The sequence below is a fragment of the Lepus europaeus genome, chromosome 3, assembly GCF_033115175.1.
Source record: "Lepus europaeus isolate LE1 chromosome 3, mLepTim1.pri, whole genome shotgun sequence".
Taxonomy (NCBI): domain Eukaryota; kingdom Metazoa; phylum Chordata; class Mammalia; order Lagomorpha; family Leporidae; genus Lepus; species Lepus europaeus.
The window spans coordinates 120,478,032-120,622,210 of record NC_084829.1 but is presented as its reverse complement, the minus strand read 5'-3'; the positions used below and the strand labels follow the sequence as shown (position 1 = coordinate 120,622,210).

The 144,179-nt window shown below is 39.0% G+C and overlaps 1 pseudogene; it reads left to right on the top strand.

The window, feature by feature from the left end:
- Positions 1-86,558: 86,558 nt before the first annotated feature.
- On the top strand, positions 86,559-120,893 carry LOC133756648 (small ribosomal subunit protein uS2-like; annotated as a pseudogene).
- Positions 120,894-144,179: the final 23,286 nt, after the last annotated feature.

The following is a 144,179-nucleotide window of genomic DNA, read 5'->3' as shown; positions in this document are numbered from 1 at the left end:
GGAAACTTTCTAATTCTGAACTTCACTACCTCCACATTTTAGCTGCCAATTCACTATTATTCTGTTATATCTGGTTAGAGAGGTGGGCAGAAAGCAAGCACCAATGCAGTAGGTTCCTGTCAGCTAGGATTGAAGCTGTTGTCTCTCCCTTTGGGCATATATCATGACCAAGGGTGCTGGCAGGTCTATGAATTTGAGGGGACTGCAAAAAGTTCATTTAAAAATTGAATTTTAAAAAGGCTTTATTTTGGTGCAAGAAATTCAAACTTCATGCAAAATTTTTTCATAATACATTTTCCATGAGCTTTTTGAAGAACCTTCATATAAGATTTTGCAATTTCAAAATCTTTTAATTCCATTTTCATGGACTTTTTGAAGTACTCTCATTCTTATAGCTCAACTCTTTTTTAAAAATAGCTTTTTCTTGTATCTAATACTTTATAATTTTTAAGGTGTCTATGATTATATGCTCATCATTAAAAAATGAAAACACAAAAGTATATAAAGATAAGTCAAAATTCCACTTCTTCTATCTTGTTTTCCTTTTATATATTTACACATATACAAATAAATAAATGTATTTATACAATCATATATATGTAATCATGTATTTCCAGTGTGTGAATTTCAGAATTGGGAAGATAGACAAAGAATTGCAGATGGATAATAATAGAGAAACCCAGGGCCAGAACTGTGGTGAAGAGGGTAAACTGCCACCTGCAGTGCCAGTATCCTATATGGGCACTGGTTCTAGCTCTGGCTGCTCCACTCCCAATTCAGCTCCCTGCTAATATACCTGGGAAAGCAGCAGAAGATAGTCCAAGTGCTTGGGCCCCCAGGTACCATGTGGAAGAACCAGATGAAGCTTCTGGCTCCTGACTTTGGCCTGCCCCATGCTGGCCATTGTGGCCAAATGGGAGGTGAACCAGCAGATGGAATCTCTCTCTGTCTCTCTCTCTCTCCCCCTCACTGTCTCTTCTCTCTCCATAACTCTTCCTTCCAAATAAATAAATAAATCTTTAAAAAAATAGAGATACACATTGCTTTGCATTCTACACTAGTATATCAACTTAAATTTTTATAGTTTAAATGCAATCAGTGTATAAATATATGACCCTATATTTATTTTTGACTGAATAATATTTCTTAGAAACCATCTCAGGAACCAACTTATAGTATTTAAGAATTATTTAAGAAGTCTCAGTTTTACTATTCCAACCCAGACAGCATCTAGGAATTTTACCAGAGCCATGTGGAAAGCTATTAGGTTAAACCTTATTCTAAAGTTAAAGTCACATGTTTGATATAAAGATTTTTCTAAATAAACACATAATACATAAAGGTCTGACTGGAATAAACAGTATTTTAGTATTCCTTTTCTTGGCTTTAGTATATACAGTATTTTAGTATTCCTTTTCTTGGCTTTCATGAAGTTTATTAATATTGCATTCTAATTTCCAGGAAGTTCTTGGCCTTTCCAAATATTGTAGTTAAAACGCAGAATGGGAGCAGGTATTTGGCCTAGTGGTTAAGATGCGATTCCTACCCTCCCACATCAAAGTACCTGTGTTTGACACCTTGCTCTAGCTCCTGAGCTCAGCTTGCAGCAAATGTGAACCCTATGGAGTAACCAAGTTTCTACACTAACATGTCAGACCAGGGTTGTGCTCATGCCTTCTGGCCTCAGTCCTTGTCCCAGCCTGGAGAATTTCAGACTTTTGGTGAGTGAATGAGTATTTGAGAACTCTCTCTCTCTCCCTCATAAACAAATTTAAAATTTTTAAATCTGTCTTCAGGACAGCCATTTGGCTCAGAAGTTAGGTCACCACTTGAGACACTTCAATCCCATGTTAACGTTCCTGGTTGCAGTCCCAGCTTCTCTACTTCCCACAAATGAATATCCTATGAGGCAGCAGATGATGGCTCAAGTACTTGGGTCACTGTCACCCACATGGGAGACCTGGAAGTTTCAGTCTCCTTGTCTCAACTTGGCCCAGCCCTGGATGTTGTAGGCATTTGTAGAGTGAACCAAGTGATGGAAGATTGATCTCTCACTCTCTCCCTTTCAAATAAAATGAAAACAAATTGGGGCCGGCGCTGTGGCTCACTTGGCTAATCCTCCGCCTGCGGCGCCAGCATCCCATATGGGCGCCGAGTTCTAGTCCCGGTTGCCCCTCTTCCAGGCCAGCTCTCTGCTGTGGCCAGGGAGTGCAGTGGAGGATGGCCCAAGTGCTTGGGCCCTGCACCGGCATGGGAGACCAGGAGAAGCACCTGGCTCCTAGCTTCGGATCAGCACAGTGCGCTGGCCGCAGCACGCCAGCTACGGTGGCCATTGGAGGGTGAACCAACGGAAAAGGAAGACCTTTCTCTCTATCTCTCTCTCTCACTGTCCACTCTGCCTGTCAAAAACAAACAAAAATTAATAATAATAATAGTATATAATAAAATAAAATAAAAATAATAAAAAGTTAAATGCCCCAAATCTGGCAAGTGAGGTGTTCAGAATCTCACAGATGGATTTTTCATAGTAGAGTTTGGACCCTAAACTCCAATCTTTGGCTCATAGTCCATTATTCAGTCCCCTACATCTTAGGCAACCAATCTGAAGTCCATATTCTATAGATTTCCCTGTAATCTTCAAGTTTCTCTCCCCAATTCCCTTCCTGAAGTAAAATTTATGAATATTGTAAAACAATTAATTGAAAAATTCCTTGTAATTTGCCTATCTGTTTTCTTGCATCCTCTTAAACTAAATATAACCTTCCCTAGAAACAAGCAATTCCATATGAACACAGAAATAGACACTAATACAGTATCTGTGATGTACTATTATTCTGTGTGCTTTAATAGATTCATTTAATTCTAACCAAACCTAAAAAGACAGCACTGTTATTAGTCCCATTTTACTGGTAAAGACATCACACAACCAGGAAAGTTTGTACAAATTCACACAACTATTAAGTGACAGAGTCAGGAAGTAAACGCTAACAGTTAAGTTTCTAATTGTGTGCTGTAAGACATTACACTACAATGCCTCTCTGCAGACACAGAAACTTGATTACACGAATTCAACAGAAGTGCACTATAGTAATTCCTGTATCTTAGGGGAAAATTGGTAATGTGTTTCAGTACACCCTTAGTAAGGTCATCTATAAGGCCTGCTGTCACCAATAACTGAGTTTCTGAGCACAATTGTCTCATAGCATCATTATTTTTCAGAAAAAAAATTGAAAAACTGGGAAATCAAGTACGAAGTGTTGCACTAAAGCATATTTTATAGGTTTATCCAAGAGTTATTGAAGTCTGTACTACAGAGAACATTTTTCTGTTTTACTATTTTAAAAAATGCTTTGATATTTATTTTCATTTTGTTTGAGAGAGAGGGAAAAAAAATAACCAGAGAGACAGATGGAAAGGGATCTTCCCTCCATTGGTTCATTCCCCAGATGCACACAATAATGGGGCCTGGGGTAGGCCAAAGCCAAGAGCCTGGAACTCAATCCAGGTCTCCTAACTGGGTGGCAGAGACTCATGAGCCATAATCTGTTGCCTCTGCCCATTTGCAGGAAGCTGAATTGGAAGCAGAGGAGCTAGAACATAAACCAGGCATTCTGACACAGGATGCAGGAATCCTAAGCAGCAACTTAACCGTTATACCAAATACCCACCCCAAAATATTCTTTATTACTTATTAGAACCCATACTCTATAAAGTTAAATATTACCATGAAGAATTTATCTGACAGAGGTGCACATAATTCCTGTCTGGTTGAAATTACAGCCCCAAAGGATATAGTTTTACTGACCTTTAGGATATTAACCATATTTGTATGCAATTTAGAAACCCAACACTTTATTGTTGTATATATATACATATATATATATTATATACTGAATATGTATATATATATTCAATTCCTCAAATGTTCTTTGAGCCAGTTTACCATTCTGCCCCTCTAACTAATGAGTCAAATAAGCCTTCAATTTATATGTATTATTTATGTGTATAATACTCATGGTTTTTAATGTTCTTGAAAACTTTTCTTTAAAATCATCATGCTCATTCTCACTTAGCTTATGTGACTTGGTCATGAACAAAGCAACACAGAAAAGCTATTATATACAAAAATGAAAAGGGGTCACATAATGATCACATGAATCAGCATGCCCTGATTATTAATTCTTGTAGAACTACTATTCACAGGTTACAACTTTCCATAAAAACTAAAAGTGAAACTATCCAGCATTTCACTGCCTCTGGGGAAAACTATAAATACTACCAGACTCTACTTACAGGAAAGTGGGAAGGGGACGACAAATAATGCCAACTACACAAAGACATCATTTCATCTCCCTGCTACAAGTTCAAAATGAAATACATTTGACACATGGGGATTTTAAGACAAAGACCAAGAAATGACTACCACTGTGGTTTAGATATTGGCTTGGATGGTCATTGTTCCCCAAAGGACCCTGTGTTAAACGTCAAATCCCCAAGGTGCTACTACCGGGAAGTGTTGGAAACTTTAGGAAGTGAGGTATCCCAGGAGGTCCTTAGGTCATTGTGGCAGACCCTTGAAAAGTACTTCTTACAAAAGAATTGTTTGAAAAGTCTGCATTTAAACTCTGTCTTTCTTCTTCTTGGCTAACCATAAGCTTTTTCCTCTTCATGTGCTCCAAAGCTGCTGTCTACCATCTTCATCAGAGTCCAAACAAATGGAGTTACGAGATGTTGGACTTAAACCTCCAAAATTGTGAGCTAATAAAGTTTTTCTCTTTATAAAACTAGTTGCCTCAGGTATCTCACTGTATTAATCAAAAGCTGACTATTACAAGTATCCTTTTATAAATTTCCTCAGTCATCAAACTAAGAGAAAACCAACACTGATGAGAACAAGGGCACTTCAAGTAATACTTCAAATTGTACCTTGATTCTATTTTCAACTGTTGTCTTTCACACTAACTGGTATTTACTGTTTGTTGATTGGTGGTTAGTTTGCTTTAGCAAGTTTCTTGACTGTTTATATTGATTTTGGAATGATTCAGAAACATACAGGAAAACAAGAAAAGAAACAAATAACAAAACCCTCTAATAATTATTGTCAAACTTCCATTTCCCCTAAAGATGGAAGGATTCAATATTCTTATTAATCATTGAAGCCTAGAAGCTACAATAAAACAAAAATAACTGCTGTAATTCCTTTAAATGGTTTACTAAGCAATCTAAAAGCATTTGAAAAAATGTCTTCTGCTTACACAAAACTATCACTTATATTTAGAATGTTGGGCCAGCTCTGTGGTGTAGCAGGTAAAGCTGCTGCCTGCAGTGCCAGCATGCCATATGGGTGCCAATTCAAGTCCCAATTGCTCCTCTTCCAATCCAGCTCTCTGCTATGGCCTGGGAAAGCAGTAGAAGATGGCCCAAGTCCTTGGACCCTTGCACCTGCATAGGAGACCCAGAGAAAGCTCCTGGCTCCTGGCTTCGGATAGGCGCAGCTATGGCCATTGCAGCCATCTAGGGAGCTAACCAGTAGATGGAAGACTTCTCTCTCTGGCTCTGCTTCTGCTTCTCTCTGACTCTGCCTTTCAAATAAATAAAGGTAAAAAAAAGAATGCTGACTACTGGATACTTTCAATTTTTTTGTCATAGAATCCTATTATAAGGAAAGACTTGTTAATACATTCATATATTTTGCAGATTCACTTTATTAGTACTAGATAGTAATTTCTTTAGTCATCAGCAAGCAACTGCTAAAGTAGGGTTAACAAATATCAAAACATGTCTTATATTACATAATAAATACTAGATAATAAGTAAAATAAAAGATGCAGGAACAACAATGAAAATCCTTATAATAGAATTCAATGACAAAACATTTAATTTTATAAGAAGTCACTATTCTCATGTTGGAGTCAGATGTAGCACATTAAAATGAAGCAGTACTTTACATGTATAAAAATTTATAGTTCTTAAATTTATTTTAAATAATTCCATGTTACATAACATACAGGTTATGGCATTTGTGGAGGGATAGTTTATATACACTGTCAATGGGTTATAGTAAATGTCAAAACATTCTCTTAAAGAATAAGTAATTAAATTTAAGTAAGTTCTTGAATTCTAGTATCATCAGTTTTGGATTTGGGATCCCGTGGGCTATAGTAGAATGAAGGTAACAATTGTAATTATTTTAAACAGTTTGGTAGGCAAATTTGACATGTTTAAAGATGTTTACTTATATGAATTGAATATTTATATAAAAATAACCCTTGATGCTTTATGCACCAGGTAAGCCATTACTAGCTATTTCCTGAACACTTCACTTGTTCTATGTTCCTATCTTACTTGATTCTGGCTCTATCAAAATCTGCTATATCAAAGCACACAAATTTCTTTATAATGGTGAGAAAAAACAATTCCAGAAATCCTTCATCACATTCATATTACATCTCCTTGACTAGACCTCAATTATATTCCCACTCTTAAAGCAATATCTGGTATGTGAGTTGACCTCTGATCAAACCAACCTGAAGCTAACTCGCTCCACCATTTGGGTTTGAATCTTAATTCTGTTACTTAACTTTACTGTGTCTCAGTTTATATCTCTCAAAAATGGACGTAATTATACTAAAGCTTTTGTAAGTAAAAATGGGTCACTCTATGTAAAAACAATTACAACAATGCCTAACATACACTCATGTCAATACATGCTACCTCTTTCTATTACTTTCCCTACAATTATTGAGTGAATAAATACTGTTTTAGTTAAGCCAATTTATCCTAGAATATCTGTCTTACGTAACAAAAAAGTCCCTAACTGGTATAGACCTTATAGAGAGCATAGTGAATTATTGTCCTTTCTCACACAGAAAGCTGCATATAGATTTTCTACATTTTAGGCCATCCAGAGAAAGAGGCATGATGCAGTTAAGAAATAGGTAGAGGGGCCAGCACTTTGGCAAAGCAGATAAAACCACTGCCTGCAGCAAGAGAATCCCATATGGGTGCCTGTTTAAGACCCAGCTGCTCCATTTCTGATCTAGCTGTTTGCTATGGCCTGGGAAAACAGTGGAAGATGGCCCAAGTGCTTGGTCCCCTGCACCCACGTGGGAGACCTGGAAGAAGCTCCAGGATCCTGGCTTTGGCCTGGCTCAGCTCCAGCTATTTCAGCCACTTGGGTAGTAAACCAAGCAGATGGAAGATCTCTCTCCCTCTCTCTCTCTGTAACTCTGCCTTTTGGGGAAAAAAAAATGTTTTTAAAGAGGTAAATACAATCATACAATCATATATTGCAACAAATCCATCATGTTCTTCTGTGTGGAGTGCCACCTGCCTCTGGTAACTGTGCCAGGGCAGGTAGTTCATTGACCAACGCCACTCAGAATTAGCAGAAGGCCCTCTTAAAATACAAGTTACTGTACATCAGCCCCTGGATTTTGAGTAAGCAAGTATAATGATCAATGTTGGTGTCAACCTGAGAAGGACACAGGGGTGCACAGTTCAAGCGTTCTCTCTGATCGAGATCAGTTGGTGGATTCAGCAAAGCAGATTGAACTCAGCATGTTTGGTCATGGTTCAATCCACTGAGGATGTGAATAGAATAAAAGGCATGGAAGAGAGAGATGACCCCTTTTTTCTGCCTCACTGCTTGACTTAGCTGTTATCTCATCTTCTGCCCTCACACTCAGCTTTACACCCTTGGCTCCCCTGGTGCCCAGGCCTTCACATTGAGACTAAATTACATCACCAATGTTGCTGGCTCCTCCATGTGCAGCTAGACAGTAGAAGGTGGGGCTTCTCAGGCTCCAAAGTCCTGTGAACCAATTCCTCATAACAGGTATACCCATGTACATGTCTGGTTGGTTCTGTTTCTCTGGAGAATCCTGGCTAATGCAGCAAGTCTCGTGGGGTGCCCACAGATATGCATTTCTAACAAGTTCCCAGTGGATGCTGCTGATGGTGTTGTCCCTCAGACACACTTGAAGAACTGCTATTCTAAGGCATGGAATCCTGCTGAGAAATGATAGGGGCATGGAATCACCTGCCTCTTTCATTATTCTGTATAACCCAGAACTTTCTTGCTGCTACTGAAAGTCCAGGGCTGATTAGTAACCCTCCCAGATAATAATATATAAGATTTGTATTCTCATGATTGGCTTAACCATCTTTTCTGTGTTTTTTTCCTATTTGTTTATTTCTCCTCATAAGCAAATATAAAATTTTAAATCAATAAGACAAGTGCACTGCTCTGGGTCCCTTGAGTATGCAGAGGTCATGATAATTATTAAGACAGATTAGGAAAATGACTTTTTAAAACAAAATATGTACATGGATGCAATACCCAGTAACAAAGTAAAATCAATCCATATAAATATTCTGAGAGAGAAGAAAATATTAACTATATTAAATTAAGATTTATTTTCTTTTTTTGTGATTAGTATTTATTTCTTTGCCAATTACAGTATAGGTATTATTTGTGAAAGTTGTTTTAAAAAGTTATTGGGACATTTTAAGTTTAGTGGAAGAAGCTTTTTAAAAATTCATAAAAATGAGCAGTAGCTAATAAATCATAGAAAAACATCCAAGAAGTGTTTCAGATATACTAATTTGGCATACTTTGTTTCTTGAAATCCTCATGTTTTTCTAACATTATCTTTAAGATATGTAAATTTGAAATATGTTGACTCATTACAATATTTACTTATTTATTGAATTAATTATTGAATTAATAAATAAATGTATTCTAATGATCTTCTTCTAAAATATTTGGGTAGGAAATATTTTGTTTTACTACTCATTTTTAATTATTTGAACACAAAGAACTAATAAAACCAAAGCAGTGTCTGTTGTTATTTTCTTTGCTTTTGGTAATCTTAAAATACTTAAAAATATCTAGACAAATTCTTTTCAACTTAGTTTTTAAGGACAAGAAAGAAAAAAAGAAGGAAAAAACTTTCCCATGCTAAAACCTCATTGACCATGTTTTATTCCCACAGAAAATAGTAATGGCTTAGTAAAACTACCCTAAATTTACGGGTTCATTTAAATATGGAATAAAGTTAAATGTAGTGGTACAAAAAGCACCACTATGACAAATAACAGAAAATTTATCTTGATATTTTGCCCAATACATACTCATTCAATTTGAGAGAAGCAGGCAAGAGAGGTTTGAATTAAAAGGGATGTACGAAACCAGGTGCTAGTATTTTCCCTATAGTCTTCATTGCTATGCATTCATTTCTGCTATTCTTACATAGGTATAGACAATATTGTATAGAGTTTTCTTTTTCTTACTAAAAGTACAGTAACAGTTCAATCTGTATGACAAAGGAACTCAGGGTTGGTGGGGGGAGTTGTTTTAATGCATTCATATTGTATGTGTACTATAAAATGTTTGGAAATAATTACAGATTTGTAAATTGTCTGAAATAAAAAGCTATAGCCTTTTAAAAAATATTCCTGTAGAAACCCTATTAGGAAATTTAAGTGAAATAAAAGCAGACACACATACAGTAGCTCCAAAACAATGCATAAGGGAAAAGTGAGATTAAAGGGATTTTCAGGATCCAGAACATTCAGGACTTATCTTCAGGCACAGGAAAATCAATCAAGTGCATGAGGGAGTAGTGAGCTAGATCTTAAGGCTGCCATTCAGAGAATGGTTTGTAGGAGCAATAATAAATTGGAAAGTCAACTAAAGTATAAGGTGAGAGGAAGTGAGGATTTGGATCTAAGTATGTTTATAAAGTGCATAACATAGGTTCTTGTGCAGAGTAAGCACTAATTTAAATTATTAATGGCAGTAAGCCCAAGTTTATATGTTCTACTATTTTTTTTATGTCATGCCCTCCCTATCATGTCAAATAGAAGTGCAAGGGTTATTTAAGACTCTTGGTATTCAAATTCATTTTATTTTATTTTTCTCAATCTCCCACCCCCCAAAAAAAAATCCCTCTAATGTAGGATTTTGCTGCTAAGCAGGGTTAAAAAAACCCATCTGGACATAAATTCTTCAGCTTCCAAACACAAAATCTTCACATTTCCCCTAAACCTGCACTAAGTCTTTCTTTTCAGTACATGTTCAAAAGCATGTCTCCTTTCCAATGCTCTTCTTTCAACTTTGTATTTCAGTCCCTCCAGTATTCTCGAGCCTTATTTATCCTTTCCCTTGGAAGATCACCTCTCTGGTTTCCTGAACCAGTTTTTAATCTCCTGAATCCTCCTCTCAGCACTTAGCATCTCCTAATTTTCCAAAATGAAAGGAATCTCTGGAACAGGCATTGTTGGGCAGCGGATTAAGCTGCCACTTGAGACACCCACGTCCCATACCAATCCTGCTCCTTGCTCATGTGCTAGGGCAGACAACAGATGATGGCTCAAGTACTTGGGATCCTGACATCCATGTAGGAGATCTGGATGGAGTTTCTGGCTTCCAGCTTTGGTCTGTGTCAGCAGATGAAAATCAATCTCTCTCTCTCTCTCTCTCTCTCTCTCTCTCTCTCTCTTTCTCTCCTCCCTCCCTGTTTTTCTCCCCTCTTTTTTTCTTTCTCTCTTTCTGCATTTCTCCTTTCCTCTCCCTCTTCCTGTCTTTCTGCTTTTCAAAAAAATAAATATTCAAAAAGAAAAAGAAGGAAAGAATTCCCAACACTCCAGTCTTCTTCACTTGAAAATTTTCTGAACTTTGAGTTTGTGGTCTCCATCCCCTTACTCCCCATTCTTTCTTCAGCCTTTCATAATCTGATATCTACTTTCACTTCCCGTTGAGAACTGTTATATTATTGTGACCAACAGCTTCATTACTACCAAAAAAAAAAAAAAATTGGGTGTTTCTTAGTCTTCTCTTCCTTGCCTTCTGATAAGCCTTTCACTGTTGAGCAACCTTCCATTCTTGAAATGTTCTTTCCTTTCCTTCCATGAAATTCCCTTCTTCATTTCCTTAGGAAAATTCTCCTTCATCTCCCAGACTATGTTAGGCCCTATGGTATGTATGCTTCTGGAAACAGATTTAAGATGAGGTGTTAGCTAAATCCCTAAAGTGGCACCAAAGTGAGGTGCCAAACCAGGATAGAAACTAGTAGAGTTAACTTCAAAACCAATTCATAAATCCCAAATTTATAATTCACATTGAGAGAAGGAATCTTTGAAGATGGTTTATTGATGGCCGGCGCCGCGGCTCACTTGGCTAATCCTCCACCTGCGGCGCCGGCACCCAGGGTTCTAGTCCCGGTTGGGGCGCTGGATTCTGTCCCAGTTGCTCCTCTTCTTGTCCAGCTCTCTGTTATGGCCTGGGAAGGCAGTGGAGGATGGCCCAAGTGCTTGGGCCCTGCACCCGCATGGGAGACCAGGAGAAGCACCTGGCTCCTGACTTCGGATTGGCGCACCGGCTGTAGCGGCCATTTGGAGGGTGAACCAACGGAAGGAAGACCTTTCTCTCTGTCTTTCTCTCTCTCACTGTCTAACTCTGCCTGTCAAAAGAGAAAAAAAAAAAAAAAAAAAAAAAAGAAGAAGAAGATGGTTTCTTGGAACTATCTGACCTGTGAGACCAGTGCTCATAAACAAAGAGGATCACTTCACTCCCATATGGGAAGTCTAGTGAAAGTGGCTTCAGGAAGACCTGTTAAAGGGCTTGATATTCATCACCTTCAGTTAGAGTGACAGGGAACTAGAGTCTGACATGCTATTCAGAAAATCCAGAAGAGATGACAATAGGTCAATATGCTAAGAGATAAGCTGAAGATCAGCTGCACTCTCATTTTGATGGAGACATATGTTGTGTGAGTGTTCCCAAGACCAGGTGTGGGCCGTGTGTACCGCAAAATAGTCATGGTGCTGACTTAGGTGCTGTCTATCAGGGCCAACAGGGGGTGAGCTAGGATGACCTCAGGAATGAGATGCTCCTCGGGGTGTGAGGAAGACACATACAACTTACAAGAGGTAAAGAGCACCTTATGCAAGATGAGATGAGATGCTCAAGAAAGAACACAAAAAAAACACCCCAAAAAGAGTCATTTTTCGATATGGACCAGGTCCAGAAACCAAGAAACCAATGAGAAGAGTCTTAGTCCAGTAAGTTTTCTGAGGGCTGGCATTGTGGCATGGTGGGTGAAGCCACCACCTGCAACACTGGCATCCCATATTGGCACCAGTTTGTGTCCTGGATGCTCCATATCTTAACCAGATCCCTGCTAGCAGCCTGGAAACAGTAATGGAAGATGGACCAAGTGTTTGGGTCCTTGCTACCTATGTGGAAGACCTGAAAGAAGCTTCCAGCTCCTGTCTTCCATCTGGCCTGGCCTTGGTCATTGAGGCATCTGGGGAATGAACCAGTAGATGGAAGATCTCTTTGCATCTGCTTCTCTCTCTCTCTCTTTAACTGATTTTCAAATAAATAAAAAGATCTTCAGGGCTGGTGGCATCGTGCAACAGGTTAATAGACTGGCCTGAATCACTGGCATCCAGTATGGGTGCCGGTTCAAGACCCGGCTGCTCCACTTACAATCCAGCTCTCTGCTATGGCCTGGGAAAGCAGTAGAAGATGGCCCAAGTCCTTGGGCCCCTGCACCCATGTGGGAGACCCGGAAGAAGCTCCTGGCTCCTAGCTTCGGAGCAGCTCCGGCCGTTGCAGCCATTTGGGGAGTGAACCAGCAGATAGAAGACCTCTCTCTGTCTCTCCTCTCTCTCTGTAGCTCTGACTTTCAAATAAATAAATAAATCTTTCATTTAAAAAAAAGATCTTTAAAAATTTTTTTCTCTTCTCCTTCCCTAGCTTTTCTCTTCATATTTCAATATTTCTCCAAAAGAGTTAAAAACAACAACTAGTAAAAAAATTATTAGACACACAGAAAACCTGAGGAAGGGAATAGTATTTATGCTGAATTAGAGTTGGAAACTTACAAACAGCAAGTACTCTCATTTTTTATTTAGAAAATGTTTATAAGGGAGCAGGCATTTAGCACAGAAGTTAAGACACCCACCTTTCATATTGGAGTGCCTAGGTTTGATTGCCTTCTCTAGCTCCCCATTCCAGCATTGCTGCTAGTGTACAGCCTTGGCCCAAGTGATGGCCCAAGTTCTTGGATCCATACTATCTATGTATGTGGTACTTAGTGGATTGAGTTCCTGACTTTTGCCTGCCATTTGAAAAGAGGAACATTCTGGTTCTTTCTCTCTCTCAAATGATTCCTTTATTATTTTTATTTTTATTTTTTTATTTTTTGCCAGGCAGAGTTAGACAGTGAGAGAGAGACAGAGAGAAAGGTCTTCCTTCCATTGGCTCATTCCCCTAATGGCCGACACGGCTGGGGCTGCGCCAATCTGAAGCCAGGAACCGGGTACTTCCTCCTGGTCTCCCATGCAAGTGCAGGGACCCAAGCACTTGGGCCATCCTCCGCTGCCCTCCCGGGCCACAGCAGAGAGCTGGACTGGAAGAGGAGCAACCAGGACAGAATCCAGCGCCCCAACTGGAACTAGAACCCGGGATGCCAGCACTGCAGGTGGAGGATTAGCCAAATGAGTCATGGCGCCGGCCTCTTTTTTTTTTTTTTTTAAGTGTTTGTAACGTAAAGTGACTATAAATGAAGAATGACACTGTCAGATTGTTGATGGGAACAAAAGAGCACCTTTCAACACATTTTAAAGAAACAATGGAAGATGCTATGTTATGAATGTCCTCGCAAAACATATGTTGAATTTAACCGCCATTGTCACAACAGACTGTGGAGTATCAATATTTTCACCAGAAAACATTCTTTTCAATCTTACTAGGGGTCAGGTACCACGTGTGGATGAATAGATATTTACGATTTTGAAATACTGAAAAATACGTGACTTTTGCAAATAGGTAGAATCATTTCATGGTGTTTCAAATGTACATTATTTTTTATTCTGATGGAACAAAGGCCCAAATAAAGTTAGGCTGGTTTTAATTCTGCAGGTTTTGTTTTCCCCCAGTTTCATAGTTTCTGGATCTGGGAATTCATTGCACATTTTTCAGATTTTCTTAGAAAATAATGATCAGGCCGGCACTGAGGCTCAATAGGCTAATCCTCCACCTGCGGCGCCGGCACACCGGGTTCTAGTCCTGGTTGGGGCGCCGGATTCTGTCCCGGTTGCTCCTCTTCCAGTCCAGCTCTCTGCTGTGGCCTGGGAGTGCAGTGGAGGATGGCCCAAGTCTTTGGGCCCTGCACCCGCATGGGAGACCAGGAAGAATCACCTGGCTCCTGGCTTCGGATCAGCGCGGTGCACCACCGGCCGCAGCGCACTGGCTGCAGTGGCCATTGAGGGTGAACCAACAGAAAAGGAAGACCTTTCTCTCTATCTCTCTCTCTCTCACTGTCCACTCTGCCTGTCAAATATATATATATATATATATATATATATATAAAAGAAAAGAATGCTCAGTTTTTAGAAAATATTTAAACCAAATTTTTTTTCTTTTTCTTTTCCTGAATCATTTCTTCATGATCACTTCCTCTATTTCTCTTCACTATTTTGTTCTTTATCGTAAGCAAATGATTTTTATATATAACCAATAATAACTATATATATATATAACCAATAAATAACTATAAAAGAATGGTTTAAAGAAAGTGTGCTAAAATATTAACAATTGTTCCGAGTCATGAAGTGCAACAGTGAGCATTTTATTTTCCCTTTTTAGCTTTGTTTGTTTTTGATAAATGTTCATTAATGATCATTATTGCAAATATAATAAAGACAATCTTTAGGAACTAACTTTGTACAATGCATATTGTCTCTTTTTCTTTCATGAACTCTACACTTAATAAATCCCAGATTTCTTCTTTTCCTTATACTATTATTGTATATGTATTCATATTGCATAAGTATTCTTAATGAGAACTAGGGAATATTATTTTAGGGAAGGGACATAGCTAACAGTGTTCCTGGTATTTTTTAAATTATTCATGAAAGTGTTCAGTAATGCTTTGTTTTTTGATGAGCAAAATGCTAAGCTGGGTCAGACTATTTTTCAATCAAGCATGTTCCGGAGACAATCTGCTTGTGGTGCTGATAACATCAAAAATAAATATTTCAGTTGCTTAAATGAATGCGTTGAAAAATCTCTTTGGACAATTTGAAAAATATTTCCATCAATGAAAATTGAAAACTATTTTATCCGAGCCATGTTCTCAGTTGTTTATTTTGACTAGGACTCATTGTATTGTGTGGCAAAGAAACATAAAGCATTTTTAGTTACGTCTCTTATCTCTGAGTCCTCTCTTTCACTCTCTCTCTCCCTCTCCCTCTCCCTCTCCCTCTCCCTCTCCCTCTCCCTCTCCCTCTCCCTCTCCCACTCCCTCTCTCTCTCTCTCTCTCTCTCTCTGTTTTTATACTTTGGCCTTATTTTATTTTGGTTTTTGGTTTTCCTATCTCTTTGAAGCCACTACCTACTTTGAAGTTTCGCTAGGGAAAGCATTTTGTTTTGGAAGCAAAGAATTAATCTGTGAGATATAATCATAACTATATGTGTTAATGTGAAAAATTCTTCATGCTAGGATAAGTATGCAATGCACACAATTCTTTTTTTAAAAGATTTATCTAGTTATTTGAAAGTCAGAGTTAGAGAGAGAGAGATCTTCCATCTGCTGGTTCACTCCCCAAATGGCTGCAACGGTAAACACTGGGCCAGGCTGAAGCCAGGAGCCAAGTGCTTCGTCCAGGTCTAACACATGGGTGCAGGGTCCCAGGCACTTGGGCCATCTTTTGCTGTTTTCCCTGGCACATCAGCACAGAGCTGGATCAGAAGTGAAGCAGAGGAACTTGAATCAGTTCCAGATATGAGGCAACTCTGCATAGGCTGCTTACCACCTTGAGCCCCTGCGCTGGCCCCATCGTGAGTATAAATCTTATTGCCCACGGTTATGTTTTATCGCTGTCCAAGTAAATACAATATCTCTCTTCTTTCTCTCATGAAATTATTCCCAATGAAAAAAGCATGCGATATACAGAACGTCCAAAACTAACAAAAATTAAGAACTGAAAATTCAAGTTACAGAAAATTAAAGCAACTTAGGCTAACTTAACTACAGTAAACACTTTTTTAAATTAATGCAGTTATTCAGAAGTATCCTTTGAAACATTTAAGGAATCTCATTTTCACTCATTACATTAAAAGAATAAAAAGGACTAATAATAGGATGTGACCTTTAAGATTTTTAGTTTTTACTATTTCCTACAATGATCTAAATAAAAACAATGGTGAATCTAATGACAAAAAAAATTTACCATCCAAATCAGTGAAAATTACGTAAGCATTTTAATATTCATTAACTCAACAAATACTTCCAAGTACCTACTATATTTAAAATTATGGAGCTAAGCATTGGGATACTGGAATGAACAAGACACAATTCCTACTCTTAGTTAAACTTCAGAAAGACATGTAAAACAGTAACTTCAGTATAATATGGTAAATGCTACAATGATGTTAAAACTGCTTGAAAGTGTATTCTATCCCAGTTTTAAAGGTTTGGGAAAAGTGTTCAAGGAAAGGTAGCAAAGAAGCTGAAATTACCTGTCTGTGAAAAAAGCAATGGACAATACTCCTGTCCTGACACAATAACAGCTAGGTGAAATAACTTAAATAATGGGACATTTAAAGTAAGAAATAAGTGGAAACTAAGTAGATGACATCAAGGAAGATGCAAATGAAAGGAAACCATAACTGGATGGTTAAATAAAGTAATCCCATTGCTCTGGTTTGAACAAAATTTGGTTCCTGAACTCATGTAGACATTTAAATCTTAAGATTATAAATTAATGTTACAAAAGCGTGGAAACCTAATCCAATAATGGTGTAGGAGGTAGGTCTAGTGGGAGGTCCTTAGATCACTAGGTATGTGTCTTTGGAAGGCAGTTGTCATGAGACAGTTGGTTATAAAAGTGTGATTCAGGCATAATACCTCTCTCTGTGTCTCTGTCTCTGTCTCTCTTTCGCTCCCCTCTTTCTTCTTCTATCTCTCCCTCTTTCCTTCACACCCTTTTTCTCCCTCTGCCTCCCTCTTGCTGTGTGAACCTTCCTCTGTTCATGTTCTGCCTCTCCGTGTGATGTTTTTCAACAACAATGGACTCTGCAAGCAAGAAGACCAACACCAGATGCCAAATCAATGGGGCTTCCCAGTTGTATTCTATGAACCTGCAAAACCAGAAGCCAAATAAACTACTGTGCTTCCTGGGTAACTTGTTTCAGGTATTTCATTAAAGTAATGAAAATCTGACTAATACATTCTTCTTATTTATTTCCTTAAAAATCAACTTCCAAAATCAAAATGGACAAGAAAAATAAGCACAAATTCATCATCAATGAAACCAGCAGACATTCATAATCCCATTCATAATATACTCTAAATTTAGAAACTAGGTGAAAAAATGAATATAATTTAACAGGAGAAAGTTCAAATCCATACGCTTAGGACAAAAAAAAAAAATCCTGATGCAAAACCATCTAGTTTGTTGTTCATGCCCCATACAAATCTCAGTGATTCTAAGTATCAGATATCCTAGAAAATAGACTCAAAAGACTGAAAACAATGTTAAATAGGAGAGCAAAAGAACAAAGCTGGAGAATTCATCTGAAATAGCTTTGTTCTTTTGTTTTCCTTTTTACCATTGTTTTCAGTAAAAGGAAGAGAGGAGGAAGGAGGAAGGGAAAGAAGGAGGAAGAGAATATCATTATATTTTTAGAATTGTATTACAAACTGTATCAAATCTGTTAAAAACTAATTAAAATAAATAAAATATCCCATATTCAACAAATACACTACCTATGAAAAGTATTAAATATTAATAAGGAAAAGAGTGGGGAGAAAATTATTTTTATAAAAGGAAGATGGACAATTCCTAGAAAGGAACAAAATATAGAAATGGCCAACTGAGTGTTCAATAAAATTAATGTAAGACTCATGAAAATGCATTTTACTAAAATGTGAGATTCAACCCAAAAGAAAGAAAATATAAGTGCTGTGATAATGAGACCAACATGAGAGAGACTGAAGGAAATTCCAAAGTAGAAGGCAGGCCTAATGAATCATTGGTTCAAAGTAGGATGGATGGTTTCCAGAGAAAAATTATATATTTAAATAAATGAAGGGTTATTTTGGCAGGTTTAAATTATAGAAAATCTGTTAAGAAGCATATTAAAGAACTCTTCGAAATGGTAGAAAATTTAGCTCCTGTTGCCATAACAACTAAACAAAAAATATGAAGTGAAAAAATTTTAAAATATAAGATCTCATCTCCATATAATTAAGCTAAGCAATAAAATAAAAATTTACATAGTGTAACAATAATACTAACTGTGAATTTTAAAAATATCTTATCAGGATGATGTGAGAAAGATAAGGGGAATGCAAAACAACTGAAGTCTTTACCCACTTTAAAATAAAGACAATATAAATTATTTAAATTAAATGAACTGGAGTTGGCACTGTGGCATAGGGGATAAAGCCTGTGGTGCCAGCATCCCTTATGGGTGCCAGTTGGAGTCCCGGCTGCTCCACTTTCAACCCAGTTCCCTGCTAATGCACCTGGGAAAGCAGCAGAAGACGGCCCAAGTCCTTGGGCACCTGTACCCACATGGGGGACCCAGATGAATCTCTAGACTTCTGGCTTCTGCCTGGCCCAGCCCTAACCATTGAAGCCATTTGGGGAGTGACCGAGTAGATGGAAGACCTCTCTCTCTCTCTCTCTCAGATAGAGAGACTATCTCTGTAACTCTTTCAAATAAAAAAAATAAATAAAAGAACGAAGAACTACCAATACTTGTACTGTGTTTATAAATTTGTCAATAAAACACATACAGAAACAGTTTGAGAAATTGAAAATGGTTGCCTTCCAAAATCAAAATGGACAAAAAAAATAAGCACAAATTCATCATCAATGAAACCAGAAGACATTCATAATCCCATTCATAATATACTCTAAATTTAGAAACTAGGTGAAAAAATGAATATAATTTAACAGACAGGAGAAAGTTCAAATAGCAGCAATGAGAGCAAGGGAGCTGGGAAACGTGGGAACCTCTGATTTTATTTGTTGTTAAGCCTATGTGCATGTGTCACATTGAGAAAAGTTAAACTATTTTTAAAAATGTATTTATTTATTTATTTGATAGGTAGTTACAGAGAGAAAGGGAAAAAGGGGAGGGAGAGACAGAGAGATCTTCTACCTGCTGGTTCACTCCCCAAATGTCAACAACAGCCAAGTTGGGCCATTCCAAGTCAGGAGCCAAGAGTTTTTTCTGGGTCTCCCATGTGGATGTAGGAGTCCAAGCACTTGAGTCATCATCCACTGCCTTCCTAAGCACATTAGCAAGGAACTGAATTGGAAGTGGGGCAGCCAGGACTCCAATCAGCACCCTAATGGGATACCAGTGTTGCAAGCAGTGGCTTCACCCACTTCGCCACAGTGCAGGCCCCTAAAGTTAGACTTTTGTATTTAGTATAATTTGACCATACAGCTTTACACAGAAAATGGAAAATAACCCAGCTAAACATTCTATTTTCTGCCAGTTCTTTCACTGTGCTAGCCTTTCAGTGAGCACTTCATCTGTTAGTGAATCACCAATAGTTGTGTAAACACATTGTCTCCTCAAGTAGCCAATGTCGGCAAAAGCACAAGTCCAAACTGTTTAGGAAGTTCAATCTAGTAAATGTTGACAGAAATCAGAATATTTCTTTCAGAGATTTATAAGTAAAACGAAAAGGAAAAAAAATGTTCTCTTTTTTTTGAAAGTATTAGGTATCATGTCTTTTGAGCATATTTGTAATGATGAACCATCAACAAGAATAATCATTTCTCTTCTTAAAGGTACTCCTCCACTGCCAAGGATGCCCTGTTGTTCCTGCCAGATTATACTTCAAACATTCTGCATTGATTTCTGGTTAAGATTACATTTTAAAAGTTAGTATTGCCAGAAGCCCCCATTAGCCACACATGTTGTTTCTCTTCCTCTTTATAATCTTGTGAGATAAGCATTATGTTGAAAGCAGGGATTCAGAGATGTTGTATGACTATCCACGGTTACACATCACCAAGTAACTCAGCGTGGACCCTCTGCCTCCTGCTCAGAAGGAGGTAGTTTTGTTTTTAGTTTTTTCCCCAATTGGTATTTAATGTTATAAAGTTTCCAAATATTTGTTGAGTAATCTAGATCTTCATTTCAGTGTCAACAGAGATTAAATGTTCCTTTTACTCAGAATTATTAAACTCAATTTGATACATTTAGTCTGTTTAGACCTCTCTACACCAAGATAATAAAATCTAAAGCAGCAAGAACATGACTAATGGGATTTTCAATTTTTAATCAAGTCCAGAAATAAAGCTAGAAGTATCTGCAGGAATGCGTAGTGATGTCTGCAAGTTAGCCTACATGCATCAAAACATTCACATAAAATAAATCCATAAATGAAAGAAAGGATAGATGTGTGATAAAAAAAAAAAAAAACAAGTATAGCAAAATGTTGCTTGAATTTTTCTGAAAACTCACAATAAAATTTTGGAGGGAAAAACTGCATTATTTAGATAACATTGTCTAGTGGAAGTATAATGAGAGTCTCAAATTCATGTCACATATAGCATTTTAATTTTTTTAATAGTCACATTAAAAAGAGAAAAGAAAAAGGCAAAAATTAATGTTAATAACATTATTTTCAACATGTAATATTGACAATGTGCTTACACAATAACATTTTATTGAAATGTTTTCAATATATGATCAATTTAAACATTAATGAGGTATTTTGCAGTTGATTTTTTCATAACCAGTCTTCAGAATCCATATATTTTCCACCTACAGCACTTCCCAATTGAGCCTAAGCACATTTCATAGCTAAATAACTATATGTGGCCATGGCTATTTTACTGGCCATGCAGACCTCAATATGAAAACACCATGTCTGCATAAAGTAAATTCAATAAAACCTAGAAGAACAGTTCCATAGAAGAATTATTATCTAATAAATTTTAAATGCCCATTTAGTAGTTAATATCCCATTCCCCCTTCCCCACCATAAAAATTATCTAAAAGTTGTATATTTGAAAGTGTATCTTCTAGTAGGTTCTTCTTCTGCTGTTTATTCTTAGAAGTAGAGAACAATCTATTTGACAGATGAATATGGAATAAAGATCCATAAATTCCATTTTTAAAAAGCTAAAACTCCTGTTTATCCTACTCTTATTTACTTTTCTATAGTTTTGTACAAAACAATGCATAGAATAAAGGACAGAAGAGCTTCTTCAAAACCTTAAGAAATATTTTACTAAGTTTATGGTAGTTTTCCTAAATTTTCATTGTTTTTTCCTAAATACATTCCTATGGACTTGCTTCTAAGAGTACAGCATAACAACTAGCCATAGGACCCCAAAATCCCTTAAGCTGGCTGATAAAAATAACAGCTTAAGTGTTATAAAGATCAAATGGTGAAGTGGAGTAAGTGAAGTGACCATGTGATAGTATTAAGAGGTAGGACCTTACGAGCTATTAAGTCAAGAGCAGAGTGCTCATGAATTGGATTACCACTGCTGTACAGTGAATTTAGGGAACTAGATATCACCTTTTTTTGCCCTCCGCCCTAGACAGAAGGCCTCAGCAGACACCAGACACTGTGTCTTTGATCCTGGAGTGCCCAGCCCCAAGAACTCTGAGAAATAAATTTCTGTTCTTTATAAATTACCAGTCTCTATGACCCTATCGGAATAAGATCAAAGTCAGCGAACTCTAAAGGCTTCCATAGCCCTGGCAACTCATGACTAGAGCCTAGGGAGATTACTGATGCCATGAACAGGAGTGTCAAATTGTTAAGTCAGCAACAGGAGTCACTGTGTACTTACATCCCATGTGGGATCTGTCGTTAATGTGTTATCTAATGTGCAGTGATGCTGTAACTAGTACTGAAACAATATTTTTACACTTTGTGTTTCTGCGTGGGTACAAACTGATGAGATCTTTACTAATTATATACTGAATCGATCTTCTGTATATAAAGAGAATTGGAAATGAAAAAAAAAAAAAACCTGGTGTTAAATTGGAAATGGCATAGAAAATTAATTAATTTTTTTAAAAAAAATATTATGTAGGATCTCTGTCTTCAATGTGCTGTACACTGTTATTTAATGCTATAACTAGTACTCCAACAGTATTTTTTTTTCACTATGTGTTGCTATATGGCGGCAAACTGTTGAAATCGTTACCTAATATATACTAAACTGATCTTCTGTATATAAAGAGAATTGAAAATGAATCATGATGTGATTGGAAGGGGAGAGGGAGCGGGAAAGGGGAGGGTTGTGGGTGGGAGGGAAGTTTTGGGAGGGGGAAGCCATTGTAACCCATGAGCTGTACTTTGGAAATTTATATTCATTAAATAAAAGTTTAATTTAAAGAAAAAAAATAAATTACCAGTCTCAAGCATTTTGGTATAGCAGTAGAAACATACCAACCTACAAGTAGTGAGGCTTCTCTCAGCTGGAATGGCCAGTCTCTGAGTCCTCTGCATGGAACAGACCTCCCACTCCCACCTCTCAGTGACCTCTTTGGGATCTGCAGAGGGAAGAGGCAAACAATCTTTGAGTTCAGTCACTGATTTAAGAATGAACTGATTACTGCCACAAAGCCTAGTCTCTTCTGGCCAACATGGTTTCCATAACCTTACCCTTCTCTTTGAGAGAGAGAGAGATCAGACAAGATCGGGCGCGGTCAGGGTGGTATGGCCGTAGACACCCTTCTTTTTGAATAATATACTTTCTTGAGAATTAATAAAATCAAATTTCTTAGTTGTATTTCCCTATACAAGATAGATTCATTTTGATGACTAAGAAAACACTTTCTCTCCTTATATTTCATTCTTTATTTTGGGGTTCTTAAAGTGATATAGAGGGAAAACTGTGGAGACTTTAGTTCCATAACAATAGCAATTCTAGATTTTAAGTCCTTCTGTAAAAAATGGAACTAATCTAATATTACAAAGTTATTATGAGACTGAAATGAAATAATGTATTTGAAAATCCTTAGCATGTTACAGACAGCAAATTTTAGACATTTTTCATCTTCCCGTCCTGAAGTAAAAAATCACAAGAAATACAACACCGGTTTAATCTGTTTGAAAGAATGTTTCCATGAATCTAATCTCAAGAGAACTGTTCTTTGAAATTTAAACTAACTAGAACAATTAGCCTTAGAAATCAAGAACATGGTTTATAAGTGAATCAATAGTGTATATCAGGTCCTGCTACTTTTAAGAAGGAATTTAGGCTGAGATTTGTAAATAAAAATTGTTCATAATTTTAAATTATTTCATTTTCTTCCCCTTATTATAAAGTAATTCAGGGTCAATTATCTTTTACCTTCACATAGAATACTTTGGCTTTAGAACAATCTATCGGTGATTTAGAATTGGTTTAGATTCACGGTTGCAAACTGAAATGCTATAAAATACTGCTTCCAAAAATTTCAAGCCAACTTACAACAAAAATGGACAATAGAGAAACATGCTAAATTTTACCTTGGCATGTTTTATAAAAGGATTCCTATCCTTTATTGTTACATGCTTAAGTATAACCATGTATCACCTAACTATAGAGATGGATTCTAAGAAGTGTGTCATTAGGTTATTTTGTCATTGTGCAAACATCATAGAGTGTACTTACACAAACTAAGATGGCTAAAACATCAATAGGCCATACAATCTTATGGGATAATTGTGGGATATGCAGTCTGTCATTGACTGTACTGGTATTTTATGATGCATGACAGTATTTACAGATAAAATGACAGGATGTCAAGATTGGCTTTAAAATAATATGGTGAAAGATAGGGATATAAATGAAACACTTTTGGGACAGTGGGGATTGGGGTCTGTGGTCAACAAGAGAGTGCATGCCCATTCCAACAGGCAAGAGTGACTCAGCACAAGACTATTGATATCGTATATAGCAGGATGGTTGATAATGCCAGATTTTCTTTTCTGATGTTTTCCAAAAAGCTGCAAATCTAGATTTGTGCACAAAATATCTTCATGCTGAATGTTGCTGATTAATGCATACTTCTTTTAAATAATTTGGTGGTTACTATATGGATGCAACAAAATATGACATCTTGCAACATCTGGCACCTTAACATCTCTGGCATGAACCATCTTGGCATCTTAACATCCAACTTTCTCACCACCACTGGGGAAGTGAAGGTTGAGCACCAGCGCCAGCACCTAGGTCTCATAGACTGTTTCCAGGAACTGCTTCATTTCATATACATGCCTTTGAGTCACTCCATTGCCTCCATGTCTAGCTTTTTCTGTGGCCAGTCTCTCTGGAGACTCTTCAACTTGAACAACTGCTGAGACTTTCAACTTCAGATTTTTTTTTTTTGGAATACTATTCATCAGATTTCCAGAGCCTCAAGGCCCAACCCCACTTTTAGTGAAGATCTCTATAAACTCCACACCAGCACTTTGCTTATTCGGGAGATCCTGTTTGGTAAGAAGTTGATTTGTAGTTACGTTAAATACTAATTAATGTGACTTACCAAGTACAAAATACATATGTTTTTTGTCACTCTTATTCAATGCTAGCTTTCTCCCAGCATTCACTTAATACTGAACCCCTTTGGAGAGTTATATGCTGTTTGTTTATAACCCATACTGAGTTGGAAAATCAGTAACTAGCTGAGTATAAACATGTCTAACATTTGACCATCAAAATGACCCAGCCACTTCCTCTGAGCCCGCATGATGTAACAGGCTCTCATAGATCATCTCATTAGTACTTGCAACTTGCTTGCTGTTCTTGAGTCTGCACATAGTCATACAAATGTTGATTTTAGTTGAGTTTAATCTGTCTAGATGTTTCCATTTGTAATAAAACTAAGTGCACAGATGTTAGATGCTTAAAATGTCTCTGAAAAAATTAGAGACATAAATTTACAGTGCAGAGATATTTACTATCAGGATGTTCTGAAACATAGGCTGAGTTGTTAATGCAAAATTTAATAGAATTACTTTCCTACAGCTGTTCCCCCACCATCCCCATTTCTCACCCTTGCCATGTGTAGATAGAACATAAATGCACATTTTAACTATTGAAATAGCTGGAGCAAAATATGGGATAATGGATTTGATCAACATTTCTGGTATTTTAATTACATATAAATGAGTTGGAGATTTATATATAAAATATTCTGTTTATGATAAAAGGACATTGAAATTGCCAGTATCTAGTATTTCCCAAAGAGCAAGTTAAAAAAAAAATTTAAAATTCACATATAAGTAATTTAAATAATTTATTCATTCTTCATTTCTTTGCTTTTCCCACCATCTCCTGTAAATTTATATACAATTAATTGCCTTCTTGTTACCCAATCTGGTGGACATTGGTCTAATACTCAGAGCTCAGCTAAGAGGTCTTAGCAGTTCCACACTGGCTGATGTTAGCCAAGTATGGCAGTTTCAAGCATACCCTAATCAAGAGAAAGTCTTAGGGACCAGCATTCTGGCAAAGTGGATTAAGCTGCCTCCTGCAAGGCCAGCATTCCATATGAGTACTAACTTGAGTCATGTTGCTCCACTTCCAATTCAGCTCCCTCCTAATGTGCCAAGGATGGCAGCAAAAGATGACTCTAGTATTTGGGTTCTTGCCACGGATGTGGGAGATCCCCAGTGGAGTTCCAGTCTCTTGGCTTCTGCTTGGCCCAGCCCTGGCCTTTGCAAACATTTGGGGAGTGAACCAGCAGATGAAAAATTTTTCTCTCTCTTTCTTCCCATCTCTTCCCCTCTCTCTTTCTCTGTAACTCTGCCTTTCAAATAAAATAAATCTTTAAGAGTCTTTTTTTTTTTATTTGAAAGACAAGGCAGAATTAGGGGAAGAGAATATAGTACAGAGAGACAAAAAAAAAAAAAAATTCCATTCATTGGTTCACTCCCCAAATTCACCCAACAGCCTGCCCGTGCCAAGCTGAAACCAGGAACTTGGAATCAAATCTGGTCATTAGCAAGAAGGTAGAATTAGGAGCAGAGCTGGGATTTGAACCCAGGCACTCTGATATGGAAAGCTTGCACCAAATACCTGCCCCAAGAGAAAGTCTTAATGTCATTTGAACTTGTTTTTACAGGCTATTTTTCTCTTCATTAATATCTTTTTGTCAACACTATTGAAAAAAAAAAATTCTGGGGCATCAAGTTAGGCCACCTCTTGGGACTCCTGCATCCTATATCGGAGGCTGGTTTGAGTGTCAGTTACTCCACTTCTTGTTCAACTTTCTACTGGTGACCCTAGGAAAGCAGTAGATGATGGTCCAAGTACTTGGATACATACCATCCACCTGGGAGATCCATATGAAGTTCCAGCCTCCTGGCTTCCACCTGGCCCCCTGCTGTTGTGGCCATTTGGGAAGGGAACCAGTGGATGGAAGATCTCTCTCTCTTTATTTTTTAGATTTTATTTATTTATTCGAAAGTCAGAGTTACACAGGGAGAGAAGGAGAGGCAGAGAGAGAGAGAGGTCTTGCATCCGATAGTTCCCTGCCCAATTGGCCTCAATGGCCGGAGCTGCGCCGATCCGAAGCCAGGAGCCAGAAGCTTCCTCCAGGTCTCCCACATGGGCTCAGGGGCCCAAGTACTTGGGCCATCTTCCACTGCTTTCCCAGGCCACAGCAGAGAGCTGGATCAGAAGAGGAGTAGCCGGGATTCGAACCGGCGCCCATATGAGATACCAGCGCCTCAGTCCAGGGCATTAACCCGCTAAGCCACAGCACTGGCCCCGAGATCTCGATCTCGATCTCTCTCTCTCTCTGTAACTCTGCCTTTTAAAAAAAATACAAGAAATCTTTAAAACAAAATGATCCTGTACAAAGAGATTCTCCAAATATTACCGTAGGACAAGATCAATGGTAGATCCATTAACAAAAGACAATTTTGGGTTTGTATTGTGGTGGGAGTATGTGGATATGTGTGTATTTTAACACAATTACAATTACCATGTAAATTGGTTTGTTTGTTTTCCTACTTTTTTGAAATAATTTGATTTCTCCTTATTTTATTAGATAAAGTTAGAAAATGAAAGTTTCTACCTAACAAAATTTTTAGAACTGTAACAACTTATTTTTTATATTTAAATTAAATCACCTGTCAGATGGTTGTATTTAAGTACAGATACTTAAAATTAGGTAAAAGAATAAGAAATTACAACATAAAATAGAATATTAGTGTTAGAAAAGAGACATTTTAAACTCCAGTCAGTGGCCCAACGGGGTTTTTCTATATGTTAAAAGAACTCAGAAAAAATACACTATTTATTCACAATGAGTAATTCAGGCTAACTAAAATGCTTCTTTTGTCAAGAATAATGTATTTATTATAAAAAATATGGTTTTATCTCATGATGATTGAAGGTTAAAATGCCTTTAATTACTTTGAAAATGAAAAATAAATGATTTTAACTACCATATGCAATTTAATTAGTTGACAAAGCTTTTTAAATATTGGCTATGGGAGTAAAGTTGTTAAGCATAGTAAATATAGTCTAAGATCTTTTTACTTTTTTTTTCAATTTATAGATGAGAATTATGTCTCAAAATTTAGTGACTAATCTAAGAGAGATATGTTTGCATGTAGCCAAACTGATATTAAACCTGTTTGATAAATTATGCTACACTACACACACACCAACCCTGTTTGATAAATTATGGTACACTACACACACACCAACCCTTTTTCTCCCAAATCTCAATGATCACAACAATAAAGGGTTTATTTCTTACCCACTTTACCTGTTAGCAGCTGTGGGTTGACTGCTTCTGTTCCATGAGTCTCATTCTAAACCCAAGTTGAAGAAGCCCCTCTTGGGATCATGCCATTTTTATCACAGCAAGTCAAGAGAGGATTTATAAAACTATACATTGCCTATTTCAGCATCTGCTCAGATCTGTTGTATGTTGCCGCCACTCAAATTCTACTGCCTGAAGCCAACTTCCATGGCAAAACTTGATGAGCTAGAGGTGATAATCTTCTTTCATAGAGCTTAACAGAGATGTGGGACCAATCACCTTGTCTACCACCAACAAAACCTGACTCCTAGAACTGCACACTGTCTTAGCAAGCATGGAGTGCTTTTTTTTAGGGTAATTAAAACTGTGTTTCTTGGGGACTCACTGGACACCAAGACAGTGTTGACTTCTAATTTGAAGGGCAGAGGAAAGTATTTGACACCTGGTAACATCAAGTTACAACTTGATGGCCGGTGCCATGGCTTACTTGGCTAATCCTCCGCCTGTGGCACCAGTACCCCGGGGTTCTAGTCCCGGTTGGGGCGCCGGATTCTGTCCCGGTTGCTCCTCTTCCAGTCCAGCTCTCTGCTGTGGCCTGGGAAGGCAGTGGAGGATGGCCCAAGTGCTTGGGCCCTGCACCCACATAGGAGACTAGGAGGAAGCATTTGGCTTCTGGCTTCAGATTGGTGCAGCACACCAGCTGTAGCGGCCATTTGAGGGGTGAACCAACGGAAGAGGAAGACCTTTCTCTCTGTCTCTCTCTCTCACTATCCACTCTGCCTGTCAAAATAAATAAATAAATAAATAATGTTACTTAAAATTGCACTGATACCCTATTAAAAAAAAGAGAGAGAGAGAGACAGTAATGGGAAAAACTATTCTCCCTACCTCCTTTGGGTGTGAACTGTAAGAATATTGCCCCAGTGATTGTTGGCAACCATCTTGACAGCAGGAAGCATGATTTTCCAGGGACAAATCTGACACTGATGATTCAAAGCTGAGCAAAAACCAGAGAAATGTTGTCTGAACTGATTAAACCATGCCTACATCCTAACGCTGGGTTTACAGTGACATGAGTGAATAAAGTCCTTTATTGGTTAGTAGATTTACTTTACATTCAGATGCTTCCTACCAGACATCCTAATTGATAAGGCTTCAGTCCTTCTTTTCCTCTTTACCTCTCCCACATCACATCAAGAACCAAAGCTAAATGGTTAATGTTGGTTTCCTATAAGTAAATGCTGCTTCTCCTCTTGAGTTCTACAATCAAAATGTCATGTTTTTTGTTATGTTAAAATACCTTACATATCAATATACAAGGCCTGGGCCAGCTTTTTTATATTATTTATTTGAATGGGAATTTTAAGCAAATGATTATATGTATTCCAATAGAAAGGAAGAGCCAAAGATGATCAAGTCAATTTTTAAAGAATACATAATCACCTTTGTTAGATTATTTATTGTATATTGTTTTAGCAATGAAAATTACCCAAAATAAACAAAGTAAATATTCAAATGAACCAAGAAGTTATTTGATAAACAGAAACATGACTGTGAGCTTACTTGGATGACATTAAAACCACTAAAAAAAAAAAGCACTGTATTGGTATGAGTCTAATTCTCTGGTTTTCCTTTTTTTTTTTTTTTTTTTTTTTTTTTTTTTTTTTTTTTTTTTGACAGGCAGAGTGGACAGTGAGAGAGAGAGAGACAAAGAGAAAGGTTTTCCTTTTGCCGTTGGTTCACCCTCCAATGGCCGCCGCGGGCGACACGCTGCGGCTGGCGCACCACGCTGATCTGAAGCCAGGAGTCAGGTGCTTATCCTGATCTCCCATGTGGTTGCAGGGCCCAAAGACTTGGGCCATCCTCCTCTGCACTCCCAGGCCACAGCAGAGAGCTGGCCTGGAAGAGGGGCAACCAGGACAGAATCCGGCGCCCCAACCGGGACTAGAACCGGGTGTGCTGGCGCCACAGGTGGAGGATTAGCCTATTGAGCCGCAGTGCCAGCCTAGTTCCCTAGTTTTAATTGCTGCCTCCTCCTCTACCTGTACAAATGTGCCAGAATAACAAAACAAGGCTCTTCCTATAAAATAGTAGCTACAATAAGCTTCGTTTCTGAGACTTCTTTATTTGCAGCTGACCTACCTTGTGTCCATGGCAAGGGTAAATTCCAATAAGCTTTTGACTACAAATTTAATCTTCCAAACTCCTATCCAACCAATATCAGTTTCTCCTTCTTAGCTTGTATTCTTTAAACTGCTTATCTGTGAGTATTTCACAGGAGAACAGAGACCTGAAAGAATACAGTAACAGAGAAATTTGAGTCATAACAAGTCACAAATTTTCCTGTATCTTCTAAGCCAGTAATAACAAGATTTCAATATCAAGGGCTGGTCAAAATGCATCATCTATGCAAAACAGAAATAAGAAGCAACTTCATTAGAAAAGTCAAAAAGAAAGGCATTCAATGTTTTTTTGGATGTCAGAAACACTCCAAAATGTAATACACTAAGACTCCTGCACTAAGAATAAATATAAAGGCTAGTCCTGCGACACATCTGGTTAATTTGCTGCTTGCTACACCAGCATCACATATGAGAACATCACTTGAATCTTGGTTGCTCGGCTTCCAATCTGGTTCCTTGCTAATACACCTGGGAAACCAGCAGAAGATGGTCCAAGTACTTGGGTCCCTACCACCAGTGTGGGGGACCCAGATGTTGTTCCTGCCTCCTGGCTTCCACCTGGCCCAGTCACAGTGGTTGTGGCCATTTTGGGTAGTGAGCCAGCAGATGGGAGATCGATTTCTCTCTCTCTCTCTCTCTCTCTCTCTCTCTCTCTTCCACTCTCTGACATTCTTTCAAATAAATAAATCTTTAAAAAAAAATCAAGGAAACAAATAACATAAAATTGGTTTTCTGCAAAAATGTCACATGCTAAACTTTAAGAGGAAAGACACTCAGAAAAAATTTAGAAGGTGTGTTTGGTACCTCAGAGACACAAACATATCACATGCTGACATGGCTTGCAAAGGAAAGCTGTCCAGGGAAGATGTGCAGCATAGGTCTCAGGACTTCCAGGACTTCCAGTGGAATACACCACGACAGCAGACACCACAGAGAAGTACAAGAGCCAGAGAGGTATGTGAGGCACAGGATGTCTGGGTATGAAATTTGCTACAAGGGCTGTTGCTCTGGTGCAGTGGATTAATCCTCCACCTGCGGCTCTGGCATCCCATATGGGCACCGGCTGTAGTCCCAGCTGCTCCTCTTCCAATACAGATCTCTGCTATGGCCTGGGAAAGTAGTAAAAATGGACCAAGTGCTTGGGTCCCTGCACCCATGTGGGAGACCCAGAGGGAACTCTTGGCTCCTGGCTTTGGATTGGCCCAGCTCCAGCCATTGCTGACATTTGAGGAGTGAACCAACAAATGGAAGACCTTTCTCTCTGTCTCTTCCACTCATTGTCTATAACTCTATCTTTCAAATAAATAAATAAATAATATTTTTAAAAACTTTGCTACAAATGAGAGAAGGCAACCTGCTGAAAAGAGGTAGAGTCTATCACTGAGCAATTAAATCCTTAATTCATAAATTGAATATTCCTTTCAGGAATGCCATCAAGATAGCATTCTAAAGAAAAACTAGATCCCTGCTAATGTGCCTGGTAAACAGTGGAGGGTGGCCCAAGTGCTTGGACCCTGTACCCAGGTGGGAAACCCTGAAGAAGATCCTGGTTCCTGGCTTCAGATGGAAGATCTCTCTCTCTCTCTCTCTCTCTCTCTGCCTTTCATCCGCTGGTTTACTCCTCAAATGGCCACAATGGCCAAAGCTGGGTGGATCTGAAGCCAGGAGCCAAGAGCTTCCTCTGGTTCTCCCATGTGGATACAGGGGCCCAAGCATTTGGGCCATCTTCCATTACTTTCCCAGGTGCGTTAACAGGGAGCTGAATTGGAAATGGAACAGCCAAGACTCAGACAGGCACCCATATGGGACACCAGCACTGCAGAAAGAAGAAGTTTTAAATAAGCAAGATGAGGAAGAAGGACCTTCAGATAAGAATCTGGTAGTACAAGGTTTCCACTTAAAAACTGGTGGTGGTCAACTGGGGTTCTTGGGTGGTAATAATAACATAAATCTTTATTTTACTATTTATGGGATACTAGATATTTGTTTATATTTATGAGGCTTATGTTTAAGGGTTATATTAATTCTTCAGACTCTTTATGAGAAGGGCATGTGGGCAGATTGAGCTTGAATTAACGCAATCAATTCCAGCTAAGACACTCAAGGAACTATATAGTTAATGAAGGATGCTTGAGGCTTCAGTTGCAGAAGGAACACCAAACATACAAGTACAGATGCACCCAACAGACCTATCTAGCTAAGACAGCAGAAAACAACCAGGCTTTTAATCTCTGCAAGTTTAACCTTAGTTTCTCTCTGAAAATATAATAATAGGAGGGAGATTTATTTTCAAATTTGAGGCACATTTATATTACTAGCATTGTCTTATATCAACTTTATTAACTTGGCCTCATTGCTTAGTATCATAATTACATTGGACAGAATAGTTAGGCAAAATTTCAGAAAGAAAATCAAATAAATGTGCATTCTTTAGGTTAGGGTAGAGTGTCTTAATCTCAGCTCTACTGACATTTCGAGCTGATGATTCTTTTGTGGGGGAATATCCTGTATACCGTACAATGCTCAGCAGCCAATGTACTTGTCCAAGAGATGCCAGTAGCATTGCCTCTATCCCATTGTGACAGCTAAAAATATCCCCAGTGTTGCCAAATATCTCCCGGGGACAAAATCTCTTCACAGGAAAGACCTCTGGCCCAGATTACCACATGGCATCTAAGTTAATTTAATTAATACCAGACAGGTTCTGACTCACTTGCTAGCCTTTTAACAGCAAAAGCTGAACTTCTCACTAATGTACCCAGGAGAAGTGATTTTCAGAGGAGCAGGCTCAGGCAGATAGGAGCAACACTGCCCTGAAGTTTTCTGGTCTCCTCTTCGACAGCAAACCACCAAATGCATAGTTAAACACAGGATGAGTGTAAAGCTTGACAAGTTATGACAACAAAATCAAGGAACATTTCCTTCTCCCCCCTTTCCTCCTGCACACACTTCTGCCCAAGCCCATAGATTTGGGGTCAAGGAAGATAAAGTGACTTACCTCGCTGGGGAAATAGGGACTAAGTAGTGCAGTTTCCTCCATCGTGTGATGAAAAGGTCCAAGCACCAATGAATGGGTGGGAGCCCTCTTACTATTTAACAGGCCAGTTAAAGAATCTTAGATTTCCATACTTACAGCTTTGAGACTGTTCTAACTAACAAGAGAAAATTTCTTCTAATGAGGAAGCTAACCATGTTCCATTTAGCTAGGAGCTGAAATAATACTAATTATTCACACTTGCCCTACTACTGAATCAAGAGGCAGAAAAGGAGGATACTCTATTAGTCAGAAAGTTTGATTCCAATTAACATGGGAACTGGGAGTGCTAATTCTCTTTACTCCCTATTGTGGACAAAGTTCTTGGCCATAGCTATATTCCTGACCTCAATGAGCATAAATCGTTCGAGGCAGCTCCTTTTTCATGTGGCTCCAGTAATACTATCATTCCTATTGCCATTCCAATTCTAGCTTTCCACAATTGCTAGTCCCTTCTTGTGCTCTGCAGTCTCCACTCACAGCAAAAGCCAGAGCTGTTGCAATGAGCCGCAAGGACCTATGTAGTTATATGTCTGTCTGTCCTGTGATATTTCTGACCTCATGCCCTACCCATCTCCCCTTCATTTACTGCATTTCATTCACATAGACATCAAATATACCAGAAATTCTCGGTCTTCAGAGTATTGGTGCTTATGCTTTATTTTTTCCGAAATGCTTTTCCTTAATGACTGGGATTTGCAGAAATATGATCTATGAGAGAAGGAAGTTGAGAAGGGTGGGAATTAAGTAGGTAGAACAGATGAAGGAAGGATTCTCCATGAGGTGATGATTATTCAGTCTGGGGATGGTTGTGTGGGAGTTCAGTTTACTATGCTCCTAATATAAGTTTGTAATTTTCTGTAATAAAAAGTTCAAAAGAGGGGCCAGCATTGTGATATAGTAGGTAAAGCTTCACCTGTGTCACTGGCATCCCATATGGGCACCGGTTCGAGTCTTAGCTGCTCCACTTCTGATCTCACTCTCTGCTAATGCACATGGGAAATCAGCAGAGGGCGGCCCAAGTGCTTGGGCCCATCACCCATGTGAGACTCACAGAAGAAGCTCCTGGCTCCTGACTTCTACCTGGCTCTGCCCAGGCCATTGTGGCCATTTGGGGAGTGAACCACTGAATGGAAGATCTCTCTCTCTCTCTCTCTCTCTCTCTCTCTCTTTTCCTCTCTCTGTAAATCTGGTTTTCAAATAAATAAATACATTTTTTAAAAAATGTTTAAAAGAATCTCTAGGTAGGATCCTGGAAATGTGCCTTTTTTAGGAGGCTCCTCATGGAATATATATATGTACTAGGTTAGACAATCCTTGTGCCAGAACTTTTGAATCTTCCTTATAGTTTTGCAAAGTGTAAGGTTTCCACAGGGCTTTGGATGGGCAGTTTCCTCATTCCTCCTTATAATCTTCCATACATCAACCTCTCCTCACAAGTCTCTGCCACATTCATAGTGCTCTCCCCTTTCAGATTTCCACCTTGGGTTTCTGTTATGTGGTATGTGAGCTGTTTATCCTCTTTAATACACCTGATAGTTTTCCTCAAACCCTTTCACCAGTGTAGCCTGTCTGGAGATCCGGCTGCTGACACTCTGCTCTCACATAATCTCCAAGTGCTGTGGGCAACAAGATAAACAGAGAACATACCCTTCAGGTCACCAGGAACACTCCTCTGGTGTTTACTGCTCTGAGTTTACAGATGATCTACAGCTTCTGAGCCTCCTCCTGGAAATTATCCCTATTAAATTGTCACAACAAAATGCCCATTTGCCTTGAAATTTTTCTCTTGAATTTACTGATACCTGGGTAGTTAGAAACCCCAAGGAACAGGAGGGTTACTATTGGTCTGTTGCTCATCTGCAAACAGCTGTTATCCAACTAAGGTGTTGATGTGAACAACAATTTATATCATCCAAGTGTCAGCCAGGCCACCTCAGCAGGCACCATAAACACACAGAGTCTCTGGAGCCAAATATTCCAAACACTGGCACCTCTCCTTGTCTGCTTTCCCAGAAGGGCTAAACCTTTTTTTTTTTTTTCAAAGTGCAGCAATGTACAGTGAGAAAAGTAAGATGCTGGGGCTAGGGGTTGAAGACAACTCTACCAATTCCCATTTGAATAATGATTGACAGATTCTTTTAAACCTCAATCCCTTTATATATATAATATAAAGAATTTTGAAGGCATGATGTCTCAAGTTCATGGTGTGGTCTACACACCAGCAGCACTGGCCTCACTATTCAAGTACCAGCTGCTCCATTTATAATCCAGCTCCCTGCTAATGTGCCTTGGAAAGCAGCAGAAGGTGACCCATGTGCTTAGGACCCTGCACCCATGTTGGTGACCCAGATGAACCTCCTGGCTCCTGGCTTCCTTATGGCCCAGGCCTAGCCATTGAGATCCTTTGAGTGAACCAGTGGATGGAAGTTGTCTCTCTGTCTCTTCCTTTCTCCGTGTTAACTCTGCCCTTCAAATAAATAAAATAAATCTTAAAAAAAAGAAAGGAAAGGAAAGAAAGAAAAGAAAGAATGTAGGCTCAGGCCCCACTCTAGATCAACTAAATCTGAATATGTAGTTTAAATAGACTTCCAGGTGAACTCTATGCACACCATATTCATTTTCTGCTGCAGCTGTAACAAATTTCCACAAATTTAGTGATTAATCAAATGAATACATTACAAAGTAGGTGCTATACAAGTCTCATTGGGCTGAAATCCAAGTGTCAACCAGGTTTCATTCCTGATGCTCTAGGAGGGACTCACTTCCTTGCCTTTTCCAGTTTCTAGAAGTTGCCCACATTCCTTGGTTTCTGTCTATCCATGTAGCCTCTCTCTATCTTTCCTTAGTTGCATCTCCTTCTAACTCTGAACTCAGGTAGGGAAGATTGTCCACAATAAAGGACCAATGTGATCAGTTTGGGCCCTCTTGGATTATCTGGAATAATCCCATCATTTCAGAATCCTTACCCAATTCACATCTGAAAGCCCTTTTTTGCCATGTAAGATACCATGCTCACAGGTTCTGTTAAATGAAAATGTGGAAGTATTGGTAGGCCATGTTCTACCTACTACATACCCTAAAGTTTGAAAAACTGTATTCCTACAATCTCTTCATCCACATTGGAGAATAAAGATGTGGGAATTCATTCATTCATCTGTTACTGGCTACATTCTTCTCATTATGAGCTAAATTGTGCCACTCAGCAAAAAAAATTAATATATTGAAGTTCTTGCCTATAACAACTCAGAATGTGACTTTATTGACTTTAAAGAAGAAATCAAGGTAAGTGAGGCCATGTGAGTGGACCCTAATCCAGTGTGACTGACACCTTCCTAAGAAGAGGCAATTAAGACACTGGGTGTGCAGTGAGCAAAAAGATCATCAAAGACAGGGGGCAGGAGATGGCCATCTGCAAGGCAAGGAGAGGGACCTCAGAAGAAACCAGCTTTGCTGACACCTTGATCTTGTACTACCTCCTTCTAGAATTAAGAGAAGATAAACTTCTGTTTAAGTCAGCTAGTCCGTGGTCCCTTGTCATGGTGGCTTCCCAATGCTATTTCAACAGATTTGGAGACAACCATGCCTACATTTCCATCATTACTGGCTTATTATCAAACCACTGAATTCCTCTTGACCCTATTTAATGACTTTTGTCACTTTCATCCTCATAATAACCTAATCTCCACCTCTATGTGATGCAGAATCATAACCCACTCTGCTTGTCTTTCCCTGGTGACTAAGTCCATGGAAAACATGTGCCCCTTCTTAGCAAAGCTCGCAAACTCAGCTCATCTCTCCACACAATCCTTGCTGCTTTTTCCAGGATCGTGTGCCTTAATTGTGGGCTCTTTCTCTTGGATCATTAATCTCTCCACCATTGAATCTTCTCTAATGACAAAAATATTTGCTTCTACACTTTGAGTCTCACTGCCCTTTAGAGCCACCTGGCTGTAGTTCTCTAAAAGCATAAACTCCTGGGAAAAGTGATTTGTATTACACCTCTACGTTATGGTTTGAGCAGAATTTATTTCTGCAAACTCATACAGACACTTAAACCCAAAGTCTTATGTTAACAGTTAGTGGGTTAATATTAATGAATGAAGGGTAGAGACTTGATCTCATTAGGACCCAGTGGGAACTCTTTAGGTCACTGGGGTCATACCCCCAGAAAGTAGTGCTTCCCCAAAGGGTTGAGTATCCAAGACAATCAGGCTTCCCGTATATGTGTCTCTCTGCTTCCTAGCTTGCCACATCATGATCCTTCTGTCATCCTGCAGCCTCACCAAAGCAATAGGGCTACCCAGCCTGGACTGTGACCTTCCAAAATGTAAGTCGAAATAAACTTGCCCTCCTAAGAAGCTCCTCTCAAGTATTTTAGGTAAAGCAATGAAAAACTGACACACACTCTGCAAGGTCATCACTAATTCACTCCTTCACACCTCCCAATCTGACTCTATTCCAAACATTTGGTTGCAAAGACTGCCACTGATGTCATTGGTGATCTTTTACGATTGCCAAATCTAGTAGTCTCCCCTCACTTCTCATTCTCTTTGATCTGTCTGCAGTTTTTGAAAGTGTAGGCTGTGCTCTTTCTCATCACTGTGCTGGGGTGGTTTTTTTCACCTTCTTCTCAAACTCCTCCATCTTTGCCTCTTATACAGAGCATTTATTAAAACCCAATCCTGTTTCAGACAGAGGCTGGTTCCTAACCTTAAAGAATTTACGCTTTCTCTTCTCTATCCAAGGAGGACTTTCTCATACTTTAATGCAACTGTTTACCAGAATTTAATCTTTGATATTCTTTTCACTATTGATGGCTTTTCTTATGGCAATATAGTTTACTACTAAATGTTTCCAACTAGGACTTAAGTACACATATGGCCCCAGCTTCTATTTCTTTCCCATCAGTCTCACTAAATTTTTCTACCTGTCTGGCACTCTGATATTTTCTGCTCAATATGTGTGAAAATAAACTTTCTATGAGTTAACAGAGCATATTCCCAAAATTGTTAATTAAAATACAGAACATTGATAACTTGGTGTATTTTATCATTGGATTGAAGCTAATAAAATGAATTTTAATGTGTGTAAATGTTAAATCCTACAAATATGTATCACAGATACAAATAGAAGATACCAATTGTTAAAAAGGAATCTGTTGGGCCCGGCGCCGTGGCTCACTTGGCTAATCCTCTGCCTGCAGTGCCGGCATCCCATATGGGCACTGGGTTCTAGTTCCGGTTGCTCCTCTTCTAGTTCAGCTCTCTGCTGTGGCCCAGGAGGCTAGTGGAGGATGGCCCAAATGCTTGGGCCCCTGCACCCACACGGGAGACCATGAAGACACACCTGGCTCCTGACTTCGGATCCGCACAGTGCAGGCCGTAGCAGCCATTTTGGGGGTGAACCAACGGAAAAGGAAGACCTTTCTCTCTGCTCTCTCTCTCACTGTCTATGACTCTACATGTCAAATAAAAAAAAAAAAATCTGTTAAAAGAGACATAATACTACATTATAAAGCTCATAAATCCTAGACTATATAAGATAATGCAGAGACTAGAACAGGAGAATAATGTACTGTATTTTTCTCTGGGCAGATGATACTAGAGTGAAACTTTTGGAATAGTTGTTTACCACCTGACTGCTAGCCAGAAAACATCAGCAAAAACAATCAGGGGGGACTGAATCTAGAATATTTTCCTTATGACAAAAAAAAAAAATAAAGGAACTACTTTGGGTGGTATTTGCTAATTTCGAGTGTTGAAAAGCTGATGCATGAAAAGGTAACTACAAAAGGCAAAACATATAGTAATATCCTACCCATTTAGCCAGAGAGCTTTCTAACAAAGATATTAAAATAAATATATAGTCGCCATATAGCCTCTGCATCACCAAAAATACCCAAGCATTTAGGAACTGCATTAAAGAAAAGGCATCAAACCAAATAGAAAGATAATGAACTTCAGATTCAAATAGTGTTGAGTTTCAATACTGACTCAACAACTACCATCCATTTAATCTTGGAGAAAGCATTTACTTCTATGGGCTTCATCTCATCTTACACAAAGCCAAGTAATATTATCGTGAGTGGTTGTGAAGATTATGTATAATATATGTGAATCATTTGGCTTTCATTATTATAATTTTTAACAATGGAGAGTTGAAAATTTTAACAAAATTAGCTCAATAAGTTCTTCTACAATTCTTTTTTTGCATTAAAAGATAAGTTTATTTTATGCATAAAATTTGAAATAATGCATCCTTTTTCATAATATACATTTGCATGAATTTTTATTTTTCTAATTTAACTTTTTTAATTTTTAATTAGTTTTTAACTGATTTATTATGTTTTATAGATACAAATATAAGCAAAAAATGAATTCCCTTCCTCCCTCCCTCCACCTTCCTCTCTCCCAGCTTCCTTCCTTCTCCTTCTGTCTTTTTTCAGTTTTTGAGATAATATATTTTAAATTTATGTTACAGTAACAAAGCTTAATACTTCAATGAATAAGAATTTTCCTTTTCTTTTTTTTTTTTTTTTTTGGACAGGCAGAGTGGACAGTAAGAGAGAGACAGAGAGAAAGGTCTTCCTTTGCTGTTGGTTCACCCTCCAATGGCCGCCGCGGCTGGCATGCTGCGGCTGGCACACCACGCTGATCCAAAGCCAGGAGCCAGGTGCTTCTCCTGGTCTCCCATGGGGTGCAGGGCCCAAGCACTTGGGCCATCCTCCACTGCACTCCCTGGCCACAGCAGAGAACTGGCCTGGAAGAGGGGCAACCGGGACAGAATCTGGCGCCCCGACCGGGACTAGAACCCGGTGTGCCGGCGCCACAAGGTGGAGGATTAGCCTAGTGAGCCGCGGCGCCGGCAATAAATAAGAATTTTAACAAGTAAAAAATGAACAGATCCTAGTTTAATGGGAATGTAGACAATGGTTATAAACAATGTTTGAATATAAAAATGACCATTTCACTCATATACACTAAATTCTAAAGTAATCACAAGTCATTAAAACTATAGTAGTATACACTCTAACCATTGTTTTGACAAAGTTGTAAAACAAAGTTTCTCAAAACTATATTTGCAGCAATACCGATGTACACATGGATTTCTCTGATTTTTTTTTTTAATTTTAACTCCAACATATAAGAGAGAACATATAGTATTTGTCTTTCTTTTTTTTTTTTTTTTTTTTATTTGACAGGTAGAGCTATAGACAGTGAGAGAGAAATAGAGAGAGAAAGGTCTTCCTTCTGTTGGTTCACTCCTGAAATGGTTGCTACGGCCAGTGCTGCACCAATCCGAAGCCAGGAGCCAGGTGATTCTTCCTGGTCTCCCATATGGGTGCAGGGCCCAAGCACTTGGGCCATCCTCCACTGCCCTCCCAGGCCACAGCAGAGAGCTGGACTGGAAGAGGAGCAACCGGGACTAGAACCTAGTGCCCGTATGGGATGCTGGCACTGCAGGCGGAGGATTAGCCAAGTGAGCCATGGCACCAGCCCCTCTTGTTTTCTTTTTTTAAAGATTTTTTTTTTTTACTCAAAATGTAGAGTTACAGAGAAGGAGAGACAGAGGCAGAGGGAAGTCTTCCATCCACTGATTTCATTCCCCAAATGACTGTGACAGCCAGCCGGGGTTGGGTTAGACTGATGCCATGAGCCGGGATATTCTTCCAGGTCATCTATGTGGATGCAGGGCCCAAGCGCTTGGACCGTTATCTGCTGCTTTCCCAGGTGCATTAGTAGGGAGCTGGATGGGGAGTGGAGCAGCCAGGACTCCAACAGGCATCCATATGGGATGCCAGCACTTCAGGCAGCAACTTACCCCACTATGCCACAGCAGATAATCCCTAGTATTTGTCCTTCTGTGTCCACATTATTTCACTCAACATGATGTTCTCTAGTTGCATCCATTTTGTTGCAAATGATAAAATTTCATTCTTTTTTATAGCTTAATAATATTCCATTGTGTATGTATACTTTATTTTGTTTAACCATTCATCTAATGATGAAGAAATACCTTGGTTGATTCCAAATTTTGGCTATTGTGAGCAGTGCTGCTATAAACATGGTAGTGCAGGTATCTCTTTGATACATTATGTTCAAGTCTTTTGGGTATATACCCAGTAGTGAGTATGCTGGATCATATGGCAAGTCTATTTCAAATTTTTTTAAGAAATCTCCACAGTGTTTTCTTTTCTCTCTCTCTCTGCTTTTTGGTACTAAACACTTTAAATTTCAATAGCTTATTGTTATTACTCAGAAACATAACTAGTTTTATACATTGGTCTTGTATCTTGTGGCCTCACTAAATTTATTTATTAGTTGTGATACTTTTTAAAGCCTCTCTGAGACTTTTTTTTTAATTGTTAAGCAAAGTTTAATGAAGAGAGCACCCCTGATCCACACTGTTTGCCACAGTGGCTGCACTAATTTACATTCCCACCAACAGGGTATACATGTTTTCCTTTGTGCACATCCTCTCCAGCATTTTGACTCTCTGTGCTTTGGATTTTAGCCGTTCTGACAGAGGTGAGGAGCTATTTTCTTGAGGTCTTGATTTGCATTTCTCTGATGCCTAGTGATGTTGAGAATTTTTTCATATATTTGTTGTCCATTTGGGTTTCTTCTTTTGAGAATTGTCTATTGAGATCCTTTGTCCATTTCTTAACCGGATTAGTTGTTTTTATTGTTGTTGATATTAACCTTTTGTAGGATAGGTAGCTTTTACAATTCTGATTCCAAATTTACTGAGATCCTGGTTGAAATATATGCCATTGTTTACATGAAATTGTGCTTCTACATAACAAAAGAATTCTTTCATTCTTCTGTTAGGGTTTTCCTGAGAAATGGAATTAAGAGGATGTGTGGAGACAGAGAGAGACAGAGAGGCTCACACAACTCTGGAGTCTGGTGAGCCTGAAATTGGCAAGGCAGGTCAGCAGGCCACAAACCTGGCAAAGAGCTGCTGCTGTAGCTGTGAGCTGGAAGGCAGGGTGCAGGCAGACTCTTCTTTCGCAGGGGATCTCAATCTGTTTTTCTGAAGGGCTTCACTTGGTTAGATGTGGCCCACTCACACCATCAATAGTATCTGCTTATTTAAAAAGCCTACCTCTTTAAATGTTAATCGCAAATAGCCTATGTCTTCACAACAATGTCCCCACTTGTATTTGGTCAAACATCTAGGTACAACAACCTCACCAAGTTGATACAAATTTTACCATGAAGATTCTCATTGTAACATGGAGTGATACTGATATCAGATGACAACATCTTGCTTGTAATCTAAAGTTTCAAAAGTTTCTTTTCCAAGTACTCAAACACTTTTTTAAGAAAGTTTTTATTTAATGAATACAAATTTCATAGGTATAGTTTTAGGAATATAGCAGTTCTTCCCTCCGTACCTGCCCTCCCGCCCCGACTCCTGTCCCACCTCCTACTGTCTCTCCCATCCCATTCTTCATTAAGATTCATTTTTAATTAACTTTATATACAGAAGACCAACCCTATACTAAGTAAAGATATCCACAATTTGCACCCACACAGACACACAAAGTATAAAGTACTATTTGAAGACAAGTTTCACAGTTAATTCTCACAGTACAACTCATTAAACACTTTCATTGGTCAAATAGGTCTACACATTCCTGATTATGTCAATCTATTTTATATTCCCTTCTGTTTTCCTATGATATTAATTTTAATTGGTAATATATTTTGAAATAGTTAGAACATAGAGGTTTCTGCAAAAGGATTTCCTTTTTCCACTCACCACAGTCTCCTGTGTTTCACTCCCTAGCATTATGTGCCACTGTTAAAGTGTATACTTCCAAAAAAGCATGGGTGATTAATATGCTGATCTCAGGAAAGCCAAATTATACACAAGCTCTATCATTTTGACTCTTCAACATCTGCATTCATCTACCTGGAACTCTATAAAAGACCAAAAAGGAAACAACTATTTTACTGCAGTGCCCTGGTTTGTTTCTCTGCACAATTGGACAGAGCTTCTGGAAAGAACTGAGAGGACTGGATTATTTCAGATCCGTGTTTTTCTCTAAATTGTAGACAAACTTTCTTCATGCTAAATGAAATATCTAATACAAACACTTTAAATATTTCCGATTGAATTAGTTTCGAATTTTTTTTCAACGTGATCATGAATCTTTATATTTTGGAAATGCAAAATGAGAAAATGGGAGGATGTTTGGAATAATAGCTGAGGCTGGATGATAAGTACATGAGGGTGCTTTATTCTATCCTATACTTTTTATGTAGCTTTGGAAATTTATAACAAAAAACTGTAAAAATTTCCACATGGCATATTGTTATTTTGCTAGTAATTAAAAAGTGAAATAGGCAGGGTAGACATTTGGCATGTAGCAGTGAAGATGTTCCTTGAGAATTCTGGCTCCACTCACTGCCAATGCCAGCTGCCTGCTACTGTGCACCCTGGAAGGCAGCAGGTGATGGCTCCAGTAGTTGGTCCCTGACAGCCATGTGGGGGACCCCTATTGAGTTCCTGGTTCCTGGCTTTGTCCTGACTGTCAAAAGTATTCGAAGAGAGAACAGCAGATGAGATCTCTCTCTCTCTCTCTCTCTCTCTCTACCCCTCTCTTTCTGTCTTTCAAATAAATAAATAAATAAATACACACACATATATACATAATTAAAACAAAAAATCCACTTCTTTGAAAAGAAGTGAAATAGGAACATATGTTTTGCTGGCAACCTATTTCTTGAATCTACAATTAGTGCATGTCAGTTTATATTTCAAGAGCTATGTGATTATAGTTTTGTTTTGACGTTGCTTTTTTTTTTTTTTTTTTAATGTAACAAAGAAGCCTCAGAGGCAAGCAGCGGCCTGTTCTCTCCTGGTTAACGAGGTCCTGATCACCAAGGGTCTCCACAAGTTCTTTGAAACCATTTGAGATCTTCCTATGAACAGAGCCACTACAATGCTCCACGATGAAGGCATGGCCACACGTGCCATCAGACAAAACCTCACTGGACATCATCATCATCAAAGAAGTCTTCAAAATCACTGAAGCAGTCTGCATGAACTGCCTTTTCAATGGCTGCCAAGTCTATCAGGAGTCCGGAGCTGTCTCCCTCCCCATTCAGGTCCATGTAGGGTGCAGCACGCTCAGGAAGCATCTTGTCTACAGCCAACTTCTTCTTGGGCCCCTAGCACTCTCCGATTATAATTATTAATTTTGCATTTGCCTGGAGACTGGTATCTATCTCTGTTGGCGAACAAGCTGCTCCCTTTAAGGAGGAGAGCAAACATTTTCAATAAAAGCACAAATCCTTAGGCTTTGGAATTCAGCAAGTAACTGAACAGAAAAAGTGCCTTTAATAATGTTCAACACTAAAACATTACTCGGAGGATTAATGAACACTCAGGGATTTGGAAAGGACAGCCCTTTATGGCAACTACCCATGTTTTGAGAGTTGCTCCTTCCTTCCTCCTCCCTGACCTCAACACTGTCTCCACTGCGGCCTCAGGGAAACTTACAAGACATAAAGAAGAAAAAAAGAATGTCCTTATCTTTTCTTTCCATAATTAAACTATAAGGTTATGGAAGGGTGAACTTTCTTTAGTGACTCTTTCTATGAACAATGACCTAAGAGGAATAAGTCACGTGCAACCTTGTATAAACGAGTATTCAATGCACATACAAGTTCATTTAACAGATTCTTTTCTCAGAGTTTGAACTTGGGTCTCATCACTGCTGATTGTTTCTTCTGTATAGTTCCATTTGCTGTAAGTGACAGATAATACACTGGATCACTACAGAAAAATCCACATTTATACCATCCAAATATTTTGAGTAATTTTTTTCACTAACAATTTTCTTCTTAAACTCTATTTTTTAAAGATTTATTTTTTTTATTAGAAAGACAGAGTTCCAGAGAGAGGTAGAACCAGAGTGAGAGAGGTCTTCCATCCACTGGTTCACTCCCCAATTGGCCGCAACAGCCAGAACTGAGCTAATCTGAAGCCAGGAGCCATGAGCTTCTTCCACATCTCCCATGCGGGTATAGGGACCCAAGGAGTTGGGCCATCTTCTACTGCTTTCCTAGGCCATAGCAGAGAGCTGGATAAGAAGTGGAGGAGCTGAGACTTGAACCGGTGCCCACATGGGATGCCAGTACTGCAGGCGGCAGCTTTACCCACTGTGCCAGAAAGCCAGCCCCTAAATGCCATTATTAATATCATCTGTTGTATGTGTGTAAAATCAAATCTTCTCCCTTTTCCCCTAAATACACAGCTCCTGCTGACCTAATGGTTTTCTATTTTCATCTTATTTATAACCCAGTGATGTTTCTTACCAGGAATCTTTGGTTTAATCCGCAAAACTCAAATCAGCCATCTGAATCCATTGCCAGTGATGAAGTATTATTGCTTTAATGTCATTATTCAATCATGGAAGTATTTTCTATATACACATTCATTTTAAAATTATGTATAATAAAATTCTCCAAGGCGCTCAAATTGTACCCCATAATCATTTTGTGTGTGTGTGTGTGTTTCAAAATACTCTGGATATATTGCCAAAGAAGTAAAATTTTATAAAAAATTTTAGTCTCATTTCTTAATGAGTTTAAAAGGATAATTTGGAAATTTATTACATTTCTTGCCCCCTTTTACTTTGTCATCAACACTGGCTGCACATTCTTTGAATTGCTGTAAAGAATTGGCTGTCTAGACACAATAAAATATGAACACAAGGCTTTCTTCAAGTAAATCACTAACTTGTGTTACCCAACAATGAGCAGAAAGTTTTTTTCTAACACCTTTTCTTTGTTTCCTTGAAGGAATCTAGGAACTAGAAACCACATTCGTTTCACATTTTTGTGCTATCTTTTCCACTCCTTGAATCTTTAAAAGAGAAACTACTGGAATAAGCATTAGGCTAGTTGTTACAATGCCCAGATCCCATATAGGAGTGTCTGGCTTCCATTCCTTGCTCCCACTAATGACTCAAGTTTCCTGCCAGTGTAGACCCCGGGAGGTAGCAGTGATGGCTCAGGTAATTGGGTTCCTACCACCCATGTGGCAGACCTGGTTTGCATTCCTGGCTCTTAGCTTCAGCCCTGGTCATTGTGCACATTTTGGATAGTGAACCAGCAGATGAGAATTCTGTCTCTCTCTCCCTGTCTCTCTCTCTACCCCTATCTCTCAAAAAAATGCAGAAGTTGACCTGAATTGGCTTATGTCAATACATCCTACATGGATAAATTTATACACGATATGCAGTGCAAACTTTGCTGAACGAATGCAGAAGCAAGAGATACCACTCGTTTCCCAGACCTGCATTTGGCAAACCTCAGTCCAATCCCTTTTTGATCGCTACAGTTTCACAGCCTATTTAAGGTAGAAAGGCTCAGGTACTCATTTAATAAATGTGGAACCCAAGGCCTAAGTAGAAAGAATTGTAGCCAGACTCTGGATGATGTTGGCTCCACACAGATCTTTTTCTTATGAAAACTGAAGATATCTAAGAAACTTCTGTTCTAGAATTGAAAACGTAGTTTTATATGGTAGAAACATGTATATCTAAATCATTTGCCTTGTAGGAACTCCTTAAAAACAGCAAAGCCTTCAAAATTCAGGTCTCCATCTGTTCCTTTTGGTAAAAATTATGGAACACTCACAATCTTTGTTGTGGTTAGCCATGACAGAAAACACAGAAGCATGCCTCATACTTTCTCTGAAAGGTTTTTTTCAGTCCACATGGAAATTCCTTCAACCAAATGACTGATGCTAATTTTGTGTTGCTCTATTGGTTTTACTTGTTTGTTAATACAATAACATTCAGATCCTACTGTCTTGAATGTAGACATACCAGGAGAGATTTCTAGCTCCATGTGCAGCCGATTATTCTCACATTCCCACTCCAAACAACTCAGTAAGACAATGTGACACTTGGCTACTTGGAAGGACAATCAAAAATTTCATCTTCATTTGTTAACACGAATTCAAAAGTAAACTGGGATGTTTAGGGCTAGCACTAGTATACTAAACTTAATGTGAATTTTCTTAGTATCAAAACTCAAAAATCATTTATATAGAATCTGCATGGAAAAACTTCCCCCAAAAACACACATACAAACACACATTCACACCCTTCATTTGCCCACAATGTTTCAGACATGGCATCTGAGGGTCAGTCCCAGAAGAGCTGAGTGATGTCCTTAGTGACTTGAGGGTTTAGCAGACTGACCTCCTGTACTAGGAAATTTCATGCCTTGAAATATTATATTTTATTTTTTTAGTTTATACCACATTTTCCATTGACTGCATGATATGTCCCTGTTTTAATATAAATATTATGTCTCAAATAACTGAGAAGTGACCAAAATTGATATTACAAGAAGAGACGTGACCTGTGGCTTCACATACACAGTAACATGGGTCATGGTCACTTAGTTTGAGAGTCAGGAAGTACAAAATGTACTTTTGAGAAAAATCAAGCTGAGATTTAACAGAATCTGCCTAAGAGTTAACCCTAGTTCCACTAGACATCCAATTTAGACCAAATACATTTGAGGCCAGAGGATGAGGTCTTCCAAAAAGAAAAAAAAGCAGCAGTAGAGTTTGGGGCAGACAAGTGGCTGAACATTAGGGGACTCCTTAATTCTTGTTTTCTAAAGGTTTATTTATGTATTTGAAAGGCAGCGTGACAGACAGAGACAGAGTACTTAGAGTGCTTCTATCCACTGGTTCACTCCCCAAATGGCCACAACAGCCAGGACTGGGCCAGGTCAAAGCTAGTAGCCTAAAACTCCATCCAGGTCTCCCATGTGGGTGGTAAGGGCCCAACTACTTGGACCATCATCTACTGCCTTCAAAGATGCATCAGTGGGAGCTGGACGTTGAGCAGAGCAGCCAGGACTTGAACCAGTACTTCAGTGTGGGATGCTGGGGTCAGCATCTGAAGCAGAGGCTTAACCCCCTGTGCCACAGCACTGGCCTCATCTGCTTTTCTTCCACCCCCTTCTGAGGTTGAGGCACTGAAATTAATAACTAGCTAGAAATACAAAGACTGATAAATTACAGTTCCTACCCAAAGAAGCATACAAACTAGAAAAAGAAAACAGACACCCAAACTAGAAATTCTCAAAGTGAAAAGTAAAAAGGTAGGGAGAGTGCTAGAATTGAGGATAGTCACAGGAACTCAGGTCGGGGCAAAGGAAACAGAAAGAAAAGTCTGTCAGTTTTGTCTTCCATTGCCTTAAGAGATTTAAGTATTGTTTGATATTTCTGGAGATCAGCGGCTCAGAAAAAAAATTGAAAAATGCAGATTTGTTATTTTCTCCAAATTCAGTCTTAGTTGTGAAGATGTAATATCTGGCTTATTTCAACAAGATCAATTCTAAAGCCGTCCTCATGAATAACTGATTTATTTTAGCAGGGTAAGTATAGTTTGTTGCTTTTAAAGATTCATCTTGATTTAATTGAGTTAATTCTCACAAAGGTAATGTGGTCATAAAGGTCTTGACCCACAGCATGTGTTCTGCTACCAAATGAATGAAGCAATAAGGCTTGAATAACCAGAGCAGACCCACACCCCTAATTTTAGGGGAGCTCGGATACAACATGTATACGGAGTCTAGTGCCACTATTGGAGAGTGAGAGGAGCCAGTTCTTAGGACTAATTTAGTCACATAAACAATCATATACAAACTCAGAGGACAATGAGCTAAGCTAACTTGATATGATATTTTTGACTTAGGTTTTCTAAATTCCTACTACTTATGAGAGATTGTTCTGAAAGGTTGAACTGAATTTACAGACAGGAATTAAATGCGCTGTGGATTGCAGGGTTGCAAAGTCAGGCAGATTACAAAATAAGGCTTTGTAATCTTAGAAGAGCTTCCTCCCACCCTGAATTCCCTAATCACATACTCAGCACATTCGTGTGGTATCACCAAAATGATGGGTACTGTAACTGCTATATGGGAATTTAAAAGAAATGCTGTGATCATGAGTGAATATATCACAATGAAGGGAGAAAGAGGAACACAGAAGAATGACAACATAACCAGAGTGAAAGAAAGGTCAGAAGTTCGAGAATTTTTCAAAGGAAAATTTCACCTCTGATTAAAAACAGAGTACAAGAAAAGAAATATGTAGAAATAGATATAGAAATGCCTTTTTCTCAAATACAACATCAATGTTGACAAAGACGCTGTCCTTTGACCCAATCTTTAATCTGGCTCCTGAGTTCTTCCTGACTGGAATTGACCTCGGGCTTCCCCACCCCTCCCTGTCCTTGTAGAACACAGTCTGCACAAGAATCCTGCTAAATCAGTTCATTGAAAATCCTCTACCCTGCAGTCTCTGATTACTTTCAATATTTTATCACCCTAGCCTGCCTTCAACAACAGCCCTCTCAAGTCTGTTTAACGAGCAATCCTTTACCCTTGATGTTTCCTCTTGGTAGTTTTCTATTCAATGACTCTTCCTCTACCCCTTGATTATATATTCTCACTTGTCTTTATTGGAATAATCAGTGTTGAGTCCAGTCCCTCATCCACCACACAAGAGCCTGTTGCTATTCCTAGTACTGTCCCTATTCCTAGTACTGTAGTCCCCTCTGAATAAAATCTACATTACTATCTTTAACAAGTGTCCTAAATAATTTTCCTTTAGCAGTATGTACAATATAATGTAGGAATGTGAAGAAAAGGTATGAATCTGGGATAGATGAGTAAGTGTAAAGAATGAGAGTCAAGTACAACATTCAATAGGAAGTAATTACAGAACCTTCACTCACATGAAGCAACATGAACCCAAGAAACTAGTTAAGAGTCTACTGGGGGTGTAGATGAACAGACCAGAATCCAGAGCTCTTGATCTTAAATAATGTATGCTCTACTATTGCTCTCAGAATTTCTTATAACTAATCAAAACTCAGTTAAGATAAAATTTGTAACTATCCATTGAGAAAGAAAGAACCATGTGTAATTGAAGAATAAGAAAAAAATATGCATTTTTTCATTAATTACCAGCACCCCTGTTCTGCTATAGCTTCTATTGAATGTTTAAGAAACTCAAAGCTTTAAATAAACATGAACATTCCTTTTGAACTTTTGATGCAAACAAAAATACATGAAAATATTATTTCATCTTTCCTGTCTTAGCTTTAGAAATGATGCTACTTGTCTAATCTAGAAGCTTTCAAACTTCATGACCTCAGATTATACTTAGATTAATCCAGGGGTCAGCAAACATGCTTTATAAAGGTCCAGATAAGTAGATATTTTTGGCAACCCAGAGTGCATGTGGTACACTGCTACAGTTCTAAATCAGCTGTAGACAATGTGTAAACAATTAGACTCACGTCTGTGTTCCAGTAAAACTATTTCCAAAACAGGTGGCAAGGCAGATTTGTCCCATTGGTTGGCTCATGGACTGTAGTGGCAGATCCCAGGGTTAGTGTGTGAATTCACAGATGCTATAGTTCGTATAATCCAGGCTTAGGAATTAACCAAATACTTACACAATGTGTCTCAATCTGTAATTATTTTGTTCTATTATTTACCTATTGATTGATTGAAGTGTAAACTTAATGACAGCAAAGACTTTGCTTTATCATCCTTGTACCTCTATGTCCTAGAAAAGATCCAGGTTTTTAGTGTGCAGATATATTCAGTAAGTAAATACATTTATTGGGACTTGAAGTGCTGGCATCCCATATGGGCCCTGGTTCAAGACCTGGCTGTTCCTCTTCTGATCCAGCTCTCTGCCTGGGAAAGTAGAAGATGGCCCAAGTCCTTGGGCCTCTGCTCCCATGTGGGAGACCTGGAAGAAGCTCCTGGCTCCTGGCTTCGGATTGGCACAGCTCCAGCCATTGCAGCCATCTGGGGAGTGAACCAGCAGATAGAAGACCTCCTGCTCTCTCTCTTTCTCTCTGCTTCTCTGTAATGCTGCCTTTCAAATAAATAAATCTTTTAAAAAATAAATTTATTATACAAATCAATAATCTCTTCACAAAATTAAAGTTAATGAAACTTTTGTTCCAGAGAATCTATATCTGACATAGTGTATATCTAAAATTTTCCCAATAAACTCTCTGAAAGTTATCATGCTTTCTTTTTAATGTATAAATATCCTGAACCAACATGTATCTTAGCCACATGATAAAATAGCTATGTTTAAGTTACAGATCAAATTACTAAATTTCTTGCCTAACAAAAGTGGTATTTCTCCTTACATTTGTTTATTATTATTTGGAACACTGTCCCTCCCACACCCATACACACACATACACACACACATACACACACAGAGAATATTATTTCTTTTTCTTTCCATTCCTATTGTAAAAATCCTAATTATCTTTAAAGTCACATGGATGATTCTGCCTATCAGAAAACAGATCAAAATAAAAAGAAAAGCTTTAATATGTTCAGAGTTGAAACATTTTAAAAACAGCACCATATTCCTAAAACTGTACCTATGAAATTTTTATTCATTAAATAAAAGCTTTCTTAAAAAAAAAAAAAAACAGCAAACAACTGGCCACCAGTAAGCAAACTCTCCACCTAAGGAGATATAACCAAGCTGTTTGCCCTGCAGTCTTGCTTCTTCTGAGCATCAATTAGGAACCCCTCTCTCTCCAGACATCCCATACCCCAAATTGACCCCATTTCTATGATTGCAGGATTATGATAGAGTCCATGTTGCAAATAGGAGTATTTTACAGGTCTTCTAAGGACCCATGCACCACAGTAGAGAGAAGACGTACTCAACAAAGTCTCAGGGCACACATGAGCGACCTTCTGCTGAAGACCAACCCCCAAGGGAACAGGCAGCTTGGATTTAAGTACCATGTCCCCCACTTCCACAATCACTGGCTAGCACACATTCCCTGGAAATGTGCATCTATTGCAGGCTCTCAATTCTCCTTAAGCACATGCCTCATTGCACCTCCCCACACCCTCCCTCACCCCTGCAACATAACCTTCAGGGACACACCCAACCACTCTCTAGTCCTTAAGCCCTTCAGTGATTCCTGAATTGGAACAGGATCTTCAGTTTCTTCCCTTATTTTCTTTCTTGTCCTGTTGCCATCAAATAAACAAAGCTTTAAAAAACAAAAACAGAAATTGAAAAAAAAGAGAATAGTAACTTTCTTTTGCATTCCTGCTTTATTACTGGCTTGAAATAACCTCCCCTCTCCAAACAAATAAACAAAAATACTGCTTCATTCTCCTTCTATTCCTACTGTAACAATAAGAATTCTTTTTGAGGCTACATGCATGGTTCTGCTATCAGAGAAACAGTCAAAAAAAGCAAATTTTTATATTTTCATATGTATGCATAAGAAAAGCCAGTCCTTCCAAGGACCCTGTATGATCTGTCCTTTATCGTTGTCTTTATCTCATTACTCTGCCCTTCCGCTTCCTGTACTACAGCCATGCAGATGTCTTCATTTTTAGAAAATGTAGAGCACATACTTACCTAAGGGCATTTGCACTCTCTGTGACCTCTGCTTAGGATTTCTTTCCTGTAGAAACATGCTAACACTCACTTCTTCACAGTCTTTCTCAAAATTCATTTTCTCAGTGAAATCTTCTCTTGCCACTTTATCCAAAATTACAAGCAGATTCCCTCAATATTATATATCCTTTTCCCGTGTTCTTCTTCTAACTAGCTAACATAGCCTTTAGGTAATCTTCTCTGACAGAATATAGTTTCTTGTTTTACAATTGCATTCCCAGTGCCTAGAACAGTGCTTGGTGTGGTGGGTTTTTTAAAAATTTTTTAAAGAATTTTTTAATTTTATTTCAAAGGCAAAGTAACTGAGAGAGAGGGAGAGTCACAAAGAAAGATCTTTTATCCACTGGTTCAATCCCCAAAGGGCTGCAACAACCAGAGCTGGGCCAGGTCAAAGCCAGGAGCCAGGATTAGCATCCACACTTCAAAGTGTGCAGCTGGGACCCAGGTATTTGTACCATTATTCACTAACTTCCCAGCTACATTAGAAGGAAGCTGGATTGGAAGTGGTGTAGCCAGGAATCTAAACCTCCACTCTGATATGGGATGCAGGTGTCCCAAGAAGTGGCTTAACCTCTTGTACCACAGCAGCCACCCAGTGCTTGGCATGTTAAAGGCATCCAGAAATATTTCTTGAATGAATGGATGCTTGATTGATTAAAGAAAGGATGGAAAAAATGCTAGATATTACTTTCCTCTAAAAGCAAGAAGGAGGCAATAGTTTAAAGTAGGATCTCTGGTGATGTTTTCTGAACTCATCACAATTGATTAAACAACCTTCTGCTTTTTAGGCAGTTCCATAGTGGCAAGTGCATGATGCTGCAGCAGTAGTGTGCATCAAAGTATTCTTTGTTATACAGCCACAAAACACTGATAACTTTTTAATACATCAAGAACCCCCTAAGTAAAAATGATTCTGCATTATATATGACAAGCATTATCTTACACTCTAGGATGAAACTGACATGATAGAATACAGAGTGAGATGCAATGAACCACTAAACAAGAATTCTTTGGTTATGATTTTCTCTTTTACTTGTATCACCAGCACTAGAAACTGACTATAGTCATCTCTGTCAATTGATGTGCTGAGCAGAATACTCATTTGAAAAATTAAGTACTGATATCTTCCATAATTTGTTAGAATATATCCTGACTCATGATCTATAGAACAGTCCAAATCATTTAACGAAGACATCTGACAAAAGCTTTTAATGTGCAAGATTTTTGCTATTTCAATGCATGAAGCCTCACCACTTATCCAACAACTATGCTAAACTTTAACACTGACATTTTTATTGTGGCAGAATGTTTTGTAATAACAACTTTTCAAGGAACACAGACCCAAATATCTTTGGATTTTGCTGTGATAAAATTCTGCTTCAAGTTATCAGGGTCATGTCCGTCTGTACCACAACTTCAAGGGCTTGAGTTTAGCACTTGGAAATAGTTGCACAGAACATACTGTGATTTCTGGATTTCAGCTATTTCTGTGCTCCTAATGGAACACAATTGTCTTTCAATTTACACTTTTTGAAAATGTAACAGAATAAGCAAATAAGTAAAATATGAAAGCAAATTATGCTGTGAACATGAAATAGAATGAATACACTGACACTTAGAGACAGATTAAGCATTTAGAGCCATGGACTTAGAGACAGATTAAGCATTTAGAGCCATGGACTTAGCGGCCTCATTATCATCTGTGTATTCATCAGTTACATCAACAAATACACCACTCTCCTATCACAGATAGGTGTAGACCACTCCCCTCTGCTTACCTTGCAGCCACACAGTTATCCTGCTGCATAGAAATTACTAAAATAGGGGTTGGCGCTGTGGCATAGTGGGCTAAGGCTCTGCCTGCAGTGCCGGCACCTCACATGGGCTCCAGTTCTAGTTTTGGCAGCTCCTCCTTCCTATCCAGTGCTCTGCTATGGCCTAGGAAAGCGGTAGATGGCCTGAGTGCTTTGGCTCCTGCCCCTATGTGGGAGATTGAAAAGAAGCTCCTGGCTCCTGGCTTCAGATAAGTTCAGCTCTGGTCCTTGTGGCCATTTGGGGAGTGAATCTGTGGGTGGAAAATCTTTCTCTCTGTGTCTGTAACTCTACCTCTCAAGTAAATAAATAAAATCTTTCAAAAAAAAAAAAGAAATTACTAAAATATGTAACTCTCCAATGGTCAAATTGAATTCTGAAGTAATAGCATATTGTGGGACGGCACTGTGGTGCAGTGGGTTAAGCCACAATCTGCAGTGCTGGCATCCTAAATGAGCACTGGTTCAAGTCCCAGCTGCTCCACTTCCAATTCAGTGGCTGGAGTATATTGGTGAGCGGGACCCTGGTAAGTTTAACTAAGTTTAACTGGTTTCAAATGTGTTACAAGTTGTATTATCACAATGTGATCTGTGTTTTCAGTGCTTTTACGCATGATAAATATAGATTTCTGATATTATTAAAAGGAGTTTTACTCCCCTGAAGATTATTCCTCCCAAGAAAGAGTTCATATTAATTTAAACTTACATGCCAAGTATAAAAACACCAATACATCTACAACAGTCCTGGGGTTTGAATGCAACAAAGAAGGGGCACATTTTAAAAAAAGAAAAAAGGTGTAAACTGTTAAAGACCAAAAACTGCTCAAGTAGAACTTCAGAGGTATGTGAAAAATATGTGACTAACAATAAATATTAAAGTAATAAAATAGGGGCCGGTGCTGTTGCACAGTGGGTTAATGCCCTGGCTTGAAGTGCTGACGTCCCATATGGGTGCCCCTTTGGGACCCATCTGCTTCACTTCCGATCCAGCTCTCTGCTATGGCCTGGGAAAACAGTAGAAGATGGCTCAAGTCCTTTGGTCTCTGCACCCACGTGGGAGACCCAGAGGAAGCTCCTGGCTTCGGCCCAACTCCAGCCACTGCAGCCAATTGGAGAGTGAAGCATCGGATGGAAGACCTCCCTCCCTCTCTCTCTCTCTCTCTCTCTCTCTTTGCCTCACCTGTCTCTGTGTAACTCTGACTTTCAAATAAATAAATAAATCTTTAAAAAAAGGTAACAAATATAGGTAGAGATCACAAAGGGAAGTAATTTTTCAGAGTACAACTCCATGGTTTTTTTTAATGTGATATTATTATTTGTAATGTTGTTGAACATTTTCTTAAGAACATAAAAATCTGGAAATAATTATGCTTTATCTTTTGAGAGCAAATAGTTGATTAGGTTACTGCTAGATGTATAATTTTTAAATGGTGGGGTTTTTAATTTTGTTTTAAAAAAAGATTTATTTATTTAATTGACAGAGTTACAGAGAGAGGAAGTGAAATACAGAAAGAGGTCTTCCATCTGCTGGTTCACTCCCTAAATGACTGCAACAAGCTGGAGTTGGGCCATTCTAAAGCCAGGAGCCAGGAGCTTCTTCCAGGTCTTCCAAGTGGGTGCAGGGGGTGTAGGGACTTTGACCATCCTCCACTGCTTTCCCAGGTACACGTGCAAGGAGCTGGATCTGAAACAGAGCAGTTGGGGACTTGAACCTGTGTGCCCATATGAGATGCCTGTCACAGGCTGCAGCTCTACCTGCTACACCACAACTCTACCCCCTCTTTTTTTTTTTTTTATTTAAAGATTGATTTATTTACTTGAAAGGTGGAATTACAGAGAGACAGAATTTTTTGGTATTTTTAATTACTGGTATTTGTTATTTGATAGCAAATCAAAAAGAGATTGAACAGTGCAGTTGAATAAGTATCGGAAGTGATATAACAATGAAATTACATAATGAGATTTTATTTAAAATGTTAGCAACACTATAGTTTTCTTTTTATTTAGGCACTTTGTATATATCATCTCTAATGCCTTCAAAAACTCTAGAAGATAAGATTCTCACCCTCTTTCTTCACAAAGAATAGATTTAAGCGCAGATACAGCAACGATACCTTCAATGCAACACAGCTAGTGACTGGTAAGGGGCAGAGGCATTCTAAGTTCACCTGGCTGTGTTTATCTTACTTGGAGAGTGGGATGGAGTCTAAAAATCTCTAGCTTGAGAAAAAGCTCTTCTTTCTGAAATATTAGAGGTCACACTGCCTATGTGGAAGAATTATCTTTAAATTTACTTTTAAAAACAGATTTTTTTTTTTTTTGCATTATTGGCTCCAAGACATATGCAGTTCTGTTAGAGACCCATGTTGCTGTCAAAAAACAGACTGGCATTCAAAAACACTTAAAAAATAGTTCAAAGTTTTTATTTTAATTTATTTTAATTATGCAATACTGTGAAAGGGGTCCATAATTTAGAAGATTGCATGTTATACTCTTTAGTGTTCCATCCTTCCCTCTGCAATTTCTTCAATAGCTGTCTTTTCTACAATCATGTGGGAAACTTCCATGCATCTTTAATCTTCATTGCATTGTTCTGCTGTGCCTCCTCCCTACCTTCGAATTCTGGACCACAAATGCAGTCACAGGACACTTGACTGGGAGTTTTAAAAAATCTTCAGTATTTTCTTGATCTCTTTTTCACTATTTCCTCCCTAATAAATCTTTTCAATCTTTTTCCCCTTAATTGTTCCTAATATAATATTTTAACATCAAATATACCATGTATCTCTTTTTGTTCTTTGGCTCTACAAAGTATCACAAACCATTATAAAGGCTGAGTATTCCTTATCCAAAATGTTTGGGACCAGAAGTGTTTTGCATTTAAGATTTTTTTCAGATAATGGAATATCTACATATGTAGAATGAGATATTTTGGCTTTGGGGCCCAAATCTAAACATGAAATTTATGTTTCATGTACTCCATATAGAGATAGACTAAAGTTAATTTTAAACAATATTTCTATTAACTTTGCATATGAACCAAAATTCCATAGCATGGAATTTTCCACTTGAAGCTTTAGGCCAACTCTTAAAATGTTTTGGGTTTTGGAGCATTTCAGAATTCAAATTTTTGGATCAAGGATGCTTAACATGCAACAGCTAAAAAACTCTCCACTCTACAAATGTCATGAATCCACTTTCACTTTCATGGAGGAAATATCATCGTTATTAACAATGCATGGTTTAGAGCAAGGTCTTTCAACATCAACATTATAAATACATTGGGCCAGCTACATTTTTGTTGCAGGGTGCTTTCTTATGCATTTAGGAATATTTAGCAGAATATCTGCTTTCTACCTAATAAATGCCAGTAGCACCTCCTGTAGTGACCATCTAAAATACACCAAAAGTATCTTCAGACATCACCAAATATCTCCAAATGGATAAAGTTGCTCTTGGTTAAAACTACTTGTTTACACAGGTGGAAAGTGAATGCCCAAATGGCCAAGCATAAAAAGAAAACCTTTGAACATTTATATAAATTTTTTTATTTCATCTTCTTTATTATAAAGTATGACATACAATATTATTTGTGAAGTATAGGATACAAATTCCTAACAAGACCCAGAATTTTCTTTATGAGGATTATAATAAAAATAGAAGAGACAGAAATCACTTTACCACAAGAAAGTGAGATCCTTATTCTGTATATAAAGATAATTGAAAATGAATCTTGATGTGAATGGAATGGGAGAGGGAGTGGGAGATGGGAGGGGTGCAAGTGGGAGGGAAATTATGGGGGAGGAAAGCCATTGTAATCCATAAACTGTACTTTGGAAATTTATATTTACTAAAGAAAAAAAAAAAGAAAAAGAAAAGAAAGTGAGATCCTGTAACAGAAATAGAACGTATTATGAGTTAATGAATTCAACATACATCTTAAAAAATTCTGGTCCACTGTGTAGATGGGAGCTTGGTGACTCTAATTTTTTTCACTCCTGGGCCTCCATTAAAACTATGACAAAAGAATTTTTTAAGGCATAAGGAGAATTTTAGGAACTAGAAATCAAGTGGAAGACTATAGCAGGCTAAGCCTCTGCCTGCAGCACTGGCATCCAATATGAGCACTGGTTCAAGTTCCAGCTACTCTTCTTCCCATCCAGCTTTCTGCTATAACCTGGGAAAGCAGTGGAAGATGGCCCATGTGCTTAGGCACCTGCACCTATGTGGGAGACCTGGAAGAAGCTCCTGGCTCCTGGCTCCTGGCTTTGGATCAGCCCAGCTCTGTTTGTTGTGGCCATCTGGGGAGTGAACCAGCAGAAAGAAAACCTTTCTCTCTGTCTCTCCCTCTGTAACTCCACCTCAAATAAGCAAATAAAAATCTTAAAAAACAAATTAGAAGTGTGAGTTGATCTCTGGAAGGTAAAGAAGGGGCTAGAACTATGAGGAAAAAGAAGAGAACACAGTTTGAGAAGCTGTGAGACTTTTAGGTCACTGTCTCTATTCCTTGTTCCCTGCCAGATGGCCCTCCCTTTATCTGACAGTAGACTGCAGATTTATTCTCAAGGGAGGACTAAATGAAAGGCTTTTCCACTAGGGCACAGAAAGCCCACCCATGCACACAGAGGCACCAAACAGCTTTTAAGCCTCTATTCTCAACCAAAAGCAGTTCAGCAGCATTTACCAGACACCTGAGAAATGCACAGAGGAGAGAGATCAAAGGAAACAACTTGAAAGAATTAGGCAAAAGATTATTTCTAAAACAAACAAATGAAACTATCCATCAATGATATCCTATGAGATACAGATGAAAATTGTATATATGAGAAAAAACAGGATGTTATGAAAATAAAATTTCAGGAGATTAAAAAGAGACTTTGGGGATGAAAGTAAAATAGGAGGGGGAAATTTTAATAGAAGTATTGGAAGATAAAGTTCATAAATCTTCAAAACAGTAGACTACATAGAGAGTTAATAAAATTAAGAAAACTACTCTGAATGGGAATAATGGAAATTCTACAGAGAAAAAAAATCAATGAGCTTTCTTCTTAATTTCAGAATTAAAGCTCATTAATTTACAGATTACAAAAACTTCAAAGTGCTTCCTCAATGTACTGAAATATATTCACATCATGGCATATTTTGTGAATCTTTTGAACACTAGCATTAAAGAAAATATTCTACAAATTGTAAGGGGATGACAATTTAAAAAACATTTTATATAAAAGTTTGAAAATTAAGATAGTATGATTTCTCAGGAGCAATATCAGAAGCTAAAAGTACCCTCAAAAATGTAACAAGTGGGGCCGACTCTGTGGCATAGTGTGCTGAGCCTCTGCCTGTGGCACCGGCATCCCACATGGGTGCCCGTTTGTGTCCTGGCTGCTCCTCTTCAGATCCAGCTCTCTGCAATGACCTGGGAAAGCAGTGGAAGATGGCCCAAATGCTTAGGCTCCTGCACCCCCATGGAAGACCCAGAAGAATCTCCTGGATCCTGTCTTTGGATTGGCCCAATTCCTGCCACTGGAACCATTTGGAGAGTGAACCAGTGGATGGAAGACCTTTCTGACTGTCTCTCCCATTCTGTTTGTAACTCTACCTCACAAATGAATAAATAAATAAATCTTCAAAAAAGAATATAGAAAGTAATTATTCCCAACCTAGAATTACAGTCAATCAAATTTTTAATTTATTTTTTAAGGAATATGAATTGTGTAAGTACAGCTTTAGGAATATAGTTATTTTTCCCACCATACCCGCCCTCTCTCCCACACTCCCACCCCTCCTCCTCCTCCCTCTCCTCTTGCCAGTCCCATTCTCCATTAAGATTCTTTTTCAATTAACTTTAGTCAATCAAATTTTTAAATAAGTGTAAAGAAATAAAATTGTTGAAATTCGGGAAATTAAATCAAGTAGTCAATCTTCTATGTACTGTTGTTGAAAAAGTCAGAAGAGACGATGTACCTAAATTAGAGAGAAAATCGAGAATGAGTAGTTGCAGAAAGCAGGAGAACAGAATTAGAAGGAAGGAGGGAATTTCCAAGTTATTAGTGTTGGGATATCCCAGATCTATAGTTGAGAACCAGGTTTGTAGGCCAACCAATATCAACTGAAGAAGCCAAGAGGACTCCAATCAGAGGTCTCCAAGATGAACCTGATGAACTATCTAATGAATCTGAACATTCTGGACGTGGATAGAATCTTGGCTTAAATTATTTATAAGAACACAGAAACCAAGTAAACAAACAAATAAGACAACAATTAACTCTGGGGAGGAAGTTGTGAGTAGTATTTAAATTATCATAGCAATATAAGACAGTGATCTAACAAAACATTTTTTCATGGAAGCAAAATTATCATATAATTAAATGGGAAGTGTAAGCAGACAGCAAGAGTACATGTGTGAGAGTTGGGGTAAAGAAGGTCATCCAGTAATAAAAGATAGCTAAATCCTTTTTTAAAAAAAATATTTATTTGAAAGGCAGAATTACAGAGAGGCAGAGGTAGAGAGAGAGATCTTCCATCACTGGTTTACTCCTCAGTTGGCTGCAACAGCTGGAGCTGCGCCAATCTTAATCCAGGAGACAGGAGCTTCCTCTGGGTCTCCCATGAGGCTGCAGAGGCCCAAGGACTTGGGCCATCTTCTACTGCTTTCCCAGGCCATAGCAGAGAACTGAATCAGAAATGGAGAAGCTGGGACTCAAACTGGCATCTCATTTGTGAGCAGTATTTAAATTATCATAGCAATGTAGACAGTGATCTAACAAAACATTTTTTCATGGAAGCAAAATTACCGTATAATTAAATGGGAAGTGTAAGGTGACAGGAAGAGTACATGTGTGAGAGTTGGGGTAAAGAAGGTCACCCAGTGATAATACACAGCTAAATCCTTTTTTAAAAAAAGTTACTTATTTGAAAGGCAGAGCTGCAGGCAGCAGCTTTACCCAATATGCCACAGCATCTGCCCCAATACAGCTAAATCTTTATCTGAAAAGTAGATAATGCTGAAAACCGGAAAATAGGAAGCATATAATAATTTAGAAACACAGAAGTCAATAGACAAATTAAAAAGATTAAAAATTATTTTTTTGAAATAACGACAATGAAGGAGAAGTAGAGACTGCTGTGTAAATGGCTTTACAAAACTATGACTTCAAATAATTTGCCCATATAAAAGGACAAAATGCATTTTTAAAATAAACATTATCACATATTTAAAGTATACAACATGATGTAACAGAATACATGTAAATAGTAAAATAGCAGCTGGGACATGAACCAACACTCCAATAAAGATTCAATCACACAAGCAATGGCTCACACTGACACAATGCCCACCCATTTCACCTGTTACATTGCATCTCTGACCTGTGTCTCCCCATTTCTTCCCCATCCTCCAACCCCATCCCAGAGAACCACAGTTTTGTTCTCAATCTCGGTATATTTGACTACTTAACTCTTTTTAGATTTCTCCTTTAAGAGAGATGATGCAATATTTTTCCATCCGTGTCTGTCTGGGTGATATCACTTAACATAATGCCCTAAAGGTTCAGCCATGTTGCGGTAAGTGGTAGAATATCTTTTCTTTTTTAAGGCCGAATAATATTCCACTGTGTACACATACCATGTTTTCTTTGTCCATTTATCTGTCAATGAACTCTTAGGTTTCCTCCTCTTGGTTATCGTGAGAACCGATTCTTTGAGCATGGGAGTGCAGGCATCTTCATAAAGTGGTTCTTTCATTTTCTTTGGATATATGCTCAGTAGGACTGCTGGATCATATGGTAGTTCTATTTTTAACTTCCTTAGAAATCTCCATACTATTTTCTGTAATGGCTGTATCAATACAGTCTCACCAACAACGTACAAGGATTTCCTTTTTTCCATACTTTTGCCAATGCCTGTTAACTTTCGACTTTTTGGCCGGTGCAGCAGCTCACTAGGTTAATCCTCCTCCTCCAGCGCCAGCACTCCGGGTTCTAGTCCTAATTGAGGCGCTGGTCCTGTCCCAGTTGCTCCTCTTCCAGTCCAGCTCTCTGCTGTGGCCAGGGAAGGCAGTGGAGGATGGCCCAAATGCTTGGACCCTGCACCCATATGGGAAACCAAGAGGAAGCACCTGTCTCCTGGCTTCAGATTGGCGCAGCACGCCAGCCGTAGCAGCCATTTGGGGGGTAAACCAACAGAAGGAAGACCTTTCTCTCTGTCTCTCTCTCTCACTGTCTAACTCTGCCTGTCAAAAAAATTTTTGACTTTTTGATAATAGCTGTCCTAGGGGCTGACAATCTGGCATAATGGGTTAATGTGTCACTGTCATCTCATATAGGTGTCAGTTCGAGTCCCAGCTCCTCCACTTTCGATCCAGCTGTCTGCTAATGTGCCTAGGAAAGCAGCAGAAGATGGTCCAAGTGCTCAGGCACCTGCACCCACATGGGAGACCCAGATGAAGCTTCTGGCTCCTGGCTTCAGCCTGGCCCAGCCCTGGCCATTGTGCCATTTGGAAGTGAACCAGTAGATGGAAGACCTCTCTCTCTACCATTCTCTCTCTCTTTCTCTGTAACTCTGCCTTTTGAATAAATAAAAAAAAAATCTTAAAAAGAAATAGCTGTCCCAATGGATGTGAGGTGGTATCTCATAAAGGTTTTGATTTTCAGTTCCCTGATGAGTAATGAAGTTGAGCACTTTTTCATATATGTATTGATCAAATTTATATCTTTGAAGATATGTCTAGTAAGGTGAAAGAAATGTGGTTCTTTTTTTAATAAAGGAGAGGAAAAGATGTGTCTATTATGTACAAAGATTATGTATAAGGATTATACAAGCCTTTTGAAACACGAAACTCAACCTTTAAGTATATTTTGCCTTTAGTATTTAAAGTTATCTCCTATTCTTTACTCAATAACCTTTCTGAAAGAAGATTAAAACACAACAATTTCCTTTCAGGATAGTATCCAGGACAGGGAATGCTACTCTGTATGTTAGCCATATGGAAAGCAACATATCACAAATGGAAAATATTTATAAAGTTAGACATAAAGAATCTCGAAAGTTGGTAGTGATGGATGACAATACAGTTTCTTAATGTCCCTGAATTCCCTCTCACAGAAAAAGGCTGGGCAATGACATAGTACACCCAAAAGACAACATTTGACATACAATTATGTTGCAAGGCTTCCTCACAAACTCCAGAATAAGAGGGTGGAAACAAAAAAACCAACAGCCAGGGGACCTGCAAGTTATGGGCATCTGTGAGAGAAAGGTCAGAGCAGATACAGCCAATACATATTCATTGGAAAATTCAGTGCGCCCATTAGAAAGCAGCATCGAAAACTTAAAGTTTTATACAGTGCCGTGGCAGGAGTTTCGTACAATGCAGGAGGTCCCCTATGAGGCTGAGGGAGGGACTCTCAAAACTCACCAGCTCATTTTAGGATAGGGACCCAGACATCAAGACAGAACAGAGTGTGAAAAAAAGAGAAAATCGGAACAAAAATAGGACCACAAAACCGAGAAATCTCAGTAACCAAGTTGCCCTGTTTCTTTTTAACACATACACATATTTGTGCACACAGCAAAAACAAACACTCCGGGAAGTTGCCAAAGTCGCCCGATACAGGCTTTCTGAAATTTCAGGAAGATGAGTGTCACAGAACAAGGACAATAGAAAAGGATCTTATTAGTTTCACAACGTTATGGTGAGAAAATATAATATGATGGTTCAAAACAAGAGAAAGTTAATTCTCTTATAGTTCAGGAGACCAAAAATCTGCAATCAAAATGTGAGCAGAGTTGGTTCCTTTTGGGAAGTTCTGTGAGAAAAATAATGCTATGCCTTTCTCCTGGCTTTTGGGGGCTGGTGGCAATCCTTAGTGTTCTTTCATTGGCTGTGGACGCAGCACCACAGGAGCTTCCTCCCTCTTCACGCTGCTTTCTTCTCTGTTTCTTTGTTCCTCTTCTTATTAAAGGGACACCACCCACGGTGTTTGGGATCCACCCTAAAGACAGCATGATTTTCTCTTGAGGTCCTTAACTAAATACAACTTACTATATCTGCAAAGACATTATTTTTCAATAAGGCAACAGTCTGAAGTTCTGGATGGACATGCATTTTGAAAGGACACAATTCAACCAGTGATTAAGGTGAAAATCCACTCAAAATTAACGAAAGAAAAAGTAGAACATGGAACAGAATAACAATTCTACAGAAAATTAAAACACCCAAGAAAAACACATTCACAAAATATATCAAAAATGTAACTATTTCAAAACAAATGATTTTGAGAAAATATTTTAAGACTTGAAAGGATAACATTTTTATTTAAATTTTAAAAATAAGAAATGGTATGATGGAATTTTAAAAATTTTTTCAGACAGGAAGATTAAATAAAATTTTAAAAACAAGTGAATAAAATAACACCTTAAAAGAGACAGATACTTTCAAAAGGGTAAAATATTAAAAGTTTAAAATAAATTTAAAAAATAGATTCAAGAGAAAGTGACAAATACCAAAGATAAAGAACAAAGCACACGTGACATGAATCAGCAGGAGTCTCCAGATAAGAAAACCAAAGCAAGATAAGAAAAAAAAAAAAAAAAAAAAAACTACCAGGAAACTTTCCTATGAAAAAATGAAACTGGATTTAAACAATATATTTCATGCCTTAGAATATCTGTCTAAAGACACATTCTAATAAAATTACAACTTTGAAAATCTTTAGGGGTCCAGATAAAAACAACGGGAACTAATAAGGGAGAGAAAATTAAACTTTTCAGCATGCTTTAGTTTCCTTTAAGAAGAAAAGGTAAGCATTTAAGATGTAAACAGGAGGAAAATGAGTCAAGAATTTTTTTTAAATACAAAATGCCTCCCAGGTATGAAGAAGCTGTTAACCAACACGCAAGAACTCAGAGAATGGTGTTCTCATGAGTCTTTCTTGCTGGATCTATTAGAGAATGGATCTCAGGCAATCAGATGACTAGCCAGACATCAATGCCTTCAGGATAAATAGGGAGTAACGGGAGTAAATGCATGTAGTAATGGCTTATATGTGCTGACAATACAGACAAACCACATATAGTTTTAAAAACGTGAAAAATGGGAGAATGGAAAAGAAAATGAAAAAACAATTTACATGTTTCAATAATCTTTGGAGGTAATAGGAATTATAACACACCTTTGATTTTAATTTATCATGATTGCTATTTGTTCAGGATGCCAAAAAACAAGAATTATTTTAGTTCTTCATGGAAATAAGCAGAGTTAGAGATCATCAAACATACACTTATCACTGTTCTGCTTTACAAAATGCTCCCCAAAACATACCAGATCTGCTTGGTTCCTGAACGATGTAACATGAAAAGAAGTCTGCCTTAAAAAAAAAAAAAATCATAGAATGATTGATTTTGCATGAAATTATTGAAAAAATGCTTTTTATTGCTATCTTCTAAAATGGCTTAAATTAAGTTTTAATAAGTTTCAAAGTTTACTTTATGTCAAAACAGAACGTAATAAAATTTCTACAGAATTTTTCATAAGACAATATTTTGGGTCTGTTTGCAATTTCATCAAATGAGGAGCTGCTTAAGTTGTTGCATACTGACCACTTGCTCCTTTAATTAGAGCTTTTAATTTCTTTACTGTAATAGTCCCTACTGTATCTAAAAATAAGTGAGTTAGAATCTTTCCTAACACTGTTCTGTATCTTTCTCTTGAGTAAGTTTTGTCTGAGTCAAGCTAACCCACATTAGGAAATGTGTGCACTGAGGCACGTTCACAGCCTAATTGCAGTTACTCACAGCAAATGAATTACACAATATCTAAAGCTTTGTCTCTTTAAATTTCATTGAACTTGTTTTCTGTTGAATCCAAATTTCTCCTCCCACATAGACATTAAATAGGCAGGAGGTAGAGCTTTTGCCCAGTTCAGCATTTGAATGAAATTCTAAGCCAAATATCTGTGTTGTTTTGACTTCCAATATCAACTCTTTTAGCCAACTTCTTATTTCATCACATCTTAACTTGATGTTCATCTGCAGCTATTTGTAAATGGCCTCAAGGAACAAATGTGTTTTTCTCTAATACTGATCTGTTTTAGAAGATCTCTGCTCCATACAGAAATTTCTGTAAGAAATTTACTATGCACCTCACTGTTTCTTATGACAAAGGTTTGAAAAAATTATATGTAAAGATGTCAAGTTCCCAGTTGAAAATTACCAACTCAGGGTTCTTACTAGGGATGTGAAAAGTGGTGTCCATTAAAGAGAATATTTCTGAGTTTGCAGTATTTCTAAGGATATCGGAAATCTTTGCAGACATTTTCAAGTAATCATTCTACAAAGAAAGAGTAACCCAATCTGATGGGTAGAAAATGAAAATGAATATTCCCAGAGCTATAAAAGCAAGTATATAAAAAGAAAACTTGATAAGAACTAACTATACAGGGTAGGCATTGTGGCACAGCAGATTAAGTCGCTACTTGGGATACCTGTATCCTATATCAGAGTGCTGGTTCAAGGCTCTGCTACTCTGCCTCCCATACAGCTTCCTACAAATGGAGCTGGGAAGGCAAGTATTTGAATGATGGTCCAAATACTTGAGTCTCTGAAACCCACATGGGAGATCTGGACGGAGGACTAGGCTCCTGTCTTAATCCTGGTCCTGCCCCAGCTGTTTTTAGCATTTGAGGCGCGAACCAGTAGATGGGAGGTCTCTCTGTTTCTCACTGTCGCTACTCTCTCTCTTACTCTTCCTTTCAAATAAATAAATCTTTTTTAAAAAACTAAAATATACAGGGTAGGCATTGTTATGCAGTGGTTAAGCTGTCATCTGTGACTTCCACATCCCATATCAGAGTGCCAATTCAAGTCCCAGCTACTCCACTTTCAATCTAACTTCCTGCTAATGCATCCTAGAAGGCCACAGACGATGGCTCATGGGCTCAAGATCCCTGACACCCACAGGGGAGACCTCCTTAGAGTTCCTAGTTCCTGGCTTCAGCCTGGCCTAGACTTGATTGTTGTAGGCTTTTGAGGGGAGAACCAACAAATGGAAGACCTCTCTCTCTCTTCCCCCTTCTCCCTTTCTTTTTCTGTGTGTGCTGCTTTGCATTTCAAGTGAATGGAAAGAAATAAGCATTAAATAAATGAAATATATATCAAAAGCTCTCTCTTGAGAAAGCTAACAACTGAAGTAGATGATGCATGTTGATCAAGTCATGGGGAATATTTTTCTTGAATAATGTAGAGAAATGTTTAATATCAAATGATGCAAAATGTGAGAAAAATAGTACTTTTTAATTCAGTTTAAAAAGATGCAAAAACAGTTCCTCATAGGTTAAATGTATTTATAGAGGCCAAGTAAGGTTTAACTAACCTAGCAATTTAGCTTGCTCTTCTCTGCTTCAATGTTATAATTTTCAGTAGTTGTAAGCCAAAAAAGTTTTCCTATTTTTAGTATTAGTGCTTGACTTGAAAATATTTTGTAAGTTTTGGAGAAGAATATGGACTTGATATGGCAGTCACCTGCAAATTCAAAGTTTTGAAAAACAAGGGAAAATATTTCTTTAATCTAAAGGAAAAGAGTTCTCTATGATTGCTTACAATATGTTACCCCAGAATTCATGCCAATTCTTATAAATGAAAGCATGAGTGTGATGGAGTTCTTCATTTTCACCACAAACATTTCATCTACTAGAAACCAGACAGTGTGCAATATGCCATCCTTTTTCTGATTTTAGAAACTGTTACAAAATCAGACTTCATCTGAACATATTGTAAGCATTTTAACATTTTATGGGGGCCAGTTTAAAAGAGAAACAGTGAGGTTATTATCTCCTTCATGACACATACGAATGGCCACTCCCAAGTAATTCCAATTTCAAAAACTGTAGAATTTCCAGCCACACACAGCAAATGGATTTTGTTCACTGATGTTACTCAGCTCTGACTGTGTAAAAAACTGACAGCAGTAAATAGAACATGGCTGGATCTGCCAGGATTTTTATAAAAGGGATTGCATAGCTCTTTCAAACTGCACATTAGTGAAGAAAATCAGTATGTTCCATTTAAAGAATCTCTCATGACAGTCTTATGATAGGTACTCTAAAAAAAGCTTTCATAAATGTTGAATTTGCTGTCTCTATTTTTTATTTTCAGGCATTTCTGCTTCATTTATTTTTTAGTGACAAAATTATATATATATATTTATCACATACAACAAAATGTTTTGAAGTATGTTTACATTGTGTAATGGCTAAATCAAGCTAATTAACATATCCTTACTTCACATACTTACCATTTCTTTGTGTCATGAGAATACTTAAGATCTGTTCTCTCAGTGATTTTCTTTTTTCCTTTTTTCTTTTAAAGATTTATTTATTTATTTGAAAGTCAGAGTTAGAGAGAGAGGGAGAGTTCTTCCACTCACTCGTTCATTCCCCAAATGGCCGCAATGGCCAGCGCTGGACCAAGCCTAAGCCAGGAGCCAGGAACTCCATCTGGATCTCTCACATGGGTGGCAGAGGCCCAAGAACTTGGACCATCTTCCACTACTTTTCCCAGGAGCAGTAGGGAGCTGGGTCAGAAGTAGAGCAGCTGGGACTTGAACTGGTGCCCAGGTGTTGTAGGCGGTGGCTTTACCCCTACGCCCACAATGCTGGCCTCAGCAATTTTCAAGAGTATAATGCATTGGTAGCAATTACAGTCTTCAAGTACAATTTAAGTGGAAAAAAAGTAGAAATTAAAATTTGTCAGCCTAGAGGCTGGAGCTGTGGTACAGGCTAAGCTCCCACTGGGAAGCCTGGATCCTAATATTGAAGTGCCTGATTTGAAATCCCAGCTCCAATGCTTCCAGCCCAGCTTCCTGCTAATGGTTAATGCACACCTGGGAGGCAGCATGTGATGATTCAAGTACTGCCATCCAAGTGATATCTGGGATGAAGCCCCAGGTCCTGGCTCTCACTTGGCCCATATTTGGCTGTTGCAAGCAATTGGGGAGTGAACCAGCTGATGCAAGATGTCTCTTTCTGTCTGTCTCTCTCTGTTTCTCTCCTTCTGTCTCTCAGTGTCATTCTGCTTTTCAAATAAATAAAAAATAATACTTTTTAAAAATTTGTATACACAAAAAGGTTTAAAAAAGATCAAAGATTCCATAATCTAATAATAACAATTAATTTGAAAATAGACATCTCTCGTTAACAGAATCATTTCTTCTACATTTCTTCTTACTGGCCTCAGCCTCAACTCTCTCCCCATTTTATTTATTATTAACTAGGAGTTTTCTTTATAGAACAAAATCTGCTAAAGTGAATGGTAATAGGAAAAGAAGAGTTCCATAGTCATGTAAATTTAGGAAATAAGTTAAATAATTTTAAAGCTTTACTTTATATTTGAAAGCCAGAATAACAGAGAGAGAGGATGAGATAGAGAGAGAATGAGATCTTCCTTCTGCTGGTTAATTACCCAAGTAGCCACAATGGTAGGGCTGGACCAGGCTTAAGCCAAGAGCCAAAGACCATTTTCAGGGAGCTAGATTGGAAGTGGAGCAGTCGAGACTCTCACCCGTGCTCCAATACGTGATGCTAGTGTCATAGGCCGTGGCTTAACCCACCATGCCACAATACCTGCTCCAGTTTAAATAAAATTAACAGGCTACTTAGAGTCTTTCTGAGGCTTGTATCTGTTAATGTGCACAGTGAATCTCCAAGAAGGAAATGGGAAATGTAATGTTCCCAACATTTGTTTAATTGTAAATCCTAATTTATAGGATTAGCAGTCCTCTTAGTCCAGAAGCAATTTTCAAATGGATATTCCAAAATAAAGATGAAAGCCTTCTCAAAAGCTTTTAGAGTCTCATTTCCTACGGAATAAAGTCCAGACTCTTTAACATGACACAGTATTTTTATAAAATGCCCCGATCCATGATTCATGCGCCTTTGGCCAAACCTCTGTTTCACCATCTTGAACCATTTGAAATCAACTTGTAGTTTCACGTCTCCCTGGCCTCCATCACCGTGCTCCTTGTTTAGGCTCTGAGGTCTTGCATCAGTTTTACTCTCTTTATAAATCCTTGCTACACTCCCTCCCCTCTGCATATGACATTTATATTGCATCTTTTTCTTATCTCCCCAATAGAACTTAACAAAATCTGGTACCATGGACTTGACAAAGATCTCCCCCTCACTTAAATTGTGAGGGTCCCTGAGGGCAGATCTAGATCTTATTTATATTTGGACTAGCAATCAAAACCAAGTACAGTGGAAAAAAATCATAGGTGCTTGTTCACTCATGGCTGAGGACACAGATAGACATATATGAGGGTATTTCAAACAGTTCATGGGAAAATGAATTTAAAGACACGTATTTTGGTACAAAAATTTGAAATCTATGCATGTCGGGCATCTGCAAAATGTTTACGGAAAATGCATATTTTGAGAAAACTATACAAGATATTAAGTTTTGCACTAAAGTAAACTTTCATTTTATTTCTATTTTTCCATGAACTTTTTGAAGTATTCTTGTGTATATGTATTTACTTTAATGAAGATTCTAGTAGTTTCATCCCATAAAAATAAAAAGAATTATGCTAATTTTTTAGATGAATACAAATTTAATTACTGGATATTAGATTTGATGGTATGAATTTTGTCTGAAATGTATAGTACTATTAGTCCATCACTAAGTTTTAATATATTAAAAAATTCATGCCTAAACACCAATTAAGATTCCTTAATTGCTAAAATTATCATTGGCGTCATCAAAACCAAGTTTAAATTATAGAGGAAAACATGGCCAATAAAGCCTTAATCCATCACATGAAAGATTCATGACAGTTCTTGAAACACATTTATGGTTTAAAGAGGATTAAATTGGCATGCTATGGTCCAGATGAAGAATGGCAGTTTTCCTTTAAAAAAAAAAAAAAAACTTCTTAGAAAAATAAAACTTTCTAAAATGAGATTGCCATATACACCCAAGAGCACTGAAATTTTTTAATTGAGAAGCTACATCATCTGCTGGCTGCCCACCCAGAAGTACCTCTGAGGATAGTGTAATAACATACCAGGCTAATGAGAATATTCTACTAATGAGGACGGTTACGACTACACAAACGTAGGCTGATAAAAATAACTAGAGCTGTCATGACTTAACCGCAAATTTTCTTTGTTTCCTTCTTTCCTTTTGGACATTAATTAATCATTATTTAATAGATGGCATATGTGTCAAATAGCTATTTTTTAAAAACTGATTTTTTTAAAAAAAGCTGACAAAATCATTTGAAAATGCCAATGCACTAAAATAAATTGTCTCTGTATTTAGTGGAGGGTTAAGCTTGTGATTGTAAAGTCAATTGAAAATAAGTCATTGTAAAAATTAAAAGAAAATAAGAAAGGAAGAAGGAGGGTGGAATGGAGGGAGGAAGGCAGAGTGGAAAGTATCATTATGCTCTTAAAACTGTACATATGAAACATAAAATTTATTCCCTTTATATAAATAAAAAAGTAAAAAAAATTAAAAGTTTTAATAAAAAAAGAAAAATCTCAGTGCCAAAATTATTTAACTATCTATATCTAAATTTTGAAAAGAATTTCACTTAGGGCATTTTTATCTTGGAATTTTCACAAGATTATTTTAGTAGATGAAGTAACATAACAGCCTTTGCTAAATATATTGTATCTGACCTAACCTAAGAGAAAAGTCAAAGAAATTAGATGTGAGCTGGACTGACTCAAACCTACTGTTGAGAAATTGTGGTCAGAACACAGAGTTGTTCCTGTGTCCCAAAATCTCTTGTTCTCTCAGTTTCTAATGTCAGTTGTGAGTTGCACAGAAAATGGTTTTAGAAAATTTGAGAGAACTGGATTAAGATTGGTCAGAACATGGCTGAATGGAGAGGCTGTGTATCCACCTCAGCCCAGAAAAAAGTCTCAGAACAGTAACCACAATTCCTGAAGATAGTCTGAGGAAAACTTCAGTAAAAGCGTGACCGGAACCACCGGAGACTCTGAAAACCAGCAGAGAGAGAGAGAGAGAGAGAGAGAGAGAGAGCATCCCTGCCTCCCACCACTGCTATCCAGACTCCCTGCCTGGGAACACCGAGAGGAGGTGGCGGCGAGATCTACAAACACCTCAGAGACGCTAAAGGCCAACAGAGAGAGAGAGGGAAAAACAAAACCCGCTGCCCTCAGCCAGTGCCCACAGCTTCTTCCCCAGCGCTCCTGCTGGGGGATGCCATTTTCCTAGGAAGCAAAAAGCGCCACTGGCTACAGAACAGCCTGAATACAGAAGAGTTCCAAGTCCTCCTTGACTTTAAATCGAGTCTGAGGACTGACTTGTGTCCGAGTAACAACTTCGCTCCGAACTAGGAACCCACAGCGCCGAGCTCCACCCGCAAATTGCCAGGCCCAGAACTGCTTCCAAGAAGCTGCGGAACTGCAGCGACAGCAAGGGCACTTTGCAGGGGCTCCTATGAATCCTGCAGCAGTGGGAGTTCTAGACACAAGCCTTGGAGCCACACTTGTTGTTCTGTCCATCTAGCTAGGTCCTCGGGGCTTGTTGGAGCTTGTCCCAGCAGCAGCCCGTATACCATCCCAGAGGACAAGACATGAGAAAGCTCCCTGCAGTTCTTGTCCCAGAGGGCTGAGGGCCCAGAGCACCAGGCTCCAGTGTCACCCTTGCATGCCCTGCAGGAATTAAGGGCAGTCCCCTATAGACCCTGGAACTATGCCAGTTCTAGAACCGCTGAAGTAATTTGCATTCACCTGTGAAATGTAAAGGGCCCTGCCTTCCTCTGCTTCCGGCTGCAGACTTCAGGGCGCTCATGCTGTGAGACTTGGATAAAGAGCCCCCTGTATCCTGCAGCCAGGACCTCATTGTTGGTATTCCTGAGGGTCACTGAAACACAGCCTACAGGAACCAGGAAGAACCTAACTGCGTTCCAGTTTTCCAAATTCACACCTCAGTACATTTTAAAAGATTGATCATCCCGTGGATCTTCTCATACCATAAAGGAATAAAATCAGAAATCAACAACAAAAACAATAGAAAATGTACAAATATATGGAACTTAAACAGCATGCTACTGATCAATGATCAGTGGCTCACTGAGGAAGTTTGAAAGGAAATAAAAATATTATTTTATCGAATGAAAATGAAAGCACAACATACCAAAACCTGGGAGACACAGCAAAAGCAATATTATGAGGGAAGTTTATAGCAACAAAATGGATGAAACTGGAAGACATCATGCTGAGTGAAATAAGCCAGACACAGAAAGACAAATACCACATGTTCTCCCTTAGATGTGAGAACTAAAATTAAAAACAAACAAACAAACAAACTCAGTCTGAACACAGACTGTTGAATTACCAGAGGCTGGGGTGGAAGGAATAAAAGGAGTTTGATTTAAAAAACAGGGGAAGCTAGGTGTGGTTCATTAAATGTGACAAATATACTAACATGAGAGTTTCAAAAAATTAGATGAGGAGTATATACGAACTCTGTATTACTACCTTACAAATTTTGTTTCAGAAATATAAAACTATTATGAAATAAATGTTTATAAAACTGGATTAAATGATGACATCAACTTTTGTAAAAGTTGAGAATTATTTCAAGAATATCCTTAATAAAACTGGTAGAGTACATCCAAATGAGAAAAGTGAAAAAAAAATTAGACTGAAAGTTTAGCTTAGCCAGAAGGTAAGAGTAAACTCAGACTGTGACATAACACAGTAGTTCAAAACCATGCACAAAGATGAGTTTCCCTCAACACACAAAGATGATTTTAAAAGCAGGATCTGTGGGATATAGGTAGGGTTGCCTAGTGCTGATGTATGGGAGCATACGAATGTGAAAAGTCACAGCATTCATCCACATTTCTTTTCCAAGTCAATGAATCATCCTATAAAGCAAATCTTATAGATGATTTTCTTATTTATGGATAATATTCCTATCATAATGAGAATGGCTCATTTGTTAAAGGCGACCACAGGAGAAAATGACCAAAGAACCCACCACAAAGAGAAATATCAACAGAATGTGAAGACAAAGTTGCATACACTTTGTTCCACAAGTTTGATGGCTTTAAATTTCATGCTAGGTAAAAGAATTTTTTTTTTTTTAATGGCCAGAAAATACCTAAGCTAGGTAAAATAAATGATTGACTTTTTATCTAAGGAAGTTATTTCTTCTTGCTGATTATTGAACTCTGAACACCTTTTAAAAAAAAAAAAAAGATTATTTGAAAGGCAGAGTTACAGAGAGAGGGAGAGGCAGAGAGAGAAAGATCCACTGGTTCACTCTCCAAATGGCCACATTGGCCTGGTCTGGACTAGGCTGAAGCCAGGAACCAAGAGTTTCATCTGGGTTGCCCACATGGATGCAGAGACCCAAAGACTGGGGCTATCTTTCACTGCTTTCCCAAACACCTTCTCAGGGAGCCAGTTTGGAAGCAGAGCGGCCAGGATTCTAACCAGCTCCCAGATGAGATGCCAGTATTGCAAGCAGCAGTTTAACCCCTTTTTAAAAATAAATGGTTATTCAATGGGCTTTGCTGTTATATTTGCTGTTATATTGTTAGCAATCATGAAAATCACTGTCCATTGTCAATTTATGATGATGATTGTGTTGTGATAATGTAGAATGATTGTTTTTTTCTTTAAAGATTTATTTATCTGAAAAACAGATGGAGGAAACATGACATGACCCTTCTGCTAGGTTTTAGGTAGCTGAAGTCTTACTCTGTCCTCACATTGCTGAAAGCAGAGCAAGAGACTCGTCTGGGGTCCCACTCAGGAGCACTCTTGACATCGTTGCCTCCCACCAGCCCTACATCCTAATACCATCATGATTGGAGCATAACGACTTTGTGTGGATACAATCTTCATTTTATAACAATGACTCTTTAGATTTTCTTGGATTAAGTACAAGACTACTTATTAAACTACATGAAATTAACATTGTTTACATTGTCTTAGTTTCATTCTAGGATATTTAACTCTAATCAAAGTGGTCTGTTCTTTGAACCCTAATAGCCAAATTATGTACTTGTATTATTATTTTTTTTAGATTGAGATGACTTTCCATCCCTTTATGATTTTTTTACAGTTTAATCCTTTCTTTAAGATTCATTGTCAAGAACTATAAAGAGCTTCAGGATTTTTCCTACTTGAAACCTAAGAAGTTAACCACTGAATTTTATGGATATTGTCATAAAACATGAGACTCTTGCATTAGGAACAAAAGACTTTCTTACTCTTTGTATAATGAGCACAATAAACTTTTTGATTATAAAAAAAAAAAAAGCAGAGTTATTGAGAGGCGGAGGTAGAGAGATAGAAAGAGGTCTTCCATCCACTGGTTCACTCCCCAGATGGCCAAAACGGCTGGAGCTGTGGCGATCCAAAGTCAGGACCCAAGAGATTCTTCTGAGTCTCCCAAATGGGTGCAGGGGCCCAAGGACTGGGTGCTGGACCCAGAATGATTGACTTTTAAAATCCACAAGGCCAGCGCTGTGGCATAGTGGGTAAAGCCACCGCCTGCAATGCTGGCATCCTATATGGGCTCTGGTTTGAGTCCTGGCTGCTCCACTTCTGATCCAGTTCTCTGCTATGGCCTAGGAAAGAAAGTAGAAGATGGCCCAAGTCCTTGGGCCCCTGCACCAGCGTGGGAGACTGGGAAAAGCTCCAGACTCCTGGCTTCACTTGGGCACAACTCCGGTCATTGTGGCCAATTGGGGAGTGAACCAGTGGATGGAAGACCTCTCTCAGCCTCTCCTTCTCTCTGTGTGTGACTCTGACTTTCAAATAAATAAATAAATTCTTTAAAAACATTTTAAAAAATAAAAAATAAATTTAAAAAATCTACATATGTACACATATAAACAACTTAATAGACAGTAATAATCATCACCTAAAGCATATTTGTCATTTTCTAAATTGTCATATGGTTAAATAAAGAATTCCCGGAATTAGGACCTTCAGAAAATCAAGCAAATTATTTTCTTGATGTAAATCCACTTTCATTTAATTACTTTCCAAGATAGTATCATAAGAAGATCTATGGTATTTAAGGAGAGAATGATAATCATTTCTCCAGGTACCTTTTTTTCCCCTATAACTTAATCTCATTTGCCAACCCTGTCATATGCCATATAAGAATCTATGTTGAACAGAGTCCAAAGACAAGTATTTTTCTTGGTCCTGCCAATCATAGCTAGAAGTTTCTCCATAACTAACCAAATAAATAAATACATAAGTAAATAAATGCATTGAGGCAGATGTTGTGGTGTAGCAGCTTAAGTCCCCGCTTGGGACACCCATATCCTGCATCAAGTGCCTGGTTTGGAGTCCACTTCAGCTTCCATTCCAGCTTCTTGCTGATGTTCCTGGGAGGCAGCAGATGATGGCCCAAAAACTTGACCGGAATTCCAGGAACATGGCTTTGTCCTGGCCCAGCTCCAACTGTTGCAAGTATTTTTGGTGTTAAGCAGTAGATGAAGAGATCTCTGTCTCTCCCTCTCTGTCTCTTTGAAATAAATATATAAATAAATCATTTTTGAAAGAATTGCTCTATATCCCTAAAATATGACTTTTAAAAATGAATAATAACGTCATTGAACTATAATGCTTACAAGATCTATAGCATATCTTATACTTTGAAAATTCTGTGTTGCAGTTGTTGAATGTTTCTTGTGTGCATGTGTGCAAAAGAATTTAGATTATCTGGTACCTAATGAAATCCAGTATCACAGTGACCCTAAGAATAAAGAGCATAGTCATGAGTGAAAATTTTTTCATTTCTTTTTTGAATTTGTAAAACTACAACCAGTTTCTAACAATCTTTATCAATCATATATACACAGCACAAAGATTTTTTAAATTTTTCAATTGATAAAATGCACAAATAGTACAATATTCACAAGGAACAAAAGTTATGCAAAGAAAAATAGGTCTCTTTCTCACCCAGCCACTCAACTCACTTCTCCAAATACAATCATTTCTTCCAGGGTTTTTTTTTTTTTTTTTTTTGTATATAAACATTTACAGATAATCTATGTATTTAAAACAAAAGGGAGGACATTTGGAACAGGAATTAAGATGTCACTTGGGAAGCTCACAGTCAATGTCAGAGTACTAGTTCAAGTTCCCACTGCCCACTTCTGATCCAGCTTACTGATAATGTACACTCAGCAGGTGATGGCTCAAGCACTTTGGTCCCTGCCACACATGTGAAGACCCAGATGGAGTTCAGGGCTGTTGGCTCTTGCTTCAGCCTGGCCCAGCCCTGGCTCCTGGAGGTATTTGAGAAGTGAAATAGCAAATGGAAAATCTCTCTCTCTCTCTCTATCTCAAATAAAGTGAAAGTAAATGAGAAAATATAAATTCTTAAACAGTAGGCACACAAAAACTATAGAGATGCATAATTAGAAAAGTAGTGTGTAGGGCAATGCAAAAGCAAGAATCTTCTTCCTAAAGTAATAAAATGAAGTAAACACACAACCACATAGATGTGAGTGAAGATGTAGGTCAAAATTATAAGAAAATCTTGGGAACTGGGGGCAGGTATTTGATATAGTGGTTAGGATGTGGTTGGGACACCAGCATCTCATGACAAAGTACTTGGGTTACAATTCTACTCTGCTCTCAATTCCAGTTTCCCCTTAATGTGTACACTGAGGGCAGTAGGTGTTGGCTCAACTGATAGGATCCTTGTCATTTATGTGAGAGACCCAGACTGAGTTCTGGACTTCTGGCTTTGGCCTGGGCCAGCCCTGGCTGCTGTGGGCATTTGGAGAATGAACCAGCAGATAGGAGCTCTGTCTCTGCTACTGTCTGTTTCTGTGTGTGTTTGTGTAGAGGGAGTGCCTGCTTTTCCGATAAAATAAATATTTTTTTAAAAAAAACTTCGTAATTGATGATGCAAGCAGAAAGATAAAAAGTTGGAAGTCTGCAATGGTGACAATACACAAGCAAAGCAAAAGACTTGGAAGAAAACTGCTTTTCCTTTGCATTGTGATGTAATGAAAACAATATTGACTACGTTGTTAGATCAGGATTTAAGTACTCTGATTGCCCTTATTAGCTTCAATATCTAAAGCAAAACAATTAGTTCGCTGGGCCTACACGGAGCTTCAAAGTGTATTATTAAGTTACAGCTCATAACACAGTGTTGAGGATTGCAGAAGATAGTGTTTATATAAGATTTTATACAGAGAATTATTTTTCATGAATGAAGATCACAGATTCAAATATCTCTCAGGGCGTGAGTGTTGTGGCCCAATGGATTAAGCCCCTGCCTGCAATGCCAGCATTCCACATGATCACCAGTTCAAGTCCTGGCCATTCCACTTTCGATACAGCTCCCTGCTAATGCACCTGGAAAAGCAGTGGTAGATGGCCCACATGCATGGGCTCCTGCCACCCATGTGGGAGAGCCAGATGGAGTTCCAGGCTCCTGGTTTTGGCCTAACTCTCTTTCTCACTCTCTCTCTCTGCCTCCTTCCCTCCCTCCTTCTCTCCCTCCCTCTTTCTGTATCTCTGCCTTCCAAATAAATAAAAAAATGAATCTTTTAAAAAATATCTTGCATGGCCCTTTTTAAAAAGAAAAAGGAATGGCACAACAACAACAAAAGCAACAAAATCAAGCAGATAAAATAAAACGACATGATGTAACTCCCCAGGTACTGCAAAATCCCACGTAAAATGCTATTGGGAATCCTCAACAGTCTCTTGAAAGTCCCAGCCAGCCAACTGCACAAGGTCATCAATGTCATTTTATTTTCCTAGCAATAGTCTGAGTCTTTCCTTTTCTGATTTCATCCATACCAATTCAATGAGATTCTCCAATATAAGAAAACTGAGATAATTTTTCTCCTTTGAATAGAACAATAATCTGTCTCTAATAATAAAATTAAGTAATCTTAAATGTACTCTGTTTACCAAGACAGATGAAACTAAAATATATTTTAGAACTATGACCCTTGAAACACTTTCTAATGGCTAGCTTGGAAATATCCAGAATAATCCATTATCTAGAATAATAGAATATCCCATTTTACAGATGACAACAATGTGAAGAAGTCCAACTGGAAAATCGGGCTGTTTGTGGACAGGTATATTTAATTTAACCTTGATTAATCAGTTGTTTTTACTTAGAGGCACTATGGGCTTGCTTATGATCTTATCTCACTGAAATGTATTGCATCATTCCCTTGTTACCAATTTTTCATGGACATCTAATTTCTCAAAATAACGTTATTAAATTTTTTTAAGTAAAGATCAAATGAATGCAGAAAATCTATGCTGTCAGGGGTAACTAGAGTGTATTGAAAGTTTTCTTTTTGCCCTCATTTATACTACCAGAAAAAACACAGGGAGGGAATTGGTGACAGACAAGCCCAGGCCACGGCTGAATCTGCACAATCTCTCCCAGATGATCTCAGGTTAAGAATAATTGTGAGAGATTCTGGCCAAGGCTCTAGAAACACACCATGTAGGTACTGTTTTTCAAAAATTCCACACATCTGCGGCAGTGACTATTTATGTAGAAACAAGGACAAAGAACATTTATGAAACAATTCACATTAAGTGTTATAAACAAGGTCATGATACACTGTGGTTGACCAGAATTATACATACAAACTCGGTTCAGGATAGAGAAGCATAAGCATTCTGCAGAATGCAATCTGTCATTTTCATGAATTTGTTGATTGCTACAAATAAACTCTAGATTATCAATAAGTACATACATCGAAAATAGAAAGGAAGGACCTGCACTATGGTTCAAGAGCTGTTCCACTCCCAATCCAGCTCCCTGCTAATGTCCTAGGAAAGCAGCAGAAGTTGGACCAAGTGTTTGGGCCCCTGCCACCCATTAGGAGACATAGAAGAAGCTCCTGGCTTCCACCTGATTAAGCACCAGCCATTGTGGCCATTTGGGGAGTGAACCAGCAGATGAAAGATATCTCTCTCTCTCTCTCTCTCTCTCTCAATCTCTCTCTCTAATTCACCTTTCAAATAAATAAATAAATCTTTTATTTTTTTTTAAAAAGGAAGCTAAATGGAAAGTTGATTTAAAGCAACATTCCAGGGGAAGATTTTCAAAGCACATCTCAAATTTTTAAACTATTGCCTTTTGAAAATGGTACAAATTTTCAGTAGAATACACATAAATAAGTCTCTACAATATTTGATATTTTTCAGAGTAATTTTTATGAGCACAGGGAACTATGATAGGATTAGTAGTAAGGATGACATGATTAAGATTAACAAGCAACGACTTTAAAAAATAAATAAAAATATCCATAGCTTGGTTCCTTCCCATATCTACCTTTCTCCCCACTTTCTCTTAAATCTTCCTCTAGTTCCAAAGAGTATTTTTTTATACCATTGTTTTGAGTATCTTTACAAATTTAGGGAGAACAGTCAGTAATTTCCACAGATATCAAATACTTCACAGTTATGGACTTCAACTTTTAAAAGTTACGGTTACACACTTCTCTATTTTAAAGCAATGGCTTTATTTTTCTTATTAATAATATGGGGGAAAGAGTGAGGATTTGGTACAGTGGTCAAACCACCATCTGGGATGCCTGACTCCCATGCTAGAGGGCCAGCATTTGAGTCCCAGCTCACTCCAGGTTACAGTTTCCTATTAACACGTACCCTGGGAGGCAGCAATGACAACCTAAGGAAGTGGGTCCCTGCCACCCAGATGAGATTGAGTTCTGGGCTCCTGGCTTTGGCATGGCCCAGTACTAGCTTTTGCAGGCATCTGTGGAGAGAACTAGAGGACTGGAGATAGCTCTCTCTTTGTCTCTCTCCACCTTTTCTCCATAACTGCCTTTCAAATAAATAAAAAATAAATCTTTTTTTTAAACTTTTATTTAATGAATATAAATTTCCAAAGTACAGCTCATGGGTTACAATGGCTTCCCCCTCCCAAAACTTCCCTCCCACCCACAACCCTCCCCTTTCCCGCTCCCTCTCCCCTTCCAATCACATCATGATTCATTTTCAATTCTCTTTATATACAGAAGATCAGTTTAGTATAAATTAGGTAACGATTTCAACAGTTTGCCCCCATATAGCAACACAATGTGAAAAAAAAAATACTGTTGGAGTACTAGTTATAGCATTAAATAAGAGTGTACAGCACATTAAAGGCAGAGATCCTACATAATATTTTTTTAAAAATTAATTAATTTTCTATGCCATTTCCAATTTAACACCAGGGTTTTTTTTTTTTTCATTTCCAATTATCTTTATATACAGAAGATCGATTCAGTATATAATTAGTAAAGATCTCATCAGTTTGTACCCACGCAGAAACACAAAGTGTAAAAATACTGTTTCAGTACTAGTTATAGCATCACTGCACATTAGACAACACATTAAGGACAGATCCAACATGGGATGTAAGTACACAGTGACTCCTGTTGCTGACTTAACAATTTGACACTCCTGTTCATGGCGTCAGTAATCTCCCTAGGCTCTAGTCATGAGTTGCCAGGGCTATGGAAGCCTTTAGGGTTCGCTGACTTTGATCTTATTCCGATAGGGTCACAGTCAAAGTGGAAGTTCTCTCTTCCCTTCAGAGAAAGGTACCTCCTTCTTTGATGGCCCCGTTCTTTCCACTGGGATCTCACTAACAGAGATCTTTCATTTAGGTCTTCTTCTTTTTTTCTTTTCCATGGTATCTTGGCTTTCCATGCCTACAATACTCTCATGGGCTTTTCAGCCAGATCCGAATGCCTTAAGGGCTGATTCTGAGGCCAGAGTGTTGTTTAGGACATCTGCCATTCTATGAGTCTGCTGTGTATCCCACTTCCCATGCTGGATCTTTCTCTCCTTTTTGATTCTATCAGTTAGTATTAGCAGACACTTGTCTTGTTTGTGTGATCCCTTTGTTTCTTAGACCTATCCAAGCCATCGAATGTGAACCGAAATTGATCACTTGGACTAGTGAGATTGGCCGGCGCTGTGGCTCACTAGGCTAATCCTCCACCTTGCGGCGCCGGCACACCGGGTTCTAGTCCCGGTTGGGGCACCGATCCTGTCCCGGTTGCCCCTCTTCCAGGCCAGCTCTCTGCTGTGGCCCGGGAGTGCAGAGGAGGATGGCCCAAGTCCTTGGGCCCTGCACCCCATGGGAGACCAGGATAAGCACCTGGCTCCTGGCTTCAGATCAGCGCGGTGCGCCAGCCGCAGCGCGCCTACCGCGGCGGCCATTGGAGGTTGAACCAACGGCAAAAGGAAGACCTTTCTCTCTGTCTCTCTCTCACTGTCCACTCTGCCTGTCAAAAAAAAAAATAAAAAATAAATAAAAATTAAAAAATAAAAAATAAATCTTTAAATTAAAAAAACAGTCCAAATTTTTCCTCTGAGAATTACCAACTATAATGCAAATTATTAAAATGGACACTAATTTGGAGTGATTTTATGGATTTTTCTCAATTATATGCTGCTAATAATAGCATCTAGTATGTATTGCATCAGACATAAACTGTGTTTAATCTTTATTACAACTTTATGAGATAACTATGAGGATTCTTTATTTAACAGATGAAGAAGATAGGTTTAAGTGGAGTCAAGAGTCTCGTCTAGTGTCCCACTACTCCCAGGTGACTGAGATCTGGCCTCTGGTCTAACTGATCTTCCTGTATTTAGTTAATGACCATTCCCCTCCCTGAGTCTTGACTAACTCATGTATCTGAGGAAAATGCAGCGACGATTTTCTAAAGAGGAGCTTACACTATTGCTGTTGTTTGCTGCAGGATTTTTCCTGGAATTAAAAGATTTGGATTTTAGAGTAATGTTTAAAAGAAACTTTAAAAATTCTTTAAAAATTAAATTAGTAAGTATTAGTACCTTTATATCATGTAATTTTCAAAAAGGTATGAGGGGCCAGCATTGTGGCACAGTGGATTAAACTGCCACCTATGATGCTGGCATCCCATAGGTGTATTTGTTCTAGTCCTGGCTGTTCCACTTCCAGTACAGCTCCTTGATAATGTGCATGAGAAAGCCGAGGAATATTGCCTAAGTGCTTGGTTCCCTGCCACCCACATGGGGGACCCAAACGAAGCTCCTAGCTCCTGGTTTCAGTCTCGCCCAGCTCTGGCCATTGCAGCCATCTGGGGAGTGAACCAGTGGATGGAAGCTGTCTCTGCCTCTCCTTATCTCTCTCTGTGACTCTGCCTTTCAAATAAAAAAAAAAAAAAAAAAAGATGTTTTGAGTTCCTTGGACTCTTTGAAGGAGATACACTGCTTTATGATATGCAAATTCACTAAAATTTTTGAGACAGTTTGGCTCAAATGCAACCAAAAGACGGAGCAAAAATTCTATGTGACCTTTAAAATGTCATTTATAAGGTTGTGTATATAAGTGTTCTTTTTTTACACTAATAAATTAATTATGATAGCTATTATTATGGATATGAAAAGAAACAGATTGAAGCTAGCCAAATTCTAATAAAACTATTTAAGCTGGAATATTGAGGAGGGAGTAGTTTCAAACAAGTAAATTTTACTTTTCGTTAGTGCCATGTGTGTAACAAGGATCCTGAACACAGTTCTTTGGGAGCCATATGCTGCCATTGTAACACATAATAAGAATGAGGACCCCATTCGCCTTCCCTCCAGGGACAACCAAATGAGGCCCAAAAGACATTTGCCCAATTAGTGAGAAAAACTGTTCTTTTTCTGACTTCTGGTCACTACCATGCTTCTCTGTTGACAGGTGCTGCTTGTTGCTCATCACCAGTGACTCCTGCTCTGGGCACACACCTCTGCTTGCTGCCTCCAACACATCGCGTCTGTTTTTCCTCTTTTCCTTAGCTGTTCTGTCTTCAGCTGTTTTGGCTGCTCTCTTGGCTTTCACCTCACAAATGTAGAATTTTCTGAACTTCACCAGCCCACCATAGCAATTTTCTTTTCTTATTGATGAAATAGATGGGAAGAAATTCTTGTTTGAGCTTTCTTCTCTTTACAAATATTTTCTTTGTGTTAGGCATTCTGGGGCTTTCTTGCTCTAAAACATTTTTGTTATGTCTACAGCTGGGATCAAAGCCATTCTGGTGCTAAGAGTTTGACTAGCATCAACTTGGATAAACTGGAACTACATTCCCCAGAATTTTTTTCTCTACTTATTCTTAGTTATCATGGTACACAGGAAATATTTTGCACAGAAAGCCAGAAGAAAAAGACTGACTGTATTCCCTTACATTCACAAGGTCAGCAAGGGCTTGATGAATCTTATGCATATCTGTGATTACTATTATTAGTAGTATTTAAAAAAAACAGAATGACAAAGAGAGAGAGAGAGAAAGAGAAAGAGACAGAAGTCTTCCTTCTTCTGATTCATTCCCCACATGGCTAGGAGCCAGGAACTTCTGGTTTCTCACAGGGTGACAGGGACCCAAGAACTTGGGCCATATTCTGCTGCCTTCTCAGGTACATTAGCAAGAAGCAGGATCAGAAGCAGAGTAACTGGGACTCTAATGACACTCCCACATGGAATGATGGCATCATGACTCCAGCCCCTATCTTATGCAGACCTGTGTTTATCTGTGGCCTTACAGAATGGCAAGAGGCAGCAGCTGGGCCAAGAGCATCTCTAGCTTCGGCTGGACCACCCTAGCATCTGTATCTTGAGCCAAGTGCTTAGCATTTGGCTCAGCAGTTAAGTCACCTCTTGGGCTGCCCAATCGTCCTCAAACATAAAAATGAAAATCATTTGGCAACCTGTAAAATGTAGCAGTAAGCTTATGCTCATGGAATTTAGTGGTCTTATCATATTCCCTGTCACTCTGAAGTGGTTTGCTGGACAAATAGTGGAATGGATTTTTGAAGTTTGGGTTTTGGTGCCAGCAGGGTAGCAACTCCTTGCAGGATGGTAAGGGTCTCTGGAACAGAGTATATGTGAGAATTCTCAGACACTAGTACAAATATGATTCTGTTTCTCCTCTGGTCACAACTCAGGGGTCTGGAAATCAATAGGTATAAATGGACTGATTCATTACCACTAATGATCCACTAATAAAAAATTTGCACTTTGATCTTTTTTGCCTGAAGGGAGGTCTTAACTTCCAAAGGAGGAAGGCTGCCATCAGTGAGACACGGCAGTGATACCATTGCACTGGAAAGTTAGACTTGTACCAGGCCTTTTTAGACTTCTTACATCAGAGAATCAACGTACAGTGGTTGAGTTGACCAATGCTAATATCAAGAGGAAAATAAATTACTACTTCAGAATGATGGGAGGAAGCAATAAGTTGAGAAGATAGAAGATCCTCTGGGGAATCTCTTAGCGCTTCCAAGGTGATGAAAAATAATATACTGCAGGAACTTTGGGACTGAACAGTATTTAACATTATGGTCCATATGTAAGTTATTTTGTTTCAAAGGACAAATGTGACTCAGCTAGAAAAGAATGAAAATCACCAAAAGATAAAGGGATTTCCTATCTTCATTGGGGGAGTGTTAGTATGTTTATAATTGTTTAAGGCCTAATTAGGTTGTATTAGGTGGAAGCATTGTTCTATTATCTTCATTTGGAAGTTAACATTGTTAAAGGATATGTATTGAATGCCATGTACACCCAGGTTAGGCTGTGATGGATTTATATTATGTCAACTTAGTTAAAATGGAACTTCAATTTTTATACCTGCCTTTCTTGGCATAGTTTAGAATTAACATGAGCCACAAAGAACATTTTGCACAAGATTTGAAAGGGGCATGCCTCAGGAAGTCATTCCAGGGAAAAAGGCACTGTTGCAACTCACACACACCAGCACTTATCTGCTAAACTCACAGGATCGGTGTGGTGCAGCAGCTGGGCAGTGAGCACTCAGGCTCCTGCTGGGTCTTCCGACTCAGCTTCTCAGGCTTCTGAGTCAAGTGCATGTTTAGCTCCCAGGCAAAGGACCCCAGGTTTTCTTGCGAAAGTTTCCCACCCAAGAAGTTAGAGGTTTGGAGGCAGAGACAGAGACAGACAGGAGTTCTAGTCCTTCCTGTGGTTTCCACCTTAGTTTCACAGGCTCCTGCTTTTCTTTGCTTCTCCCACTTCATGTCCATCTCCCTCTTGGGATTGCCTTTTATGTGAACTTCAGATTCCACACCAGACACAGAAACAAGAGCTTCACATAAACTTTGTAAACAACACCCACAGTTGTTCTATAAGATCAAACTCCTATAATAAGTCCTTATTTTATGTGTTCATATTTATTAGCAGTCCTATTTGTCTGACCGATGCTCCTGCGTGTGGAAAGCCTCAAAGCTAGGTAATCAGGGTATTTCCACATCGCCTGTGCAGCATTCAAGGGCTTTCTGAAACATGGAGGGTGAAGTGAGAGCAGGTTCTTGCCTTCAAATATTAGTCAAGTTAACTTAAAGACACACTTTTCTTAGTCATCTTTGATTTTCAACTATGTAGTGTTGTCAAACGTCCATAATCTCTTGCAATAATTTTCATGTTATTCTCTTAGCTGAAGGAGTTGAATTAGATAAGCCACTGACCCCAGAATGTGCTTTGGAAATTACTCTTACAAGCATGTTCACCACCTGAGACTGCTTTGTCATTATAGGTTTTTGTTCTTTAAAAATTGTGTGCAAAAAAATAAAGTGCTTTTAGGAAGCTAGTAATTTGATTTTCAGGAATTGTCATCTCATGATATAACTTAAAGTCTATTCCAGAAACTTGAGAGAAATCAAAAGAGTGGCTGAAAATTAGACTTCAAGTTATATTCAGGCTAATAAAGAAAACTTGGAGGTCCAGCACTGTGACGTACCAGGTAAAGCCACCATCTGTTGTTCAGGCATCCCATATTGGCACCGGTTCGAGTCCTGGCTTCTCCACTTCCCATCCAGTTCTCTGCTAATGTGCCTGGGAAGGCAGAAAAAAAAAAAAAAAGAAAGAAAGAAAAGAAAAAAAAAGTGCCCTAAGTGTTTGGACCCCTTTATCCACATGGGAGATCCAGAAGAAGCTCCTGGCTTCTGCCTTTGGACTGGCCCAGCTCTGGCCATTGTGACCTTTGGGGAGTTAACCAATGGATGGAAGACCTCTCTCTCTCAGCCTCTCCCTCTTTCTCTCTCTCTTGCTCTCTCTCTCTCACTCTGCCTTTCAATTAAAATAAATAAATCTTCAAAAAAAGACAATTCGGCAAAAATCAAGCAAGAATTCTGCAAAAAGGAGACTATTTTTCTAGTTAAAAAAATCCATGTTTATAACACCAATTCTGATTTTCATATGTTATTGGAAAAACTCCCCAGCCTTCTCATCATACACCACTAGCTATGATGGTAGTTATGAATCATCAAAAAAAAAAATTGTATCAAAGTCCATCTGTTGGGGCCAGCATTGTGGTGCAGCAGGTTAAGCTTCTGCCTGTAGTGCTGGATCTCATATAGGTGCCTGTTCGAGACCCAGCTGCTCCACTTCTTATCCAGCAACCCTGCTAATGCACATGGGAAAGAAGCAGAAGATGGCCCAAGTGTTTGGGCCCCTGTACCCACGTGAGAGATCTGGAAGAAGCTCTAGACTTCTGGCTTCGGCCTGGCCCATCCGCGGGCCTGTTGCAGCTATTTAGGGAGTGAACCAGTGAATGGATGGATGATGTCTCTCTCTCTGTCTCTCCTCCTTTCTCTGTAACTCTGCCTTTCAAGCAAATAAAAAATAAATCTTTAAAAAAATCCATCTGCCTTATTTGATTTTTCTGCATGTTATTTAGCTAATTATCATTTTTAATTCTTACAGGAAAAAAACAAGGAATTCTGTATACATGTTCATTATTCAGTATACATATATCTTTGAGTCTTGAATTTAACTAAAATTTAGTAGGACTAGGCCGGCACCGTGGCTCAGCAGGCTAATCCTCCGCCTAGCAGCACTGGCACACCGGGTTCTAGTCCCGGTTGGGGCGCCGGATTCTGTCCCGGTTGCCCCTCTTCCAGGCCAGCTCTCTGCTATGGTCCAGGAAGGCAGTGGAGAATGGCCCAAGTGCTTGGGCCCTGCACCCCATGGGAGACCAGGAGAAGCACCTGGTTCCTGCCTTCAGATCAGTGAGGTGCGCCAGCCGCAGTGCGCCGGCCGCGGCGGCCATTGGAGGGTGAACCAACGAAAAAGGAAGACCTTTCTCTCTGTCTCTCTCTCTCTCACTGTCCACTCTGCCTGTCAAAAAAAAAAAATTTAGTAGGACTTCCCTTTCATATGATTTCAACCTACACCAAAAAAATTAAAGCACATTTGGGGCCAATATTGTGGCATAGCAGGTTAAGCTGCTGCTTGTGATGTCGACATTCCATGTGGTTGCTGGTTCGAATCCCAGCTGTTCCACTTCTGATCCAGCTCCCTGTTAATGCACATGGGAGGGCACTAGAGATGGTCCAAATCTTTGAGCTTCTATACCCACATGGGAGACCTGGAAGAAGCTCCTGGCTCCTGGCTGTTGCAGTCATATATATATATATATATATATATATATATATATATATATCTGTGTGTGTATGTGTGTTTGTAAAACACTGCCTTTCAAATTGATAAGTAAACCTTTTAAAAAATGAGATCAATATCTCAAATTTTTCATCAAAATCAAGACTTACAGTTTTTAAATGATTATAAAATACCATCAAAATGTAAAGTACCACACAGCTTTAGTTATTTAAGGTAAAATTAAAAATAATAGTTTCTCCATATGTTTTTTTTGTTTGTTTAATTCTCTGCAGGAATAAAAATTGTACTTAGTAGGTCAGACATTCCAGTTAAAACAATCAATTCTGTCTGTTTTCAAGACTATTTGAATAACTGCAGAATATCCAAAGATACTTTTTCCATATGTGCTTAGCCACAGTCATGGTTACTAGCACTTACTGCCAAGGGGTTCTTTATGCCAACATTATGGTACATCTAGTGGATAATAGTTATATACAAACTAAATGCTATTCTTGGGGCAATTTTTCTCAGGAACATGCACAGACATCAGGCTAGTTAACAACAGGTGAAAAAAAGGAGAGTGAATTTCTAGACTCACTATGTGTGTAAGACCCAGGAAAGAAAAAGCAAAGTACAATGTTATCGACTTCCATTCGCCTCTTGTTTGGGCCATCTGAAGGTCATGATCTCATACTTCTCACAGCCCAGCTTCCCAATAACAAACTCCCACTAAATACATGTATGCTATGTGAGTCTAGTCCTGAGAAATACCCAGAGGAAAACACGTCTCAATCTTCCACATATGCAGTTACCTTTTGATTGCTCCTGAAAACTTTTCCCAAACCACAGCTTCCCAGGTGTTCCCAGGAGGACTTTTCTCTGTCCCACAACTCCTGAAAAAGTTATACCCTAATAAGCCCTTAATTAAAGTTTTTCTGGCTACATTCAATATACATGCTTTGTGACAATTGTGTAGTAATGTCCAGCTTAGGGATTACTTGCATGTTCTGTATCTTATTTGATATTTACAAGAATTATCTGGGGTACCCTTTGTAGATTATGAATTTCCTCCTTGTAAATCTTACTGTGATCTTTCAGTATCAGAAAACATTGTCCAATCTATTTTTTAAAGATTTATTTATTTATTTGAAAGTCAGAGTTACACAGAGAAAGGAGAGGCAGAGAGAGAGAGAGAGAGAGAGAGAGAGAGAGATGTCTTCCATCCAATGGTTCAATCCCCAATTGGCCACAACGGTCGGAGCTGCGCTGATTCGAAGCCAGGAGCCAGGAGCTTCTTCTGTGTCTCCCACATGTGTGTAGGGCCCAAGGACTTGGGCCATCTTCTACTGCTTTCCCAGGCCATAGCAGAGAGCTGGATCGAAAGAGGAGCGGCCGGGACTAGAACCGGCGCCCATATGGGAAGACCAGCATACTGGCCAAGTTTCACTCCCTAGAGATTAAAGAAGCGACTGGAGACATCACAAATACTGCAAGAGTCAAGATCCATCACAGAAATACATAAACTATTAGGGTGTTATGTGAACCACACACAGCTAAAATGAGATCAACTGGAAGCAAATAGTTTATGTCACTGGATTAGTTGTATCTACATGCTACTATTTGATGTTGTAGTATCTTCTTTTATTCACCTATAAAATGCAACTAATACTTGAGTGTTCTCAAAACGTGAAGATTAACCCAGTGGCAGTAATAAATGAGTTGATGTGTGCAACTCCAGGGTAATAAAAGAAAGGATTATAGGGAATAGCTCATGAATCTCATTTCCTATCCCTGAGAACATTGTTACTTGTATTTCAACTAAAAGCAAGGTATTCAAACAGAGAAATAATAGTGCTGCCTCTCAAAACTGGCAGCAGTTAGAATAGGTCAGCAAATTTAATGGCAAATAGGTCACACTGTCTACAACACTCTTATTTGCTTGGGAACCCCACAACAGGAGCTGCCACAACCTGCCTGGTTCTGGTAAGTCTTTGTCTGGATGATTGGATAATTAGCAAGTGCATTGCACCCGGGTGAGAACTACAGTTTCACCAGCTGATCTTAGCAAAGGAAAATATATATTACTACCTCTCTCTTAATAGTAGCTCTGATTAACCATAATAAAATATGTGACTAGTAATTTCAACAGCACTTGAATCCCTGAAATTATTTCTTGCTAGGACTAAAAGAGTTTTAGATTAAGAGCTCTTAATTTAAACTTGTAATTTGGGTTTAAACTATTCATTATAAAAATCAAGCCAAAGCTGAGAGAAATTATCCAGGCTCTAGGGAAAACAGATCCCTTTTCATGATGAAAGATTTTTTCCCGCAAGTGAAAAACCACTGGAGTCATACTCTCACCATTTCTACTTTCTACTTTCAGATCTATAAAAACAGACACCTCTGACAATTTTGAAAAGTGGCTGTGTTTTATGCAATACCGAATGGCCAGAAAGAACTTTCTATGTTGAAAAGTGCCTTTTGTAAAGAACAAATATATTCTTTTTTTTTTTTTTCTGTACGACACTAAATTACATTGTGAGGGGTCAAATTATCCCTCTAAAATGTTTATGTTATGTGAAATCTATCTAGATTCCTTTTTACTCAACCCTAGGGATCCAAGCTTGTAAATCTATACTTAATAGAGCAAGTTCTCTGCTTTATAGAGTAGTCACCTCCAGAAATCCCACTGTTACCATGCGAAGTATGACAATGAAGTTCAGCTTTTGTTCTTGACTCCTACTGAGCTGTCTTGTTACCCAAGGAGTACACATCTGTTATCCTAGCGTTGTGTATGAAGAGACACTGGCATATGCTATCAGAATATTCAGTTAAAAAAGTGTACGGAAGAGAAAGTCCTCGGGAGTAAGTCACTCCAAGTATCTCTCTGTTTCTGAAAAATAACTCATGATTAGGAAACCAGTAAACACCTCTGGGAAAGACAAGATCTTATTTTTTTCTTTGATGTTGCTTTATGGACTATACAGCAGTGGATGTGTTTAGTATAAACCAGCCTTATCTTTTTCCTTTTGTTATATTTTATGCTAACTCCAGAGAAAAAGGTTGCAGTGGATACAAATGGATACTGGCATAGGCCCAAGTTTTACAAAAGCACATGAACTACCTTGATGATCTGATGAATCAAGAAAACCCTGTTTGTTGGGTCTTTCAAACAAAGGCTCTAACAAAATGAGGCCTGAGATGCTGCTGTCTTGTGACAACGGCTGTGAATCACTGATAGAAAAGCATGAGAACACAGCCGGCAGACTTAATTATATATCATTACCCAATATGATGGCAACGTTTTAGGTATGAATTAAACCTTTAGTGGTGAAGACTTGCATCATTTTGGAATCTTAGTCAATCCGATGATTTTCTTTCAAATCCATAGTCAAAACACTTATTGTTCATTTAGGAGGAGTTGCAAAATTTCTTTCTATCCATTTTTCAAAAACGTTAGAGAGTGATTCTTTTTCTGAAAGTGAAAGAGAAAATTTTATTAATAGTAGGAGATGATATTCATACCAAGAAAGAAAAAATACATTTTTCAGAACTCAGAACCATGCAATCATAGCCTGGAATAGAAGCCCTGGGGCCCTTTGATCTCCTCACTGCAGTCCAGGCTTTATCCAGGCATTCTTTTAAGGTAAAGCCCAACTTAACTCTCTGGAGTCAGATCCCAGTTGCTCACCCTTTCTACAGGATTTTTGTCTGATGCCAGAACACGGCGTGGATGTGAAGAAAAAAAGCCCCAGTTTCAGAAGAACTGGTACCAATCTCCTCTTCCTCTTCTCCAGCAGAATTTGACGTGTGAGACCCAGAGAGCCTGCTACTGGGGACTTGTAAAGATAAAGAAAACTTTTTAAAAGTCACTGGCTGTGGAAATGCATTTAGTTGCAAGGTCCTAGGAGGGCCCAACCTTTCAATCCTCCCTTGCTAAACAAACATCACAAATGGGTATCCTCACAGATGAGACTGGGCCACAGCAAACATTCATAGTTTTTCCCACTTACATGTCTATTGTAATTTGAAAAGTTTAAAGTGTACCCTTTCTGCCACAGGCTTGCCCCGACTTATTTAAATGTCAGATTTCAAATTCTAGAAACCTGATTTCCATGTTTCAGTGATCGGACAACCCTAGGCCAGCTTCCCATCAGGTGCCAAGCCCTGGTTCTCGGTTATGTCCTTCAATCCCTGTGAGAGGAGGTAGAAACTCAAGAAGCCAATGTTTTATACCCAAACCTGCCTGAAGCATTGGTGCTACTCAGCAAGCTCTAGCAATTTGTAAGAACTAAAATGTATATATGAGGACCCATTTAAATCAGCTTAAGTAGATTTTTCTTTGATTTTTATCATTAAGGTTTCTTGGAAAATAGATTTTATCAAATTTTGCAATCTTTTCAAATTTATTCCCATGTTCCCATAGTCCTTAGGCATAGAAAATTCTCAGCTAAGGTCAATATAACTTTCTTCTATAGACGCAGTATATTCTATCTCTTGGTGTGCAAAAAATAGCTACCCCTTGCCAAAACGTTTCAATAACTTTTATGGAGTCAATTTTAAGAAAAGATCCTTCTTCTCCATAGACCTCATAATTTACCAATATAAGCCAGGCTAATATTTTGCTCTAGGGAAAAAGCCAGGGAGGAATACAAAACTTACAGTAATATGAAGGCCAATCCATGGCCAGGCTTCCCTGGTCTTGCCCCACCCCTCCTGGTTCTGGTATTATCAGAAGAGCCATATGGATAGAACTGTAACTTCACCCTCAGTGAAACATGTTGAATTTCTCACTAAAGTGCAGATAGAACTATTCATTTCGACCCCATCTCCCACATTTCTGTCTTAGGAAAAATATGGAACACGAAAGCCATAAGACATTTCATCTCAATGTGCTGCATCTGGACTCTGTGTCAAACTGCTTCATTATCACCGTCATGTAACTGACACGAAGGAGACAGAGGAACAGATGAACTACCCTTTTGTCTCTCTAGCTGTGTGAAACAAGTGCAGCTTTTTCTCCTCTGGCTGAAACTACATTGTTATTTTAGCCTTTTATCCCAGGACTATTTCCCAACTTTAATTGTTCTTGTGGGACTCCCACGGTTCCCTCCAGAATACTTACTAACAACCAGCATTAACTTCTGCACCCTCCTGGGCTCCCCAGACTTAGCCTTTTCTCTGTTCCAATCATACTAAGGGAAAGTTATTGTTGTTTTCTTTTTTTGTTTTTTTTTTAAAGATGTATTTATTTATTTGAGTGGCAGAGTTACAGAGAGAAGGAGAGGTGGAGAGAGAGAGAGACCTTCCATCCGCTGGTTCACTCCCCAAACGGCCACAATGACTGGAGCTAAGCCTGTCTGGAGCTGAGCCGATCCACAGCCAGGAGCCTGAAGCTTCTTCCCAGTCTCCCACATGGGTGCAGGTTCCCAAGCACTTGGGCTGTCTTCCACTGCTTTCTGAGGCCATAGCAGAGAGCTGGATTGGAAGAGGAGCAGCCAAGACATGAACCACCAGTGCTCGTATGGGATGCCGGCACCACAGGCGGCAGTTTTATCTTTTATCTGCTACACCACAGTGCCTGGCCCATTGTTGCTTTATAAAGTAGATACAGATGTCACGTGTCTTTAAAGTTTCTGTTATTCATTCTACTAGCTCCTTCTCTAAAATGGATAACTGTAATTTCTATAAGCATTTCTGACCAGGTAAACTTTCCTCATATTTGAATGCATCTATATTCCTTCTCTCTTCATAGCTAATTCAGGTTCTTTAAATGTTCTTTTTTTTTTTTTTTTTTTTTTTTTGACAGGCAGAGTGGACAGTGAGAGAGAGAGAGACAGAGAGAAAGGTCTTCCCCATTTGCCGTTGGTTCACCCTCCAATGGCCGCTGTGGCCGGCGCATCTCACCAATCCGAAGCCAGGAGCCAGGTGCTTCTCCTGGTCTCCCATGGGGTGCAGGGCCCAAGCACTTGGGCCATCCTCCACTGCCTTCCCGGGCCATAGCAGAGAGCTGGTCTGGAAGAGGGGCAACCGGGACAGAATCCGGCGCCCCAACCGGGACCAGAACCCGGTGTGCCGGCGCCGCAAGGTGGAGGATTAGCCTGCTAAGCCACGGCGCCTGCCTAAATGTTATTTGTTATACCCAAAACCAAACAAAGCACTGTGATAAATGTAAAATAAGTTCTTAGCTACACAAACTGTGATAAGAAGTTTATCCATGAAAGAATTACCTCAGGTTTACTAATTATTCTTTTCCATTTATATTCTAGAGCCATAATTTTTTATCATGGTCCTACATTGCTAGCTCAGGTTAGATTTGTGACATACTGTGGATTCTAAATTCTTATTATATACAATTTCCCTTTCTTAACCTTGGCAATATAATATCGAATATTATGTCTTAACTCATTATACATCTATAAGTTGTCAGTGTTCCTTATGTACCCATAATGTGTATATGTGTGCATAATTTTTGTGTTGTAGTTTATTTATAGTTTTTGTCCTCACTCCTAATTCCACATGCTGTTACACTGAGCTAAGGATGAAGTCCATGCCCTATTAATTTGGTATCTCTAGTCACCAATACAATATCTGGCAAGTGAAAATGTAACATAGATTCTTGTCAACTGAGTTACTGGGTTAGGACCTTAGAATTTAATGGGATTGTATCAGACTTGACATGTGTGTTTAAAAAATGTTTTGAATATACAGCAAGTTTTTAAAAATAGCAGTTATATATATACATAAAAACACATACACACAAATATATATGTAAGCCATGGTGTGAATTCTGCAAATACAAAATACAAAAAATCAAATATGAATATTTCATTCCATCTACCATTGTTAAGCTAGCCATTGGTTCTTGAGAATTGTTTTCAACCTTATATGCTGCCTATGTTTTCCATTTATTTATCTACAAGGAGAAAAACACAAATGTATTAAAAAGAAAACCTGAGAGTGAAGAGGTGTGATGTGAAAAGAAAGAAATCATGATGATAATGAAGTTTACAATTCCACCATGCTTGGAAAGTGTTTCATGAGATGCTACAAAAAGAGAAATGTGTTTATAATTTTGTATGCAAAGAAGACTATGTAACCAAAGCCTGTTAGTAGACCAGTACAGTCTTAAACTAGGATTTTGCTTACACCATTTTAAAAATTCCTCTTGCATTCCCAGATTCTTGATAACTAGCCTTGAAAAGACAACTGTAGGGGTGGGTATTGTGGTGCAGTGGGTTAAACCACAACTTGGGACACCCACAACTCATATTGTAAGTATCTGGTTCTAGTCCCTGTTCCACCACTCTGATCCGGCTTTGTGCTAATGCATACTGAAGGCAGCACTCGGAGGCTCCAGAGCTTGGGTCTCTGCCCTCCATGCGGCAGATCTGGATGGAGTTGAGGGCCCCTTCCCCTTGGCTGGTGCGGGCATTTGAGGAGTGAAGCAGCAGATGGAAGATATCTCTCACTTTCCCTCGACTGTCTCTCTTCCTTTGAAACAAATAATAAAGATTTTTTAAAAAGACAATTGCAAATCATCACTTAGTTTTTCTCTATTTCTTTCATCAAAGTAAACAATTGCTCTGTACTGATAAGTTTTGTGATTGCAAATGCATCATATTACTTTGTTTTAAAAGTGATTGTAGGGGCTGGAGCCATAGCATAGCAGGTAAAGCGGCTGCTTGCAGTGCTGGAATCCCAGCTCCTCCTCTTCCAACACAGCTCTCTGTTATGGTCTGGGAAAGCAGAAGATGGCCCAAGTCCTTGGGCCCCTGTGCCCACATAGGAGACCCTGAAGAAGCCCCTGGCTCTTGGTACTGAGCACTGAACCAGAGGATGGAACACCTCTCTCTCTCTCTGCCTCTGCCTCTCTGTAACTCTGCCTTTCAAATAAGTAAATAAATCTTTTTTAAAAAATGAAAAAGTGATTCTAAATGACCAAATTTTGCACAAAAATTTTACTCTGCTTTCCAGGAAAAAATCATTTTGAGACGTGATTCTTACAAAGATTGATACATTTTCCTTCCAAATAGGGAGCTCTTCAAAAATATTTAAATTGTGATTTTATTTATAAAAGGGAAGATTTTCAGCAATTTTCAGGAACACACATGCATACACACACTCACATACACATATATGTAGATATATATAGATAGATATAGATACATTTTTACTAAAGCTGGTGTCTTCGTATCTTTATTTCATCATAATTGAAAGATCTTTGTGTGTTCTTTTTTAGATTCATTCATTTATTTTGAAAGTCAGAGCTACAGAGAGAGAGAGAGAAAGACAGAGAGAGAGAGAGAGAGAGAGAGAGATCTTCCATCCATTAGTTCACTCCCCAGATGTCTGCAATGGTCAGGGCTGAGCCAGGCTAAAGACAAGAGCTGAGAGCTTCATCCAGGTCTCCCACATGGGTGACAGAAGCCCAGGTACTTGAGCCATCTTCTGCTGCTCTCCCAAGCCATTAGCAGGGAGCTGGAACAACAGTGGAGCAGCCAGAATGCAAACCAGGGTCCATATGTGATGCTGGCATTGCTGGCTGCAGCTTAATTCACTATGCCACAATGCCGGCCCCTGTTTTTGTGTTTTCTAATAAATTCTGAAAGGCTGACTTTATTGCATGACAAACTTGTAAAAAGAATTCAAAAATTGATTGGACTTTTAAAATTACTCATTATAATATGCTATAATTCCTTTAAATGAAAATATTTACTTTTCTAGATTGAAACCAAGAGGCAACGATGAACTACTCATTTTAAAATATGTTTAGTCAAATAGAAACATTTTAACTCAGAGGTATGTTAAAGTGCAAAACATAGTAGGTAGCATTGGAAATAGCCCATAGAAGAGGTTGCTCATAAAACGATTCTTATATACCCAGAGACATTAAATCTGCTTTAGAACAACGACGTATAAAGTAACTGTTCTTTTGTGTTGAGGTTCTGTTTTATTAATTTCCAGATTTATGTAGCAACTGTTAGACATAAATGTCCAATGAAGCTAACAATAAAATAATGTTTGAATAAAGAACTAATTCTTAGTAGACACTTGGCACTTCACTGTCTCCCCAAACATACCTTTATGTAATCTCCCATTCATAAGCATCCGGGTGTTAGCTACAAGCCATTAAAAATTACATTATGGGGTTTGGATTAGTCAATGAAGAGAGGTCTTTCCAAAGACTAAATTCTTCTCTGATTGTGAGAGTTTAGAAAAACTTGCCAAAATGATATAAACGTAAATATTCTTTAAGCTGGTTAGGTTTCTAGGGTATACTAGATGTACTTTGGTGTTTTTTTTTGTTTGTTTTTTTTTTTAAGAAACTTTGGATTACAATGTAGTAATAGGACCTTGGCCTAAAGTGTTTACTTCTCACCTAAATCTGATGAATATGACCAATCAGAAAAATAAAAAGATATTAAATCACCTTAGAATGAACAACAATTTAAAGGTACTTAAGATATACTGCAGAAATTTCATTTGAGCTCTTGCCCACTACAAGCTTTGCTTTATAAAATATTCCTTCATTTCTGCCAAACCTTAGAATAAGCCTTGTAAAAACCATAAATATGGTGCAGATAAACAGTGGCAGCCTTACATAATGAGGCAGCCTTGCCAAATGGGAGTAAAAGAAGACAAGAAGCCTGCTTCCCACTAGGCAACATGTTCCAGGCCTAGCAAGCCTGAAGCACCATCATTCACGGCCCACTGCAGAAGCTAAAGTTCATGCTGAGCTACTAGAAGAGAGAGACCTGCAAAGCCCTTCATAGCAAGAGGGCACCAATCTCTCTTGTTTCCTCTTCCCAATATCATCTAGTAGCGTGCTAGAGCATGAGTAAAGATTTTCTATTACCATGTGTATCAAAGTGCATCACACAAAATAGGTGCTTGATAAATGCTGGGTTGAATCACTTTTTTTGCCTTCAAATGAGCTTTTAAGGATTACGTGCTCCATGAACAGGATGGACACTCCATAGTGAAAATTATGCAGGAACAGCACATTCTCCAGGGACAGTTTGATTCAATTGATATATATCAACTAGGACAAAAAATAAAGTAGTTGGAATAGAAGTTAGCCATTAACAGCAATTCTAGAGGATAGGGTAAATGTTTAAGTGGAAAGACGTCATGCTGACCAGGCAGAAAAACCATTAGCTTGTAGCTCTTCTTGAAGGAGCTAGGCTTTGTAGGACAAAACACAGATACTCTGACAGCCAATGACACCTCACTTCCCAGCTCCATCCCTTACTAGATATACAACCTCAGGAAAATCAGGTAATTTCTCTCTGTTTCATTTTCTTCCAAAATGGAGATTATAGTACTAGTCATTGTGTCAGGTGTCAATAGGTATTAAAAGTTAATTTTGTAAAGTGTTTAGAACTGTGCCTGGCAGTCATATGAAACAATGTATAAGTGTTTGTTAAATAAATTCAGAAAACAAAAAGAACCCAGATCCCAGGAATAAAACATCAGTTCATTATACTGCAAAAGGGTGGGAAATGGAGCTGAAATCACAGACAAGAGATATCCATTTAAATCTTTTTTTAAAAGATTTTATTTATTTGAGAGGCAGAGTTACAGATGGAGAGAGGGAGGAACAGTGAGAGGTCTTCCATCCACTTTTAACTCTCCAAATGGCCACAATGTCCAGAGCTGAGCTGATCCGAAGCCAGGAGCCAGGAGCTTCTTAATTCACTATGATGAATGAAGGGGATAAAGTACTTGGGCCATCTTCTACTGGTCTCCCTGGCCATACAAGCTGGATTGGATGTGGAGCAGCCAGACATGAACCGATGCTGATATGGGATGCTGGCGCTGCAGGCAGAGGCTTAGCCTACTATGCCACAGCACCAGCCCTCATTTTAATCTTTTATAATTATTCATTTTTTAATAAGTTGTTTTACACCAGTATTAGCAATATTTAATTTAATTTAGTAAGTCATACTGACTGTGTTGTATTTTATATTATACAATTCTATATACTTTTCTAAAGTAAGAGTTAATAGAGGAGCCAATGAAATTTTTCCAAACACAAAATTAGAAAAAAAAAATGGAAAGATAAAACTGTCCCTTAGTGTTTTTCTTTTCAATCATCTTTTTCTCCTTTGTAATTTGGCCCAAATTTGCTGGGAACTTTCTGAGTCTTACCCACTAGATCTGATTTTAACTTACAGCTTTTAGGAGTCGTCAAGGTAACTAGCATTTGTATACTTTTTAAAAAATTGTTTTCATTTATTTATTTCATTAATTTGAAGGCAGTGGGACAGAGTGAGTGACAGATAAAAATCTCCCATCAGTTGTGTCACTCCCCAAATGCCTGTAACCTAGACACTACTATGGAATTGGAATATGAATATCCCAAGCAGATTCTTACCTGCTGCACCAAGCGCCTAACTTGTACACATTTTTATTTTACTATTACATGTGTTGACCATCAGTTATCATTGAGACATAATTCCGATAGCACAGGTAATACTCGACAGTTTATATAAATCTAAGACCAAAGACATTTTAAGACATCTAGATAAATCCCAACTGCGGGGCTTTTGGACTTTGGGATTCTGTTTTTAGTTTACATTTGACCCTTCTGTCACTAGCTCTTCTGAATAATTTTTGCCCTTCTCTGTTTTAGTCTTTACAGCTAAGCATGATAGGAATAAAATCTTTCTGTCTATTATGAAGGTGTAATGAAACCAAATGAGATTGGGACTAGCACTGTAGAACAGCAGGTAAAGCCACTGCCTGCAGTGCTGGCATCTCATATGAGTGCCGGTTTGAGTCCTGGCTGCTCCACTTCTGATCCAGCTCTCTGCTATGGCCTAGGAAAGCAGTGGAAAATGGCCCAAGTTCTTGAGCCCCTGCACTTGTGTGGGAGACCTGGAAAAGCTCCTGGCTCCTGACTACTGGCTTTGGATCGGCACAGCTCTGGCTGTTGCAGCCAATTGGGGAGTGAACCAGCGGATGGAAGACCTCTCTCTCTCTGCCTCTCCTTCTCTCTCTGTGTAAATCTTATTTTCAAATAAATAAATAAATCTTAAAAAAAGAAAAAGGAAGAATCATATGAGATAACTCTGATTTGGAATTAGTGAAGAATGCTATATAAATCCAAGCAATGATTTTAAAAATATTTTAGATTTTTTTTGTTTTTTTTTTTTTTTTTGACAGGCAAAGTGGATAGTGAGAGAGAGAGACAGAGAGAAAGGTCTTCCCCATTTGCCGTTGGTTCACCCTCCAATGGCCGCTGCGGCCGGCGCATTGTGCTGATCCGAAGCCAGGAGCCAGGTTCTTCTCCTGGTCTCCCATGCAGGTGCAGGGCCCAAGGACTTGGGCCATCCTCCACTGCCTTCCCGGGCCATAGCAGAGAGCTGGCCTGGAAGAGGGGCAACCGGGATAGAATCCGGCACCCCAACCAGGACTAGAACCCGGTGTGCTGGCGCCACAAGGTGGAGGATTAGCCTGTTAAGCCACGGCGCCGGCCAAAATATTTTAGATTTTTTTTAAAAGATTTATTTATTTATTTTATTTGAAAGTCAGAGCTACACAGAGAGAGAAGCAGAGGCAGAGAAAGAGAGGTCCTCCATCTGCTGGTTCACTCCCCACTTGGCTGCAATGGCTGGAGCAGTGCCAATCCAAAGCCAGGAGCTTGGAGCCTGGAGCTTCTTCCAAGTCTCCCACGGGGGTGCAGGGGCCCAAGGACTTTGGCCATCTTCTACTGCTTTTCCAGGCCATAGCAGAGAGCTGAATCAGAAGTGGAGCAGCCAGGACTCGAACTGGCTTCCATATGGGATGCCCTCACTTCAGGTGGCAGCTTTATCTGCTATGCCACAGCTCTGGCCCTGAAAATTCTTTGTCTGTCTCTCTTTGTCTCTTTGCCTTTCATATAAAATAAAAATAAATACAACAAAATTTAAAACACATGACTTAAAAACATGTAGTCTGGCAGGGAAGGCAACATAAAAACATCTAACTATAAAATCATTGAGCAAGCACTATACGGAAAGCACAGCTGAGTGCCAAAAAGGGCCAAAGGGCAGTGGCTCAATCCAGAGGAGAAGACACGGGAATGCATGGAGGAAGAGGTATCACTGGCTGTGGCCTAGAAGTGAAGCAGAAAATTGTATTGTGTTCAGTATGAATTGTGTTGTATGCAGTATGAAAATTATATTTCTTTCCTGTTATAATGCACATAGAAACAGGAAATGGTTAAGTGCCTCATTCAGAATTAAACATATATATGTGTACTTGGCTTTAGATTGGATGATCAGGTTCCCTGCTACCAATAGATACTGTTAAGAGCAATCGGAACAAATCGATTCTCTCATGGTTGAGGTTTAGATCTATCCTATTGATTATTTTGACAGGAATCTCCACTGAAATGTTTTTCAAAACTCTTCTATTTCTAGACCATGAAAATATGGCAGAGCAGATTAGCTTTCATATTTCCAAATTAATGAAAATATGAAACGTTATACCCTCTTTCAGTGAAATGTTCAAGTGAAATGGAGAGCTCAATCCCTTGCAATCCACTGAATAGTTGCCATTTCTGCTACATCTGGATATAACTGATTCCAGGCAAGATCAGAAGATAGTTGATCTTTGGTGATCTACCATCTTTTCTTGGCCCCTCTCTGTCATCCTGAGAACATCCCTCTTGTTCCCTTTCTTCAGAACTTTATTTTCCTTTGTCATACAAACTCCCTATCCGTGGTGCTACCTCTGGATACACATAACCATTGCTATTTTGGTTTTTGACTAGTGCAGACCAAAAGCCTTCAAAAGATGCTAAAATACATTTCTGATTTAATGTTCGTATGGAAAATACTGGTCAGCCCACACTTCCTGGCATTCTCCAGTTAACACCAGCTGATATTTCACGACGCAGGTATCAGTGGAAGCACATGTTCCCATTCTCCTGGGTTTCTCCTCCCCTCATCTCCTTTCATATAACTTTACTATTGGGTATAAACACAATGTGGTTTGTACCCTACAAAGAGGTGTGGCCAGCAGCGGGGAATAGCACCTGTTCTCCAGCCGGCTCACTGCTTGCTGCCTCTGAGCAAATAAAGCTTGCTCAGCAGAGCCTTGCTCTCTAGGAGCCCCCACTCTGACTCCAGCTGATATCCATAAATGCAAAGACAGGAACACAGACCTCAAAGAAAATGTTGGGTAGCAAAGAAAAACAGTGAGAAACAACTCTTGTTATAAACAGGAGTATTTTGGTTGTTTCTTAAATATCTCCCCAACTTCCTTTATCTACTTCACTGAGTAATAACTAAGAGGAAGCTTAAGAAACCCCTTGGAAGAAGGCGCTTTGGCACTGGGTGTGTACCTTGGGAGGGAAATCATGCTATGACAAGTCTATTCCTGATGTTTCAAATGCCTGTAGCAGTATCATGCTGGCTTGGACCTGCTTCCTTCAACATCATTTTGGTTGCTAAATTAAGAAAATTAGACACTCCTTGTCATCTATAATAACCTCAGTCATCTTTGTTCCGGGGACCAGTCATGTTAGACATTGTAATAGGGGAAATGTTAACAGTGTCTGCGATTTCTTTCATGGATAATTTTACTCTTTGCAGTCACCGTAAATGACGTTTATATTAGATCTGGTCTATGTTGCTTTGAAAATGTCTTCTGCAAAAGAAGTCTACAAAAATTTTCAGCATTTTCAGACTCTAGGGAAAAGCTTCACCTTGTTTCTGACAGAGATGTCAATTTCACATCTATGTGTTGACTGAGGGGCTATAGAGGACCTGAAAGCAAGAGATGGCATTTGGCTCAGACCCTGTGGTCCTGTGCCCTCATAGTCTTATGGCCTTCCTCAGTAGTAGAAATTTTCACAGCAGCAAAAATCTCCCTGTGGCCAGGCAGTTACAAACTGTCTAGTCTGTTTAAGAAAAACCCATGGCTTTGAAGACAAGGTTTTTCTTAAATTTAGACTGGGAATGGAGCACCCAAGGCCATTTCATTACAATGTTGCAAATTATCAGCAAAAAGTAATGGAAAAACCAACTGCTCAAATATATCAAGTCAGAAAGCTGCCTCCAAAAGTAGTCTTGAAACTGAGTGAATTTTTCAGGAGTGACAGCTTTCCTCAGGGAGGAGACTTCAGCACAGAAAGCCCATAATTCCTGAGCAGCGCTCCAAAGAGATCAACTTTCCTTTTTATTGCTTTGTTTTGGATTTTTTGGGGTGGCATTGCAAATGTTTTGAGCATCTTTTTGTTCCCATCAGGGGGCTATGTATTTTCTTCTGTGGTATTCCAAGACAGGGCAGCTGAATTTCATCTGTCCTGAGCATTTCCTGAACTGAACCAACAACCCCCAGACTCTGAGAAAAAAATCTCAGCCTCACTTACTTCCATGTGGCAGCCAGATTGCCAGCTTCCTTGATGATTCATCTGTCCTGGCTTGAAGGAGCCGGGGAGAGAAGTACCCTGGAGAAGTCAGGGCAGGGAGGTCTTTTATTTTTTTAATCCCAGCTTTGGCAAAGCTCAGCTGCAGCCTTAGAAAAGCTGTTCGACTTTCTCATCAGTTTCTTCATCAGCAAAATGGGAATCATCCTAGTATTATATTTAATTTTGTTTTCTTTCTGAAGTGCTTTGAAGATGAGAAGAGTTGCATTTATTTTGCTTACTAGTTTAAATGAATGGGGTCAGAAATGTGACACATCCTGTGTTTGGTGACACATCTTTGATTTTCTTGCTCTGCCCATTCCGTTGCTTACATATTCAAATTCAACCTATCTCCTCATGAACAACTATCTCCAATTAACTTTACTTATGGTGTTTAAATTCCAAAAGTTGACCATTAAAAAATCATGATAGACTTCGAGAAGTTTGCTCTAGTTATCTGCCATTTGGTAGATTGTTATTTCAGTCATCCAGGAAAGCTGATCACATGCCTAACAATTCCATCCGACTGCCAGAGATAAATTAAGAAAGGTCAATAAATAAGCAAGTTTGAAAATCAGAAAATTGAAATAGCAAAGTAAATTTTTTAGATATAATTAAAAGAGTCATTGGAATTTAGCTGACTCCTAGAATGTCTCATCTTTTATCAGGTACTGAAATAATAAGGATGTGAGTGTGATCTGAATGTGAGATACATCCCCCTGCTGAATGCCAGGGTTGATTTAGCTGATCTGATTGGCTAGCCAGTGTCATTTTCTTCCCTCACCACTCATGCATGTTTCTCTTGCAGCTGAGAGCTCCATTGAATAGAAGGACCTGCCAATGAAGAAAGACCATTCTTCAGTGAAGGATATCCAAGTAGCTGTGCAACCCTACTAGAACCTTGAAACAAGTTCTTAAGACTGAGATTAAAAAAAAAGTGCTTACTCTTATTCCCAATGATGGCCACTTGAGCTTTGTTTTGGACACAATCTCATATCATATATATTGAAAATATATATATTGGGGGCCGATACTATGGTATAGCTGGTAAAGCTAATGCCTGCAATGGTAGCATCCCATATGGGCAACAATTCAACTCCCAGCTGCTCCACTTCCAATCCAGCTCCCTGCTAATGTGCCTGGGAAAGCAGAAGATGGTCCAGGTGCTTGGGCCCCTGCCCTCACGTGAGAGATCCAAAAGAAGTTCGAGGCTCCTGGATTTGGATCAGCTCAACTCTGGCCATTGCAGCCATTTGGGGAGTGAATCAATAGATGGAAGACCTCTCTCTCTCTCTCTCTCTGCCTCTGCCTCTCTGTAATTTACCTTTTAAATAAATAAATAAATATTAAATATATATGTTATATTTAGTCTAAAATATTTATTTTGAATGTAATGAACATATGAAATGAAAGTTATATTATGTATTTTGTCTTGATATATTTTTATTAGAGTCATAATATTCCAGCTAAGAATCAGAACAAAGAACTTTAGCCATAAAATGCACTAGAAGAAAATATGGGGGAAAAAAGCTTTCACAGGGGCTGGCGCAGTGGCGCAGCAGGTTTACGCCCTGGCCTGAAACGCCAGCATCCCATATGGGAGCCAGTTCTAGTCCAGGCTGCTCCACTTCCGATCCAGCTCTCTGCTATGGCCTGGGATAGTAGAAGATGTCCCTGTCCTTGGGCCCCTGCACCCACGTGGGAGAACCGGAAGAAGCTGCTGGCTCCTGGCTTCGGATCAGCACAGCTCTAGCCATTGTGGCCAACTGGGGAGTGAACCATAGGATGGAAGATCTCTCTCTCTCTCTCTGCCTCTCCTCTCTCTGTGTAACTCGGACTCTCAAGTAAAAAATAAATAAATCTTAAAAAAAATAGAAAAAGGCTTTCACAACTGGACTCAAAAACAAATCTCAGAGATTACTCAAAAAAAGAATCTGAAGGAGTAGAACCAGATTTTATTTTGTTAAGTCAACAACAGGAGTCACTGTGTACTTACTACTCAGGTGGGATCTCTGCCCTTAATGTGTTGTCCAATGTGAATTAACACTATAACTAGTACTGAAACAGTATTTTACACTTTGTGTTCTGTGTGGGTGCAAACTGATGAAATATTTACTTAATATATACTAAATCAATCTTCTGTATATAAAGATAATTGAAAATGAATCTTGATGTGAATGGAATGGGAGAGGTAACGGGAGATGGGAGGGGTACGGGTGGGAGGGAAGTTATGGGGGGGAAGCCATTGTAATCCATAAACTATACTTTGGAAATTTATATTTACTAAATAAAAGTAAAAAAAAAAACAGATTTTATTTATGTTAGTCTCTTGTTCTGAACCCTACAATATTTTCAGACACATTAACCAATATTATACTCATTTGGAGTGACTCAAAATTATTCACAATTATATTTCCCTCATTTTTTTAAGATTTATTTATTTACTTGAGAAGCATAGTTTCAGACCAAGAAAGTGAGAGACAGAGAGAGTATGTGTTCCATCTACTTGTTCACTACTCAAATGGCCATAATGACAGGAGCTGGGCCTATCTGAAGCCAGGAGCCAGAAGCTTCTTACTGGTCTCCCAGGCAGGTGCTCATGATGTGGAAAAACACATCAGATAGATAGTTCATGGGCTGGAGACCACTCTTCCCCGTGTAATCTAACCTGCATCAACCCAGCTATCAATCAGACTATGTAGCCACTACCCTTTTGGAAGTGAGTAAGAAGCCTGGGGAAGGAGGGAATTCACTTGCTTGCTCTCTCACTCTCTCCTCATGAACCCAGGGAATGACTGGTATGGAGGCCCCACCTTACCCTTCCTGGCCCATTCTCCCTCAACAAAGCCCTGATATTCCTGTGTATTCTTCCCATTGTCTAAATAAACATTATCATGCTGTACATTGTGCTTAAGCCTGTACTTAGAATTCTTCTCTAAGTGAAAGGCAAGAACCTGAAATAGGAGTTTGAGGCTAATCTAGCCCACATGACAAGGACCCAAGCAGTTGAGTCATCTTCTATTGTTTTCCTAGGCCACCAGCAGGGACCTGGATCAGAAATGGAGTAGCCAGGACTTGAACCAGAGCCCATATGGGATGCCTGCACTTCAGGTGGATGAACAACCTGCTATGCCACAGCGCCTGTCCCTATTTCCTTCATTTTTTTGTAAAATGCTTTATTTATTAATTTTAGAGCTTAAATGTTCTTTTAATTATTTTAAGTGAATGTCCTACTGTGATGATTAATTTTATTTGCCACTTGCCAAGACAGTTGAACTTAGATACTTAATGAAATACAGTCTAGATGTTGCTATGAAAATATTTTTTAGGGGCCAGCATCGTGGCGTTGCAGGTAAAGACACTTCTTGTGACACCAGCATCCCACAGTGGCTGCCTGCCAACGTGCCTGGGAAAGCAGTGGAGGATTGCCTAAGTCCTTGGGCCCCTGACACCCACATGGGAGACACAGAGGAAGCTCCTGGCTCCTGGCTTCTGCCTGGCCTAGCTCCAGTCATTGTGGATGGAAGATCTATCATTTGCTCTCTGTCTCTCCCTTTCTCTAATTCTGCCTTTCGAATAATAAATAAATCTTTTAAAATGTATTTTTTTAGATGTGATGGACATTTAAATCTGTAGACTACAAGTACAGTAGATTGTTCTCAGTTATGAATGGGCCACCCCAATTAGTCAAAGACCTCAAAAGAAATAAACTAAGATTCTCTGAGAAAGAAGGAGTTCTGTCTCTCTCCTGACTGCCATCGAATGGACAGCTGCCACATCAACACTCCCCTGGATTCCCAGCCTCCTGGCCAGCCCTACAGACTTCTGACTTGCCAGCTCCCACACGGCATGAGTCAATTTCTTGAAATAAAGCTCTTTCTGTATATATACAGCCAATTTATTCTGTGTTTCTGGAGAATCCTAATACACCTGCCTATTATTTTACTTTGTTTTATCCTGAGATTTTTCCCTTTGTCTTTACTTCATGAATTGCTCTACACACCTTCTTGGGAGATGCTGACTGAATCCATCAATAGTCAAGGAATGCAGACACGGGAGAATGAGAAGGAACAGCAAAACAAAGAGTTGAGGAAATGAAGTAGAACTGTGCTCATGCCCTTGCTATGTTTATACAAGGGCATTCCGTGCATCGCCATCCAAAAAGGAAAGGAAAAAGTGAATTTGACATACTCAGGCGGTGAGGTCTGTACAATTAACAAAGTTGCGTTGAATGCTGGAAGAAAACCATTGACGTTCATGGTATCATGTACTTTAAAAAAATTGTTAATCACTGACATTATTAAAGTTATCTTAAATCACATTCATTTTCTGATTATCTAATGCCAAATGCACTTTGGGCCTCCTTGTAAAAAGGCTAAGGCACTAGCAGTCTCCCTCAGCTGGTAATATAGCTCTGGCAGACTGCTATTGGCCAATTTCCATTGCCCTGAAGATGCTTCTCTCAAGCTGATTGGTAAGAAACATGTCATATGAAGAAGATACTAAGTATTTGGAGGCCTAAGACTCACTGCTATCCTTGGCAAAAAAGTATGCAGGGAAAGAGTCCCCACTGCATAAACATTCTTTTGTGGTTACTCTAGTCAGCTGCACTGAGATTTAATTTTACAGAAAGCCACACAGGACCAGGGATGAACTGGAAGAAAGAGATGAAAAATCCAAAAATTTATAGCTCTTACAGTCCCTAGAGCAGTCCAGACAATATTGAATGAACACTGTATTTGGACATTGCAAAAACTCCCTTCATTACCCATTGATATGACTCTTGTATAGCAGGTCAAATGAGGGTCAGCCAATGCCATCCAAACCGAGTAGCAAAATTTACAGAACTGAATGCCTTCAAATCCATACCCAAATGTATGTAAACTTTAATGATGAAGCCAACTCTGCTTCGTGACATAAGAGGAGTCTGGTATTTAGTTTAGGCTTGAAGTGGAGCATAAGAGAAGGATCACTGATACTCCTCCCTATCATCTTCAAAGTGCATTTTGCAAATATGATTCTGAATATATACAAAAGTGGGTTTAACTTAGGCTACCAAACTTTCCTTCAGATTAACATATGTGAATCTCCAAGTCAATGTGAAGGACTTGGCTCTATAGAGAACCCAAAGAGAAAGAAAAGAGATAGCAAGTAGTATTTTTGAGGACTAGATTGTGTATTGGATATTTTATGCTATCTGTTCTCACAACTTTTTAAATATTGATTTATTTATTTGAAAGTCAGAGTTACAGAGAGAGAGGGAGAGACACACAGAGAGAAATTTCTATCCACTAGTTCGCTCCCCAGATGGCTGCAACAACCAGGGCTGGCCCAGGCCTAAACCAGGATCTGGGAGCCTCATCCAGGCCTTCCACATGGGTGGCATGGGCCTAAGCACTTGGCCCATATTCCACTGCCTTTCCCAGGCCATCAGCAGGAAGCTGGATTGGAAGCAGAGCAGCTGGTACACTAAAAAGGGGCCCATGATTGCATGCCAATGTTGCAGGTGGCAGCTTTACCTGCTACAGAGCACTGGCCTCAAAAATTTTTGTTGAATGACTGTTATCTGCATTTTATGGGTGATAAACTTGAAGCCCAAGAAATTTCAATAATTTACCTATTGGGCATAATTATACAAGTTGACATAGTAGAGATACTAATCTTTTCTATAAATAAAAAAAAAAAGGACGAAGTCATTTTTTTTTGGTCCCAGATTTTTTGATAAATGTTTATATGTTATTTATATATCCCATCAGGGCTCACAATAAACAAAAATGTTGATTTTAATTGAATATACTTTATCCTAGAAAAAATAGAATATATTCTAACATGTTGCAAATAATGTTGAAATAAGCATGTCAATTTTTGGTTTGGATAAAATTTAACATCTTTTTAAAGCAGTGACATTTTTCCCAAATTTTTTTTAAGAACTGCTGTGCTGTTAACTGATGCACATGATGACAGGAGCACCATTTGTAGGAAATGATTTATTAGCACATTGTAGTCACATGTATGTGCTAACATTCTGTCCATCAGATTCTAACCCACTGTCAGCAGTATGAGGCTCTGAGTTGTTCCTCCAGAAATGGAGGTGGGGTTACGTTGAATCAACTAGATTGGCTCTTGTTGATCATAGAAAATATTTTGGGGCCTGCATTGTGCCATTATCTGTGCTGGTTTGAGTTCTCGCTACTCCACTTCCAATCCAGCTCCCTGCTACTGGCCTGGGAAAAGTAGTAGAGGATGGCCTAAGTGTTTGAGCCCTGCCACCCAAATGAGATACTGATTAAAGCTCCTGGCTTCAACCTGGCTCAGACCTTACAGTTGCAGCCACTTGGGGAGTGAACCAGTGGATGGAAGACCCTTCTCTCTCTACCTTTCCAGCTCTCTCTGTAACTCTGACTCTCAAATAAATAAATCTTTAAAAAAAGAAGAAAATATTTCACATATGCTTAATATGATGATTTCTCTAACCATTACAAATAGGTCATTAAAAGGAGAGTCTGTAGTCTCATATCATAAACAATATGCATTAGCAATAATGCATATGATAATATTACCCTGCAAGGATCTACCTCAGATCTACTGTACCAGAACTTAGGCATACTGATTGCCAGTATGCCACTCTTTTTTTTAAGATTTATTTATTTTTATTTATTTGAAAGGCAGAATTACACAGAGAAAGGAGAGGCAGAGAGAGAGAGAGGTCTTCCATCCACTGGTTCACTCCCCAATTGGCCACAATGGATGGAGCTGCACTGATCCGAAGCCGGGAGCCAGGAGCTTCTTCCAGGTCTCCCACATGGGTGCAGGGTCCCAAGGACTTGGGCCAGCTTCTACTGCTTTCCCAGGCCACAGCAGAGAGCTGGATTGGAAGTGGAGTAGCCAGGACTAGAACTGGTGCCCATATGGGATGTCAGTGCTTTAGGCCAGGGCTTTAACCCACTGCACCACATTGCCAGCCCCTCTTTTCTTTTCTTTCTTTCTTTTTTTTTTTTTTTTAAGATTTATGTATTTATTTTAGAGACTAAGAGAGGGAGAGACAGAGAAAAAGGTCTTCCCTCTGCTGGTTCACCTCCCACATGGCCACATGGCAAGAGCTGGGCCAATCCAAAGTCAGGAGCCAGAAGTTTCATTCCGGTCTCCCACATGGGTGCAGGGGCCCAAGCACTTGGGCCATCTTCCACTGCTTTCCCAGGCCATCAGCAGGAGCTGGATCAGAAATGGAGAAGCCAGGACCACTCCTATAGGCACCTTAGGTTGTAGCTGCAGGTGAGGCTGGGTGGCTCCTGCTTTTCTTTTAGCTTTTTTGTCTTCTGCATCACTCCTTTCACAGAATCTAGTGAGGACAGCACCCCGGGAGTACAGGCTGTTAGTCCAGGCAGATGGAAGTGTCTTCTCTCCAAAAGAGAGGTCCTAACTCCCATGTTTGCTAGTGCTCTGTTCACTAAGGGCCTGCAGCAGTAGGGGGAGGGAGGGGCCATGCTAAGTCCTGACCAATGAGGAGAGGCAGGAGAGTCTTCTGTGTTCCCAGGAGCCAGTCCTGAGTGCTTCCACAGTCCCCGTCCCTGGGGGCTCTAGTTGTTCCAGTGGAGGTGAATGTAACCTGCACGGTGATGTAAAAACAGCACCACCACTGCCTCCCTCACCCCAGAGGAGCTGGCTCCGGAGGCTGGGATCAAGCCCGAAATAAGTTTGTGAAGCATTTACTTTTACAAAAACACACAGTTATATATGTAATTGATCCTAAACATAAGCCCTTCTGGGGTTCCTAGAGGCAGTTCAAATACTCCCCGATGTGGTCACCACAAAATAAGCCATCCTCACACCAATATGGGATAAACCTGGCCTCTAAAGGGTAGGAGTGCCTCTTGCTTTGTGTCTTTGAATCCCTCCCTGCCTTGTTCTGTGGCAGTGAAATGCCCCTTGATCGTGTCCAAGAGTGACTTTCGCTGTCTGATTCTGAATCATGTTTTCCAGTTGCTTGGCCCTGCCACTTAGGCCCAGTACTCATTCTGAGCATAACTGCACTGAATCCTTTTTCCAGATCAGAGTAATAAAGGAGTGATGTGCAATTAAAAAAAAAGATTATATATTAATACTTCCTTCCTCTTTCCGCCCTCCCTTTCTCTCTTCCTTCCTGTTTTTCTTTCTTTTTCCCTTCCTTCCTTTCTTTCCTTTCAGGAATCATGGAAAATTTATCATTTTTGAAGTACAAAGAAAGTAAAGAGCATATTTTTAAAATCTTATCCTCATCCTTCATTTTCAATGAAATTAGATGCCAACTACTAATAGTGCTTGTTCTTTCCCCAAATTTTGTGACTGGTCCACTCCCTAAATGGCCACAATTGCTGGACCTGGATCAGTCCAAAGCCATAAGCCAGGAGCTTCTTCCAGGTCTCCCACATGGGTGCAGGGGCCCAAGGACTTGGGCCATCCTCCACTGCTTTCCCAGGCCATAGCAGAGAGCTGGATAGGTTTGGAGCAGCAGGGAACTGAATCGGCACACATATGGAATGCTGGCACTGTAGGTGGCAGATTTACCCATTTGCCACAGCACTGGCCCCAGGTCAACTCAATTTTTAACTTAAGAATCAAAATGAGTTTCTCTATTGAATTTGTTAACATAGAAGCAATCATATTTACCTCCCTTCTCCAACCCAAGCAGATTTTTAGGGAAATTAAACATGTATCAATACTTTAAAGATTCAGGTTATCACATGAACACTTTGAATTCCCAGTTCTTTCCACTTTTCTAGAAAGGGTCTAGTAATATTTTAAAAGGACCATTCAATGTAAATATGACTTTTTGTTTATTTGCTCTGGGAAGTACATAGCCCAGATGGTCTGTGGTATTATTTCACCAAGTTTTTCTTTTTCTTCTTTATGGGTTATCATTTCCCATCTCCTAGAGCTTGCCCTTTTATTTTCTCAAAACCAACTCTGTCAAACAATTTTGAAAGACCTGACATTGTGTTTGAGGCATGTTATAGCTTGAAAGATAAATCTTAACTAAATTCTTTTCATTTGACCAAAAAAAGAGTCAAGCTTACATCAGAACAAGGGAGGAGACAGATCCCAGGCAGTCATTCTGACACATCTATATAAACTTGTACAGGAAGTTGCATCAATAGAACAAATAGTTGTATTTGATTTCACATATAAATAAAGTCATTCTGATATACAAAAAAAAGAAACATTATTTTCAGATGGCAAGTGTTGTAGAAATGAAGGAAGTATCCTAAAAATTCAGCATGTATGTTTGTAAATTAAATTCATACCTAAGGCATTGCTAAAACTATGGCAAATAAATTTTAGGCAGGATACATGTAAGTGTGGGAAATAAATTTGAATCACTACTCTGAGATAAAAAAGATAGCCAGTGTAAATAGGAATGTTGGGTTTAGACATGTAAGTATCCTTTTTTGAATACCCAGTCTAGGTGGCACCTAAATTTTTTTTTCTAGAGACAGAGAGAAACAGATAAAGAGAGGCAGTGGTGGGGGAGGGGAGAGAGAGATTTCATCTGCTGCTTCACTTTCCAAATGCCTGCCAGGGCTGAACGTGAGCAGGAGTCAGGAAATGAGAACTCAATCCGGCCAGGACACAACCAATTACCTTAACCATCACCTGCTGCCTCCCAAGATCTGCGCTGGTAGGAAACTGGAACCAGGAGCTTGAACTGGGAATCGAACCCAGGCACTCACATATGGATGTCTCATTGGCTAGGACAAATACCCACTGCAGGCAAAGCACTTCACTCTTATCTCACGTAGTCTTCAGAACTGACCACAGAACAGGTGAGGAAGATGGCTTGAATGGTTAGAGAGCTAACAAGCAGACAAAAGACAAGTCAAATTTCAACTCACACTCCACCATCGCACTTGCCCATTCACAGTTGTGCCATTCTTTCCGTGCTTGAGCAGCCATCCTCTTGACACAAACATTACTGTGCTTTTTCTTTCAAATGCATTCTAGAGGGAAAAAATGCTTTCCAGCAACCCAATACTTTTCCCTCCTAAGCATTGTACCTGGAGGGTAAAGCAGGTTACATTCATGCAGCCCAGCTTACCTCACTGAGGAAATGTAGCTCCACCACGGTTATGACCCATTTGATTCTCTGATGTGCCCCAGCATCTAGGTTGGTGCTAAATACTTAAGAAGGACTCAAGTGAGTTGCTGTCTTCTTTTGCCTTTCCCCTCACATCAAATCTGGACCTTCTGAGAACATAGGCTTTTCTGAGTAGATTTGATAGCTTTACCTAAAAATAGCATGATGTGAACAGCCACCAGAATAGCTTTCTGAATAACTTCCCATATGCATAAGAATATTACTGAGGTACTTTAAATTAAACACAATTTTTTTCTTTAAGAAACACTAAACATGGTTATTATTCAGAACTTTTAGTCTGAGGAAATAGTTATTAAGGAGAAATTAGGCACCGTGGTTTTCTTTACTTAAAAATTAGGAAATTTTGAATAGGATGCAAATTCTTTTTTAAACAGGCTTAATTTGGGCCAGTGTTGTGGCATAGTGGTTAATGCTGCCATCTGCAGTGCCAGCATCCCATATGGGCACCAATTTGAGACCCGGCTGTTCCACTTCCAATTCAGCTCCTTACTAATGCACTTAGAAAAGTAGTAGAAGGTGGCCCAAGTCCTTGGGCCCCTTCACCCATGTCGGAGACCCGGAAGAAGCTCCTGGATCCTGTTGTGGCCGTTTGAGGAATAAATCAGGGGTTGGAGGATCTGTGTTTCTCCTTTCTCAATACTGTCAAAACAGTACAACTGCTATTTCAGGACAAGGCTTACATACAAACAAATCAATCTAATGTGAAATGCAAAGTGTAACTTACTGTAGTCAACAAAGTTTCTATGTCCCCTGTCTTTAACAAATTAGGACTATTTTTTTTAAGATTTATTTTATTTATTTGAAAGTCACAGTTACACAGAGAGAGGAGGGGCAGAGAGAGAGAGAGAGAGAGAGAGAGAGAGAGCTTCCATCCGCTAGTTCACTCCCCAGTTAGCTGCAATGGCTTGGCTCCAAAGCCAAGAGCCAGGAGCCTCTTCCGGATCTCTCATGTGGGTGCAGGGGCCCAGGGACTTGGGCCACCTTCTACTGCTTTCCCAGGCCACAGCAGAGAGCTGGATCAGAAGTGGAGCAGCCAGAACTCGAACCAGTGCCCATATGGGATACTGGCACTGCAGGCAGCGGCCTTACCTGCTATACCACAGTGTTGGCCCCAGAATTTATTTTTTTTAAAGATTTTATTTGTTTACTTGAAAGTCAGAGTTACAGAGAGGCAGAGGCAGAGAGAGAGAGGAGAGAGAGGTCTTCCATCTGCTGGATCACTCCCCAATTAGACACAATGGCCAGAGCTGCAGCGACCCAAAGCCAGGAGCCAGGAGCTTCTTCTGGGTCTCCCAAGTACGGGTGCAGGGGCCCAAGGATCTGGGCCATCCTCTACTGCTTTTCCAGGCCATTGCAGAGAGCTGGATCAGAAGTGGATTAGCCGGGTCTCGAACAGGTACCCATATGGAATACTGGCACTGCAGGTGGCAGCCTTACCCACTAAGCCACAGAGCTGGCTCCATGGACTTTTATTTTTCCTTAAAGAAATTTTATTTATTTTGAGTTGTGAGATTAGCTATTACATATTTTTTAAAAGATATATTTATTTATTATTTGAAAAGCAGAGTAAGAGAGGGGAGAGAGAGAGAGAGAGAGAGAGAGAGAGAGAGAGAGAGAGAGAGAGAATATGAATTTTCCACCTCCTGGTTCATTCCCCAAATGACAGAAATAGCCAGGGCTGGGCTGGACTGAAACGACGAGCCAGGAACTCCATTTGAGTACTCCACATGGGTGGCAGGAACACAAACACTTGGGCCATCTTCTGCTGTTTTCCCAGGCACATTAGCAAGGAGCTGGATTGGAAGTAGAGCCCATATGGAATGCCAGCGTTGCAGTCAGCTTAACCCATCACACCACAATGCTGGCCCCAGCAATTACATTTTTAAATAGCAAAGAGGCAAGACGCTCTTCAGTTTTTTGATTTCCTCATTCCTGTCATTCAGTCTTTCTTAATTCAGTCCTTTCACTTTCTCACTGTGAATTGATTAGACTGAATGTTGTTAGTAAGCCCTTGTTTTAACCTACTTATTTTCTGCATAATTAATTGACTTTTTAGAATTAGAGAAAAACTGAGCAGATCATACAGAGCACTGCATATATCCACCTCCCCCACCCAACATATGCATGAAGTTCTCCTAGCATTGACATTTTGCATTTATGTGGTACATGCTGTAATTTCAAACTAGCATGAACACATTATTATTAACTCAAAACTACAATTGTTTTTGTTTCTATTATTCTAATAAATTTTATTAGATACGTTCAGGTTGTTGAACCTATTTTTCATAGCTCTTCTTATTGTATCCCAATCATTGTGGTAATAAAGAATACTCTCTCATAAGTAAATCTTTAAAAAAAAAAAAAAAAAAAACATTCTCTCCCTTAAAGTCTACATGGGAAGACAGATAATATAGAAATAAAAGTACAGCAAATACTTAACAAGCATTAGACCCAGTTCTAAGTACTACATGTTCATTTACCTAATCATCACAATAGTCCCATTTAATAGGTATCCTAGTTATTTAGATAGGAAACTGAGGCACAGAGGTTAAGCAAATTGTCCAAGGTCACAGAGCTAGGAGAGAACTGAGCCATAATTTCAACATATGCCTGTAGAACACATGCTTTCAATCACTTCCTACTGTTACCTTATGAAGTAGTAAGTCCTACAGATGAAAAATGTCATTACTTATGAGTGTAAATAGTCCACATGCTATATACCTCATATTTTATAAGGCCTTCTTTGTAGGAGCATGACAGGAAATCATTATTATAGCACAATATTGAAACCTCAAAAAACATGTAAGTGCATAGCATTTTTTAGGAAACTGGATATGTAAACTTATCAGCTTTTCTTTCTGCTTTTGTTTTTTAAAGTTTTTTTTTAATTTATTCGAAACTCAAAGCAATAGTTAGAGAAGGAGAGAGAGGAGAGAGAGATTTTTCATCCACTGATTTACTCTGCAAATGGTCACACCTGCCATGGCTGTGCCAAGCTGAAGCCAGGAGCCTGGAACTCCATCCTTGTGTCGTCCCTGTGTAGAAGGGTCCCAAGTAACTGGGCCACCATGTGCTGCTTTCTCAGGTACATTAATGGGGAGCTTGCTCGGAAGCAGAGCAGCTGGGACTAGAATGAGCACTGTACTGTGAGATGCCAGTATTGCAGCTGGCAACTTAATCCACTGTACAAAGCCTCCCCTTTTTTTTCTTTGAATACCTTAAGGATTTCAATTATTGTTTGTCTGTTTTTAAATTAAAACATAAAGATCGTATATATTTTGGGGGTATCATGTGACATTTCAATACATGCGTATATTATATAATGCTCAAATCAGGGTTTGCATATCTATCTCTCAAACATTTGTCATTTGCTTGACTTCTGTCATGTACAACATCCACCTAAAGAGGTCAGTATTCAGAAAACAGCCAACTCTGAATGCATATTTATGACCCAAGACACAATGAGAAGTTCGTTGATTCAAATGGGTTATAGAATTGCCCATTTCCACCTTGTATTGAAGTCTACGTAGCAGAAGATGCTATAACCATGCTTGCTGTCCACCAGAAGTTTCTCTAGAGATCTTCCTACAGTCTCTCTACTTCATGTGTTGCTGAAGTAGTCATTTCATTTACTGTATCCTAAGCCATAAAGAACCTTTCTTTATCAAAGTCATTATGAAAAGTTAAGAACAATGGGTGATTTTACCAATGATATTACCAAAGATGATTAAAATTCCTCCATGTTATAAGCTTTCTTGTTATCTTTTTGAATATTTTTCCCAAGGGAAATAATAGAAGTCCCAATACTGAAGACATAAAAATGTAGCCTAGACAAAACAACCTAAATCACATTGTGAGATATGAGCAAAATATTTTGACAGTTCATATCTCTACTCTTTTTCCAAATTGAAAAGCTAAAAAAAATCACTGGGAGAAAACAATGAGCAACTCTTTTACCTTTGCAAAGTGTGAAATGAGGGTGTGGCATATTCTTGATGGATCAGTCCACACAAGTACTTTTCTACACTGCTTAACTCATTTTCATATTTATTTCCTCACCACAATGATAATTCAAAAGAAATGTGGCAAATATGTGAAACTGGGTACCTATCACAGAGTTGCACTGTAAGGTATTAATACACTGGTCCGTTACTATACCCTCGTGAAAAATCTTAATTTATTTTTCCAAAGCTTCTCTCAATTATGTGGACCTCTGACTCCCAATCTCCCCAGAAGTTCTTTGTCTACTAAGATAGACTTTTTCATAAAAGTCAAAATTTTTTTCCCATAAATTAATCTTGATGTGAATGGAAAGGGAGAGGGAGTGGGAGAGGGGAGGGTTGTGGGTGGGAGGGAAGTTATGGGGGAGAAAAAGCCATTGTAATCCATAAGCTGTACTTGGAAATTTATATTCATTAAATAAAAGTTAAAAAATAAATAAATAAAAAAAATTTTTTCCCATGATGAAAGCTGAAATAGGTTTATTTATAGGTGTGTACACGGAAACATATGCACTGAATGATCACATGTTCTCTTATTTATTAAAAAGCACATCATTTCGGAGCAGGCATTTGGTCTAGCAGTCAAGATACTAGGGTGCCCACATCCCATATTGGAGCACCTGGGTTATAGGGTTCATATGTAACAAAAAAAGGGTGGGGTAGTATTATAAGTCTGATTCTTGTATACATAGGCTGTAGATGTAATGCCCTCCAATCCTGGGCCCAGGCAAATAAACACCTTTGATGCTTCCCTCTACTCCCACCCGCCTCTCCCCACCTCCCATCCCCAAATCAGCTCCCTCCCACCTACAAACCAAGGGCACATTCACACCTGCCCCTGGCCTCCAGTGACCCCAGCTAAATTTTATATTTTATAATAACCGATCAGGGGGCCAGCATGTGGCACAGCAGGTTAAGCCACTGCCTGCAACACCAACATACCTTGTTTGAGTGCCAGATTGAATCCCAGCTGCTCCACTTCCAATCCAACTCCCCACTAATGGCCTGGGAAAGCAGCAGAAGATGGCTCAAGTTATTTGGCCCCTGCCCTCCATGTGGGAGACCTGAATGGAGCTCTGTGTTCTGCTTTGGCCTAGATCAGCTCTAGATTTTGCAGCCATCTGGGGAGTAAATCAGCAGATGGAAGATCTTTCTGTCTCTCATTCACCCCTTTCTATCACGCTTCCTTTCAAAATAAACAAATAAGTCCTTAAAAAGAAGCGATCAGTAAAAAAGTTAGACCTTTTTTAAAAAAAAATATTTATTTATTTATTTGAAAGGCAGATTTATAGAGAGAGGAAGAAAAAGGGAGAGATCTTCCATCTTCTGGTTCACTCCCCAAAATGCTGCAATGGTAGGGGCTGGGCAAGACAAGCCAGTAGCTCCATCCAGGTCTCCTACATGGATGCAGGGGCCCAAAGACTTAGAATGTATTCTGTTGCTTTCCAAGCCACATTGGCAGGGAGTTGGATAGAAGGTGGAGCAGCTGGGACTTGAACCAGTGCCCATACAGGATGCCAGCATTGCAGGCAGTAGCTTAACACACTATGCCACAGCACTGGCCTCAAGATCAAAACTTTTTAAATAAACCTTTAAAAACAACGTTAGCACTTTTATTCTTCATTGTTTACAGCTACCTATTGTTAGTTAACAACTTTAAAAAGTTATTAACTCTGAACTTTCTGCACTACCTGATGAGGGTTTCATACAGCATTGTTCTTGACTCCCTGCATAACTTAAAGGAAAGCTGTCACAATGTCGGGAGCCCTCAATGTCCTGCAAATGAAGGAGGAGCATGTCCTCAAATTCCCTGCTGCAGGAACCCACCTAGGTGGCACCAACCTTGACTTTCAAATGGCACAGGACATCTACAGAAGGAAAAGCCATCGTAAATCTGAAGAAGACCTCTGAGAAACTCCTGTGGGGGGCTTGTGCCATTGTTGCCATTGAAAACCCTTGCTGATGTCAGTATGATATCCTCCAGGAACCACTGGCCAGAGGGCTGTGCTAACGTTCACTGCTACTCCTATTGCTGGCTGTTTCACACCTGGAGCCTGCACTAACCAGATACGAGCATCCTTCTGGGAGCCACATTTTCTGGTGGTTACTGACCCCAGGGCTGTCCATCAGCCTCTCATGAAGGCCTCTTATGTAAACCTGCCTACCATTGCTCTGTGTAACACAGACTCTCCTCTGTGCTATGTGGATGTTGCCATCCATGCAACAAAGGAGCAAAGGAGTCCACTCAGTGGGTCTGATGTGGATGCTGGCGTGGGAGGATTTGCACAGGCAGAGCACCATCTCCCGTGAACACTCATGGGAGGTCATGCCTGATCTCTCCTTCCACAGAAATCATGAAGAGATTGGAAAAGAAGAGCAGGCCACTGTTGAAAAATCTGTAACCAAGGAGGAATTTCAGGGCAAATGGACCGCCCCAGCTCCTGAGTTTCCTGCTACTCAGCCTGAGGTTGCAGACTGGGCTGAAGGCAAGCAAGTGCCCTCTGTGCCTGTTCAGCAGTTCCCTTCTGAGGACTGCAGTGCTCAGCCAACCACTAAAGACTGGTCTGCAGCTCCCACTGCTCAGGCCGCAGAATGGGTAGGAACAACCACTGAGAGGTCGTAAGCTGCTCTCCACAGTCTCTGAAGCAAAAATTGAAATAAAGTTGATGGAAAATAAACACCAGTTTCTTTAAGAAAAATGTTGACTCTGAATAAATATCTTATTGACCACTTAGCAGGTGTCAAGTATTAAACAGACCTGTTCCTTTGAATCAAAGGAAAACTACATGTATTACAGACAAGACAGCTAATACTTGAAAAAGCAAAACACCTTATCCAACAAGTGATCTGAACAAGATTTCAACTCATTTCTCTCAGTAATCTTCCTCTAGACTTTCCCTGCTCTTGGATCCTTGCTTTGGTGTGGCCCAGCCTTGGTTGTTGCAGACATTTGGGGAGTGAACCAGTGGATAGATTTCTCTCTGTCTTCTCTGTCTCTCTCTGTAACTCCACCTTTCAAATAAACAAAATAAATCTTTAAAATAAAAAAAAAGAAAGAAAAGAAAATCTTTAACTGAATTATTATGAAGGCTTGTCACATGCCTAGCAATTGTCCTTTATGGTTATTTCTTCACAACTCCATACAAGAAGAAAATAATTCAGCAACAATTATACAAAATAAGTCCCTTTGCTTGATAGAAACAACCACTACTTTCATGAAGAGAAACAAATATTCCTTCTATCCATTAAAGATGACTTACAATTCTGTCTTGGAAAGCTGACTCTCACTGAGCTATCATTGAAATAACACAAGGGAACACAAAAGGGAAAGAAAATCAAGGAGCACTGCAAAACAAAATATATAAACCTTTTTGCCTAAAGTCAAGTTCAGTTGGTTTATGTTTACAAATTATGACTATTTTAACTCACAAAAAATTCAAGACCACATTGCTTTATCTATCATTATCTTTATAAAAGGTCAACCACAGATTATATCCTGACTTTTACTGGTAGTGATTTTGGGCCACTTCATGGTAAGATACCCAGTGAATCCATGAGAACAAACTCTTTGGTGCAATAAATAATCACAGTTCCTTTTTATGGCTTTTCCCTCAAAGATCTCCCACAAGGCTCATTTAATTATACTGTTGCACATCATCTTTATCAAGTTTCAAAGTCCTCTAAAATATAATAAAAGGGAATGCTAAAGAGAATATAGAAAAGTGGTAGAGAATCTGGCATTGTCGGGTATATGTAATAGAGCCCTTAAAAGCTGAAGTAAGCAATACTAAGCAAAATAGATTTAGAAGGTCATTTTCAAGGTATTATAAAATAATTCTCAGATTTCTCCACTATAACAATAAAAATATAAAAATAAAGGGTTGATTAGTTGTTCAACAATGCCCTATCTATGATAATTCTTTGATTTAATGGTGATTTGATTCAATTCCTTGATTTAAAGCTAGCTGTGAAAAAGAAACTGCCGTTCAAACACAACATGGAAGCAATAGTAATTTTTTTACCCAAATTTTGCCATTGAAAAGAAAAAACTATTCATTAACTATTGTTATCCATGTTGGTTCTCTTTACGGATCATAGTTTTTATTTTTGGTTATTTAGTCAAAGTTTCCAGAACAAAAATTTACTACCAGTTATGTTATTGAATTACCTATTAGGTTATAATTAAAATATACATTAATTCCTTCTCTTTCCAAATAATTTGCAGAATTTAAAATGTTGCTTCAGATCAACATTAGTAATAGATCACTAGGAAATTTTATTTTGTTGATCTTTCTATTAAATCTATATAATTTGAGCAATGATAATCAGAATAAAATTAATGTCATTACTATTTATCTTCTACTCACACAAAACCAAACCTAAGAGTTAGCCTGATCAATATGTTGTGAATAAACTGCTTTGTTTTGGACAGTTAGTTTTGTTTGTTTGTTTTAATTGGTGATCACTGATAGAACAGTCAATTTAAACACAAGCCCAAATGAGATGAAACAGTAAATTATTGGGGCCCGTGTTGTGGTATAGCAGGCCTCCCATGTGGGCATCAGTTCATGTACTGGCTCTTCCATTTCCAATCCAGCTCCCTGCAAATGGCCTGGGAAAAGCAACAGAAGATGGCCCAATGCTTGGGCCCTTGCCACCCGTGTGGGAAACCCAGAAGCTCCTGGCTCCTGATTGCGGCTTGGCTCAGTGCTGGCCATTGGCAGTCGTCTGGGGAGTAAAACAGCACATGGAAGATTCTCTCTCCCTCTTGCTCACTTTAATTCTGATTTAGAGATAAATAAATAAGTCTTTAAAAAAAAAAAAAAGGATATAATGAGCACTTCAGCATTATTTTCCATCACATTTTTTCGTATACATTTAATTTTTTTTTTTTTTTAATTTTTTGACAGGCAGAGTGGACAGTGAGAGAGAGACAGAGAGAAAGGTCTTGGGCCGGCGCCATGGCTCAACAGGTTAATCCTCCACCTTGCGGCGCCGGCACACTGGCTTCTAGTCCCTGTTGGGGCGCCGGATTCTATCCTGGTTGCCCCTCTTCCAGGCCAGCTCTCTGCTGTGGCCCGGGAAGGCAGTGGAGGATGGCCCAAGTGCTTGGGCCCTGCACCCACATGGGAGACCAGGAGAAGCACCTGGCTCCTGGCTTCGGATCAGCGCGATGCGCCGGCCGCAGCGGCCATTGGAGGGTGAACCAACGGCAAAAACTAGAACCTGGTTTGCCGGCGCCGCAAGGCGGAGGATTAGCCTAGTGAGCCGCAGCACCGGCCTACATTTAATTTTAACTTTAGTGGATCAAAAGACCATATACTGTACACCAGCTTGTGTTAGGCAATGGGCCTATCCATATAGACTACTTTGATGTAAACTACTAATCATTGATTTCAGATGGATCAATGTTAAGCCATTTCAATATCGTGAGTTTGGCTGATTTTGATAAAAGTGTAAATAAAATGAAGGAATAAAAATAAGCCAAGAACAAAAGCCTGCATTGCTGGGGCTGTCAGAACCACAGGACAAAGAAGTCAGGGACAAAGTACTGCCTTCTCCAAGGCCACAGAGCAAAGCACTGCAGCAAGACACAAAGTCAGTGGATAGCAGCAGTTCATTAAGTTACTCTCCATGAAGGTTTTTGGAGTAGGTCACCTAGGTGCTAGTCAATGTTTGTATCAACATACTGAAGCTGTGATTTATGTGACTCAGAATTTTCTAGATCTCTTTATGAAAAGTTTGCCTGCTCTAGAGTTAGCTGCTGAGGTATGTTGTCCTTCCTGGAAGGAAGCAGCTCCAAGGCATCTACAATTAAATCAGAACCCAATAATCAGACCTATTTAAATGGACTCTCTTTTCCATATGAAGTCAATTTGTCCTTTTACACTTGGAAGATCAGTTTTCTCTTTAATCATTTGCTGCTTAATTTCCTCCCTTTTTCTATCCAACTTCACAAAGGAAAAGGCAAGAACACTTAACATTGTTTGCAAATCATCTGGTCTTAATTTTGTGATTAATGAGAAAATACTGATACAAATCTTCTAATGGCTCACTCTTCTGACTTCTGCTATTCTACTTCCAATATGCTTACCTTAAAGAGCAGTTAGCATGACGAGTATACCCAGCAAGCACACTTTTTATTCTTAAGTTATTCACTGACACACATTCATCTGTTAGGGTTAACTCGCGGTGTTAAACAACATTTACAGGTATACCTCTTTTCATTGTGCTTATTTCTCAATATGGAAAATATTAAAGTGTTAGTAATTTTATCCTTCTAGTCTAGTCCAACATCTTATCTACCTTTTTGCGACCCAAAACATCTTTTCTGGACTTGAGCAAATGTGAATTTGTTCCCCACTCACTTTTTCAGAGTGGCCACAAAGTTACTCCAGACACATTCTTTTCTCTCTGTGTTGTTTGTCTTTGGAGTTCTAAAAGTCTTGGGCCTTAAGAAGTCAAGAACCTAAATGTTTGAGAATATCTCCTTATAAGTTTCCTCCCCTTTTTTTATTTCCATCAGCACACTATGACTATGGGTCACTTCTAAACACTGATTTCTTGCTTAAATGGTTGCTCTTTTTCCTAGTGTGGAGGTGAGAGTAGTAGGTTGAATAAATGTTACTGTTTACTATTTCTGATTGGCTGCTTCAAGATCAAATCACTGAAGAAATGCTGCCCTGGAATTGGAGAGGCTATACCTGAGGCTACAAGATCAAAAGCTTCCTATTCGTGTAAATTGCCACATTTAAAAGATAATTATTGGGGCCGGGCCTGTGGCTTAGTAGGCTAAGCCTCTGCCCGCTGTGCCCGCATCCCATAGACATGGTTCCTGTCCTGGCTGCTCCTCTTTCTATCCAGCTCTCTGCTTATGGCCTGGGAAAGCAGTGGAAGATGGAGCCTGCATAAGAGAACAGAAGAAACTCCTGGCTTCAGATTGGCTCAGCTCAGGGAGACCGTTTGAGGGGGTGAACCTGCATATGGAAGACCTTTCCCTCTGTCTCTCCTCTCTGTAACTCTACCTCTCAAATAAATAAATAAAGTCTTAAAATGTTGAGGTGGATTTGTTCTGAGAGGAGGAATGTGGTGGGGGCAAGAGGCGCGGAGTTACCACACAGACCCTGGGAGTCAGGTGAAAGCAGGCCAGAGGTGAGCAGCCGCAGACTTGATTATTTCAGTTGGTACATCAGCTTAAATAGCCAAAGCAGCCAATCTGGTCAAGGGGAGGCATATGCCCTAACCACTCACAGCCTGTTGCCAGGCAGTTTCCTAAGCCATCCAGTCATAGCCTGTTGCCAAGCAGGCTCCATTACCAGTGGCCATCTTGGCATGGCCTTCTCATTCCACAACATTAAAAAATAAATTATAAAAAGGAAACACAATTTATTAAAAAAAAAACTTTTCCCAAAAAAAAAAAGGATAATTATTGAGGTGTTTCCAGTACTTTTTTAAAAAAATTAAGGCAATGTGGTAGTTCAATTAGGACAAAAATAATGTAATATTCATATAATTTGCTGCCTTCCCAGACACATTAGCAGGGAACTATATTAGAAGTGGAGATGGCTGGACTTGAACAGGGCTCATGGGATGCCAGCATTGCAGGTGGCAGCTTAATCCACTGTGCTGCAACACCAGCCCTATTAGGTATGATTTTAACTAGGTAAAGAAAAAGATTTAAGGGGATCAGGGGAGAGGGTGACAACATCTTAGCAGAGCAAGTTAAGCTGCTGCCTGCAATTCTGGCATGCCAGTTCAAGTCTCCGCTGTTCTACTTCTGACTTCCCCCCCTACTAATGTGCTTAGGTATCCCCTAAAACCCACATCGGAGACCCAGATAGAGTTTGCAGGTGAAAGATCTCCCTCTCTCTAACTCTACCTTTCAAACAAATAAATAAACCTTTAAAAAAAGAAAAGAAAAAAATCTATAGCTAAATAATGTTAGGAAGATAGCAGAACAGAGAAGGAACTTACTGTACCAGTATAGGGGAAGATAGTATTAAAAATTAAAAGGCATAGAGAAGAGCAACCTCAGGGAAGAGTTAGGGAGAAAACTCCATGCAAATTAAACGGACACTGTAGATCTACGTGGAGGGTGTGGACACACACAACATAGGACACCAGCAGCTGAGAACATCAGCACCAGCTTTGGAGAGTGAGATGAGACCAGATGGAAGCAGCCCAAGCCACTGGCGATAAAGCCACAGGAAGAGCCTGGTGTGAGCCAGCTTGGAACCCTGTGGGGACAGTGTAGCTGCCACCTAAAGGTAAAAAAAGGGGGGCATGTTTCTCTCCACTAGACGACCTGGCTCTGGTGTTCTGTAACTAGGTGAGAGGGAGTGGGTGCCATTTTGGACATACATAACAGCTGTGCCAGCTCATGTCTGCACCCCAGCAACCAGCTGAGAGAAGATGCCTGAGTCTGGGAGAATTGACAGGCAGCTAGGTGCTTGCTCATAACTGTGGGAGCCTTGTGTGCCGGGGCTGTGAAAACACTGTGGCTGCATGTGAAGTTGTAGGATGTGGCCGGGCCTTCAGGCAGTCACTGTGGACAGCTCCACATACTTGGGTCTCCCTGATTCCCTGGTGGGGATCATTGCTTCAGGATCCATGCTTACACCAAGGACTGCACAGATCATTTGTGTGGTTCTTGTGGCAGTGAGAATGAATATTATATCTACTATGCCTAGCAGGCAGGCACTGGTCTCCCTGAAGGAGAGGAGGTAAGCATGAAGCTATGCCAACAGAGCAGAACAAATCTCCCCTCTGCTTAAAAAAAATTACTATGCCCAATTTGTGTATTACCTTGGATACTCCCCTCAACCTAGAGCACTGAACAGAACTCCCTGGCCACACCAAGCACACACCTCTTGGTAGTCACTGAAAGACCAAATACTCTACTAATCCACAGAGGAATAGTTCAAAGATAAAAGCTATCACAGAGGAAAAAAGAAAACCAACAAGTATCTCCACAATGCCTAAAAATAAAGACAGCAATTCAAGAAACAAGAATAAGGAAGACACTATGACACCTTCAAAGGAACACAACACTTCAGCACAAGAATGTGAAAATGAAGAGATTGAAGAAACGCTGGAAATGGCATTTAAAAAGTTGATTGTAGGATTACTTGGAAGTAATCAAAAGCAAATCCACAAATCAAAGAAATCCATACATGACATGAATGAACATTTTTCCCATGAACTTGAGATTTTAAAGAGGAATCAGAATGCAATATTGGAAATGAAGATTTCAACAGGTTAAGTAAAAAATGTGGTAGAAAGTCTTGACAACAGACTTGATGAGGTTGAAAAAAGAATATCCATGTTAGAGGACAAATCTCTGGAAATTTTACAGTCAGATCAAAAACAAGAAGAAGAAATTAGAAAACTAATAAAACAATGTTGGAAAATTATGGGATACTATCAAATGACCCAACATATGGGTCTTGGGAATACCTGAAGGCATGGAAAGAGAGAATGGATTAGAAGGCCTTTTAGTGAAATAATTACAGAAAACTTCCCTAATTTGGAGAAAGAAAGGGACATCCAAGTACATGAAGCACAAAGAACTCCTAATAGACATGACCAGAAAAGACCTTCACCATAACATATTATAGTCAGATTTTCTACAGTAAAATATAAGAAAAGATTCTAAAATGTGCATGAGAGAAATGCCAGATTACTTTCAGAGGATCTCCAATTAGACTCACAGCTGACTTCTCATCAGAAACACTACAAGCTAGGAGAGAAGGGCAAGATACAGTCCAAGTCATAAAAAAAAAAATCAACCCCAGGCCGGCGCCGCAGCTCAACAGGCTAATCCTCCGCCTTGCGGCGCCGGCACACCGGGTTCTAGTCCCAGTCGGGGCGCCGGATTCTGTCCCGGTTGCCCCTCTTCCAGGCCAGCTCTCTGCTATGGCCCAGGAAGGCAGTGGAGGATGACCCAAGTGCTTGGGCCCTGCACCCCATGGGAGACCAGGATAAGCACCTGGCTCCTGCCATCGGATCAGCGCGGTCATTGAAGGGTGAACCAATGGCAACGGAAGACCCTTATCTCTGTCTCTCTCTCTCACTGACCACTCTGTCTGTCAAAAAAAAAAAAAAAATCAACCCTGGAAAGCTCTCATTTAGGAATGAAGGTGAAATAAAGACCTTCCATGACAAACAGAAATTGAAAGAATTTGTCACCACTCATGCATGCAGCCTTACAAAAGATGCTTAAGGATGTCCTGCACACAAAAAAACAGAAAGATAGTCATCATTATTAAAGAATGTGAAGGCAGAAAATCCTCCAGGAAAAGTACAAAAGAAATTAAAAGTAAACAACAGGAATATTTATGGAAAAATGGCAGGGGCCAAGTTGATATTTAATAGTCACCTTGAATGTAAATGACCTCAGCTCTCCAGTTAAAATATACAGACTGGTTGAATAGATTATAAAACAAGACTGACTATTTTCCTGTCTACAAGAAACATATCTCACCAACAAAGATGCACACAGACTGAAAATGAAAGGATGGAAAAAGAAATTCCATGCTAACCAAAACCAAAAAAGAGTTGGTGTTCCCATCCTAATAGCAGGCAAAATAGACTTTAACACAAAAACTGTTAAAAAAGACAAAGAAGGGCATTATGCAATGATTAAGGGATCAATTCAACAAGAAGATGTGACTATAATAATTGTATACACACCTTATTACAAGGTACCAAATAAATGTTAATGTATCTAAAGGGAGACATAGACTCCCATACAATAGCAATGGGGACTTCAATATCCCACTTTCAGCAATGGACAGATCAACCAAAAAGAAAATCAGGAGGGAAACAACAGTTAATCAACACTATAAACCAAATGGACCTAACAGTTATTTACAGAACTTTTCATCCTACAGTTGCAGAATACACATTCTTATCAACAGATCACAAAACTTTCTCTAGGATGACCACATGCTAGGCCATAAAGCAAGACTCAGCAGATTCAAAAAAGTCGAAATCATACCATTTATCTTCTCTGACCACAATGGAATGAAGCTGGAAATCAACAACTCAGGAATCTCTAGAATATATGCAAACACATGGAGACTGAACAACATGCTCCTAAATGAAGAGTGTGTCATAGAAGAAATCAAAAGAGAAATCAAAAAACTGTTGAGGAACAGGTTTTTTTTTTTTTTTTTCATACTATTTGTTGAACTCTTTACTTAGCATCGGGATAGGAGATGGAGGAGGAAGGGTGGGAGAGCAAATGGGTGGGTACAGTGGGAAGAATCACTATGTTCCTAAAGTTGTATTTATGAAATTCATGAAGCTTGTATACTTCAAATATAAGGTTTCTGAAGGAAAAAAATAGTAGGATACAAATTGGAAATTGCTGTTATCTTGTATGGTAAATAATTTTTCTGTTTCTTTGGATTTCTCTCTGTCTTTCTCTGTATATCTATCTATATATATGTGTGTGTGTAAATAAAGTTTACTTTTTTGCAAAAAAAAATTTTGAAATAATGCATGTGAGGGGTCTTAAAATGGTTCATGGAAATATATGTTATGCATATTATAAAAAAATTATACACAAATATATTTAGAGAGACAATGTATTCTTCTGGTTTTTTTTGTTTGTTTGTTTTGTTTTGTTTTTTTATTTGACAGGTAGAGTTATAGACAGTGAGAGAGTGAGACAGAGAGAAAGGTCCTCCTTCCGTTGGTTCACTCCCCAGATGGCCGCCATGGCTGGCGCTGCGCCAATCCAAAGCCAGGAGCCAGGTGCTTCTTCTTGGTCTCCGATGCGAGTGCAGGGGCCCAAGTACCCGGGCCATCCTTCACTGCCCTCGGGCTATAGCAGAGAGCTGGACTGGAAGAGGAGCAACTGGGACTAGAACCAGCGCCCATATGGGATGCCAGTGCTGCAGGCAGAGGATTAACCAAGTGAGCCATGGAGATGGCCCCAATTCTTCTGAAAATTATAAAAAAAATTTATAACAGCAAAACCATATGTAAACATTGAGAATACATTATCATCATAATATTTACCGAGTATTAAATACTTAACAATGTGTCATTCAATTTACTTATATCGACATTAATCTTTAAAACAAATATTGCAAGGGAAGCATCATTTTACAAAAGGAAAAGCCGAGATTCAAAGAGACTGAATAACTTTTCCAAAACAATACTGGGAAAAACACGTAAAATAAATATGAGGTTGTCCCTTTGAGAAGATTGTTCTCTTTTCCACTATGCTACTAGGATCAAGTAGGTCTTTAGAAAAATCCATGTAGTACAATACATTTGGCAAAAATACTAAGGAAGAAAAATAAGAACCAGTTACTCTAAGAATGAAAATGGGTAGCTTGGATATACTGCTTGGAATGAAACCAAAGTCTCTGAGGATTCATAGATTGTGGCAAAAACAGAAATCCTAGAATATTTACCTTGGGCTAACCGTCATGATTCCTTACTATAGTCCTTATTTCCTTAAAAAACTTTAAGTGACCAAAAATGAAGCTTATTTTTAAAAATTCATGATTTTACATTGACTTAGCTTATTAGTACAGGTAGATATAATGATTTCAAAAGAAATTTCCTGTGACAGCTCCAGAATCATCTTATTGCAAAAGTCAAGAGTGTTCTTTCAATTGAGGAAAAATACTTTGTAGAGGACCTAGTGCAGAAACGTATTTGTCATTGATTTGTGAAGTACTAAGTAAATTTCAGCTTCAAGCTATTATTCTTTCTAAAGTAGTCTGGTCTTTATCAGTGATTTGAGACTTCCCAGATACAAAGCATACTAGTTTCGCAAGTACCTGCAATTTTTTCTACCTAGTTATTTTAGTATTATTAAAGCAATGTACATATAATAGTAATTTTAAAAAATATAACAACTTATATTTCTTTGAATATTAATTTTATATCTTTCAGTGTTTAAACTGTAAGATATGAGAGTAATTCAAGTAGAAATGAGAGTAATTCAAGAAAATTGTGGGAAGTCTGTTGAAATCTTTACTTAGTATATGCTAAGTTGATCTTCTGTATATAAAGATAATTGAAAATGAATCATGATGAAGAATGGGATGGGAGAGGGAGTGGGAGATGGGATGGTCGCGGGTGGGAGGGAGGATATAGGGGGGAAAGCCGCTATAATTCAAAACTTGTACTTCGGAAATTCATATTTATTAAATAAAAGTTAAAAAAATTTAAAAAAGAAAAAGAAAAGGCAATTTAAAAAGTTTATCTTAGGACAAAAACATCTGAGATTATTCATATGCAAGGTCTTCATAAAGTTCATGAAAAATACATATTATGCATGTTATAAAAAACTATGGATGGGGCTGGCACCGTGGCTTAACAGGCTAATCCTCCGCCTTGCGGCACCGGCACACCGGGTTCTAGTCCCAGTTGGAGCGCCGGATTCTATCCCTGTTGCCCCTCTTCCAGGCCAGCTCTCTGCTATGGTCCGGGAAGGCAGTGGAGGATGGCCCAAGTGCTTGGGCCCTGTACCCGCATGGGAGACCAGGAGAAGCACCTGGCTCCTGGCTTCGGATCAGCGCGATGCGCTGGCCGCAGTGGCCATTGGAGGGTGAACCAACGGCAAAAAGGAAGACCTTTCTCTCTGTCTCTCTCTCTCTCACTGTCCACTCTGCCTGTCAAAAAAAAAAAAAAGCTGAGAATCTGAATTAAAAAAAAAAAAAAACTATGGATGGATTTCAAAAATTTTGTACAAAATAAGCATATCTTTTTTTAAAAAATTATATTTATGTATTTGAGAATCAAAGAGAGAGTTCGAATCTGCTTATTCACTCTCCCAAGTATCCATAATAACTGTGGCCAGGGCTGGGGTTGGGCTGGGCCACAGCTAAGAGCCAGGAACCCAATTCAGTTCTTCCACATGGGTGGCAAGAGCCTAGATACTTGAGCCATCACTGCTGCCTCTCAGGTCCACATTACCAAGAAGCTGATATCAGGAGCCAGAGCCAGAGATTGAAACTAGCTACTCCAATGTGGGATGTGATGATCCTAACCAGGGTCTTAATGGCTAGACTAAATGGCCACCCCAATAAACTGATCTTTTATTATCTTTTTAACAAATATTTTTAATTACCTCATGGTGGTCAACAAATACTGTTTTGTTTTTATTTATTTATTTATTTATTTTTGACAGGCAGAGTGGATAGTGAGAGAGAGAGACAGAGGGAAAGGTCTTCCTTTTTGCCGTTGGTTCACCCTCCAATGGCCGCAGCGGCCGGCGCATTGCACTGATCTGAAGCCAGGAGCCAGGTGCTTCTCCTGGTCTCCCATGTGGGTGCAGGCCCCAAGCACTTGGGCCATTCTCCACCGCCTTCCTGGACCATAGCAGAGAGCTGGCCTGGAAGAGGGGCAACCGGGATAGAATCTGGCGCCCCGACCAGGACTAGAATCCGGTGTGCCGGCGCCGCTAGGAGGAAGATTAGCCTGTTGAGCCATGGTGCTGGCCAACAAATACTGTTAAAATGACTGAACTTCTACATGAACAGAATGAAATGAAAGACAGTACTAAAATTAGTCCATTTTTGGCCGGTGCCGTGGCTTAACAGGCTAATCCTCTGCCTTGCGGCGCTGGCACACCGGGTTCTAGTCCCAGTTGGGGCATCGGATTCTATCCCGGTTGCCCCTCTTCCAGGCCAGCTCTCTGCTATGGCCCAGGAAGGCAGTGGAGGATGACCCAAGTGCTTGGGCCCTGCACCCGCATGGGAGACCAGGATAAGCACCTGGCTCCTGGCTTCAGATCAGCATGATGCACTGGCAGCAGCAGCCATTGGAGGGTGAACCAACGGCAAAAAGGAAGACCTTTCTCTCTGTCTCTCTCTCACTATCCACGCTGCCTGTCAAAAAAATAAAAAAATAAAAAAATTAGTGCATTTTTAAGACTGCTCAGATTTCTATATTCTAGGCCATAAAGAAAAAAATATAACTGAAAATAGTAAAATTTGAGATTGATTATTGGAAAAAGCAACTGGTATGGTAGAGATAAGCTCATCTATAAGTATTTCACTTCTAGTATTGAGAACAAAAAATATATTCATTCAAAATATTTATTCCTAAAGTCATTTAGTCAACATATAATTATTGAATGCCTAATACATGCACTGTACAAGGCTACATCTTTTTTTTTTTTTTAAAGATTTATTTACTTGAAAGTCAGAGTTACAGGGATAGAGGGAAAGAGTGAGAGAGATCTTCCATCTGCTGGTTCACTCTCTCAGAGGACCACATCAGCCAGGGTTGGGCCAAGCCAAAGCAAGGAGCCAGGGGCTTCTTGCAGGTCTCCCATGTGGGCAGTAGGGGCCCCAGCTCTTGGGCCATCTTGCACTTCCTTCTCAAAAGCATTAGAAGAGAGCTGGTTCAGAAGTGGAGCAGCTGGGATGCTCATCTGTGGTCTGATATGGGGTACTGGTATGACAGGCAGTGGCTTAAACGTCTGCACCACAACACTGGTCCTATGAGTGCCAGGTATTGAAGTGTCAAGGTATTAAAGATACAGCAGGGAACACCAAAGACAACACTCATTTCTTCAGAGTGTCAATATAGAGAATAAAATATTGATCATATATAATTAATAAATAAAATGTTGGTTGAATGATACAGAGACTATGGAGTGAACATTATAAAGATTGGTAATGATATTCCATGCTGTTCAGAAAACAAGTGAGACAAAATCTACTATCAAAATGATAATGCCCATATATATCTGTTTTTTCCCATTGCTTCAGTCTCACCATGATGAGAACTGAAATTCAGTAATTTTGTGGTTCCTCTCTGCAATTCTGCTGACCTTTATCTTGGAATAGTTAATATACTTAAGGGAAATCTAGGACATCACAAGCCAGAACCGTATCTGTGGCTTTTTCTGTCTTGCATATGCAATTTTTATTCACAGTGCTTGAACATGTGGTAAAATAAGGTTGTAATCTGGGGTTACAGCCTGGTAATGTTCAAAAGATGAGTCAAGAAAGAGAACTATCATTAGCCCTTGTCATGTGAAGCTAAAAAAATATCCTATCCTACCATAGCTTAGGGGAAAGTCTAAGCTTATCTACATTCAGCACTTTAAGCAGTTAGATTTTTAATAGTGTGTTGGGTCTTTTCATGTTGTTAAGGAAAAAGAGATACTCAACTTGTCATAGGCCAGGAGTGTTTGATGTAGGAATAAACAAGAAAAAGAGCCCAGGAAATCTCAAAACCTTTGGACCTCTGGAGCCCTGGAACAGTATCCCTTGTAGAGAATTCGGGTGTTGGGATTCAACTCCTCTGTGCATCTCTTATCTAGAATAACTCAGGTGCACATATAGATACAATCAATAGCTTCCTGGTGATTAAATTCGTTGTAATTTAGTGTGGGGATTTACATGTATCTTACATTGAGATTCATGGAGAAAGAGTGGATATGATTAGAGGAGATTCACTAGAGAAAATCTCCTTTGATCATTTCCTCATTATCAGATGTGAGTGTGTCTTCTAGAATAAATCCCACACTATACCACTCATTCTCTATTGGCCAACACTCAGATGGCTATCTTTGACTCAAATTCCAATCTTGGATCCAAACTACAATTTCAGGGTCAATCTGCCAAAATAAGACAACCATCCATTCATTCAATCCCCACGTGCCTGCAACAGCTGGAGCTGGGCCAGGCGGAAGCCAGGAGTCAGGAACTGAACCTGAGTTTCTACCGTGATTGGCAAGAACCAAAGTACTTGAGCCATCACCTGTTGTCTCTCAGGGTTAGCATTAGTAGGAAGCTGAAATTGGAAGCAAAGCTGAGATGTGAAGCCAGGTATTCCTGTATGAGATGAGGGCATTCCAGGTAGTACACTAACTGCTGTGTCGAATGTTTTCCACCCAAACCAGCTTCTCGAGTTCTTGATCTGCTTCTGATCCAGCTTTCTGCTAATGTTCACACTGGGAGGCAACAGGTGGTGCTTGACTCCTGTCACTCAATGGGACACCCAGATTGAGTTCCATGCTCCTGGCTTTGATATGACCCATGCTGGTTATCGTGGGCGATTGGGGAGTGAACCAGTGAATAGAAGATATCTCTCTGTTTCTCTGTCTCTCTCAACCTTTCAAATAATATGAAAATAAATAGATAAGAAATTTTTAAAATATGCTAGATTTCAAAATTCCTTTCAGCTCAGTGATTCTAAATCTCAACATATACAAAACACAGTAATGCCTTAATTCTAGTACAAGATTTACTTCCAGCTGGGATTCATTGACAAAGTTCCTAGAAGGCCATTGCAATCCCTAATTATTTTTGTGAACTTTAATAGCTGCTAGTTGGAAATTCCAATTTTATTACCAGAAGTGAAATCAGTAAGTGCCTCATATCCTTTAGATAAGAAGAAGTAGAATGGGTAAGGAAAGCAAACACTAGAAATTGGAAAACTGAGAGCACAAGACTACTTGCTAAGACATGACCTAAACCTCTGCTTTTGCATGTACTTGTAAAGAACACCAATATCACTTCTGCATCCTCCACCGCTACTCACTGTGAAACACAGTGTGGGAATAGGACAGCTTTGCATCTGGTGAGGAAGTACTCTGAATGTTTCTCCAGGTAAATTTTCATGAGAGAAATGGCAGAGAGGCTGAGTGGTTTGTCCCAACAGCCTTCATAAAAATCTGAAGTATGTAAATAAAGGAAGCACATGTTAATGCAATAAAGAAAAGTAAAATATTACTTAAATACTTCTGAGCAAAAACTTAGGATATACTCAGGTTATGTAAGTGGATTCATACACAATAAGGTAGAAAGTTGGGGTAATATCTGAATCACTCAGTCTATCAAATATTTTTTTTTCCACAAAGCACGCTTTTGTTTTAATTGATCTACCTTGAGGCTTAGTTCTCATTCTACCTCATTCGGTGTGTGTAACCTTCACTCTTCGTGCTCTCAGCATGTCTTATTTCTACCAAACAAGATCAAAATTTAAAAGACAAACTCCCAGCAAAGAGCCAGAAATTTTAACCACATAGACAGCGTTTCCACCCTAAACATAACTTTATCAGCTAGATTAAAATATAGTGACAATTTCATTTAAATAAAGCTCCAGAGTTTTGTGTCAAATGTCAACAAATCTAGCGTTGAGCTAGTGTTATATCCTATTGTCAGATCTTGTCTCTATAAGATAAACCGTGACTCTTTAGTTTGTTCTTAGTACAGTAGATTTAGACAGTTGATGCAGAAGGAGCACAGTATACATGGAAGAACATATTTTTCATTCAACTAGATCCTCTACACTTTGAGGAAAACCACATACTACCCATTCTTTTCCTCTACTTCCTACTTGTTCTCCCACAAGCAGATACACCCTCTTAATAGTAACTCTTTTGCTTCTCTCCAACTTGTGTATGCATTCCTAGGTTTGGGTCTAGTATTACCCAAACTGGAAGTTTAATCTCCTACGTAAATGTAGGATCACATTAAAAGCAGGCAAAATGCCTGACTCCAGCTATAGGTACTCAGGCACAGCTACAGCTTTTGGATATTCATGGATAAATTTCATGGGTGGAACTGAATACACTTAAGAATCACTGTTAGCTCATTGTGATAGAGGCTGTCGGTTGTGAATCAGAAATTTTCCATTTGCACTGGATGTAGTCTTGACAAGATCTAAATTCTAGAAATGATTTAAAGTATGAAGCAGTGTTTTCTACTTTTATAGTTACATAAATTTGTTTTGCTATATCAGTGCCTAAAGGAGAATCAGGTGAAGTGCCTAAATTCAAAACAGATAAAAGAGGTACTTCCCACGAGTTTCAGGAAATGCCAGAGTCAGCATCAGTGTACTAATGGTCCTGCCTCCTACTCTAAAAGTAAATTTTAAGGTCTGTATTTTGAATGACAATTTTTGTGTTAAACTATTAGTATATAACAGTAATTTATGACTAGTAAAGTTCACTTTAGTTTTAATGACCTTTCTGCTTAGATATTTATTTATATTTTAAAGAGTTATTTATTTATTTGAACGGCAGAGCAACAGGGAGAGAGAGAGATACAAAGAGAAATCTTCCATTCCCTGATTCACTCCCCAAATGGCCACAATGGCTGGGGCTGAGCCAGGCTAAAGCCAGAAGCCAGGAACTTTCATGCAGGTCTGCCACGTGAGGGTCAGGCACCCAAGCACTTGGGCTGTCTTCACCACTTTCCCAGGCAGGGAACTGAATCAGAAATAGAGCAGACAAGATTCGAATGTGCAGTCAGATTATGATACCAGTGATGCAGGCAATAGCTTAACCTGCTTTGCCAGGTTATTTGAAAGTCAGAGTTACATAGAGAGAGGACAGGCAGAGAGAGAGCTCTTCCTCCAATGGTTCACTCCCCAATTGGCCGCAACGGCTGGAGCTGCACAATCCGAAGCCAGGAGCCAGGAGCTTCTTCTGGGTCTTGCATGCGGGTGCAGGGGCCCAAGGACTTGGGCCATCTTCCACTGCTTTCCCAAGCCATAGCAGAGAGCTGGATTGGAAGTGGAGCAGCCAGGTATCAAACCGGCGCCCATATGGGATGACAGCACTTCAAGCCAGGGTGTTAACCCGCTATTTTTTTTAATCTAAAATATTTCTATGATCAAAATTTCATCAAATCAGTCTTCTTTCCATGCTTATATGCTGTTCACTGAGTTCTCTATTCTCTCCCACACAGTAGCTCCAAATCATCAAAAAACAGTGCTTACCTATCTTAACAGTCTTCACTATCATCTCCTCACTCTTTTACACTGATCAATTCCTATAATATTTTCTTCATACTGTTTGAAAAAAGGGGCACCTTATGCAAACTATTCTGCCCCTTAATACAGTCAAGAGATCTTTTATATGAGTTTGCAGGGATCACCCTTATTATTTTTTATGACTAAATTACATTTTACTGTAGAGGAGTATTGATAGTTTAATCAATTTCTATTTTGATTATTTTCAGTTTTTGCTATGTATTGAATCATATTAACTGCTAATTTGTATGTATATATAATTCCATAACAGTTATGCATGTGTGTTTGTAGGTAAACCAAAAGTTGAATTCTAAGCACAAGGGATATATTATATTTCCAGTTTTCATAGTTCTTGAATTCCAGCATTTCAACAGTCTAGTCAATTCACTAGAAATACTACACTTAATGGTCCAATTTCTCTCTGGTTGATTTTTGTAGATCTGATAGGTAAAAAATTTTATCTCAGTTTAATTTATCTGCATTTATCTTATAATGAATGACTTTGAGCATCTTACATATAAAACATTTTTTTATTTCATGCAGGGATAGTTCACAACTTGATTATTTTTAGAGTATTCACATTTTCAAACAGCTTTAGGGTTTCTAAAAATATGGAATGTGTGCAGTGATTATTAGGCATAGTGGTAAAAATACCACTTATTGGGGCTGGCGCTGTGCTGTAGCAGGTAAAGCCGCCACCTGCAGTGCCGGCATCCCAAATGGGTGCCGGTTCGAGTCCTGGCTGCTCCACTGCCAATCCAACTCTCTGTTATAGCCTTGGAAAGCAGTAGAACACGTCCCAAGTTCTTGGGCCCCTGTACCCAGGTGGGAGACCCGGAAGAAACTCCTTGCTCCTGGCTTCAGATCGGCACAGCTCCGACCGTTGTAGCCACCTGGGGAGTGAACCAGCGGATGGAAGACCTCTCTTTCTCTCTCTGCCTGTCCTCTCTCTGTGTAACTCTGACTTTCAAATAAATAAATAAATCTTAAAAAAAAAAAAAAAAAAAGATACCACTTGTGATGTCCACATCTCTTACTAGAATTCCTGGGCTCAAGTTCTAGCTCTTCTCCCAATTTCAGTTTCTTGCTCCTTTCTATACTCCTTTGAAGACAGTGAGTGACGGCTCACTCCCAGGTGGAATACCCACATTGAGTTCCTGACTTCTGGCTTCATCGTACGTACAATGTTTAATTTAACTATGTATCCAATAATTGACTACGTTAAGAAAAATTGACATCAACATTTTCTTAAGAAAAATTGACATCAACATTTTCTTAAGGGAAGAAAGTTTCAAAAAATGGTCATCTCCTATGCTATGTTGTGATAAACAATACAAAGTAAGTTAATAAATTCATAGAAGTCTACATGATTAATTAATCTTAATTCCTAAGATACTGAAAATATTTTTAACACTTTCTGTCCCTAATTTTCTGCCAGAGAATGACACTAAATTTCTGTTACCACATTATGCTTTCTTTATTCACTAGAAATACTGCATTTAATGGTCCAATTTCTCTCAAAACTATCAGGAATTGAGTGTTTCCATTTTTTCTGAATACTCATTAGCCTCAAATTGTAACTGACAGGAAATGCCCATGAATTTTTGAGCTTAGAACAAGATCATTACTCCATTAGAAGATGAAAAGCTGGATTTTCAAGGTCCTAAAGGGATGGTTCTGACCCTGTGAAGTACCAAAGAGTACTTTCTACCTTCTGACTGGCAGGGATGTTTTAAGTCTTCTGAAGAAAATGAGGCTGTGCAGTGTGGGCAAAAGATAGTTGGAAGAATAGGACCAAAGAAGAGGAATGAGGAAAATGATTGCCAATAGTTTGAGAAGGATTCTTCCCTTGGTCAAAAACTAGGTTTTGAGGTGGGCATTGTGGCACAGTGGGTTAAGCTTCTACTTGGGACACCCTCATCCCATGTCAAAGGACCTAGTTTGGAGCTGGCACTGAGGCATAACGGGTAAAGCCATCTACTTCACCAGCACCCCATTTGGGTGCCGGTTCAAGTCCTAGCTGCTCCTCTTCTGATCCAGCTCTCTGCTATGGCCTGGGGAAGCAGTAGAAGATAGCCTAAGTGCTTGGGCCCCTGCACCTGTGTGGGAGACCTGGAAGAAGCTCCTGGCTCCTGGGTCTGGATCAGCCCAGCTCTGGCCATTGCAGCCATTTGGGGAATGAACCAGAAAATGGAAGATCTTTCTCTCTGACTCTCCCTCTCTCTGTCTGTAACTCTACCTCTTAAATAAATAAATAACTAAATCTTGAAAAAAAAAAAATGACCTGGTCCAAGTCCTGGTTATTCCACTTATAATCCAGCTCCCTGCTAATGTCCCTAGGAGGCAGCATGTGATGGCTCAAGTACTTAAGTCACTGTCACCCACTTGGGAGATGCAGATAGAATTCTTGGCTCCTGGCTTTGGCCTGGCCCAGCCCTGACTATTGCAGATCTTCTACTTGTCTGTCTGTCTATTGATCTATCAATCAATAATTTATCTTTATCTATCTCTATGTCACTCTGCCTAACAAACAAATAAACTTTTTTAAAAAAAGTAGATTAAAAGAGCTTATGGAAAATACTTTTGCTAAATTTATCAGCGGGCCAAATTAGATGAATAGGGAAAAAGAAATAGAAAATAGAAGCTTCAAAAAGCACAGCAGTCAAATTTAAATAATTATAAGAGGGGAAAGGAAAGGGGGAAAGGCTTAGAAAAACTTTCAAGGGCATGAATTTGGCAATGCTTTAATTGTAAAATATGATTAATGAATATGACAGAATTTGGAGAACTTAAAAGTACAAATTGTTTACAGTCCCAGTCCAGGCATAACTGTTGGCTAAATCTGTAACTGTTGAAAATTTCTCCACTGTTTTCTTACTTAATCTTCAGCCAAGTATCCATTTCCTTTTGCTCTTAAAGCCAGATTAATGACATTTTAATTTTCATGTTATCTCTTTTTTTTCTTTTACCTACAGTTTTAGGGGCAGAATTATCTAGCCAAAAAATTAAAATTGAAAGTGGTCCAATGGAAAAGGATGATAAACCAAGGAAGATTCTCAACATTACCTCAGATGAATGCCGTTGTGGTAAGTGTCTGAAATAACTTTGCTCATCAATATGTCTACTTATTTATTCTTTTTCTCTGATATTAGAATGTAAGCTCCAGGAGAAAAGTGTCCTTGTTTATTTTGCTTGGTATCCTCCAGCATCTTCTAGAGTGCTAACTATACAATAAGTGTTGATTAAATGTTCGTTCAATGAACAGATCCAAAATTGAGATATCATATAAACTTACTATTTTATTCTTTTTAGTATTTTATTTTTCTACTTAATACCATTGGTTGAACTCTTTACTTAAAATAGAATTATTCTTAGGTGTTTAAATCCAATTGAAAATTGATTCCTGTAAAAAATAAGAATGGGAATAAGAGAGGGAGGAACTGTACAGTTCAGCACATGCTCACTTGGACTTACCACTAAGAGTAAAGCCAAAACTTCCCATGGGATTATAAATGCCATTAAGTTGGCAGGTACCAATGTCATCTTACTAGTAAAAATGATCAGTTTAAGTTTATAACTGATCATAAAGATAGAATTAAGTGTCAAAGGCATCACATAAATAAGACCAGTGTTTGCTAATAATAATTGATAGAATTAAAATGGAGAGAATTATCCAACATGGGAAGCAGGATACACAGCAGACTCATAAAATGACAAATGCCCTAAACAGCACTCTGGCCTCATAATCAGCCCTTAAGGCATTCGGATCTGGATTAAAAAGCCCATGAGACTATTTCAGGCATGGAAAGCCAAGATACTGTGGTAAAAAATTACCTAAATGAGAGATCTCTGTGAGTGAGATTCTGGTGGAAAGAAGGGGCCATCAAAAAAGGAGGTACCTTTCTCTGAAGGGAGGAGAGAACTTCCATTTGGACTATGACCTTGTCTAAATAAGTTCGGAGTTTGTAAACTCAGGAGGTTTCCATAGCCCTGGCAGCTGATGACAAGAGCCTTGGGTGATTACTGACATCATAAATAAGAGTGTCAATTGTTAAATCAACAACAGGAGTCACTGTGCACTTGCTCCCCATGTAGGACCTCTGTCCTTAATGTGTTGTACTATGAGAATTAATGGTAAAACTTATCTTCAAACAGTACTTTATACTTTGTGTATCTGTGTGGATGCAGACTATTGAAATCTTTACTTAGTATGCAGTTGATCTTCTGTATATAAAGATAATCAAAAATTAATCTTAATGAAGAATGGGATGGGAAAAGGAGTAGGAGATGGGATGGTTTGCAATTGGGAGGGTGGTTATGGGGGGAAGAACTGCTATAATCCAAAAGTTGTACTTTAGGAATTTATATTTATTAAATAAAAGTTTTCTATAAAGAATAAAATATAGTAAGATCAAAAAAAGAGATATAAGTGATACACTTAAATTCTGACTTAAAATCCTTCTCTACCATAGCTTAAAATTATTTTCTCTTGTCTAGCCTCCTTTTGAGAAATATTAGTTTATCATAATAAAATCAAAATTATTAATATCTTGATAACTGACTTAAAATTTACTTTGAAAAAAATGGGTGGGTGAATGTCTAGTTTTTTTCACTGTTACTAACAAGGTAGAAATCTTTGAGGACTAAATCTTTTGTGAGGATATTATAGGTCACAATGACATGGGTCCTTATTAGTGTTATTATATTTTTTTTTGACAGGCAGAGTGAACAGTGAGAGAGAGAGAGACAGAGAGAAAGGTCTTCCTTTTCTGTTGGTTCACCTTCCAATGGCCGCTGCGACCGGTGCACCGCGCTGATCTGAAGCCAGGAGCCAGGTGCTTCTCCTGGTCTCTCATGCGGGTGCAGGGCCCAAGCACTTGGGCCATCCTCCACTGCCTTCCCGGGCCATAGCAGAGAGCTAGACAGGAAGAGGAGCAACTGGGACGGAATCCGGCGCCCCGGCCGGGACTAGAACCCGGGGTGCCGGTGCAGCAGGCGGAGGATTAGCCTATTGAACTAGTGTTATTATATTTTGAACTTACTTCTACCCCCTCCCCACCACATTTTGGAAGGATTTCAGACAGCTTGTTTACCCTCTCACATGTTTGTTCTTATTATAGTGATTAAATTCTCAAATTACCTAACCTGTTTCTAGGAACATAAAAGATCTTTAATACATGTATGAGATTGAACTGTTTACTTAGAAAAAATAGCTAACCTAATTAATGAGATGCAAAAAATAATGAAAACAACTTCTAGGGTTTAGCATTTCTCCTATGATGCTTCTGTTGGCTTTATATTTTCCAAATTCTCACATACATAAGTCACTCATCAATCACCACCAACTTTTTATGGAGTTCTGTTCTACCCATTGCTTAATCTTCGCTAACCTCAACACTAAAAGGAGGTAAATTCATCCTTCTGAAGTGTTACATTATTTCTAAAGGTCTGAAAGAGAGATCAGGTTTTGTGAAGCACAGATTGTTCAACTAGGGAGTGACATGGTCACCTTGTACTCACCACGAATCTCCTATCTATGATTCGAGGTAACATTGTAAAAAACAGAGCTTTATGAAACTTTCATGGATGTCCTATCAGTATCACAATTTCTCCTGGCCTCTTTTATGTTCAGAAAGCTACAAACAAGGTAGTAAATTTTTTATGATCTTGTGTGACCTTTAGCTATTCAGATAAGTCTAAGTGAAAATCTGAGGATATTATATTATGGAACTTTATAGAGATGAATAATTGTAAAACCTAACACTAGAAAAAGAAAAAAAAACTAGGATTTTTCTATTCAGAACTGTATTTTAAAGATGTCGACAGCCAGGGTATCAAAACAAACCATTTGTGTTATGTCTCCTGTGTCTATTCAAGATGAGAATTCAAGGAAATTTGCCAGGTATTTTAAATAAACACTGCTGGTTAATGTCCCTATACAAGAACAAGCAAAAGCTCAAGAGACTCTATTCCTGGTAGGTTAAAAAAAAAATTGCTTTTTGTATCCAAAAAGGTAAACTGTCTTACATGAATTATTGATTTCCTCATTAAAATAGCTAAGAAAAAAAATCTTCAAACTTATAATATATGATTGTCCATTTAAAAGACAGAAATCATTTCTTTGAACAAAGACACCACCAAGTTGTATAATGACCTGAAAGTTAAACAA